Below are 144,179 nucleotides of genomic sequence, written 5' to 3' on the forward strand. Positions count from 1 at the left end.
ATGCGAAATATTTATTTTCAGTCAATGACTTTACTTTATATATTTGTGAGGTGCGAGTCTTTACATTACATGATTTAATATTGTATGAACGTTTTCGTCGGTTTCATACCAACATCATCAGATAGAACATTTTATACAGCAATATCATCTCTAATAAGTACATATGTCTCTACAACCAAAACACAATATATATTAATGTGCATACAACATGATAAAAACAACATAATTTAGGACATCAATAATTTCTAGTGTGACTACACGCTACTGTCAATTGATTAAAATGCACACGTGTGATTACAATACATGTACATATATAAAATTGCAGGTCTTCACTGATAAAATAATAAAACTAAAATCTATATACGAGTACTATACAGGGTGTTTAAAAAATACGGGGCATAATTTCAGATATGTATTTCCCGCACGTAGACAATCAAAATAGTTCATTACAACATGTGTCCGGAAATGATTTATTTCTGGGTTATGGCCTTCACAACATTGAAATTCACCGGAACCATACCTCATGTTTTAGAAGACACTCGACTGATCAATCGTCAACACATTCATTTCTTGCATGATGGCGCTCCTGCACACTTCAGTCGTACGGCTCGCCGGTACTTGGATCGAAGGTTTCCTGATCGATGGATAGGTAGAGGTGGCCCAATTGCTTGGCCTCCACGCTCACCTGATCTGAACCATCTCGATTTCTACTTGTGGGGCCACTTAAAATCATTGGTTTATTCGTCTCCGGTGCCTGATTTGGAATCCCTTCGGAATCGAATTGTGGCATGTTCTGAGGACATACGCAATATTCCTGGAGTTTGGGATCGTGTTCGCAGATCAATGAGACATCGATGTGAGGTTTGTATTCAAGCAGGAGGTGGACATTTTGAACATCTTCTGTAATGACAACAACCTGCGGAAAGAAAAACGTTCCGGTGAATTTCAATGTTGTGAAGGCCATAACTCGGAAATGAAGCATTTCCGGACACATGTTGTAGTGAGCTATTTTGATTGTGTACATGTGGGAAATACACACCTGAAATTATGCCCCGTATTTTTGAAACACCCTGTATTATGTGAAGAGATGCATTACAGTCTTTGATCTATACTAGCTGATTTGTTTGTGCCCATGTTCTTGTTTTATCGTTACTACACGCCTTTTCGCCGTCCAAAGATGTACAGGGACATCATTTTATTTTTACTTCAATTTTTATTGTACCTGAATTTTTGAATGTGCTTCACTCCCACCTCTTCTACTAATGAAGTTCCAACTGTCCTCCATACAGAACCAAGGCCGCATGTAAACAGTACTGAGTTAGTGAGTATAGTACGTTCTAGAAATATGTTCGCGTTTTCCAGTGACGAAAGAACTTTTAATATTGAATCATATTTTCGCACAGGTACTGTCCGTTTGCCTACGTCGCACCCCGATTTCCCCCACCTGCTTCTGCTCGCCCCTCTGTAAGAGCCGGGCTGTCTTAGCTCTTTTCTGAAAACATTAATTTCTGTTAGGAATTGGACGTTTACGTAATATTATAAAACTGTTTAAAATAACTTAAATAAAAAGGCCTCGTTAAGTAATTAACTGTCACGTGATTTCCCCCCTTTCTACGATCCTGCGGCATAACCACTTGGACGGACAGTAGATAGCATGTCTGAGTAATTTTATCTGTGCGGGTCGGGCAGAAGTGAAGATTGAATTTATAGTACGTAAGGTACTCTTTTATAGGGTAGGTACAGAATTATTTCAACATGAGTTACTAGTACGAAGAACGAAACTGGTAATTGGAATTAGATGGAATAGTCTATAGTGCGATAATATGCACAAAAGAACTGAAACCTGTATCGAAATGAACGGCCACCATTTTAAAAAATGCTTTTAAATATGATTGTTTTTCAATTTAACTTCATTCTTTATAATGTACGCTAATGTGCTGTAGACAGTATAATATGCATAATGAATACATTTGCATGGATAACTCAGTTCATGAGTAAAAACACTTATTCTTAATACAGTACTGCATTTTGATTAAACAAAAACCTAATGAAAATTATCGAACTCAAAATGACGATATTTCCTAGTTTATGTAAATGGATGAACTCCTTTTCTTCCCTCCTATACAGTGGCGTGTGGTGATAAATAATCCTGGTGGTGCACAAATATTTATTATTATTATTATTATTATTATTATTATTATTATTATTATTATTATTATTATTATTATTATAGGTACTAACTACTAAATAACTATTAACGTATGTTACGTAGGTATAGATTTACATAAATTTGCTAGCCAAGAAATTGCAGTTAATCAGTTTCTTATGTAGACTAGGTCCAGTAATAGCAAAGTAAAGTGTTCAATTTCTATTGCAGCACACCGTAAATAATATTGTTTTCGCTATATTGCGTTTTATAACACAGTTCACAAGCATTCGATACGTGTGTCGTCTCATCAGCCTTAACTGCTAAAAAGTCAGCAGCGTGATTATCAGATTATCAATGAAAAGATATACTGACAAGCCATGGACATTATTTGTAATTTTTTGAAAATAGTCCTACACGGTTCCCTACATTTGGCACCTACTATTATTCTAATTACTCTTCTTTGTAATACAAATATACTGTTACTATCTGTGGAATTTCCCCAGAATATTATTCCAAAACTCATTATGCAAAGTACATTGTTTTTAAGGTATTGATATTTACTATCTTTTGCATAGATCTAATAGCAAAACAAGCTGAATTTAGTTTGAGGGTAATTTCTTCAATATGATTTTTCCAATTTAACGCATTATCGATTTTTAAGCCAAGAAATTTGGTTATTGTTGTTTCTAATAGGGAACTAATGTTAATTATTGCGCTAGAAATTTTCGAGGTTGAATTTGCACAGGATTTAAATTGAATTATGTTAGTTTTATTACAATTTAATACCATTTTATTGACTGAAAACCAGTCACATATTTTGAAGAGAATTTCCTCTGTTGAAGATTGGAATGTGTTGGAGTTATTGGCTGTAATTACTATACTTGTGTCAACTGTAGCAGTATGCTAGTTTCCCTCAGAATGACTCCCGATTGTGTTGTTGCATCCGAAGCCAGGAGAGAACAAACAATAGACACACTCACACACTGAAACACATTAGTTTTATTTATATTTAAATTTGCGTTGGCGTATTTAAACAGAATTAGTGTAAATGTCCCGCAGTTGAACTACATCACTTGTCAAACATTAATCTTTATTCAACCTGTCTGACCAGAATATTACGACCAGACTTTCACTTGTTTATTTACGTAATTGAGATCGCTGAGCTTAAAATATTTAATTTGACATTTCTGTTTGTCATTTAATTTATATTTAATCACACGTATCATAATGTGGACAGAAACCCTTTATGCTGCATTGTTACGTTATGCAGATGAATTATTTGATAGATTATTGAACTATTCGTCTGGCAAATAAATTAGAGAGATAATTAAATTTGTTACTGATTTGCATGATCAAATGTCTACCATGCTTGCTTTCAGATCCGATTTTCGCTGGTTCGAACACTTGCGAGGGCGGTGGATTTTTAAAGGCGGTCATAATTCCTAGCATAACTTTCTTCAGGGAAGTAAAACCTGGCATCCAATAAGTTATCTTACAAGGAGAGGACACGCTCTGTATACCACCGAATTAAATAAGATTGTGTGAGATGAAAGTACAAGAAGTACTGTTTAAAGTCATACCTGGTATGGGTGGCCAATGACCCCTCGTTTTGGAAATATTGGCTATTGTTTGTGACATACTTCCGTTAGGTGCCTAATAGGGAAGCATTAGATTGTGTAAAAGCGTAGCTCATATGGTTGGGTGCTAAGTTGTTATCCAGGCAACCTGAGTTCGAATCTTAACTGGTGTAATATTTTTTTCTTTTAATAATGATTAATATTGTGATCACAATAATATATTTACATATATCACATTTCTCAATGTATCGAACGCTTCATCATGTTTTAAACAAATTACTAATTAACTAACATTGTATTGTACAGGATAAACAAGGAACGATTGCTCACGTAGGCAGGGCACTGGTGTGTGTCCTGTTTATATTTCACTTCATTTTGTGCATGATTCATTATGATAAATGTCATAAAAACACACAAAACATACAAAGTTCCTGCACCATGCACAGCAAATGAAAGAAGGTTGTCCACAGTCACACACATTTTTCCGCACTTCTGCTGCGAAACAGATATCCTTCACATTCACAAACACTTCTCGTTCGTTTATTAATTTTGATGCATACCACGCATATTTCAACATGGCTTTGAATATAGGAGCTGACAACTGAAAGTGAGTTAAGGAGTGAATTTTGAGGGAATCCTCCCTTGAAGCAATTTGTCGTCCAGTTTGTAAAACGAAAGAGCTATTTTGCAAATATTGATAAAAATCTTCACCTGTCTAAAAAAATAAACATCGCAGGACTGGCATAATCCAGTACTTTTGGGTGAAATCACTTTAAGGTTGCACGTTACCTCATTTTTTTCATTTGTAAATACAGTAATTCATCATACAAAGAAGGATTTACCTTCCCTTTCCACTAGTCCAGAATTAGAAGAAATGGCTGTTCTTTCACATATGTCTTTATTAATTTCTCCAGGTATTGCTTGGAGTTGAGATGCCAGCTTTCCTGATGAAGAACGTGTTACACATATATTTCCGTATTTAGAAGTGAGTTCATCTACTTGACGTTGCACTCTTGGGCCAAATTGTCCTTTTGGTCCTAATAATAATAATAATAATAATAATAATAATAATAATAATAATAATAATAATAATAATAATAATAATAATAATAATACGTTTAAAACATGAGAAGGCATTAGGATTCGAACTGGGGTTGCCTGGATGACAACACAGCATACAACCCTATGAGTTACGCCGTTACGCAATATAATGCTTCACTATTAGGCACCTAACGGAAGTATGTCAAACAATAGCCAATATTTCCAAAACGAGGAGTCATTGGCCACCCATACCAGGTATGACTTTAAACAGTACGTCTTGTACAGGGACATCATTTTATTTTTACTTACATTTTTATTGTACCTGCATTTCTGAATGTACTTCACTCCGACCCCTTCACTAATGTCCTTGCTCCCGTCAGACACACAAACTTACGGCCGCTGTTGCATTCAAAGTCTTCAAGCAGTGAAGTAAACACTGCAGTGTATAGTGTGTTTCAGAAATATGGTTGCGTTTTCTATAGAAGAAAGAACCTATATTAATAATATCGTACTAAAAAATTATATTCAAGAAACGATAAATTCAATTTCAGAGAATATGCTTCAAAATGTTTTTAATAATATGCGTAAAGAATTGAAGCCTGCATTGTAATGAACGGCAACAATTTTCAGCAACTTGTTTAAAAATTCAGATTAGCTTATTTTGAATTGAGGTGGCTAGAAGCAAAGGAATGCTAGTGAAATTTGTAATAACATGAGTTAAGTGCATCCAGTGTAAGCTAAAGTATCTAAAATTTTAGTGGCAAAGGGATATTTTAATCTCATCACACATTAAAATTTAAATAAAAATTTCACCGATTTTATGAAAGCTTAAATATTTAAACCCCATTTTCTCAAAAGTAACTTACAGTCCTTTACTTATGAGCCCCTCAATTTAAATGCACTCTCTATATTGTATGTTAACATGAATAATTAATATACTAAATAAAGTAGTCATTACATAACGAACATAGCCGCCTGAAAAGTTGAGTTTTTGAAAAAAAAAAATGTTACTACTCTACTGTATTTTGATAAATTCCATAAAAGTGATGATCAAACTGAAAATCGTAATATCGTATTTCCCTACAACATAAATGGATACACTACTTTTCTCTCCTCCTATAGCTAGTAAAATGATTTGTTTACATATTACACTAGTAACATCAAACTCCTGTAATGGAAGGGGGTAACATTGTTTCCGAGTATAGCCAGGTTAATGTTAAAAATGTTGGTAAAAATAAAGTGATGTCCCTGTACTTTCATCTCACGCAATCTTATTCCATTCGGTGATATACAGAGCGTGTCCTCTCCTTGTAACTTATAAGTAGGCTTCGTATTCCAGCTACCTATAAGCTGGAATGAGGTTGCCTGATCCGAAGTATATGTGACGTCATAGCGCAGGTACAGGTACAGGTACGTTTGTACATAAATTAGTTCCGCATCCTCTGCCCTCTTCTGGACGCGCTATAGTGAGTAATAGATCACTGCTCCTACTAGTCGTATTATTTAAGTAACTACATCTTTGTGGCTGATTGAAGGTTCATTGCAGAGGTAAAATGCCTTGGGTAAGACGCTCAAGCGTGTAATATTGCAGGGCATACTTGAGAATATTTGAACTAATATTTTCACTCGAGCTCTTGATTTGGGATCAAATCTGCATTCAAAAGGTGATTTTTTTTTCTCGGTCTTTAATTTGTTTTTTTGATAGCAGTGTTACTATTACTATAATAATTGTTGATAATATTATAATTATAATAGAATATCTTGTTAATATAATTTGTCAGTATAGACAACATTGTCCACACCTGTGGAGTAACGGTTAGAGCGTCTAGCCGCGAAACCAGGTGGCCCGGGTTCGATTCCCGGTCGGGGCAAGTTACCTGGTTGAAGTTTTTTCCGGGGTTTTCCCTCAACCCAATATGAGCAAATGCTGGGTAACTTTTGGTGCTGGACCCCGGACTCATTTCACCGGCATTATCACCTCATCTCATTCAGACGCTAAATAACCTAAGATGTTGATAAAGCGTCGTAAAATAACCTACTAAAAATAGACATTACATATAAATTGTGTTAAATAAACGTATAAATGACAAAAACAGTACACTGAAAGACACTACAACACCAAAAGGCGCAGAAAGTGTGTTGAATGTAATCTAAGAGAACCAGTACCATCACAATCTGAAAAGTATGAAGATATTAACTCGACGTTTAGCATGGATTTGTGTAGCCTACCATGATGTTCAGTGCCAACATCCCAGTTAATAAATTGAATAATTTACATTTTAGGGAATTTCTAGAAAAGTAGGCCTACATCGAAAATTAGTGGTTTTCAATGATGGGCAACATAGGCAATATCCTAATGAAACACGAAAAATGTTAGTCAATAGGAATATCTTGTACTACATCATGCACCTATAACGTCATGTATTATTGAAAGAATTTCTTGCAATATAAAATCTTTCACTGCAAAAATCCGTTGTCTGTTGGTCAGCATGCTGGCTTCCAGATCAGGAGGTCCCGGGTTCGATTCCCGGGCTAGACTCTCGGTGAATTTTTCTTGAAGAAGAGGAATTCCCTGCGTGTCTAGAGTCTGAAAATTTGTATGAATGTGAGTGTGATTGTGAGTGTGCCGGGTTAATATTAATTAACCAATCATCACAAATATAAAAGTACATCAGGACTGTCGCTGGGCAGTAACCTGAACATACGTTTCAGCGTCACATTGTTGACAAGTAACTTCATCTGTTTGCACAACCATAAAGCTACCAACAACGAAAAAAAAATCACGACGACAATGAACATTACTGCTCAAGCATGTGTTCACTAGCATAGCTTCAGAATGTCGGGAGTTTACTGTACTCCACGGACACGAAGCGATGACCTGTTTGTTTACATCTTTATCCGTTGCATTACCTGTGTTCGACGTACTACTGTATGTACCCAATATGTCTTTAACTTCACTCTTTAGGTAGCTGGAATACGAAGCCTAGTTATAAGTTTGTTTAGTGGGTTATTTTACGACGCTTTATCAACATCTTAGGTTATTTAGCGTCTGAATGAGAGATGGTGATAATGCCGGTGAAATGAGTCCGGGGTCCAGCACCGAAAGTTACCCAGCATACCCCGGAAAAAACCTCAACCAAGTAACTTGTCCCGACCGGGAATCGAACCCTGGCCACCTGGTTTTGCGGCCAGACGCGCTAGCCGCTACTCCACAGATGTGGACAAGTTTATATGGTCACGCTGACACATATTAAGGAACTCCCACCATGAGTGTGTCTACTATGATCTCGTTAACTTCAGTTCTATTTCTAATTGTCTCGTTTCCATATACTAGTGCAGTCCTTAGCGTTAATAACTCGATTGAGTCACTACCGACTACCCTGTAACTCCACATTCCACCTTCTCGGTAGAGACAGTAATGTTTCGGACCGATACGAGCAGACAAGTAGTTAAGCATTGTTGAGTGACGGATTGTAAAAGGCAGGCATCATAGTTTTCGGCTATCGTGCGTCGCATAAAATCCACCACTGATGCACAGTGCCAGACTGTCATTTCTAAAGCGATGAAGCGAGATCATGGGCGGAGGTATCTCCTTTCCTTTTCCCTTCCCCTTCCCCTTTATGTACTAGCGTTTCGTTGCAGATGGTCAATCTCAACTGCATTCAGTTTTCTAGTATACTTGCAATTTTCTATTGCCTTGTCAACACACTTGAAGTCTTTGGATATAAAAGGAATAACTGACCCGGGGTCTGATACAGTTTTTGAGTAGCTCAGTCGGTAGAGCGTTGGCGTGCTCAGCCAAAGATCCCGGATTCGATACCCGGCGCGGGAATAATCTTTCCCTTGAAATTGTTCAAGTCAGATTTACAGGGAGCTATACTTAGAAGCCAGATTTATAAAACGAATGTTCGGTCATCCCATGGGAAATTCTTGGTGCCACCTCACCAAATACCATCTATCACCAATTCCATTAATGGTAAATATATAAGGTTTGCTGATGATATGGCGTTGTTAGCAGAAGAGGAGATGATACTAAGGGATATGCTACAGGAGGTAAGTGACAGCTGTAAGCAGTATGGAATGAAGATAAATGGAAACAAGACGAAGACAATGGTCATAGGAAGAAAAGTAAAGACGGTAAATTTGCGAATTCTAAATGAGGCAGTAGAGCAAGTGAACAGCTTCAAATACGTACTTCAGTGTGCTATAAGCAGTAACATGAACTGCTGCCAGGAAGTCAAAAGGAGAATAGCAATGGCAAAGGAAGCTTTTAATAGAAAAAGGAGCATCTTCTGCGGACCTCTTGAGAAAGATCTAAGAAAGATACTAGTGAAGTGCTTTGTGTGGAGTGTAGCATTGTATGGGGAAGAAACGTGGACATTACGACGAAGTGGAGAGACGAGAATAGAAGCATTTTAAATGTGGCTATGGAGAACGATGGAGCGTGTGAAATGGACCGAGTAAGAAACGAAGCTGTGTTGGAAAGAGTGTGTGAAGAAAGAATGATGCTGAAACTGATCAGGAAGAGAAAAAGGGCTTGGTTGCGTCACTGGCTGAGAAGAAACTGCCTACTGAAGAATCACTGGAAGGAATGGTGAACGGGAGAAGAGTTCAGGGCAGAAGAAGATATCAGATGATAGACGACATTAAGATATACGAATCATATGAGGAGACAAAGAGAAAGGCAGAAAATAAAAAATACTGGCGAATGCTGGGTTTGCAGTGAAAGACCTGCCCTTGGGGCTGAACGCTATGAATTAATGAATGTAGTAGTTGATAATGTCTTAGTAAAAAGGAACTTCTGTTGCTTTATTCAATTTGCAAGTAATGTGATTCGGCAATACTTTCGCTTTGTACAAATGCTTGTCTTATTACGACGTAAAGGATGTGTGCTAAAAGCAGTTACCGACGATCGAAGCAGATGACCATGGTATGTATTGCAATTGTAATGTAGGGTCTACAACAGGGAGCGTCAAGTGACTACACTCTCGTGCATACGTACAAGCCCTCAAGCCCTGGCGTACGGCTGCGGGCAAGGGTAGCTGCTTCCACAGTGGCGGAGCTGAGAACTTGTATGTGAACCGAATTTGTGATAAGAATATACATTAATTTCAACTTTTAATTGAAATATTATTATTAGTATTAATTATTAATTATTAGTATTATCATTAATTGTATTTTTAATTTATAAGTTTATTATTGTCATTATTGAGTGTAATTAGTTACCACTGCCACCGGGTATATACCCATTGCAGTGTGAATAAATACATACATACATACATACATAGAAGTACACTTTCAGTGTTAATTGCACTGTACTGAAAACAGTACTCTACACAATTTTGTACAGTTAACTATATTTGCTTGTTTGCACAATAATGAAACAAAACAAAAAATATACACTTTTATATAGATTAACATACTACGAAATAAAACTGTTCACTGTTTGTCTTCTTCTCATTGTTATACAGTTCAATTAACAAAATAAAACAACAGTACAGACGTTATTATTTAAATACAATTCTCTAATAACAATACTTTTTCTTATACATCAGAGAACCGCGGCGATTTTTGCAGTTTTCTGTTAGCAGTTTTTCAATTCCCAGAGCTATTGTTTTAGTACCAGCCAATCGCAAACATGCTTTTAAGTGTTCATCACTTAATTGGCTTCTGTGACGTGACATTGTAAATTTCGTTAAAGAAAACAGTGTTTCGCATACGTAGGTTGTCCCGAACATGCTCAACGTTCTTGCAGCGAGAAGTATAGAAATGATTAATACATTTTTTGTTTTGATACTTATCCTTTAGCTCAATATTGCTTTGTAAATCAAGTATTTCTAATTGTAGTTCAGCAGAAATATCCAGGACACTCACTGAAAAAGGTGTTGCAAATATCTTAAATTGTTGTTCAAGTTTTCTAATATCCTGAAATCTACGTTCGAAGTCTTCGCATAATTGTTGCATTATTCTTCTAGCCTATATCCTTTCACGTCCAAGGCTTCTAACAGGTTTCCCATGTACATCCATAAATAAGCAATTTCATTTCTAAGTCCAAAAAGAAAACGTTTCAGAACTTTTCCTCGACCTAACCACCTTACGTCGGTATGGCAGAGTGAATCCCCATACTCACTGTTAATATCATCCAGCAGTGCCCTGAACTCCATGTGATGAAGTCCTTTAGACCTTATGAAATTATTTGTTCGCACAACAACATCCATTACATTGCTAAGGTTCATGTTTTTAGCACATCAATTTTCCTGGTGCAAAATGCAGTGCACCGGTGCCCCCAAGCGACCTCGATAGGTTCCACCACTGATAGACTGCAGTGTACAAGTGTACTGCCCGCAGTGGAAGCCCTAAGCAGGCCTGTATGCCCTCTCGCGATCTTGACTCGACCTGGCGGAGCCTGGTCTACAATATGCTATATACCAGCGCTTCTCAAACGTTTTTGAAGTGGGGACCACTTTTTTAAGTCAGAACATTTTCGCGGACCGTTCGAAAGCAAAATTATCATTTTTGTAGCATATTATGGTACCAGCATACTTATATTTTAAAATACTGTAGAATCAAATAATTAAAATTAATTAAATTAAATTAATGTTATATCAGTATTAACTAATTAAATTAATGTTAATAGAAGAAAATTCATTTTCTTTTTTTCTTTAATAATTCAAGGTATTAGAGCAGTGGTTGCCAAACACCACGAAATTATGACGTAATAGAAATGCAACCCGCACACCACTATCGCAAGGAGAGGGGTGGAGTGGGTATCTCCTCAGTGAATAACAGTGCAGAGACGGACTGTGACCAAAAAACAAAAGCAATATAATATTCTTCTACTTATTAACTATACATACTTTTTTCCATGTTAATTTTTATCCGCCTATTAATTATTTTTGTATTATTAATAAAATAAATTTATTTTCTTATTTACCATAGAAAGAGCGTGTACTTTACATCAGCGGATATTTGAAATTAGAAAAACGTACCAGGCTGATCACAAAGTTGTAAATTACACTACATACTTAAAAATAACGTTGAAGTATTTTACTCCGATTAAGACATAGAAGCCGATATTTTTTTATTATTTATTTATTAATGAAATATTCAAATTACACTACATACGTCGAAAAAAACGTCGATGTATTTTACCGCGTTTAAGACATAGAAGCCGTTATTTTTTATTGTTCGTTTATTATTCAAGTTACAGGTAAGGGCGTGGTAGTCTTCAAAACAAGAAAAATAATGACAACGTACATTGTTCTTTTATACTTCATTTAACATTTTACAACAAATTAAGTATCTCATATTTTTGCCATCTGCACAAAATAAATACTTTTCCTTCCATGCTCCTTAAAATTAAGTTTTTACTTACTATCTGTTTTGGAAAAGACATCGAAACATATTATCCTACACACTTGTAACATTACATGCGTACGTCCGCTGCTGATAAATGTATTTACTTATTTCCAAGAGATGGCTGTAAACAGAGGGTGGGGACATGATGTCATGGTTACGCTTGAGTGAAGACAGGGGCATGTGTCGCTACACAGCTTTTGGCGATCACTGTATTAGAGTTTAGATAATCTTTAACGAATTAACTAAAAAAAATAAATGTTGGTACTCACATTAATGAGATTCTTGCACAGTTTTTCTATACTTGGTTGTATGCTGGTAAGCTTAAGTCGGAGATCGTCGCAAACATCAACATCTCTCCTGCCTAAGGTTTTTCCGTGGTTTTCCTAAGGCGCTAAGACAAATGTCGGGATGAGCCCTAAACGAAATGGGCCACGGACCTGCACTCATATCCCATGAATCTCCCTAATTAACTCTAAATTAATTAACAATTACATCTCTCCCCCCTCTTCGCAATTGAGCCATCATATAGCCAAATGGCTGGTCTCGAAATTGAGACAAATCAACAAGGCTCATGACAACAATCACCTCCTACATAATAGCCAAATTGGCTAGTCTCTTATATGAGACAACTCATCCTGCCTAAGGTATTCCGTGGTTTTCCTCAGGCGTAAGACAAATGTCGGGATGAGCCCTATAAGAAATGGGCCACGGACCTATATGCCCTTCCCCATATATATTCCCCTTTATTATAAACGACGTATGCCCTAGTTCAGAACCTATAAATTGTCTATTAAATATACGAGGTCACTCAATTAGTCGCAATTTGAAAGGACAAGGACCTCTCAAATTGCAGATTTAGATTTCACGGCGCTTCTTCCGACGGCCTTCACATGCTTTGTCATCGAACAACAGATGACAGCATCTTGCCATCCTAACGGCAAACACCAGCCAGCTTTTCCTCTTCCCGTCCCGTGATCACTTGATCAAATCTCAGTCCCACTCGCGTATGTGGTACCTAAGAGGTTACGTCCAATTTCGGCTTCCCCTTCAAAATTTTCTAGAGTTCCTTCAGTGGAGCAGCGTAACCCGGAGTGAGACTAGTGGCCAACAGGCTTGGAGCTCACATATTTAGTTTTGTACAGCCCCCAACCCCTTGCAAGGACGCGTTTTGCGTACCTTTTAAAATTTTTCCTCCCAATTCTCTTTCGATTTTTCAATTTTTCAATTTTCAACATCAAATCGATTTTGGTACTTTGTTTTTATTAGAGTAGGTGATAGAAAATCCTTTCTCACACAGATACGTAGAAACAAACTGAATTATAATCTCTAAAGCACCATTGTACAGTTCACTGTATTCTCTTTTCACTTGTGATGAGATCCAGAAATTAACCAAATCTTCCGCTTCAAATTTCATTTTAAGTCCGGTGTCTTTCGAGAGTTCAATTAACTGTTCTCTTTCACTCAATGAAAGTTTGTTAGTTTCAATATCGTAATGAAAGTGATCACGAACGCATGAAAATTCGTCATATTTACTTGGAAAATAAGTTTCAAATTGTGACCTCAGAGTTGTATTATTGGTGTACCGACGTACAGTACGTGACCATTTCAATGTGCAGACTGGGTGTCGGGAAAACTATTAAGAAAGTCATAAATACATGAAAAGGTTCGGTACTTTGGTCCTCTGTTATGAATTCTTGTGGTCCCTGGCTGGGTTACAGGCGCCAGATGTGCAGGGAAAAGATGGCGAGAAACACGACGTTCATAGTGCTTCAAATTCCTCTTTTGTTGTTGAGAGTTGATTAAGACGTCGGTAGACAGGTAGGATAATAAATTTCATTAAATGTCAGTATTGAGAGAAAAAGTGAAAGGCGATTGCCAAGTGTCATTTGCAAACTCTGAGATTTTCAGCTATTAGTGTCATACCCAATTCGTTTGAATTTTATTTTTTCTTCTGTCTTTTTTGAAGGATCACAAGGGCAGACCTCGAGGACCACAGGTGGTCCGCGGACCATAGTTTGAGAAACGCTGCTATATACTATCATCACAAACATATTTCCTGCAGGTCTACACTGGTATAGGAATAAATATCTCGCTCTGTGAAAATAGTTCATCACGAATGCCTGAACAGTTCATTGGATTCATATTTATTTTGCAGTAATGACTAATGATAGAGTTTCCCAAACCCTTGCAAAGTTTAATGACATGTGATTTCACCCGTGATGATTGGTGTGCCACAACAGGGTAAACCACTTTATATTGAAAAGTTTCACAAGTATTAAAGAATGTATCATTAGCGGCATAGTGCAGCAATGCAACCTTATGTTAACAGCAAACCGCTCGGTAGGGCATAATTATGTAGATCCAGTTCAAGCTGCATTTATTGTAATTTTTTCAATTGTTCATCAAACAATTGAATAAATATGCGAAATTAGTTACAGGAACTTTCTTTCGTCCTTACGCAAGTCACTGTGTAGCTTTATAAATGCTCCCTTCAGAATTCTTAGAACTAATAGCGGGTGAACGCAATATTGTGTGTTATAATAATAATAATAATAATAATAATAATAATAATAATAATAATAATAATAATAATGATAATAATAATAATTTATTTAACCTGGCAGAGTTAAGGCCATACGGCCTTCTTTAAAACTCAGCCAGGAGTAAAACTGCGTTACAAAAAACACTACAAATTTACAAAGTACACACAAAACTGAATAAGATAATAATAATAAAATGTAAACAACAAGTAAGTAGAAATCAGACATAACATATAACATATTGGAAGAAAGAAAAAAGCATAATAAAATATGAACAGCAGGTCAAAATAAATGTAACATACAAAGTATAAAAAAATGAGAAAATTATTGATAATAATAATGATGATAATAATAATAATAATAATAACAATAATAATTATACAGAATAAGAATAGTAATAATAATAATAATAATAATAATAATAATAATAATGATTTATTTAACCTGGCAGAGTTAAGACCATACAGCTTTCTGTAAAACTCAGCCAGGAGTGAAACTGCGTTACAAAAAACACTACAAATTTACAAAGTACACACAAAACTGAATAAGATAATAATAATAAAATGTAAACAACAAGTAAGTAGAAATCACACATAAGATATAGCAAACAGAAAGAAAAAAAAAAAGCATAATAAAATGTGAACAGCAGGTCAAAATAAATGAGACATACAAAGTATAAAAAAATGAGATAATTATTATAAAGATTAAGAATAATAATAATAATAATAATAATAATAATAATAATAATGATTTATTTAACCTGGCAGAGTTAAGACCGTACAGCCTTCTCTAAAACTCAGCCAGGAGTAAAACTGCGTTACAAAAACACTACAAATTTACAAAGTACACACAAAACTGAATAAGATAATAATAATAATAAAATGTAAACAACAAGTAAGTAGAAATCAGACATAAGATATAGCAAACAGAAAGAAAAAAAAAAGCATAATAAAATGTGAACAGCAGGTCAAAATAAATGAGACATACAAAGTATAAAAAAATGAGATAATTATTATAAAGATTAAGAATAATAATAATAATAATAATAATAATAATGATTTATTTAACCTGGCAGAGTTAAGACCGTACAGCCTTCTCTAAAACTCAGCCAGGAGTAAAACTGCGTTACAAAAACACTACAAATTTACAAAGTACACACAAAACTGAATAAGATAATAATAATAAAATGTAAACAACAAGTAAGTAGAAATCAGACATAACATATAACATACAGAAAGAAAGAAAAAAGCATAATAAAATGTGAACAGCAGGTCAAAATAAATGAGACATACAAAGTATAAAAAAATTAGATAATTATTGATAATAATAATGATAATAATAATAATAATAATAATAATAATAATAGTAATAACAGTAATAATAGTAGTAATAAAATAGTGCAGTACAAAGCATACAATGAATACAATATTTTTATGTACATACAGTAAGGAAAATTATGATTATATATAGCTCAACTTATCACATTATAGGTATACCATTATCGAAAAATATGAAAACAAAAATATAAAATAAGTTAAATATCACTAGAACATAAAAAAATGTGAATACGTGGAAACATGCAATACAACACTTGTCATAATAGTAAGTTAGTTTGGCAACTCGTCATAAGATAATTTTCTAACTTGGATTTGAAAGATTTCAATGTTCGGCAGCCCTTGACTTCAGGCGGCAGAGAGTTCCAGTGACGAGAGGTAGCAACAGTGAAAGATGAGGAATACAGAGATGATGTGTGAAGTGGAATTTCTAGCGTGTTATCGCGTTGTGATCGAGTATTAATATTACGATAGCGAGAGAGAGTATGAAAACGAGCGAATAAATAATAGGGGGATTAAGTGTGCATAATTCGATATAAGAGAGAAAGTGAGTGCAGATTTCTCCTCTCGTGTAACCTAAGCCATGATAACTTCTCGAAAGAAGGTGAGATATGATCATAGTTATACCACAGTCTACTATATACAGTCGCGAAGCTTGAGGTGATTTTTTGCAAATCTCATGATAAAGCGCTCCAAGCGGTTAGCAACTAGAAACAATAGACTGTCCACGGTCGACTCTGGACTGTGTCGTATTTCCATCGAGTGCTAGGTCGTTGCATATTTCACATTGATGCTTCTGAAATGTTCGTTATTAGTTGTAATGAAAATGTTAATGGCTAAAATACATTAATTGGAATAATAATATTTTACTAGAGGCGTAGATAAATTAAGTTTGTTTTAATGAAATTTATTGATCACGTTTTATTTTCAATTCTGGTGGGATTATTATTGCTTAGGCCTACTTCTTTTTTTCAAAGGATATGTTTTTAATTATAGCTGTTAATTTTATTGTTATTTTTATTTGTTACTTTACTAGAGACGTAGAAAAAGTCTGTTACAATAAAATTTATTGATCACATTTTATTTCCAATTCTGGAGTGATTATTATTGCTTAACCTCATCCCACTTTGTTAACTACGTAAGCCTACACTACAAGTACCGGTACACGTTACTCCATTAATTCATATTTCCATTATTATTGTTGTAAAGGGAAATGCAAATTAATATTTATTGATTTCATAGTTAATTATCGCTATAATCTTGAATGAGTGAAGCGATTATAGTAAATTTTAGTCCGTTTTGCACAAACAAAAATAATATTAACCTATTTCTTGCAGGTATCTTGGAGTTTATGGTGGAACTTAATATACTTCATTAAAATAATAAATTAACTTTATGCATTTAATATTTCAATAATGGAAGGAAGGTGTTAATTTTTCCAAAAGAACACAACGAAAGTGTAACATATTTTGTGCGAGATCGTGCGTATTTGCTTGTTTTCCGCACAGAACCAATACGCGGTAAGTGTGAAATACCACATTCAGTATTCCCAACGTAACACACATAACAATTTCCCTCTTCTTACCGCTTAAGTGCGACATTCATTTTACTGCTTTAGGCTTTTAACATATTATTTTTAGAGACGTTTAACATAGTAATAATTATAAATTGGAAACTTACCACTGCAATTTCACCTAAATTGCAATGTTAATTATTGTTTTTAAATATTTGCAAAAATTAAGTAAAGTCTACTACTCCCACGAAACTTATTGCATTCCTGATACAAGTAACGTTAAGGAAGCCGTGAAAAAATCAACAAGATTCCAGATGCCGATGTTATTACTGCAATATGTTATATAAATAATATTGTTAAAATATTAAAATGAAAAATAAATCATTACATAACCTTACGTTTGTTTTAAGTTCGCATTTATAGACTGGAGGAAAAAAAAAGACAGACGTATATCACGGCCTGCTGGAGTATAGTAAACACAGAAAACATTTTATAGCAACAATGTTGAAGAAAGATATTTTGGTTTTCCGAAGTTGCCGTCATTAAACAGAAATCAAGATGGAGATTTCATTGCAACTAATTATTAGAAATTCGTCTTTCAGGTATGTAATAAACGATCTTCGCACAACTACGTTTCGCTTTTTCAATCTTTTCCTCGAACATGAAAACGTCAACATACCGCTCTTGTGACGTATATTACTATTGTCTTCTACTAGGAGAGATATCTGCGATGATGAGGCGATAGTAGCGATCCTAGTGGTGGGCAACTACCCATGTTTGCATTTTTGCTACATATTGAGCTTCGCGACTGTATATAGTAGACTGTGGTTATACACTCTTTTAATACAAAAAATGTGCAGCCAAAAGGTTTTCTTGAAGCACGCTCATTTTGAAACAAACATGCTGACTGATATAATTAATCTGCTACGGATTTGCTACGCGTGACTGTGAAAGCAAACTGCTTACGGATCCGTAGTGCGTACTGCGTAGCGTATATACGACTGTATAACGGGAGGTAAAGGCGGCACGTAATACGGATATCCTTATTTCCACTAATGATTGTTTGCAAAGGTGTGAACTTTAACCTTCGTTACTCTAAGGACCTCCGTGTCCTGTAACAGGGATGACTTTATAATGATCATATCTATCTTTACCCGTTTTCCATGGCCATACGCTAGATTCTCATTTCTGCTTCCAGAACAGTGACGTCAATTATATTATGGACAAATATTTGCTCTTCCGTTTCAAATCAAATAACATAATATAGCAGCCATTTGGGAAATCAGTTACGTGCATCCTGTTGTATCCAAATGCAGTATATGTCACTCATTTTCCTGAAATGATATCATTGTCGCACAACGCATTTGGCAATATAGCCATTAGTGCAGACCTGCAGAACTGTAGCTCCTCAGAACGACTCTTTACTCCCCTTTCTTACCCCACCCACCTTTTCTACCAGTGCAGTCATGACGTTCTAGTTACGGTCGGCTGCATCAACATTCGTTCTCGCGGCGGCAGGTATACAATACGCTATCAAGAATTACTAATGAACGGATAATAAAACCTTTAGAAACATACCTTTAGAAAGTAAGAGGAAAATGAATGGGGGAAATAAATTAAATTAAAAGACATGTAAAATATATATCCATCGTCCTTTTACTAGTGAAGTCGATTAAATCCACCCCTTGTGTAAAATAAGTTAAGTACAGTCGCCGACTTGTCTTTCCGTGCTCTGTATTCTACTAAAATGAAATAAGTCCGAAATGTTGCATGCAGGCAACAAACCAATTACTTTATTTGAAGAATTTATTATGATTTTTCATGCATTAATAAAGTTTTAATTCCTACTTTTACAAAATTTGTATTACTGGTCTTAACTGATTTTACTAGTAATAGGACGATAAATAATTTGCACGTTGATAAGTGAGCGATAACTATATGACCGGATGTCAATGCTGTCATTCAACATTGTAACGCACTCCAGCTAAATAAATGAATAAATAAATAAATAAATAAATAGGTGAATAGGTGAATAGGTGAATAGGTAAATAGGTAAATAGGTAAATAGGTAAATAGGTAAATAGGTAAATAGGTAAATAGGTAAATAGGTAAGTAGGTAAGTAGGTAAGTAGGTAAGTAGGTAAGTAGGTAAGTAGGTAAATAGGTGCAGTTTAAAGAGAACTGGAACATGACAAAATCTAAACCCGTGAAGGAACACTACTACCAAAGGAAATGGGAATATGATTATTTTGTTGTTGAAGACGAAATATTGCTTGTTTACTGTGTCCCATCCAATTTATTTCTACTCGTCATTTCAATATTAAACCACATTTCAACAAAGTCCATATTAAGAACTATGGAATGCACAAACTTTCGGGTAAGTTCATTATTACGAACTGTATAGTGATTATTTATTTATATACTGTAAAATTAAGGATGTCACTCGTTGTGTTAATTTTGAATTGAAATTAATATTGACTTTCAAGGTTCATTACCAGTGGCGTAGCATGAAATTTTGAGCAGGGGAAGCTAACTCAAGTTGTCTTTCATGCAATATGAGAAAACGTATTACAAAAATACAGTCTTAAAATAAATAGTAGTCAATTTCAAGTCAGCAGTCGAAGATTGGTTGGAACCTCGTAAGTAACACCAATAAGCATGACCTCAAATGAGACGTAGTAAAATATGATTTCACGGTTTACACATATCTCTAACAAATGGACACGTATACGTATAACATTAGCTCACTCCCTGTCATACTTAGATAAATCACAATATTAGTATCATTACGTAAGTATGCGTCTGTCTTTTGGTTGTGTCCTTCATTGACAGCAAGGGAGTCGGTCATTTGTTTTTTAAATAACACTTTTGTTCGTAAGTCAATCTTGATAATACAATTGTCCTAAAAAATTCAAGTAAATTAGTGTCAGGAACTGTTATTTCACTCATTATTTATTATATCAGCCACAGTGCACACTACTAACACTTCAACTGAACACAACTGACGAATAGGGATAACTCGGAAACTACTTATTTTAAATGTTAAAGCTAGCTTCTTTTCGAGCCTTGCGACTAGGGTAGCTTAAAAGGGATGGAAAATCTGCGGGGTGGATTACACAGAAGAAACCGGTCTGCTTGGAAGCTGGTGTGTGCAGGCTTCTTGTTTACTGCTGCATCACAAATAATCCTGAGCTGCCGCATCACAATATTTAAAGCGTAAATATAAATTCTATTAAAATTAATAAATAATTTTCTCCATAAACTGCAGGTTTATTATGAAATTATTATTAACTGGGGAAGCTAAGCTTTTTAGCTTACATTGACGCTACGCCACTGTTCATTACTTAAATGCTATAAATTTATGTTTCCGTAGGTGATGATAGGAGGAAAGTTTTCGAAAATCTAAAACAGGTTAGGTGCAAAGAAATCTCAAAGAAACTACCGACAGGAAATCTAGCTTAATTGTAAACCTTGAAACGAGATAACGCATAAAAACAATAAATTTATTACAATCCTTTTTGAAAATTACATGCCGCCACTGACGGCCGGAGAATGTAAATAACTCTACGCGGAAGTCGATCATCCCCAATAGAAGTGGAGTGAGGCTGACGTCATATTTCCCCTACTTACGAGTTCTGCAGGCCTGCATTAGTGCATAATTACATGTGAACAAAACTTCGCTATAGACATGGATTTCTATGGACGTAATGCTTGTGAAAAGTAGAATACACAAGGTGGAAAGTGTTCAGTGACAGTCCTTTTAACCCTTAACATAATATGAATGGAAAAATCTTCTACAATTTTCCTGCTTTACGCTTAGATTTCCCGCAAATTATTTTATGCAATCCTAGCATTAAAACATGCTTGTTATGACTATAAATCGTACACTATTGGTCTAACTCTAGCACTGGTGCCAGAAAAGGTTACCTAGCAACTAGTATTCTACGACGTCATCACCGTCTCAACAACAAAACGTACCTGTAAGAAAAGACTAAAATCGTCGCTCTGAATTTTTCTAAACAGCAACAAAATAACATTGTCTTAGAAACGGTTACTTAGCAACCATGCAATTTATTACATCCTACGGATGGAGTGATAGTTGGAGGAAAAAGAATAAAGCGTATGATTTGCTGATGATATGACTTTGTTAGCAGAAGGGGAGATGATTCTAAGAGATATGCTACTAGAGATAAATGACAGCTGTGAGCAGTATGGAATGAAGATAAATGCAAACAAGACGAAGACCATGGTCATAGGAAGAAAAGTAAAAAAGGAAAACTTGCGAATTCTAAATGAGGCAGTAGAGCAAGTGGACAGCTTCATATATTTGGAGTGTACTATGAGCAGTAACATGAGCTGCTGCCAGGAATCCTACGTAAAGATTAATTTTTAGTCCTATAGAATATATTATGGTAACAATTATAAATGGAGGAGAAAAATTCGCTCCGACGCCGGAGATCAAACGTAGGTCCTTGGTTCTATTTATCAAGTGCTCTAACCACCGAGCTACGCCGAAGTTCAATCCACAGCACCGGATCGAATCCTTCTCCTTTAATGTTTTTCCCTTTGTGGCCTGATTCCAACAGTGCATGTTACTGTGGAATCCCGGCCACCAAGTCACTCAATTGAGTGCGCTCCTTGTTTGATGGCAGTTGACTTAATATAAATATGTCAACATTTATGTCGAACTTGGATGCACAAAAATGGCTATTTACAGGGTGATTCACGAGGATTCGCCGTCACTTACGTAGCTTATTTCCGAAGACATTCTAAGCAAAAAAAGTCATATAGAGATTTTTCAAAGTTACACTAATTTAAAGTTGTTTGCAAAGTGCCTTTTTTCTTTAGTTTTAAGGGTAAAAGACTAATACAAATAGGGAATGAACTATTCAGAAGTATTATTTCTTTAATTGGCTAGTGTTCTGAAGCTAAAAATGTGTTTCCGGTTGCTTTGTACAGATTTTGTATTCCAATTTTTAACTAAAAATGACATCATTCTTACGCACTTATGACAAAAATTGTTACAAATCATACGACTTTACGAACTTGATTCTTTACAGTTTAATTATGCATCTTAATGTACAGTATTGAATAATTTACAAGAGTGGCGTGATTTGTAACAATATTGTTGTGATAAATGCGTAAGAAAATATAATTTTGTAGTTAAAAATCGAAAAAAAAGTTCTCTACGAAGCAACTATGGAACTCTCAACACATTTTTAGCTTCAGAATATTAGCGAATTAAAGAAATGATACTCCTGAATAGTTCATTATTTATCTGTAATATTATTTTACCCTTAAAACTAAAGAATAATAGTATTTTACAAACAATTTAAAATTAGTGTAACATTGAAAATATTGAAATTAGGACACGTGTTTATATGACATTACTTGCTCAGAATGTCTTCGGAAATAAGCTCCGTATGGAACGGTGAATCACCCTGTATAGCCTACATCTAGTCCTTAGTCCTAGAGTCCCAAGCTGTTTTTGTATATAGCTGTTACGGGTAAAGCATGGAGGGCACTTCACTTTCTTAAGAGAAAAATACTAGCCCCAAATCGAGGGAAATAGCATATCTAACGTTAGTACGACCGTTAATGGAATACGGAACTACATGTTGGGATCCCTATAGAATATATCAGATAAATTCCTCAGAAAAAAAAACCAGTATAGGGCAGCTAAATTTGTTAAAGCTAAAAGAGAAGATGGAAACGATACGATAAAAGAACTTAAGTGGGAAACTTTGGAAAACAGACGTAGGAAAACTAGAATAACATCATTGTATGAACATTTAGGTCAGAAAGCATGGGTAGACATAACGGCTCGGTTAGAAAAGCCATGAACGATCATGATTTTAAAATCAAATGTAGGAAACAAAAAACGGATGTAGGTAAATTCTCATTTTAAATAGAACTATAAATGATTGGAATGACCTACCTGCAGCGGTCCTTCCTTAAGGAGATTCAAGAATAACTTAAAAAGTTGTGTATAAAGTGTAACTTAAAATTAAGGTGACATTTAACATTTAATTTTATAAGGTGACATGTATTTATTTAGCCTGAAGAGTTACTCCCTTGGTTTGAATAGTAAATTATTTAAAAATAGCGTGTTAGAGGGTCTTAGACTAGAAATATTTAGCTTAAATGTAGTTCTGTTTATAAGTATGCATAAGGGTGTAAGTATTTGCCTTATTTGAACTGCTGTATCAGTGAAGCGTGGTGAGTCAGTCAAGTTATGGTTTTACAGTGCAGTGAATAGTTCCGATCAGTGATAATTTATAGTGTAAACTAGCCGTACCCGTGCGCTCCGCTGCACCTGTTAGAAATAAATATAACGTAATTACATAATTAAAATAGGACGTTTGATCCAGGAAACATTCGTGTTTGATAGAAGGATAAATCGTTTAATATGTTACTTAATTTAAATTGTATTTAAATAATTAAAATTCGATCATTTTGGTCCCGAGAGCACTCATTTGGTGCAATGACAATTTCTTTAACATGTTTCTTATTTGTTAGTACATGCAACCATAGTTTAATGAATGTACAAAATAGCCTATTAAGTTTTCTGTGCATAAGAATTTATTTTAATCTTACTTGTCCTCGATTCACTCAGAAGTTACTGTAATAACATAATAGCATTATGTCCATCTAGAGGAACTACACTTTCCAATGGTGAAATAATAATTAATTATACAAATCGGTTAATTTAGCATCTGATATTACTTCATACAAACACAGAAAAATTCTCTGTAGGCTATGTTTAATATATTTCGATTGTTGTTGTCCAAGCCCTCTTATAGACCAAGTCATTTTTTCTTATTTCATTGCACCGTCTTAGATGGCGTTATTTTAATTTTAAAACTCATTTATCTCATTAAATATCAGTCCTATCAAACTTTTTCAAAGAGTAAAACTTATCGGAAATCATTTTTAAAGAAAGTTTTGTTATGTAAGATTTTTAACAAAAATCAATAATAAGCGAGATATTTCGATTTATTTAATTCAGGCCCCCTTATAACCCCCCTTTCAAATAAAGTATTTTGAATGCCATATAGCCTAAAATCCAAGTTACAACGAACTTAATTCATATTCCAATTTTCATATAAATCGGTTCAGCCATTATCGCGTGAAAAGGTAAAAAACATCCAGACAGACAGACAGACAGACAGACAGACATACAAACAAAAATTTCAAAAAAGCGGTTTTCGGTTTCAGGGTGGTTAATTATATATACTGTATTAGGACCAATTATTTTTGGAAAATCGAAAATTACCAGAAAAATTTCGGCTACACATTTATTATTAGTATAGATGAAATGTGTTCTATAGTGTCAGTGAAATGCTTCATAGTGCCAGTACAGTGAGTGAGAAGAGAGTAAAGTGAAAGATTATTATCAGTATCAATGTGAAACTTATGTAGGGCCTATACATATGTAGGTTGTATTGTAAAATTAGGTTCACTTATTAATTAGGTTATTTTATGTATTATTATTATTAATTGTAATTATTGTGTTAAATTGTATTGTGTATTCTTATTGTATTGTGTAGGCCTATATAATTGTATTGTGTATTGTATAATTGTATAGTGTTAATTGTAATTTTGTCCCGCGCCGTGGCGTCGCGGTCTAAGGCATCCCGCCTAGGACTCGCGTTACGGAATGCGCGCTGGTTCGAGTCCTCATGGGGAAAGAAATTTTCTCATGAAATTTCGGCCAGTGTATGTGACCGGTGCCCACCCAGCATCTTGATGCTACGATAGGTAGCGAAATCCGGTTGCGAATACCAGCTATAACAGCTGAGGGATCATCGTGCTAACCAGACGATACCGCCATTCTGGTTGGATAATCGTCCACCTCTGCTTCGGCATGTGGGCGTGAAGCCAGAAGCCGGCTGGTCGGTCTAGGCCCTTCACGGGCTGTAGCGCCACGGATTATTTATTATTGTAATTTTATTGTGTATTATTTATATTATTAGGAAAGTTCAGGATAACAGAGAGGGTTTGGAATTGAACGGGTTACATCAGCTGCTTGTCTATGCGGATGACGTGAATATGTTAGGAGAAAATCCACAAACGATTAGGGAAAACACGGGAATTTTACTGGAAGCAAGTAAAGACATAGGTTTGGAAGTAAATCCCCAAAAGACAAAGTATATGATTATGTCTCGTGAGTGAGAATATTGTACAAAATGGAAATATACAAATTGGAAATTTATCTTTTGAAGAGGTGGAGAAGTTCAAATATCTGGGAGCAACAGTAACAAATATAAGTGATACTCGGGAGGAAATTAAACGCAGAATAAATATGGGAAATGCCTGTTATTATTCGGTTGAGAAACTTTTATCATCCAGTCTGCTGTCGAAAAATCTGAAAGTTAGAATTTATAAAACAGTTGTATTACCGGTTGTTCTGTATGGTTGTGAAACTTGGACTCTCACTTTGAGAGAAGAACATAGGTTAAGGGTGTTTGAGAATAAGGTTCTTAGGAAAATATTTGGGCTAAGAGGGATGAAGTTAGAGGAGAATGGAGAAAGTTACAGAACACAGAACTGCACGCATTGTATTCTTCACCTGACATAATTAGGAACATTAAATCCAGACGTTTGAGATGGGCAGGGCATGTAGCACGTATGGGCGAATCCAGAAATGCGTATAGAGTGTTAGCTGGGAGGCCGGAGGGAAAAAGACCTTTAGGGAGGCCGAGACGTAGATGGGAAGATAATATTAAAATGGATTTGAGGGAGGTGGGATATCATGATAGAGACTGGATTAATCTTGCTCAGGATAGGGACCAATGGCGGGATTATGTAAGGGCGGCAATGAATCTCCGGGTTCCTTAAAAGCCAGTAAGTAAGTAAGTATTATTTATATTGTGTATACCACTGCCACCGGGTGCTTGCCCACTTGCAGTGTAAATAAATAAATAAATAAATAAACAAATAAATAATGTAGTAAGCCTGTTACAATCTTTCAGTGGATCATCTATCAGTTCAAAACCTGCTTAAGTATGTGTGACTGAAAAATATAACTGTTACTATTTTTCTTTCCAGGATTCTTCACCACAACGACAATGATCTGATCGTGCATGTAAGTAATATTTTTGTCTCTCCCAGTCGTGTGCTTTTCTCCTATAATCAGAGTTCATTGATGAGTATAGCATGCCGTTCTAAGTCCTGCGTGCAACTGAAGAAGGCGTTGCAGTGATTCAGTACTTTCGTAGTTATTTGTTGCAATCTTGAAGCTGATTTACAACTGCAAAAATTATTTTTGTGAGATTATATTTTGTTCCCAGTTCTCATTTGTTTTCGAAATAATTCTTTCGCGTGATCTGTAGTCATAGCAACGAAAGTTGTTGGCCCCTATATTCAGTACCGGTATCACAATTTTTATAACGCATCGGTTTATAACAACACAGGAGTAATTAGACATGGTTTTATAGTTGTATATAGCAGAACTTTGTTTTTATGAGTGGTTATATCATAATCTGTGTCCATTTGTGTAGTTTAAACGCTCGAAATGTTGGTTTTTATCTCTAAGAGACTTTCATGTTTGCATATGTTCAAGACAAGAATTATTTGGAAATTTTAATTGATTTTGTATAATGTCCTCTTTAAAAATAAAATATTTTGATTTAGTGCCTTAAAGGTGTAATAATTAAGGCTAGGATTTTGATGAAATTGCATCTTTTTTCTAGTAAGTCAGAAACATAGCTCTTTTAGTATTTATATAATAATAATAATAATAATAATAATAATAATAATAATAATAATAATAATAATGATTTATTTTAGCTGGCAGAGTTAAGGCCGTAAGGCCTTCTCTTCCACTCAACCAGCAAAAAGTATACATACATATGTATCAACTTACAAAGAATTCAACAATTTGATTTAGATAAGAGCTACATGTATACAAGAGTTATTTACGAATTAAACAACAAAATACTATGAACTATTAATTAAACATTTAAATACAAACTATGTAGCAGAATTAAGCTAAAATAAGTAGAATGTTAATACATTTCAAATAATGTTAGATAATAGAAAGAGATTATTATGAGACAATTTTGAAAATACAGCACTATCAGGATGATGTCTAAAGGAAGGAGTAACAATGTAGACAGTGATAGTTTAAGTCAGTATGATTGGAGTGAAATGCTAAGAAGGTTATCTTTTAAGCTGTTTTTAAAAGTGTTTATTGTCTTGCAGCCCCTAATACTTTGTGACAAGGAATTCCATTGTCGCGAGGTGGATACTGTAAAAGATGATGAATAACGAGATGTTCTATGAAGAGGTATACTTAATGCGCCACAGATAAGTGATCTGGTATTTACGTCGTGGTTAGAGTATAGATAAGAGAAACGAGAAGAAAAGTAATTTGGTGTTGAAGTGTGCAGAATTCGAAAGAGCAATGAGGAGTGTAAATTTCTACGTTCTTTAAGTCGGAGCCACGAAAGACTTGCGAAGGACGGTGATATGTGATCATATCGTCGGATGTTGCACACGTATCTGACGCACATATTCTGAACTCGCTATAACTTGACTGAGAGTTCAGAACTTAGGTCACTTAACAAAACGTCACAATAATCGAAGTGCGACATTACTAGGGTTTGTACTAGGGTAAGTTTTAGTTGCTGGGGTAAGAAGTTTCTCAAGCGACTCAAACAGTGAATGGAGGAACAATTTTTTTTTTATCGTTTCTTTAACTTGAAAATTCCAACTTAGATTATTATCAAAAAAGAAGCCAAGATTTTTTACGACAGATGAATAAGGGATTAGCGTGTTGTTAAGGGTAACAACTGAAAGATTACTGTTATTAAGGGAGTTAACTAAACGCTTATGTCCAATAATTATGGCTTGAGTCTTACTTGGATTAAGTGCGAATCCGAAATTGGCTGCCCAAGTGGAGACAGTGGCTAGGTCACAATTCAACTTGTCACATTTGTCAACATAACATAACATACATTTGTCTAGTTTAAACGCTCGAAATGTTGGTTTTTATGTCTAAGAGATTAGATACAAATACAGGGACATCATTTTATTTTTACTTCAATTTTTATTGTACCTGAGTTTTTGAATGTACTTCACTCCCACCCCTTCTACTAAGGAAGTTCCAACTCCACACAGAACCAAGACCGCAGATAGTAAGCAGTACTGAGTTACTGAGTATAGTACGTTCCAGAAATATGTTCGCGTTTTCCAGTGACGAAAGAGCTTTCAATATTGAATCATATTTTCGCACAGGTACTGTCCGTTCGCCTACGTCGCATCCCGATTTCCCCCACCTGCTTCTGCTCGCCCCTCTGTAATAGCTGGGCTGTCATAGCTCTTTTCTGAAAACATTAATTTCTCTTAGGAATTGGGCGTTTACGTAATATTATACAGCTGTTTAATTTAACTTAAATAAAAGGGCCTCGTTAAGTAATTAACTGTCACGTGATTTCCTCCCTTTCTACAATCCTGCGCCATAACCACTTGGACGGACAGTAGATAGCATGTCTGAGTAATTTTATATTTTCGGGTCGGGCAGAAGTGAAGATTGAATTCACAGTACGTAGAGTAGGTACAGAATTATTTCAACATTAGTTACTAGTACGAAGGACGAAACTGGCAATTGGAATTAGATGCAATAGTCTATAGTGCGATAATATGCACAAAAGAACTGAAGCCTGTATCGAAATGAACGGCCACCATTTTCAAAATTGTGTTTAAATATTCATATTATGATTATTTTTCAATTTAACTTCTTTCTCTATATTGTACGCTAATGTGCTGTAGACAGTATAATATACACTGCATAATGAATACGTTCGCATGGATAACTCACTTCGTGAGTAAAAACACTTATTCTTAATACAGTACTGTACTTTGATTAAAGAAAAACCTAATGAAAATTATCAAACTCAAAATCGCAATATTTCCTAGTTTACGTAAATGGATGAACTACTTTTCTTCCATTCTATACCTAGTAGAGTGATTTGTGTTTTACGCCAGTATCATCAAACTCCAGTCTTGGAGGGGGGAGCAAGCGGTGTTTCCGGTTCTCTAAAGGTATAGACAGGTTAATATTAAAAATGTTAGTAAAAATAAAATGATGTCCCTGTATATGTTATTCGATAAACTGAGTGTTTTAAGACACATTTGTTAGGACATTTTTTTGCATTGTTTGCCTGTTTCAACTCATAAGAGCATCTTTTGTTTTATTCGGGCATTTTTGAGGCACTTTCACTTAATTTAGGCCATAAATCACCATTATTAATATAAAATAATTTTTCTTTGATATTTTGTCTACATATTTTGTCCATTAATACCCATTATTGTCCACACCTGTGGAGTAACGGTTAGCGCGTCTAGCAGCGAAACTAGGTGGCCCGGGTTCGATTCCCGGTCGGGGAAAGTTATCTGGTTGAGGTTTTTTTCCGGGATTGTCCCTGAACCCAATATGAGCAAATGTTGGGTAACTTTCGGTGTTGGACCCCGGACTCATTTCACCGGCATTATCACCTTCATCTAATTCAGACGCTAAATCACCTAAGATGTTGATAAAGCGTCGTAAAATAACCTACTAAAAATACCCATTAATTTTTTACTTTGTTATTTAACGACGCTGTATCAACTACGAGGTTATTTAGCATCGATGGAATTGGTGAATTGGCGAAATGAGGCCGAGGATTCGCCATAGATTACCTGACATTTTCTTACGGTTAGGAAAAACCGAACCAGATAATCAGTCCAAGCGGGGATCGAACCCGCGACCGAGCGCAACTCCAGATCCGTAGGCAAGCGCCTTAACCGACCAAGCTACCATGGCTAATACCCATTATTTTGTATAATATTTTAATCGTTTTTCTACACAAATATTGTCATTTTAACGTAGTACACTCCAACCACCCCTTCAATATAGATCCTCTATGCCTGCTAATTCCTGATAAGAATGGCCTTGTGGTGGACTATATGGAACTACATCAGGTAAAATAATTAATTAAAGTGTACTACTTAGAAAAATTATGTAAAATTAAATAAAGTTAAATGTTGGTACTAGAATTTAATTTAATTACTAGTCTAATATTGTATGTATTTATTTACACTACAAGTGGACAAGTACCCGGTGACAGTGGTATACACAATATAAACAATACACAGTAAAATGATAAACAATACACAATAAAAGCATAAACAATACACAATAAAATTTACAATACACAATACAATAAGAATACACGGTACAATTTAACACAATAATTACAATTAATAATAAAACATAAATAAAATACCTAATTTTACAATGCAACCTACATATGTATAGGCCCTACATAAGTTTCAATAGTCTTTCTCTTTACTCTCATCTCACTCACTGTAGTGGCACTATGACGCATTTCACTGACATTTTAGGACACATTTCACTGACACTATAGAACACATTTCATTGACGCTATAAATTATCACTGATCGGAACTATTCACTGCACTGTAAAACCATAACTTCACTGACTCACCTCGCTTCACTGATACAACAGTTCAAATAAGTCAAATAATTACATCCTTATGCATACTTATAAACAGAACTACATTTAAACTAAACATTTATAGTCTAAGGCCCTCTTACACACTATTCTTAAATAATTTACAATTCAAACCAAGGAAGTAACTCTTCAGGCTAAATAAATACATGTCACCTTAAAAAATTAAATGTTAAATGTCACCTTAATTTTAATTTGCACTTTATACACAACTTTTTAAGTTATTCTTGAATCTCCTTAAGGAAGGACAGCCCTCAAAGACCGCTGCAGGTAGATCATTCCAATATTAAGTAGTACAAAAACTCTTTTCCTACTAAGTCAATGATGTAAGATCAATTTAGGGCATTTTTAAAGAGCATTTTTTTTAAAGATTTTTACGTCATAAATGGATTGTTTTTAGGACATTTCTCCATGATTTATAGGTCATCAAAATCCTAGCCCTAGTTATAATGTAAAAAATAGACAGAAGAATCAGGTCCAGTTGATTAACGTTAAATATAGGCCTAATGTATTTGTATATGTATGTATTGCAATCGTCCATGGCCAAGTGATTAGCCTCCGCGCCTTCCACCGTGACGACCCGGGTTAGATCCCCGTCTTGATCACGAAGAAATTTGTCGTGGAGAAAGTGAGCGCAAAGGTTTCTTCTTGGGATTATTCAGTTTCCCCTCACTTTTATCATTTTTAACAATAATAATCGAGCCAGGCTACCAGAGTGAATAAAAAATGACTAAAAGTTCTACAGTACCTATTCGTGTTCGACGTGTATTAACGTCTTCCCTTACTGTATGTTTTACCAGTTTTGTGAAAAAAAAGTGTCATATTTTTTATTTTCGTAAAGAGGTCATTTAATATTGCAGAATCACGGTACATCACTAATTTTCTTACATACATAAAAATCACTATGAAATAGGCATACATTCATACCTGAATTATTATCCCGAGTTATCTCGTGCACCTTGATTCCAGCTCTGATAGTTATCCGACTTTGATTTTCTCCTGAACTATTTACCAACTTATGTTTTTTTATGGATTAATTTATGAGGTACAATACCAGTGCTGTTATCAAGGCGTTAAATGTTGCTTGTCGTGTGATAGACTCGAAAGCAGGGTATTACGCACAGTGGCACATTGCATTCCGGACAGTAGTATCTGCTCTCCTATATGAGAGCATTTTGGGAAGAATGGTGTAGCAGTCATTGAATATTTGTACCAGTACATCTGTTCTTCAGGTTTGTGAATAATGTTCTGCAGTATCACTATGCCCAAAAGTACACGTATTTCAGAGTCTGTAGTAGGCCGCCACGAATTATTTTCAGCATTCTGTGAACACTTATTAGCATGCCGAATCGTATCCTCAAATATAATGTTGATGAGGTCATTATTAAAGAATAATTTAAAAAATTGACAATTATCGTTATCAGAAACAATGTTAAAATTTCAGGGAATGGAGACCTCGGAGGTGCGGAAGAAATGGTGCCAGATGTCTTCTATTCAAACCACTGTCGAAAAGACGCGACATCAACTGATCTGAATTTGTTTGTTGGTCTATAACTTCGTCTGCTGATACCGATGTTTTATTTCCTAATCTTCTACAGGAATATATTCCTGATCAAAAGTTTCGGAATCACTAACTTGATCCATCTTTATGCAAAACAGCACAGAAAACACTAAACACAAACACAAACCGCCAAAACTAACTAGCATCTACTCACTACTGTGCGTGAATTGTTATGAGTATAGAATTCCACTTGCAAGAAAGAACTACAAAAACACCACCAGATATAGCAATATCACTAACTTCTGTAGCCATCTAGTGAGGAATGAAAGAATGAAAACGTATATATTCGGGACATAATCCTTAGCAGCGAAAATGGGACTCAAACGAGTTAACTCGGGTTAATCAATTTTGACACAAGTTAGCAACCCGAGTTAACTCGGGTTAATCAGGGAAGTGGTTAAATGTAGCCTATATCTTCATTTTATTAAATATGATACAATAAAATATTGATTCGCTCATGTACTCGATACGCTTGCTTCGTTCCGATATAATTTCTTATCTGTAGCTGACGTCACATCAGTCCATCTAAGAGAGATTTACTATATAACAAAGCTTTATTAACAAATTGTACCGAAACTCGTTTACGTTTTAATTTACAGATAGATTTGTGTTGTCTATGTTTCACAACTACTGAGTTATTGACATTTAACGATAATACGCACTACCAGTTGACTTACATTTTGTGTATAGCGCAGGCTCAACAAAACTTCATTTTGTTTCATACTTACATATGCCTTCATTTTATATAGAAAATATGACAACCTACCGTAGAACTGAGTTAGTGCAAAAGTAATATTAAAATACTAGTCGTACCCGTGCGCTCCGCTGCACTTGTTAGAAATAAATATTGTAAATTTATTTCAACTCAACAATAGGATTTTATTCTTCCAACAATAACTCCTTTCTACAATTCACCTTAAACGCTCTCGTCAACAATAGGATTTTCACTCAACACAGTATTCGTTATAGCACTCCACTGACGGCAATGACAATTTACTTAGACTACTACGAACAACAAGGAACTGTTAATCTTAACTAATATTTACAAAGCACTATTTACAAATCAGAACTATTAGTTCTCAGTTCACAGTTCTTCTAGCTCAGTCACTCGAGTTCACAGTATCTCGAACCACAGACCTTCAGAGACAGTTCACTGTACTCGAACTCAGGTCCCTCCAACTGCGGTCCACTGCACTCGAACTCAGGTCCCTCCAACTGCGGTCCACTGCACTCGAACTCAGGCCTTCGGATGCTGACACAGTTGCGGACGCACACTCGAGTCGAACTCCGGTACACAAGACTGGCTTGCTTGCTCTGGCTTTCTCACTGACTGGCTGACCAACTGAAAACTGCTCGAGTTCGTTGGCGTTTCTTCTTTTATAATCACAGCGACGTAGCCTCGAAAGTTCGACGCGTCTCCAGAGATTGCACTCCAGAGAAATCCAGAGCCCTCTCCTCTCTACCAGCACCAGATGCGCGCGCACTCTCGTCGCGTTGACGTAATACACCCCCTCTCTTCTCTCCGCCACGCGCCGTCCCAAAGTGCTCCGCGCGATCTTCTCTCTTGCGGGACGCTGGTCGTGAGTTCGAATCTCACATCGCTGTCACAATATAAAGTATTTCCATATTGAAAATAGGACATCTGGTCCAGGGAACATTCGTGTTTGATAGAAGGGTAAATCGTTTAATATGTTACTTAATTTAAATTGTATTTAAATAATTAAAATACGATCATTTTGGTCCAGAGATCACTCATTTGATAGAATGATAATTCCTTTAACATGTTTCTTAATTATTATTACATGCAAATAATTTAAATATGATCATTTGGTTCAGAGAACATCCGTTTTTTATGCAAGGATAATTCGTATAACATTTTTCTAAATTAGTCTTGAATGCATACTTTAATACGAGTAAATCACTCCAAACTAATAGAGTTGATTGTGTACGAAGATAATTTTTATGTTAACCTTACTGTGCATTTTTTTTATTTTTTTGTTAAGTTTATTTTATTCAGGCTTTAACATCTGTGGTCATGTTGCGTGTTTAGAATGTGTGGGTATATGAGTAGGCTGTCTTTACTCTTGTTGAGTTCCTGTTTCTATTGTATGTTGTAGATGGCTTGTGTTCATGTAACTGATTATAGACTTTGATTAATGTTTTTCATCATCATCATCAATAGCTATCAGGGTTTAGGCCATTTGGCCTGTTCCGTCTCAGGTGAAAAGCTGGTCTCTCCATCGCCTCTTCGGGCGTCCACGATCTCGGTACCCAAGGGGTCTGTAATTTAATAATCTCCTGGGTAGTCTATCGTTTGGCATCCGTAGAACACGCTCATGCCAGTTGCTCCGATACTTGTGGATTGTCTCTGTAATGGCTGCGATATTTAGTTCTTGTCGGATGTCTTCATTATATTTATGGTCATAGAGAGTGTAGCCTGCTAGCGGTCTTAGTAATCTCATCTCAGCTGCTTCTATTCTTTTCAGTTGACTAGTTGTTAGAGTCCAAGTTTCTGATCCATATAGCAAAGTTGGAATGGCCATCGTTTTGTAGAAATTCAAAATTGTGTCTTGCCGGACCTTCTTAAACAGTGTATTTCTAATTGTTCTCAGCAGCTGTTGAAATTTGGCTAATTTATTATCTATATCTCGAGAATGAATATAGGAGAGATTACAGCCAAGGTAAGTAAAAGCATTTACTTGCTCTACTCCAGAGTTATTGGTAATTATTTTTAGTTCTTATAGAATTTTAACCAATAAAGGCCATGGTTTTTGTTTTGTGTATAGAAATTTCTAAATTGTACTCTTTTGCTTTTTGATATAACCTATGAATTGACATTTGGTAATTAATGTTTTTGGTATTGGTAATTGAGGCGGTGATGAATAATAGCATGTATCTTTCCAATCCGGCATTTGCCTTTATGACTAAGGGAAATCATGAAAAACCTCAGTCAGATTGGTCGGCCACTAGGTTTGTACCCGGGACCTCCCGAATGCGTGTCTCAAACGCTACCGTGTGAGCCAACTCGCTCGGTTGTATATCATAATATTATTTTAAGAAATGGAGGAAACGAATATGGGTAAATTATGAGCGCAGGAACGCCATTTCGTGACACCTTTTAAAATAACTCGGCTCCAGTGAGCTCTATGGTAAAATGCTTATTTATTATGGACTGTATGATCCAGTAAAAATACTCATCTTTACGAAAAAACTCTTAACTATTATGTTATGTGAACAAAAATAAATTTAAGTGTATAAAATTAGAGTAGTTTATGTGGACCAAATAAAGTTGCAATAATCCATGTTACACAATATTTCGACAGAATATCAAGTTTTCTGAGCGTAAAGATCTATTTTCATCCTACATCACTCCTCAAATGTTGTATTACATTCATTTAGAGAAACTACAAATTTCAAATAGTGAAGGAATTATCCAAATTAGCTTCATACAAACACACAAATATTCTCTGTATATTAATATTGATAAACGTCTAGGTCGTCTTAAATAGACGGAGTCATTTGTTTTTATTTCATTATAGTCATCGACGTAGTTCCTGCAATAACTCCTATGTGACATATCGATTTTCAGATTTTTTCTTTATTAAATAACTTAAATATTTATACAGCAAATAATACACTCTCCTATATGTAATTATATTTCTTTCTTTCGAAAATGTAAGAATTCACGATCTCCTATGTACCACTGCCATAGAATGAATAAATCTGTTTTTTCTTCCTACTGAAAAATTTTATATTTTGCACATAGGAATTACGGAATAACGACGCTATAATCTAAGGTGGCTGTGAAAATGTATTGTATTGTTATTTTAAAACTCTTGTATATCCTTAAATATCAGTCCTATCAAAATTTTGCTTGGAATAAAACGTATCGGAAATCATTTCTAAAGAAACTTTTGTTATGTAACATTTTTCACAAAAATCAATAATAAGCGAGATATTTCGATTTATTTAATTCAGGACTTCTTATAACTCCCTTTTAAATAAAGTATTTTGAATGTCATATAGCCTAAAATCTAAGTTACAACGAACTTAATTTATATTCCAATTTTCATCGAAATCCGTTCAGCCATTATCGCGTGAAAAGGTAACTAACATCCAGACAGACAGACAAACAGACAAAGAAAAATTTCAAAAAAGCGATTGTCGGTTTCAGGGTGATTAATTATGCATGTTAACACCAATTATTTTTGGAAAAGCGAAGATTACCAGAAAAAATTCGGTTACAGATTTATTATTAGTATAGATTATAAAGAATAAGAATAAGGTAATTAGCCTAAATAAAGTATGAATCTGGTCTGTGGAGAAACTTCCTGGCTTCTACCGCGTTGTCTTGGTGCTTGTGGCTGATGTTTCGACCGCTGTGTTGTGGTCATCTTCAGAGCAGTTGATACGTCAGCTACTAGCACCAAGACAACGCGATATAAGCCAGGAAGTTCCTCCACAGACCATGTTCACCGACAGCATAAGCCTACGACAACAAAGTATGAATCTGCTTATCCTACTCATTTTCATATTTACTAGTGTTGCAAAAAAATAACTACGTATATCACATATTTAATTTGCACGTGTTACATTTTGTTCAAAATTAATTATTTAATAAAAACACGTTTTGTTTCTTTTATAATTACCAGCTACTTGACATCCATAGCAAAAGTATGAACATAGTAGGCTACATATTATTAGTTCGTTATACCACGGCCGACTTGATGCTCGCTTCGCTTCTGCTTTACAGAGAAACGAAGGGAACATCAAGTCAGCCGTGATTATACAAAGCAGAATTAATGTACTTCGAGATTCTGTGCAAAATATGATAGTCGTTGTTTTGTCATTTCTCTCTTCTTTTGTTCGTATGTCTCAATTATTTTTCTGTCATTAGATTCTAATTACAGTGAACAACAAACTCTAACCTTTCTGCCTTGCCTCGAAATAGGAGGAGGTAATTGTTCATACGTAATTCGTGTGCCCTGAGTCCGAATTTTAAATCCAAAATTCCTCATTATTTAATATATTCCAGGGGAAATTGAATTACATTTTTAATAATACATTTTTACTTCATATTTTAACTTCTGCATAGAAAATTTCGCCATAATAAGCATTCTAATTGGATAATTTTAACTGAAAAGGATGTGCAGAACATAAATATGATGTAACAACTTCAGTCACTGAAATTAATTGTTGTTACATGCTTATACTTACAAAACGAAATTTACAAAATTTCAAAATGACGTCATGGAAAACTTCCGTTTGTGTTTGGACCTAAGAAATCTTTCTAACAAGAAACGAACAATAGTAAGCAATCATCTCAAGTGACTATCCGTAATCAAGATATATCCTGATGGAAATTCCCTGTGCTCGTTTTTCACTGCTTCAAGGTTTGGTGGAAAGAAATCCAGATGAAAGTGTAGAAGATGTATCTTCAGGGACATTTATTGCAGCCAATAATAAACTTTCTACCACATTTACATAATTATCTAGTCTGAAATTAACATTGAAGTTTATTTAATCGTACGCCACGCAACTTTTTTCTATTTCTGTAACTTTTTCCTCAAGCAAAATATACGATTGACAAACCAAACTTTAGTGCGACTAAAGGCTCATTCACAATGAAAATTAAACATAACGTAAGCGTTAACTTAAGAATATAAACGTTACGGTAAAATCAAGAAGTCATACCATCATTCACGATGGAAACATAAACATAACAGCAAACATACTTGGTAACCATGGAAACATAACGACGCCATTCCCTCATATTCTGTCGTATAGGCCTACTTCAGCGCTCCACGATTGTGTTCTGTTTGCAAATGACGTAAGAATAAAGGCCCATTCACAATGAAAATTAAACATAACCGTAACATAAACACAGAAGTTTGCTCCCAGGCTACCAAATGGGATCATTCACAATGATTAACATAAGCATTGACATAAACATTACCGGAAGACGTTAACATGAATGTTTGCAAACTCCAAACTTTCATGCTTATGCTTACGTGATTAGCAAACAGAACACAAACGTGGAGCGCTGAAGTATACGACAGAATGTGAGGAAATGGCGTCGTTGTTATGTTTCCATGGTTACCAAGTATGTTTGCTGTTATGTTTATGTTCCCCTCGTGAATGATGATATGACTTATTGATTTTACTGTAACGCTAAGTTAACGCTTACGTTATGTTTAATTTTCATTGTGAATGAGCCTTAAGCATGAAAGTTTGGAGTTTGCAAACTTTCATGTTAACATCTCACGGTAATTTTTATGTCAATGCTTATGTGAATCATTGTGAATGATCCCTTTTGGTAGCCTAGGCTCAAACTTCTGTGTTTATGTTACGATTATGTTTAATTTTCATTGTGAATGGGCCTTAAGCGTTCAACCGTATCGGCAAAATGCTGAACTAAAAGTTTTACGTCATTCTTGACAATCGCAGAGTTCATGTAACATCAGACCTGTAAACCTATGAGAGATAAAATGCGGGCGTTGGGAAAGTAGTACATATGGGATATCCCCTAACAATGGGACGAAAAAATAACATTAAACACGATAGGTGTGCGATCGCCTCTAAAATTCTAGAGATTATCGTGACATTTCTGGAGAGCGGAAGTCGTGAGCTAATTGCGGGTGAGTCGCTCATTATGCATCAAAGTTGGTAGGACTGTAATTTAACCACAATCTGATAACAAATCTACAGCAGCGACCTGCATCCGATACGGCTCTTCCCCTGGCCGCATTCGCTCTATTTATGCAAGTCTGAAGACGAAAATTAAATATTGAAACAATCATAGTAATACTTCAGACCTAGTTCTTCCAATTAGGTAATAGTACATTATGCAACGAGCCTATAATGGTAGTAATTAAGACGCGAGTATGTTTATGAAACGAGCGCAAGCGATTTTCATAATTTTCATACTAGCGTCTTAATTACCATTATAGGCAAGTTTCATACGACTTTTTATGCTCGACCATATTTTTAACTTGAAATTATTCATAAGTATTCATATTATTATCTGACTGGGGAGCAGAAGTGACCTTGTGCAATATCTCATAAATTGTGAGATGTGAGCAGACGCGAAAGTATTTATTTTTTTCCGAGGAACAAATGTCATTGACCTTGATATAATCTAAAGAGTAAAATGAACATTAATCTTGATATAACTTGGAAATTGATTTAGACATTGAATTTATTTGAATATTATTTACAATTAACGCTAATTATTATAGTAACAGAACATAATCTTCTGCGACAGTATTGGATTTCCAGCCTCCGTGACGTTTCGCTAGTTGTCTTTCGATTGCATATCCGAGAATAATCGATACTTGCGCTTTCATATTGCTTTCTGATTGGTGGAAAACCTGAACTTTAACGAATAGGTGTACTTTAATGAGGTCCATTAAAGGGCTGCTACCAGGTGTATAATTACTACATTTCGGCATGGTCGAACATAAAATATAAAATTATACAACACGATAGATTACATTCTGTTGCTATGGGCTTTAGAGACTGGAGAACTATTCACGGAAAAAGCTGATCACACAGTAGATCACACAGATTTTTTTATAATATCTTTTAAATGTTTCGTAACAATTCAATTTTTATCATATTACAAATGACATTATTCTCAAAATGACGTAAAAATGATTACACAATACATATTGCGTCCTGGTGGATTTGCTCGGGTTCAAAAAAACTTGTTCAATAGAAGAAACTAAAGAATTCGTTGATATGTAGATGACGTATACATTTTCATTATGCGTGTTACACGTTTCATAACATTTCACTTTATTATATAAAAAATGTTACACAATGCATTGTGTTCTAGTGGACAAATTTTAGGATTCGTAAAAGTATACACGAAAGGGAACTAAATGGATAATTGCCGTGTACATAACACACATACTTTTCATTATAAGATCAACACTGTTTCAGTTCGTTATCATATTACAAATTGTTTTTCCTGTTTGTAGTTTATATTCTTGATCCATCATTCAAAGGACAAATACAAAAATATAATAATCTACTATTTACTCATATAACAAAGTAAACCTTTTTTTTCCTACATCGCACACAATGGTATATTACGGTACAAGGTTGGGAAGTGCTTTTTACAAAAATCAAAGAAGAGTTTGAAAAACGAGTAGACATTTTTTGCACGATCATATTTTCAAAATTGCAAATACAATATATTTTGCATTGAAAATTAAGAGCAATATTATTCCAAAGCCTTCGAAAAATTGCACTGTAATGGTAACTAAGTAACAATAAGTGCATTGTAATGGGGTCTATTTCAGTATAGTTTTATGTTATGAAGAATGGTTTCCCTAACAACAAGTTCCTGTGTGGGAATTTTAACTCTCAAGGCCTAACAACAATAGCTGTAATTACAACAAAAAATACGACCGCGCACATAATTGACAACATTCTAATCCTATAAATTATGTCACTTCATTTGTTAAATATGCTCTACTAGATGTAATGACTTCGAGTGTTTTTTTACGAAAGGTTTTGTTTAAAATTGAAATAAATATTAACAAATTTATTGTTCTTTATAATACTATGGTACTCAAAACACCTATTTCTGGTTTGTGAAGTACTGATCAATGTTAATGAAATCGAATGTGTTCCAGATAAAAATTTTATACAATATTAGGTATTCACATTCCCCTTTGGGTAAAAGAATAGCATTTGAACTAGAGATGAACAACGATCGAGAAAGCGAGACTAACAGCTCCCGCAAAGCTGAAAACCAGCACGACAACACGACAGTGTTATATTACGTCGCGTCCTTGACGTAAAGACTTCCGAGTCTTCCGAGACTCGATATTGATCACTCCCGAAGTCCCGAACGTCAAGCAACCTTCAGTCGCCACAGTTGTTTATACCTGATTGAACCTTTATCTACTTTGGCAACTGTTATATATGTATAAACAATCAAGTAGCCTATTTGTAACATCTCTACCTTTCAGTGTATAATAATCTGTTCCCCAGTTTTTATTTAATTACTAGGCCCTTATTAAAAGACTAGGAATTTTCTTTTCATATGTTTAAGATCAAATGTGCAATCTCAAGTAAAAAGATATTAATGTTTTATGTTTCTTAGTAATGCAAATTTATTTGACAATTGTTCATGTTTAATTATATAACTGTAGGTAATATCATATAATAGAACCAGAACATTTTTATATCTGAGATACTGTTTTGTCTTTTTGTCTGATTTAAGCATTTATGTTATATAATTCAATTATATATGTTATTCAAAGTTACGAAATCTTTTCACGCCGACCAAATACTATTTCGAGAATGATGAGCGAGACTCGAAGCGCAGCGAGAATGACGAGACGAGACTCGAAAAACAAATGCAACGAACACAGCGAGCGAGAGCGGCAGTTAGTTCTGTTCATCTCTAGTTTGAACCAGTTATTCGTAATTCAATAGTCCTTATAGAGTGTCTTTTGTGAAGTTCGATCTGGAATGATCCAATTTGGTCTTTAAATGATTCTGTTGAAAAAAAATTGAAATATACGAGTATTTACGAGTCTAAAACAAGTGAAATTAAAAGAAAGAAAAAAAAAGATAAATAGATGGGTTTGTTCAGAGATAAGTAGATGGCAGTGATACTGAGTTATAGACGCTTAGAAATTTTTAGAAATTTTACGGAGCCCCTCAATCGCCGAGGACCATCCGAACACAAAAATCACACTGTGACAAAATCACTACTACCTATCACAGCGATTTTTCCAGAGCTGTCACAGTTCGGAGCTGTGACGGCAAATCGCTGTCACACCTCACCTCTACTACAGCCACAGAAGGGTCTATGACCGAGTCAAGTAACTGCCATCTGGTGGTCAACTGCATAACTACCAAACGGAGTAGGAGCGCAATATGGCCAAAGCTCCAACTCCACAGAGGTGTTTATTAATCCATTTTTCTTTGATCTGCCGGTTTACCAAGATTATTTTTAATAAAATGCTTTGATAAAGAAATATGTGAATATTTTGATGTGTTAAGACTGGTTCACAATAAATGGGGTACGGAAACGAGAACGAAAACGGAAATATATTTATTTTTACATTATTTCCGTTTTCGTTCTCATTGTCATTTCTGTTCCCGGTTTATTGTGTACCAGCCTTTACATTTCTCTAAGAACGTTACCCATTCCGAATAAGAGTCGACCGGAAAACGTCACACTGTTCATGAAGTTCTTTAGTTAGTTAAGCTGTAAATAAGGAATTTAACGTTGATTCTATTTTAAAAGTTAATTATAAGGTATGTTATTCGGAAGAAGAAACGTTAATATATTTTCGCATTTAATTTCAGGAACCAGAGATGAATGTTTTCATATTTTGTTTGTATCAACCAATTCGTTTGTGGAAAACTCCATTGCATAATTTAATATATAGGGTGATTCAAAAGTCGCGCGACATAGGACATCTCCGTTATTATTGTAAGTACAAAAAATAGTTTCAAATAAATGTTTTAGATATTGGTACGTGTAGTTTATGTGCAAAATTTTAAGAAAATCGTAAGAGCCATTTTTGAGAAAATTGCAACAAACATGTTCGCGTTTCAAGTAAAGTACCAGTTTAGTTAGGGGAAACGCATCCAAAACTGAGGTGTCACAACTCTGGAGTGTAAGAAACTTAAATTAGAAATGTGGTTTGGGTCGCGCGCCGTAATTAATAAATTGTGTATTTTGTGTAGACAAGTGAGTAAGTTGAGAGTCACAATAGCAAACTGAAACATTTTAGCACTTGAACTTTCACAACCTGTGTAATTGTTCCACAGGCACACTAATGGAGTAAGTGTTCAAATCCGTGGCCACTTTGTTGACGGCACATCCATACACGGTTGAGGTAACTGCTCCGCACATTAAGTAACACTGCAGGTGTTATTTGTGCACATTCTCTCCTGATATTTTCCTGCAGTTCATCCAGTTTTTGGGGCCTGTTGCTGCAAACTACACACTTGAGATGTCTCCAGATAAAAAAGTCAAGTGGCGTTAAATCTGGGGACTTAGGCGGCCATTCCACTGGATCCCTGCAACCGATCCAACGCCCAGGGATAACTTCATTCAGCATTTCGCGAACTATCAATCTGAAATGCGCTGGTGTTCCATCCTGCTGAAAGAAAAACTCACGTCTTCTTTGTAGGGGCAGATCATCCAAGTAGGGCAGCCTCGAGATGCTATCTGTACAGTGGAGCAGTAAGCTTGTTGTTCAGAACCACGGGACCGATGACAACATCCCCGTGTAAGCCACACCACACATTTAATCTTGGGTCAAACTGATTATGAGCCTCTACAGCTATGTGGGGGTTCTCGGTTGCCCAGTACACAGCGTTATGTCGATTCACTGTTCCGTTCAAATGGAAACAGGCCTCATCGCTCCAACAAATATCAGCTTCAAGGTTTGACTGGTGCGTTCGTCGTTCAAGAAACCACTCACAGAACTGCACCCGCATATCTGTGTCATCCCCATGCAGTTCCTGCACAAAGTGCATACGATAGGGATGGAAATGATTGACGGATAGTATCCTGGACACGGACGCTCGACTGGTGCCACATTCTTGCGCTACTTCCCTGGTTGACCATGATGGACTGACTACCAGCTTAGCTAGTACACTAACTGCGTTTGCATCCCCTGTTGCTGTACGAGGCCGCCCTGAACGTTTTTTGTCGTGGATACTGCGTGCTGTCTTGAACCGTTCTATTAAACGACCAATGCTTCCGTGATGTGGGGCAGGTTGATCTGGATGCCGTCTGTGATATTCTTGTGCTGATTCCCGCAAACTCAGGCCTCCCGCATGGATCAGAACCATTTCCACCCTCTCAGGAATTTTGTACATTGTCTGTTTCTACCCGGTTCACTGGTGAAACGAGCACTTACTCACCTGTCTACACAAAAAACACAATTTATTAATTACGACGCGCGACCCAAACCACATTTCTAATTTAAGTTTCTTACACTCCAGAGTTGTGACACCTCAGTTTTGGATGCGTTTCCCCTAACCAAACTGGTACTTTACTTGAAACGCGAACATGTTTGTTGCAATTTTCTCAAAAATGGCTCTTACGATTTTCTTAAAATTTTGCACATGAACTACACGTACCAATATCTAAAACATTTATTTGAAACTATTTTTGTACTTACAATAATAACGGAGATGTCCTATGTAGCGCGAATTTTGAATCACCCTGTATTTACTATTTATTTAAATCGAAGTGTATTGATCAAGTAAAGAGAATAACTGATTGAAATAATGGGTAGTTATTTACAATATGAGTATGGTAACGTTTCATATTACAATACGAGTTTGAAAACAAGTCGAGTATTGTAATATGAAGTTACGATAAGTATATCGCACAACGGTGTATCCACTTTGATAAAAAATTAATTTTAGTGAAATTAATTGTATTACTTTTATTACTTTTGAACATGTCTTTTGTCTTCCTGCGAGAGGCGATTCGTTTATGTTTTATTAGTTTTTGAACACGATAGGTTTTTGTTTCTAACAAAAGAACAGCAGTACTAAGAGAAATAAACGAACTTTGTTAAAATGAGTTCAAATGAGGATTCAGATATTGAAAATGCTGCAAATTCTGCATCGTCAACTGCAGGAATTAACATAAATTGTGAACATATTATTGTTAATGTTTATAATAAATAAAATCAATTCCATTTTATTTTATGTTTGATTCACATTACGCAACCAGTTAAGTAATAGCAGTATCATTACGTAGCATTGCGTAATAGAAGTTTCATTACCTACCTAGTTGCGTAATGAATGTGTTTAAAACCTTTTTATCAGTGATGCACATTACACAATCAAAGCGGATAAACTGATGTTTAAGCTGTTTATCATTACCGGTATATGTGATTTCATTGTGGGATGAAGCGGAGCCTGGCTTAGTCTTCTACATGACAGCAGTTAGAAAGTAGTGTAGAGTTGGCTAGTGATGCAAGATACTACATTCTGTTTTGACGTTTTAGCAAGTCATTAGATGAATGAATTTATATTATACATTTCTTGTTTAACCACTTCAGGCCTGATGTACAGCTGTCAAAAAAAAAGTGGCCGCACTCGTGAACAGCGAATATTTTCAAAGTCCACTTCGGGTCGCGGCGAAGTTACACGATGCATGTGCTTGTACAAGCAGTTCCGGAACTATGAAAGCGTTCCATATCTGCTCCTCGCAGACCAGCGGTAGAGTGCTTGTTTAATGATTCAAAGGTTCTGGGTTCGCGCCTGCTTCAAGTTTTCATTTTATTTTTTAATCGTTCTTTAGCGATGTAAATGATATTCAAATTATCATTTATATCCAGTTATCGTTCTTGATGGATATCACGTTATTTATATTTTGTTATCGTTCTTTAGAGATATGAATAAAATTCAAGTCATCATTTGTATTCTGTTATCGTTTTATAACGTTATGAATAATAATTATTACTATTGTAGCTACAGTATCTCCAATGGGGGTTAGCCCTATTTTACGTATGTATGTTAAGGCTATAGTTTTATACACAAAAAAAGATCAGCATAAAGAGAAATGGAAAAGAAAATTAAATTAGCTTACGCGATGTAAACAAAACATAAACAAACCGTAAATTAGGCATTGCGATTGCAAAACAAATATCAGTTATCAATTTGAAACATACAAAAACATTAACAACACACATACGTAACACTTCTATAACACAAATATGCAGCTTTCCGTACCATACATCATAAATTAATACACAATAGTCACACAAACACAATCAAACTATAATTACGACATTGCGACGACATCAAGCATCCCATAACTGACTCACATACATAACAAATCAAGCATCCGTTGCAACACATACACTTCAACATAGTAACCACACTTTTAAAAGTTACAAATTTGGCTCCAAGAGGAATAAATAGGACACTGTTACTAATTACTATTCTTCTACAATTTCTTAAATACATCTGTAATAAATCTGTGAAATTCCGATATGAATAATATTCACGTTTTTTATATTGTTATCGTTCTTTAGCGATATAAATAACATTCAAATTATCATTTATATTGTTTTCCTTCATTAGCATTATAAAATAATATTCAAGTTATTTATATTGTTATTGTTCTTTCGCAATATAAATAATCTGTATTGTATGTAAGTAATTATTATAACACAAATAACCATCTTTCTTTGTAAAATAGGTTATTTTATTTAGATAATTAAATACGTATTTTATAATATCTTATATTAATTAAACAAACCGATATTTATCATTTATATTGTGTTATCGTTCTTTAGTGACACTGTATAAATAATGTTCAAGTTATTTATATTGTAATCGTTCTTTAGCGATATAAATAACATAAATTTAATATTAGGTTTGGAAAAATCCAGTTGCATAATACTGGTATTAGTTTTTCTTTTTGTATTATTACATTATACTATCTTGAACCACAATAAAATGAAAAGGAGTAACGAGGAATTGAACCTGAGACGTTGACATCTAAATTCCGACGTTCGTCCGCTGAGCTACGAGAGCAAAAGTGTGGAAACATTTTCGGAAAAATTGGCCCAATCACACTCCAAGATTTTCTGATGATTCGTAAAAGCTAGTCCAGGATGCGGGGGGCAAAGGCTAATTGAGATTTCCCGATCTCTGATAGGGTCAAACATCCTGATAGAATTAATATTTAACCCTTGCCGTGACTTTCGATGAAGTCCGGAGGGCCCAATTAGTCAAATCCACTCTCCTCATCTCCACGCTTGGGTCCCCTGGAATTTAATAAGATGCGAAAGAGATAGTGGTATGCGGAAAGCAATGGGATGTTACCGCATTTAGGCCTATCCTTCCCAAGAAAAACTGCAAACATGAACAAAGGAAGCTTTTAATAGAAGAAGAAGGATCTTCTGCGGACCTCTGGAAAAAGAACTAAGGAAGAGACTAGTGAAGTGCTTTGTGTGGAGTGTGGCATTGTATGGGGAAGGAACATGGACATTACGACGAAATGAAGAGAAACGAATTGAAGCATTTGAAATGTGGATGTGGAGAAGAACGGTGCGTGTGAAGTGGACAGATAGAATAAGAAATAAAATTGTGTTTGAAAAAGTGAGTGAAGAAAGAATGATGCTGAAACTGATTAGAAAGAGAAAAAGGAATTTGTTGGGTCTCTGGTTGAAAAGAATAATAGACGACATTAGGATACGTGGATCATATGCGGAGACTAAGAGGAAGGCAGAAAATAGGAAAGATTGGAGATTGCTGGGTTTGCAATGAAAGACCTGCCCATTGACAGAACACTTATGTATGTTCAGAATGCCTGGAATATCGTGTCTAAAAACAGTCGTTATTTGCAAAGACTAGTCAATTCCATGCCCACTCGACTGCAAGATGATCGAGATAAGAGGAAGATAGACTAAATATTGAATTGTGGCTTTTTGTTTTGTTTTTTGAACGCTTAATTGTTTGAATGTTTTAAGGCCGACGCCAGTAAATTTATTTTGTTTATGCCACGAAAGATATTTTTATTGAGAATAAAATCTTTTTTCTTTCCATTTGCAGCCACAGTATCATAATGATAAAGTCATGGCATAATATATTAATGAACCTGATGTTATTACTAAAATAATCATAAAAGAGAAAGGAGCCATTATGTATAGTTTTTCTCTCTCAAAAACAGAACAAAAAAGAACATAAAAAGCACGAGGTTGCAGTCGAACGCAGGACCTCATGAATAAGAGGCCTGAACGCTACCATTAAGCTATCGATAACACGCAGAATACTTCAATTATAACTGTAGATATCAGGCAACGTGGTCCAACAACATGTAACATCGCCTGTCTCCGAATTGTAGCGAAGATATCCGAAGGAAACTTTGTTTCAGGAGAGCGGCCACTTTTTCTTTTGACAGCTGTACATTATAGTGTACATTGGTTCTTTCTTTCTTTTTTTGGAATGTCTTCGATACTTTTAAATATTTTGAAAAATTCAGTGTGATAGCAATGGAGAATATTATTTTTGAAGCATTTCTATACCTGAATTTAAAAAAAAAGTTATCATTTTGAGGCCAAAGGGGTCAAAATTGTCCTCATATTTTGATTTTTTGTGAAGACTTGATTTGGGAATTTTGGATCCCCAGAATGATTATGTGATCAGTTTTTTTTTTCAGTTTTTCAAATATAAATTTAGGTCTGAATGGGTTAAAATTGAATGTTCTTTCACACATTAGCATTATGATACTCATTGCTTTCACCCTCTGGATAGATGCAGTTTATTCTCATTACCGAAGTAGTCTTGGATTTCGTGGTTTGTTTTATGACCCACTGTATTAAATAACGTGTAATAAGAATTATTTATAACTTTATTTCCTCGTTAAAAAATAGTATTTCATGAACGTATAACAACTAAAATTCATACATTGTAATGCACTCAAAAATAAACTCGTTTCCTCCTGGATGGTATATTATAGATGTAAAAAGCAAATCCCATTCCAACACATCATTCATTTTATTTTAATTAAGAGAGGATGAAATTATAACAACATGAAAATAAGCTCGTTTCCTTCCTGATGATAATTTATGGATTTAAAAAACAAATCCCATTTCATCATATCATTAAATTTAATCTAACAGAGAAAGAATTGAAACGGGTATTTTTATAAGTAAATACAAATTCCAGTAATGTTACACCAAAAATAAATAACATTCAACAATTTTCTTATGTGATTATTATTATTAAGAATCGCATATGAGATTCAAAACAGAAAAAAATTTCAAAATGCAGACTAATGTATTGTATTGTATTTATTAATATTCTATGGTATTCATACATTGCTTCACAGTTAGAATATGGAACAAGTCAAACAACTTAATACTATTGTAAAGTCTTAATTTATAGTCACAGTCTAGATGCAATATATACAGACGAGATTTACAATTATAGCCTACCAGTACAACACACAGTTTTAGTATCAATTTCATGAAGCGTTGTCGAGATTTTCCCCAACCATAAGGGAAAATTCCAGATAATCTTTTGGCGAATCCTCGGACTTCACATCATCCCACTACATCTTGCCAAAATATTGCAAAAAATTAGTAGAAAATTGTAGAAAATTACAAAATTGCGAAACTGTAAAAATGGTAAAAATTTGTAAAACTTGTAATTGTATAAGCTTAATTGTAAAATTTTGACTTGTTCCACATCTTAAAGCTTCATTGCTAATATAAGATCTGTGGAATATAATAAATGAAATGAAATGAAATGAATGTCATGAATTCACTTAGACTGCCTCCGTGGTCTGTTGGTCAGCATGCTGGCTTCCAGATAAGGAGTTCCCGGGTTCGATTCCCGGGCTCGGCTCTCGAATTTTTCTTGAAGAAGAGGAATTCCCTGGGTGTCTAGAGTCTGGAAATTTGTATGAATGTGAGTGTGCCGGGTTAATATTAATTAACCAATCATCACAAATATAAAAATACATCAGGACTGGGCAGTAACCTGAACACACGTTTCAGCGTCACATTGTTGACAAGTAACTCCATCTGTTAGCACAACCATAAAGCATCTAATAGATGCTATAGAGTTACCAACAGCGAAAAAAAAAAATGAATTCACTTACAGAATAGAAGGCGTGAGAAATTAATAATAATAATAATGTTTTATTTTCGCTGGCAGAGTTAAGGCCATAAGGCCTTCTCTTCCACTCAACCAGCCTTAATCAATACAATACATAAATTTAAATTACAAATATTTACACTACACTTAAAAGGTTCTCCAGCAATATTCTTCACTACACATTTATTTAAATTTAGATAAATCTATAAGGTAAAGTAGTAACTTAATTTATGAGCTAATTTAATTCAATGAATTATAATTAATTTAATATTTGAGATAGCTAGTAAAATGATGAAAATTAATTTAATATAAGCTTACTAGGACTATGTTACAGGGAGAATATATATATTTCTATTTCTATAATGAGAATATTAATGTAATTGTCATTAGAGGTTTTTGTAAATCTATTTAGAGAAATTAATGATAATAATAATAAGAATGGACAGATGTTAGTTTCATTATAAGTAACAAATATTAATCAGCAATTAATCTGTTAAGTAAGAATTTATGTAATTTTGACCTAAATGAAGTTATTGTCCAACAACCCCTTATATCACTCGGAAGCGAGTTCCAATTTCTAGCAACTGAAACTGTATAGGATGAAGAATATAAAGATGTCTTGTGGTAGGGTATAATGAGTAAATTGTTATGATGAGATCTTGTACTTAGCTGATGATATGCGGATAAATTTTGAAAACGAGAAGCCAAATAGATTGGGGTGGCGGTGCGCAGAATTTGAAATAAGAGAACAAGAGAATGCAGGGCTCGTCTATCGCTTAGCCTTAGCCAAGACAGAGTTTGGAAAGACGTGGAAACATGATCATACTTACGAATATTACAAATATAACGGACGCACGCATTATGCACACGTTGTAGCCTGCTACTTCTTTAATTTTGCCCTAAATAATTTTATGTTTTGAGTTTCATTTTTATATCCATAAGGAGGCTATTAACATTTTTACTGCCATATAACGCACTCCTTTTTGATGGAACAATAGACTTGCCGATGGGGTATGAAAGCCATTTTTTCACGTGTATTTATGCTATGAACTGTTGAATTAGTTACAAAGTTTTCACGATTACATACGAGGAAGATTATTAATGAAGAAATATACTGACAAGCCATGGGCATTATTAAAAACATGTACTATATTCTTCGCCTCTCATAGTACAATAGTGGCAAAACAACTGGACCGACGGAATAATCAAAGTCCCCGAAATGAGCCACTGCGCATGCCACGCCCGCATTCACAAGATAGCGAGTCATCTACTGAAATTGTTGTAGTTTCGACTGCTGACGTAGCCCATTTCGAAATCCATTAGAAAATAAGCTGGTAAAATTCATGTTCTGGGAATAATAAGTTAATTAAGTAGTAAAATATCGCTGCAATCGAAAAGTATTGGGAATAAATTTGAATAAGAAACAAAAAAAAGTTAAGACAGAGTTCTGCTGAGTAATTTGTAACAAGCTATCATGGCGGAGACGCGATTTGACGAGTGTCCCTTGAACCTAGCTGTGATGGCAGCCCACACGCTTCGTGGAAAATTAACGGAGTATTCTTCAGTGTGGTTTTCGCTCTATATCTGTGTTGGCGTGAAATACTCGTAATGAAATGCGTCTGTGCTTTGTAGGCTAGTAGTGTAAACACGTCTATTCAAGCACAAAAATACACAGTTGAAACAGTATCAGATCTTAGTAAAGATTGGTAATTCTTGCTACATAAGTACTAACACTAATTAGTTTTAATAAGAAAGATATATCCTCTAAAAGTAGGGTGCCCGTAGTATTTTTATGGCAAAGGGACATATTACTAGGGTTGGATAAAAAGTAATGGCAACAGTTCGATATTTCTGACATGGCTTTATTCACAGGAATACAACATTTACGTACCTTCTATATAGTCGCCCCCCTTATTTATTACCTTTTGTCAAATGTTTGGAAGGCGTCGTACACCATCAGCGCGTCCATCTTTGTTGATGTTCCGTACTGACCGCCTAAAGCACGGATAAGTTCATCTCTGGTATTGTATACCTTATTTTATTTCAAGGAGTGCAGTTCGGTGGCTCCTTTGAACACCCACTTACAGATTTATGACTTCTTACACAAACAACTCTAACAATTCCATCCTGTCCCCTCGTCCCAGCATTGCACAGTTGCCATAATCCTGGTGACCCATTGAAATGAGACTGACGGGATTCTTGGAATTCGGAAAAGATGCGACAACTCTGCCTCCATGTGAATTTGACGGGAACCTGTCAATTCTTCTGAACAGGATTGTGATTGGTTACTGACAGGAGAAGACAAGATTTCCGTCACAGTAAGGAAGACATTTATTTATGACAATCAATTAGTAGTGGGCAGTAGAAGGTCTGTCGGCAAAGTCCTTTCTGTGAAACTGCACTCCATGAAAAAAAATAGAGTATACAGGGTCCCTCGCAGTGGTTCTTTCACTTTGGTGAAAAGATCGTAATCACATGGATCATATCGGGTGAGTACGGTGGATGTTCCAGTAGTCCGCGTTTTCCGTCTGCCTTGGAGGTACAGCGTGGTGCAGTATTACCCCATCAATGCCATACGCCACAATGAACATCTCCTTCACAGCACTTTGTGTAGGGCGCACTTTCTTTGGACGAGAAGAACCGGGATGCTTCCATTAATTTGATTGGCGTTTCAAGTTTGGTTCATACGAGCGAGTCGAGGTTTCGTCCATAGCGACGATTCGTCCAAGAAAGTCGTCACCTTCCCTTTGGTACCGGTGCAACAAGGCCTTCCGGAACGCTTTAACCCATCGTTCAACTGTGCGATATGGCAACGCTGCATCGCCACATGCTTCACGCAGTCCCTGAAAACATTCTTGTTCACTACGACCTCGTGCCATTTCAATTTTGATCCAGAAACGTTGCTCTAGTTTTGTAAGGATGGTCTTAGGGCGCTCGCACTATCCCTATAAAAGTGAACGTTCTGCACACTGCAGTAGATTGACAGAGTACTGTCGCCGCTGGCTGTACTAACTCATCTAACAGTCCTTGTTCATGTCCACATAGCTGGCAGCTCAAGAACGCACCATCGTCACTTGACAGCAGTATTGCCATTACTTTTTATCCAACCTATGTATATTCGTAGAAAAAGTTTCTAAAGAAACTAATTAACAAAACCCAAAACTTGACAAAAATTTGGCAAATTGTAGTGCATATTATTCTTCTTTGTGATGTGTACTCTAATTGAAGGACTCAGAGCCAAAGGCGACCAACCCACAATTTTGTATTATTCATTATTAAGCCTTTTTTCAAAATTATACATTGTTGTTGTATATTCATGATATTTTTTTGTATTTATTCAATGTAGACGAATTAAAATAAATTGTGAAACTAATTATTTTTGTCAGGATCCTCTTAATATCAATACATTTCTAAAATAGTATGTTATCTCACTTCATTTGAATACATAAAAGGTTCCTTTTATGTATAATGTATAGAATACAATTCGAAATTGTATGTCCTTGTTTGTGTGGGTACAACATTTCTCAATTTATGTGTGTATTTATACAATAATTGAAAGAAACCGTGCAACAGCTGCTTGTGTACTGTACACAGATCCTAGCTAATGCACACTAACTGTCATCACAGCCAAGTTAATTCTTGTTGCGAGGTGCTAGTCGGGATTTGGAGCAATGCTCAACTATTAGCCCAGTTTCTGTACAGCAGCCAGCTGTATCCAAATGGCGAAATTCAGGCCACAGATTTCGTTCTGTAACTTCGTCTTACTCGGACAGGCAAGATTATATTCGCAAACGATTGCAAAACTGTGTTGTGTGGGTGAAAATCGTCCTTGCAAACATTAAACAAATATTTGAAAGAATTTAATTTCAGCAGTGTGTCGTCTGTACATGATTAAAAAGGCGGTTCATTTATTGCTGAGATCAGAGATAAGTTTATATATTCAGTGATTGATTTGGGACACTTCAGTTAATAATTTTGAGATCATATATAAGTTGTTATGTTCAATGATTGACTTAGGACACTTCAGTTAATAATTTTGAGATCAGATATAAGTTGTTATGTTCAATGATTGATTTAGGACACTTCAGTTAATAATTTTGAGATCAGATATAAGTTGTTATGTTAAATGATTGATTTAGGACACTTCAGTTAATAATTTTGAGATCAGATATAAGTTGTTATGTTCAATGATTGATTTAGGACACTTCAGTTAATAATTTTGAGATCAGATATAAGTTGTTATGTTAAATGATTGACTTAGGACACTTCAGTTAATAATTTTGAAATAAGAGATAAGCTGATTGTTCAATGATTGACTTAGGACACTTCAGTTACTAATTTTGAGGATCAGATATAAGTTGTTATGTTAAATGACTGATTTAGGCCACTTCAGTTAATATTTTGAAATCAGAGATAAGCTGATTGTTCAATGATTGACTTAGGACACTTCAGTTACTAATTTTGAGATCAGATATAAGTTGTTATGTTAAATGATTGATTTAGGACACTTCAGTTAATAATTTTGAAATCAGAGATAAGCTGATTGTTCAGTGATTGACTTAGGACACTTCAGTTAATAATTTTGAAATCGGAGATAAGCTGATTGTTCAATGATTGACTTAGGACACTTCAGTTAATAATTTTGAGATCAGATATAAGTTGTTATGTTAAATGATTGATTTGGGACACTTCAGTTAATAATTTTGAGATCAGAGATAAGATGTTATGTTCTATGATTGATTTAGGACAATTCAGTTAATAATGTTGAGATCAGAGATAAGATGTTATGTTCAATGGTTGATTTAGGACACTTCAGTTAATAATTTTGAGATCAGAGATAAGCTGATATGTTCAATGATTGACTTAGGACACTTCAGTTAATAATTTTGAGATCAGATATAAGTTGTTATGTTAAATGATTGGTTTAGGACACTTCAGTTAATAATTTTTATTTGTTTCATTGAAATCAATAGGAGTTATCCGTACCTCTAGAAAATTAAATCTTCAAAGTATTCAGATCGAAAAAAAAAAATAATACAAACGAAGCCCATGGTTCAGGTAATTTTAAGGGATTATTTTTTTAGATATTTCAAACGAAAAAGTTTAATACAATTCTGCTTGTTTTTGCTTCCTTTTCGAGATAAAAATTGTTTTATATTAAACATTTCATAGCGTGTTCTGGGAAAGCCATTGGCGTTATTCCCAATATGCTCGTCAATTTAAGGACACCTGGTAGAGTTCGCAGGACAATTTTATGATTAATCAGTGTTGAAAAGAAAGTTAGTTTTCTCTAGAACTACAATACCTAGGATAATATTTTCACTGCCTATTATGGAAATCGGGTTCGAATTCCGGTCGGGGCAAGTTACCTGGTTGAGGTTTTTTCCGGGGTTTTCCCTCAACCCAGTACGAGCAAATGCTGGGTAACTTTCGGTGCTGGACCCCGGACTCATTTCACCGGCATTATCACCTTCATATCATTCAGACGCTAAATAACCTAGATGTTGATACAGCGTCGTAAAATAACCCAATAAAAAATTATGGAATGTTTTCTGGTCCCACTGCTATCAAGGATCTCTAAGTAATATTATTTCCTTTATTTGTACATTTGTGTTAATCTGTGTAGTAACTTTTCAAAAAAATATACAGCTTCCAATATAGGTACATTTTTCTCTGAAACCAATATATTAGAACTTCACAAATTTTTATATTAATGCTTTTGGTAAGTGCTTTGACATAGCTAGTTAAACTTTAGGGTATTTCAGCGCATAATTTGTGTTTTTTAATTCATATTCCAGAAAAATTGTTTGTTGTAATTTTTTATATTTACAATTTTCTCCCCTTTGGAAATAGTGTATTTTGTATCAAAACCTTTAATCTATTGTATGTAGTTAAAAGTTCTGTATACCCAAAAAAAATTCAGGCTTCTAAATTGAATAGTCTTTGAGAAAGTGTACCTGAAATGTAAAAAGCGAACTGTTGGGAAAGGAAAAAAAAACAACAAAACAATACAAAAAAGTGGAATTTTGAATACTAGCTAGAAATCTTTGATAGCAGTGGACTCAGAAAATATTCCATAATGGAGAAAATTAACTTTCTCTTCAACAGTGGTTAATCGTAACATTGGCCTGCGAACTCTAGCAAGTGTCCTTAAGAGAGCAGTGTATTATGATAATAAATTATTGAAAGAATTCTAGTTTTGTTAAGTGTGCAGCAATTTGATCTGAAAAAATGTTCTGCAAAGGATTGTGATAATATTCAAGTTCAAATTCAGATTTATTCATAATTTACATTTGAAATGGTACATTTTAATAGATACTCCGAAATGAGCATATGCTCGTGCTCGGGTATAGTCCAGTAGAGTCTACATAAATTTTAGAGACATCAATAATAATAATGTTGATGATAGAAATAAATAATAACAACAATAGACCTAATAATAATAATAATAATAATAATAATACATACATACATACCATTACCTAGGATAATTTTTTTCACTGTCCATTATGGAATTTTTTCTGAGTCCACTGCTATCAAAGATTTCTAACTAGTATTATTTCCTTTATTTGTACAATTGTGTTAATCTGTGTAGCAACTTTTCAAAAAAATATACAGCTTCCAATATAGGTACATTTTTCTCTGAAACCAATATATTAGAACTTCACAAATTTTTATATTAATGCTTTTGGTGAGTGTATTGATATAGCTAGTTAACCATTAGGGTATTTCAGGGCACAATTTGTGTTTTTTAAATCATATTCCAGAAAAATTGTTTGTTGTAGTTTTTTATATTTACAATTTTCCCCCCTTGGAAATAGTGAAATGATTAGCCTAAAAAAAAAATGTCCCGTTAAGGGCAAAGGCCTCCTCCTATAGAGGGAGAGCTCTATTTGTCTCACGCGGTGAGCTACTCCGCGTAAGAGTGGAATTGTTCACTTGGTTCACATTCTGCACACTTTGGTATTGTTCGCTTGTTTCTGTCGCACTGGTTTTAGTCGCTGTTCACTTGTCTTCTTATGTTTCTCCAGTCTTCCCTATGTCTTGCTCTGCTTGACCAATGGCTTCCTACTCGTTCACTGAAGAGGTCGGCCCATCTTCGTCTTGGTCTTCCGGGTGATCTCTTGCCAATGCGGGGATCCCATAGTGTGACTTTCTGCGTCCATCTTTCGTCTCTAAGTCGTGCAACATGGCCTCCCCACTTCCATTTGGTGTTGGTGGCTTGCAGTGCTGGATCTTTAATTGCTGCCATCTTTTGTAGCACTTCGTTTGGAACTCTGTCCCTCAGTGATAAGCCTAGTATCCTTCTCAGCATCTTTCTTTGGCATATTTGGAGACTGTTACGAAGTTTGGCAGTAAGAGACCACTTCTGGCACCCATATAACAATACAGGAGTTACGCAGGTCTCCAATATTTCTACTCTGAGTTTCTTGCTGAGTGTTCCCTCCAGTACGATGAACTTGAGACTCCAGAATGCCTTCCACGCGAGAGAAATCCTTCGTTTTATTTCCTTCTCTGTCTTCTGATGAAAGGAGACTAGCTGTCCTAGGTATACGTATTCAACAAATATAAATGACACTCGGGAGAAAATTAAACGCAGAATAAATATGGGAAATGCCTGTTATTATTCGGTTGAGGAGCTTTTGTCATCTAGTCTGCTGTCAAAAAATCTGAAAGTTAGAATTTATAAAACAATTATATTACCGGTTGTTCTGTATGGCTATGAAACTTGAGAGAGGAACAGAGATTGAGGGTTTTTGAGTAAAAGGTTCTTAGGAAAATATTTGGGGCTAAAAGGGATGAAGTTACAGGATAATGGAGAAAGTTACACAACGCAGAGCTGCACACATTGTATCCTTCACCTGACATAATTAGGAACATTAAATCCAGACGTTTGAGATGGGCAGGGCATGTAGCACGTATGGGCGAATCCAGAAATGCATATAGAGTGTTAGTTGGGAGGCCAGAGGGGAAAAGACCTTTGGGGAGGCCGAGACGTAGATGGGAAGATAATATTAAAATGGATTTGAGGGAGGTGGGATAAGATGGTAGAGACTGGATTAATCTTGTTCAGGATGGGGACCAATGGCGGCAATGAACCTCCGGGTTCCTTAAAAGCCAGTAAGTAGTAGTAGTAGTAGTAGTAATAATAATAATAATAATAATAATAATAATATAATAACAGTGACGGAGGTAATACAAAAATAGTAATACAAATTAATTAATTAATAATAATAATAATAATAATAATAATAATAATAATAATAAAACATAAATATTAACAATAATGAAATAATAACTAAGACTGATAGAAGAAAATATAAAACCATTTAGCGAGAGGTAACACAATCTTCTTCACTCGCACCCCTTCTACTAAGGAAGTTCCAACTCCACACAGAACCAAGACCGCAGATAGTAAGCAGTACTGAGTTACTGAGTATAGTACGTTCCAGAAATATGTTCGCGTTTTCCAGTGACGAAAGACCTTTCAATATTGAATCATATTTTCGCACAGGTACTGTCCGTTTGCCTACGTCGCATCCCGATTTCCCTCACCTGCTTCTGCTCGCCCCTCTGTAAGATCTGGGCTGTCTTAGCTCTTTTCTGAAAACATTAATTTCTCTTAGGAATTGGAAGTTTACGTAATATTATACAGCTGTTTAATTTAACTTAAATAAAAGGGCCTCGTTAAGTAATTAACTGTCACGTGATTTCCTCCCTTTCTACAATCCTGCGGCATAACCACTTGGACGGACAGTAGATAGCATGTCTGAGTAATTTTATATTTTCGGGTCGGGCAGAAGTGAAGATTGAATTCACAGTACGTAGAGTAGGTACACAATTATTTCAACATGAGTTACTAGTACGAAGGACGAAACTGGCAATTGGAATTAGATGCAATTGTCTATAGTGTGATAATATGCACAAAAGAACTGAAGCCTGTATCGAAATGAACGGCCACCATTTTCAAAATTGTGTTTGAATATTCATATTATGATTATTTTTCAATTTAACTTCTTTCTCTATATTGTACGCTAATGTGCTGTAGACAGTATAATATACACTGCATAATGAATACGTTCGCATGGATAACTCACTTCGTGAGTAAAAACACTTATTCTTAATACAGTACTGTACTTTGATTAAAGAAAAACCTAATGAAAATTATCAAACTCAAAATCGCGATATTTCCTAGTTTACGTATATGGATGAACTACTTTTCTTCCTTCCTATACCTAGTAGAGTGATTTGTGTTTTACGCCAGTATCATCGAACTCCAGTCTTGGAGGGGGGAGCAAGCGGTGTTTCCGGTTCTCTAAAGGTATTGACAGGTTAATATTAGAAATGTTAGTAAAAATAAGATGATGTCCCTGTATAAGCATATAATAATCAGGAAAAAAAATAACGAACTCGAAAAAAAAAATCGTTGTATCGCAGACGACAGCAACCGCCGTATTGATATTGTTTTATGCATTATTAATAACAGTAGTGAAAGTGAGGATGAAGATGAGGTGAAAGATTAGAATGTGGAGGGAGAGTAAGAAGAACATGGAGGTGAGACATACATGGATATTAACGGAGTCTCCCTTCCAGATTAATTTTCGTGCTAGTTAACCAGTGGACTCCATACAGGGTTATGCAGAAACCACAACATCGCGGCCCAAAAAGTAAGATTTATATTGCAACGTGAATGTATTGCACTCGTTCTCCGATGCGCGGCTTAGTTGTGCGTCTCCCCTTCAACAGCCACCTTTCCCCTCTTTCGGGCTGGCCGACTGTCATGACGTAATAAAACAAATGTACAGCTTTTAGAGATATTGTGGTTCCGATAAATATGCTATCATATTGAAAACACTGAATAACGAATTCCGTTCTGTTTTATAGCTCCTCCTGCTTTTTCTCGCAACAGTTAATGATTGTAAATTATATCAATTTAGATAATACATAAGTATAATGAGATTTGTTCCTTTAATTAGTCTCGCATTATATTTAATGAACACGATCATTAATATTAATAAATGGATTAGGCCTACACGTACTGGATTATTAGTTTACACATTTTATGATAACTTAATTCTGTATTATATTTCCAATTACGAACACATTGAAACACAATAGCATAAGCGATACAGGTTACCCTCGAATGTGTGTTCGGTTACTAAGAGATTAGGAATGCTCTCATGGAAATTTGCGTGCCTCAGTTTTTGAAGCGTGCTATTTTCAATAATTAATATTGTTTCTATAATTTTCTTTCCTTTATAGAAATTTTGCTTTCCGGTTGGAGCTTATTATTTATGGACTGGTTATGTACAGCATCTTAAGTTATACTGGGTGTTCATTTCAAAGTGTGTCATGACGTCACTGTTGTGAGTCAGCGATTTGAAGCGAGTTTCAGCTTTTATGTCAGAGAAGTTGCCTATTAATCAAGGCGTTCAATCTGAACTTGAGAACGTGTACGGTATAACTTGAATGTCGTAGCAACAGATGGCGGTCTGTAAAGTCTGTGTGCTACCATAACCTCTTTCGAACTGTGTTTTGCGCGGGCAAGTCGTACGCAGGGTATTTGTTATCATCGATTGCGTACGGCAACATTCCACAACACAAATCAAAATGCTCCGTGTCCATGTTGACCGTCCAAGTTAATGTCAACAAATACGTAAGTAATCATCTTAACCCTCTCCCCATATCCCGACAGTAAGGAAAAAAAAACTCACTTCAGTACGTGTTTCCAAACAGTTCACATTCTTGCCACTACTGGCGTTACCGTACGTATCGGTAAGTAATCTTCAGAATGAACGCCGTACTTGCTAGGCAACTTCTCTCGCATTTAGGTAATACGCCTCTGCGGAAGTGTAGGAAGATTGAATTCTCTAGGCTCATCGGCTAGCCACATGACGACATACAGCGAGCCATGATACACTTTGAACTGAACACCCAGTAGTCCTGATCACATATATAGCAGATTGGCCGTCCACGTTAAAAACGATAACACGTGGAAGAGATTTGTTCGCACCAGGACCGCCACTATCAATTGGTAACGACCGCTAGATGGAAGTACAGTTGCTCCATGCAATTGAAATAAGACTTATAACCATACATAGGAAGTTTAGTATTTAGTATTTATTTATTTAACCTGGTAGAGATAAGGCCGTCAGGCCTTCTCTGCCACTCTACCAGGGGATTACAACTATAACATGAACAATAAGATTACAATTAATATTAAATTTACAATTACAATTACAATAAAAATTAAAGTACGACAAGAATACCTGATTAATGAAAGCTAGACATTTTATCATAGAAGTTAAGAACAAAGAATATTTTTGTATTTACTAAATTACAAATTAAACCTACAATAACAAAATTCTATAGTGATGAAATTACCGGATATTGAGATATTTTGTGGTAGATTAAAAGAACTATTTACAAGAAACCATGTCTGAACGAGTCTCAATTACTGACCAAGTGCCTAGTAAGTTTTCGTTTGAATTCAATTTTATTTCGACAGTCCCTGATGCTAGCAGGTAACGAATTCCAGAGTCTTGGTAGGGCTATTGTGAAAGAGGATGAGTATGAGGAGGTGCGATGGGATGGTATTGTTAGTATTGTTTCATGGCGAGAGCGTGTGTTCAGATTGTGGTGGGAAGAAAGGTAAGTGAAGCGAGACGACAGGTACGAAGGAATAGAAGAGTTCAAGATTTCGAAGAGAAAGAGAAGTGAATGTAAATTTCTTTTCTTATCTAGTTTAAGCCAACCTATTGCTTCCAGGGATGGGGTACCAAAACAGTAGATTTCATTCGAGAATAGCAAGGAGTATAGATGTCACCCGCACTTCGTCGTGCTGCCGCTCGCTACAGACGATACACAGTATGTTCACATAAACAACGCATAGGGGCATTCTGTGGAGCTGTGTAGAGTCGTGAATAGTTTGAAGAATATTGTTCATTTATATTAATATGAAGATATATTACAAAAAAGTATATATGTATTAAACGAAATAGGAAAGGAATATAACATAATCATCGCGCCTAATAAAATTAAAATCATGGCTGTTAGAGGCAACACTCCAGTGAGATCGAAAATAATTATTGATGGACAAAGTATTTAACAAGTTAGATGCTTTAACTCGGTCACAATATGATAACACTGCACACATCATTTCTTAATTCTTCACCTTTCACTGTTGCTACTTCTCGTCACTGGAATTCTCTGCCGCCTGAAGTCAAGGGCTGCCGAACTTTAATTTTCTTTAAATGTAAATTAGAAAAATATCTTATGATGAGTTGCCAGACCTAACGTGTTGCAAATATTTAATGGCATGTGTTCCACTGTATTTATTTTTATTTATTTTTTGTTTCTTACTTTTATTATCTAAATCGTGTTTATTTATCACTTAACGCCAATATGTATCCCACTGTATTGTTTTTTATATTATTAATCTATTTTTTGTGTACATTTTATTCATTTGTCGGTTTCTGGTTTAATTATGTAAATTCTACTTAATTGTAATCTAATACTAATATGTATTAATATATTTTAAGAGATCTAACAATTGCAGCACTCAAAGGCTCAATAGCTATTTTCAGGCATCATACATATGGACCATGACTAATTCGCATCTCCTTGACGTTACTTCGTTTAATATCATGTGTTTCAATATGATTCAAATTGTTTATTTTTCACTCTAACAACAATTTATCACTAAGCCTCAAGGCATTTACTCTATTGTATCATGGTACTCTTTGTCGATGGCAACCTGTAGTGGTTACAGGAAGAAAATTAAATAAAAATTCAAACGTGTTTATTTTTATTTTTACTGTGTACATTTTTTTTATTTAATTATCGGCTTCTGTTTTTATGTGATTCGTATTTGATTCTAACAACATTAATATGTATTCCACTATCTTTATTTTTATTTTATGAGGTAAATTTTATGTAACTACCTCTTTTGATGTCATTATGTACCTAAATTGTATCAGTATTTAATTACTTAATTCCGATCCAGTTTTATGTTCAACTGTGTAAGCAAGTTTTAATCCTGGTTGAGTGTAAGAGAAGGCGTTACGGCCTTAACTCTGCCAGGTAAAGCCATTATTATTATTATTATTATTATTATTATTATTATTATTATTATTATTATTAACTATCTAGGGTGTAAGATATCAAGTCAAGATGAAGTGGATGTCCAGCATAAAATAGAATGATTTAATCAGCTATGTGGCACGATAAAGAGAAAATTTAAAACTAAAGCAAGAAAGGACACAATGATTAAATTTTCTAAGACAATGGCTACACCCATATGTCTATATGGCAGCGAAGGCTGGACATTAAAGAAGACAGATACAAGCAGAATTCAAGCAACGGAGATGAGATTTTTGAGATCAGTATTATGAGTAACAAGAGAAGATAGAATGAAAAACGAAACGATAAGAAAGGAGCTAAATATGTACAATATAAATGAAAGAGTTGTGAATTTTAGAAATAAATGGCTAGAACACGTACAACGTATGCCAGAAGAAAGATACCCAAGAAAAGCTTTGAGGTATAAACCAAGAGGGAGAAGAAATATAGGAAGACCTCATAAGAAATGGATAGACCAATTTGGAGACGCAACAGGCTAATTAGTCTAAAGCATGCAGTAGAAGAAGAATTTTAGGTTCTGAACAAAGTGAGCTATTCTGGTATTTTTTTTCAGAATAATAATAATAATAATAATAATAATAATAATAATAATAATAATAATAATAATAACATTATTATGTTAGGAACATAGAGGAACATAGGTTCAGGGTGTTTGAGAATAAGGTGCTTAGGAAAATATTTGGGGCTAAGCGGGATGAAGTTACAGGAGAATGGAGAAAGTTACACAATACAGAACTGCACGCATTGTATTCTTCACCTGACATAATTAGGAACATTAAATCCAGACGTTTGAGATGGGCAGTGCATGTAGCACGTATGGACGAATCCAGAAATGCATATAGAGTGTTAGTTGGGAGACCGGAGGGAAAAAGACCTTTAGGGAAGCCGAGACGTAGATGGGAGGATAATATTAAAATGAATTTGAGGGAGGTGGGGTATGATAACATAAACTGGATTAATCTTGCACAGGATAGGGACCGCTGGCGGGCTTATGTGGGGGCGCCAGACGCGCTGACCGTTACTCCATAGGTGTGAGCCCTAAGATGTTGTTAAACTGTCGTAAAATAACCTACTAAAATAAATATATACTGGGTGTTCATTTAAAAATGTGTCATGACGTCACTGTTGTGAGTCAACGATTTGAAGCGAGTTTCAGCTTTTATGTCAGAGAAGTTGCCTATATTTAAGGCGTTCAATCTGAACATGAGAACGTGTACGGTATAACTTGAACGTCGTAGCAACAGATGGCGGTCTGTACGGTCTGTGTGCTATCATAACCTCTTTCGAACTGTGTTTTGCTCGAGCAAGTCGTAAGCAGGGTATTTGTTATCATCAGTTGCGTACGGCAACATTCCACAATACGAATTAAATGCTCCGAAATGCTCCGTGTCCATGTTGACCGTCGAAGTTAATGTCAACAAATAGGCAAGTAATCGTTTTGTCTCTCTTCCCATATCCCGACAGTAAGAAAAAAACTCACCTCAGTAGACTACGTGTTTCTAAACAGTTCACATTCCTGCCACTACCGGCGTTACCGTACGTATCGGTACGTACTATTCAGAATGAACGCCTTACTTTCTAGGCAACTTTTGTGCCACACAGGTAATTCGCCTTTGCGGAAGTGTAGGAAGATTGAATTCTCTAGGCTCATCGACTAGCCATATGACGGCATACAGCGAGCCATGACACGCTTTGAACTGAACACCCAGTATATATATAATATATATACTGTGTGTCTCAAAAGTTCATGCATAAAATTCAATGGATGGCAGAAGAGACCTAAATAAATATTTTTGCCCCAAATTTAAAGTGAAATTTCACGGGGTGAAGAGCACCAGTTGAAATTGCAAAATGGGTGTGGCTAGATGTGAGATGGTAGAACGTAATACGTAACCAATATTTGTTTTAAACTTCTCCCTCCATATCTAAATCGACGTCTTTTTTTAAATCAAATTTACTAGTTGGGACTCGCTAGTATTGAAATAAAAGCCCTGTATATGGTATGTATTGTATATTCCATTCAAAGTAAACAATGCTGAACAGATGGATGAAATATGCAGAAGAGCTATATGAGACAGGAACTCGTCCAGATGACTTAGCTATAGAAGACGAAGCAACCGTATCAGAAGATGAAGAAAGGATCTTCTATTCTAAGGGAAGAAGTTGAACTAGCGCTTAAAGAAATGAAGAATGTGAAAACAAGAGAAGTTGATGGAATCCCCAACAAGAACGCCAGATTTAATAGTATGATTAAATACAACAAAAACAAATAACAGTACAGTTAATACTGGATGTTCATTTCAAAGTGTGTCATGACGTCACTGTTGTTGAGACCGATTTGAAGCTAGTTTCAGCTTATATGTCAGAGAAGTTGCCTATTATTCAAGGCGTTCTTCAATCTGAACTTGAGAACGTGTACGGTATAACTTGAACGTCGTAGCAATAGATGGCGGTCTGTACGATCTATGTGCTACCATAATTTCTTTCGAACTGTGTTTTGCGCCGGCAAGTTGTACGCAGGGTATTTGTTATCATGGGTTGCGTACGGTAACATTCCACAACACGAATCAAATACTCCGTGTCCATGTTGACCGTCGAAGTTAATGTCAACAAATACGTAAGTAATCGTCTTAACCCTCTCCCCATATCCCGGCAGTACGTATTTCCAAACAGTTCACATTCCTGCCACTACCGGCGTTATCGTACGCATCGGTACGTACTCTTCAGAATGAACGCCGTACTTGATAGGCAACTTCTCTGCCTCCTAGGTAATACATCTTTGCGGAAGTGTAGGAAGATTGAATTCTCTAGGATCATCGGCTAGCCACATGACGGCACACAGCGAGCCATGACACACTTTGAACTGAACACCCAGTAGTGTCGTCAACGCAATAACACGAAATATTGTTGGGACATTTCGTAATTGTCTTGTTTTTGGGTTGGCGGAACTGCTATCTGTTATACTATCTATTTTGTCGAATTTATTAACATTATTAAATGCAGCGTTTTTGTTGGGATATCAGTACCCTATAGTTTGAAGTATTAAGCTACGATTTGTTACGGCGATCATCACCGGACGCACATCACCGGCGATTATAAACGCTGGCGATGATCAACAGGAAGTGGTTTCTTTATCAGCGTACATCTCTGTCAATTCTCATTTGTTTTGCTGCCATAACTCGATTCAATATATTTACATGGCCTTCTTTAAATATCGATTATTGAAATGTATGCGGCGATGTGCCTCAAGAATTTGCTTCAGAAACAACCTCCAGCGATCTGTGTCGCGTCCAACGATCTGCGTTGACGATCATCGTTGTAAAGAAACCGTGCGCATTCATTTTAACTGCTAGCAACTCCAGGCGACAATCGCCAGCGATGTGCGTCCGGCGATGATCGCCGTAAACAAACCTCAGCTTTTCAAATGATACAGGAACATCATTTTATTTTTACTTCAATTTTTATTGTACCTGCGTTTCTAAATGTACTTGACTCCCATCCCTTTCACTAATGTCCTTGCTAACGTCAGTCACACAAACTTACGGCCGCTGTTGCTAGCAGTGAAATAAACAGTACAGAGTACAGTGTGTTTCAGAAATATGTTGCATTTTCTATAGAAGAAAGAGCTTATATTATTGAAGTTTATTTTCACACAGGTATAGTGTTAGCATAACTGAATTTATCTGTATGGACTGTGCACAAGTGAAGATTAGAGTTACCGAAAGTACGGTACCCTATAATATGGTACGGTACTTAACAGCATTATTTAAACAAGAGTTTTGTTTTACTGTTTGTAGTATGAAGGACGATGATGGAAACTGGAATTACAATATAACTGAATGTGAACAACAGTTTTTCTTCTTTTTTTTTTTCTTCACGATTTCCTGATTATATCATTACGGAATATTTTCGTAGAAATGTCATTAATCTGGTAGATAAATTTAGAGCAACAGAGTGTACAGAAAGGAAGAAAAGTGTAAGATGGTCAACAAAGGTGACAGAAGATGCTGCAGAAGATGCTAAAGAAAGGATGTAGCGAGGTCCTAACAAGTCTGTCAAGAAGTTGACTGTAGAAATTGGGGTTTCTTACGGAAGTGCTCACAAAATTCTCAGGAATAAATTAGATTAGTAATATGCTGAATAAAGTAGACATTACATAATGTATATAACCGCCTGAAGACTTGAGTTTGTGAAAACAAATTGTTACTATTCTACTGTTTTTTGATAAAATACAGTAAAGTAATGACCAAACTGAAAATCGTAATACTATAATTCCCTGTATGGATACAGTACTTTTCTCTCCTCCTACAGATAGTAAAATGATTTGTTTACATATTGCATTAGCAACTCCAAACTCCTGCAATGGAAGGGGGGTAACAGTGTTTCCGAATATAGACAGGTTAATGTTAAAAATGTTAGTAAAAATAAAGTGATGTCCCTGTATTTACTTAATATTTTGTGTCATTGTTAGCCCATACACTTATATTTTTGTCGGTCTTTGGGTGGTATCCAATGGTTTTCAGTAAAATTATCGTTATTACAAGGATTTGTATTTTTCAAATGGGGTTAAGTACCGATACGGTAGTGGGGAGGGGTGGCCACAAAAGAAAGTCTCACCCAAAAGTGGGTTGCACCTTCAAAAAGTTTGGGAACCACTGCTGTGGACTCATGGTTCTCGCAGGTTCACTTTCGGTCTTGACCAAAAAATTGTTAGACCTAAGCATCTCTGTAGTAAAAGAAAGAAGGTGGATGGAGATTAACGTTGAATTTATTTCTGCTAACTTCAATTTACCCCTTGTTCCACTACATGGACAGATTACGCTGCTGTAACTTGACTCATGTGTCCTGTCACTTGATGTACACACGTTTTAAGCACGACCTGGCTACACAGCTTCCTTGAAAAGTGCCCTATTACAATGAAAGCACTATTGTGCAAATTATGAAGCTATGTCACCACCTGGAAAGGGTAGGTGGCAGCGTTATCTTTGCGCCTGAGTTACAGAATAGCGCCAGGACGAAGCCATTAGTTGGGCTCTGTCACTTGCTTGACAGCGTGGCTGTTCCGCCCGCTCTGCATCATTTATGTCAGCTTGTTCCTGCCGGAGGTTCCAACCCCGCCCGAGATGTTGCTGTGTTAATGATCTGCAATGGGACGCTCTTTCTATTCAGGAAATTCTGCACATTACGTAAACATGTGCCCCTATTTACTAATATGTGATTATATTCATAGGTTGATGTCCTTAATAACTACAGGGTGGACCGCTTTCATATAAACGTTACAGTAAGGTTCTATCTTCAACCGTTCACCAGTCACATATAGGCCTAATTGAAATTAGGTACATTCGAGCGGTCCACCCTGTATAATACTGCAGCGAAGATCAACTGCTTGACATAAATTGTAGTTTGCAAGTTGAATTTGGTTAGTTTTCTGTGTTTATAATAGTTTTTGTTGAGTGTTTCATTTACACCGAAACATTTTACGTAGGCCTAAATATAGTGAAATAAGTACAGGGATATCATTTTATTTTTACTAACATTTCTAATATTAACCTGGCTATACCTTTGGATTAACGGTTGAGAACCGGAAACACCGTTTGCTAACCCCTTCCACGACAGGAGTTCTGTGATACTGGCGTAAAATACAAACAAATCACTTTACTAGGTATAGGAGGGAAGAAAAGTAGTTATTTACGTAAACTAGGAAATATCGCCGTTTTGAGTCTGATAATCTTCATTAGGTTTTTATTTAATCAAAATACAGTATTGTGTTAACAATAAGTGTTTTTACTCACGAACTGAGCTATCCATTCGGACGTATTCATTATGCAGTGTATATTATACTGTCTACAACACATTAGCGTACAATATAGAGAATGAAGCTAAATTGAAAAATAATCATATTTGGATATTTAAACATATTTTTGAAAATGGTGGCCGTTAATTTCGATACAAGCTTCAGTTCTTTTGTGCATATTATCGCACTATAGACTTTTGTACCCAATTCCAATTACTGTACCAGTTTCGTCCTTCGTACTAGTAACTCATGTTGAAATAACTCTGTACCTACTCTATAAAAGAGTACCTTACGTACTGTAAATTCAATCTTCAATTCTGTCCGATCCGAAAACATAAAATTACTCAGACATGCGATCTACTTCCTATCCAAGTGGTTTTGTCGCAGGATCGTGGAAAGGGGGGGAAATCACGTGACAGTTAATTACTTAACGAGGCCCTTTTATTTAAGTTATATTAAACAGTTGTATAATATTACGTATACGTCCAATTCCTAACAGAAATTAATGTTCTCAGAAAAGAGCTAAGACAGCCCAGCTACTAGCCTTTACACAGGGGCGAGCAGAAGCATTAGGGGGAAACCGGGACGCGGGAACAAAATATATTCCTTCATTTTACATTATTTAATATATCAGATCTGTTGTCGAGTTTTGAGCTTTCTTTTATTTGTTGCTATGCGACTGTTGAATGAATCTTCTCACTTACCCCCTAGGGAAGCAATATGATTTACGTTCTGTTGTCAATATGAACTATTATTATTATTATTATGGTAAACTTTCCTAAAAACAAGCTAATAACGGCATACTCACGGCAGAAAGACAGGGGAGGGGGTTGAAACAATACACTTTGTCTGTAAAATTGTGCAACAATTAAACATTTATTGCTCTTGTAATATTGCAACGTAGCCGCCACTATGGTCTAGTGCAGGCGTGTCAATTGATGCCCACAGGAGCAAGCGCGCGCTTTAAAGCCCAGGAGAGCCTGAGCGCTTTACAGCGGAAAGGAAAGAGACAGACGAAAGAGGTGGTATATGCCGCTTGGTCGAGCTATATTCAGGGATGGCCAGCACTGATTCAATAGATAAAGGGAAGAGAACTTATTAAAACTGTATCCATGTTAATTTTTAGATTTGCCTGAGAAGTATAAGTGCATTATAATAATGTAAGTTTTAATTTGAATGCTCATTTTTCACAAGTTTGATTTTTTTATTAAAAAGAAATATTTTCTCAACTTTTCGTATAGCAAAGTGAAATTTTCAGTTATAGGCCTATTTATTTAGTAGCCTTACAGAATGTTTTCGTAAATCTAATATACCGTATATAACAAGTTTATTATTGTCATTATTGAGTGTAATTAGTTACCACTGCCACCGGGTATATACCCATTGCAGTGTGAATAAATACATACATACATACATACATACATACATACATACATACATACATACATACATACATACATACATACATACATACATACATACATACATACATACATACATACATACATACATACATACATACATACATACATACATACATACATACATACATACATACATACATACATACATACATACGTATTACTGAAGATAGTGTAGTCTATTGAAAATTTTGAAAATATTCGCATGGAAATTGTTTGTAAGGAAGTGAATTAACAAAGCAACTACTGTTACATCATAAGCGAAAGATACATGGCCATGTGTTGTAAAAATGTCAGCTCTATAGCTTCAGCAGATTTCGAGAAAATAATTTAATATTCTGATGATAGGAAGTTGCTCACAAATATCACCTTAAGAGCATAATGCGGTAAGAGTTTTGTTATGTAATATTAGTTACACTTAAAACAGATACAGTACCTAGGTAACTTTGCTTTGTACTGTAATATTGTTTTGATTAGTTTATTGATTACTTTTGTAAGGCTAAAGGTACCATCAATATCAATTCCAACTTATCATGTCATACTCAATCTCTTTCTTTGGAATATCATTTTCTTTATGAATGATGTGTTTCATCTACTTAATACAGTATAATATTATACTACTATGGAATTTAAGTGAATATTCCTTCTTAACTCTCTATTATGTTATTAAGATTTAAAACACAAGTGCAATATTAAGAAATCAGTGTTAGTACTTTTGTTTTACAGACAATATAGATAATATTAAACAGAAAGAAGCCATATAAAAATAACGACATAAAATTTCACGTTCTGTTTGAAGTTTGTGCACCACTGTTTTCTTAATCCAACAGGTTGCTTATTCATATACACAACCCTTCCTCTTTCCATACTTAGCGCTTGCTGACCGCGCACGACGTCAAGGTCAGAAAAATGCGCTTGCTTTGACATCACTAATCTAGTGGCTAGAAAGCTGGGCTTATAATCCTGTGGATTCAGGTTCAATCTCCGGCGTACCCCCGATTCTGCCCGAGGTCTACATAACACAGAGGTTTCCTACGAAAGCTCTGGCTCCCCTGTGGCACCCCAACAAATCTCGATCTCATCATCGTCATCATCATCATCATCATCATCTCATCATCATCTCATCATCATCATATCATCATCATCTCATCATATCATCATCATCTCATCATATCATCATCATCATCTCATCATCTCATCATCATCATATCATCATCTCATCATCATCATCATATCATCATCATCAGGGAACGGATTTATATGGACTAAAAATATATGAAATATGTAAATATATATGTAGTTATTTTTACCAAAATATGGAATTAAATATGGATTTTTACCAAAATATGGAATTAAATATGGACTTAAAATTATAAAAAAATGACTATGTACGTTAAATATTGGTACATTTTAATCAAACTAAACAAAAAATATAATGGACGTACCTTATCTTCCAATGTAGTTTCAACAAAACACAATTTTTATTGTCTGTTACCATAACAATAGGTTACAAACATTTCTTTCAAGTGCTGAAAAGTGAATCTTCTTCTATTGTCTCTGAGGATAGATTTATACTGACTAAAAGAGCGTTCGACGTCACAAGAAGTAACTGGTACATAATTCAATTTCACAATGTCTGCTGGGGATAAGTCCAAGTTAATCTTCACTGTTGATTCACCACTCATCACAGCAACAACCTTTTGTAGTTCTTCATATCCAGGGTTTTTTGAAAGTACAGTGTCCACCTTAGCTCTTACTGCATCTGCAACTTTACCTCTACCACGATTCAGTTGTTCCACAGTACTATTTATAATTTCAAAACTTTCAGATAGTGAAAGGTGCCTATTTTGGAGACTTTTGAGCGTTTTTATGATGCATGAAAATGTATGCTGAATGTGAGCTAAGTCATTCTTCACACTTATGTCACAGGTAACTGTTTTCGCAGTATCAATTGAGACTGCATCTTCAGAGTCCAATGCAAGGAGAACATTGTTAATAGAGTCTATATGTTCGGCATAATATTCAACTGCTTCTAGCCATGTACCCCATCTAGTTAAAATTGGCTTTGGTGGCAATGGAATTTCAGGGTACATTTCTTTCAACACGTTAACTCTACTGGGAGCTTTGAGAAATACTTTTTTCACTGATGAAATCAACAAATCTACTTTAGGGAAATTGTCTCTGACCACTTCTGCCACACGATGAAATGCATGCGCCACACAAGTAAAATGAGTCAATTTAGGATATACAACAGATAATGCTTGTCCAGCTTTGACCATATAAGGGGCAGCATCGCTAATAAAGAATAACACATTATCGTACATAATACCCTTTGGCCACAGGATACCCATAGCTTCGTTGAACAGTTTAACTATAGTTTTGTTATTGCACTTTTCTAGAACATCACAATGTAAAAGAATTCGTTCAGAATATTGTTCACTTAACAAACCGATAACTACATTACCAACAAGTCTACCTTCTTTGTCGGGAGTCTCATCAATGGAAACCCAAATTGAACTATCTTTAATTTCATCTCTTATCTTCTGTATTGTCTCATCGTAGATGGATGGAGCATACGTCTTCCTAAGTGTTGACTCATCCGGGATTGTATGTTGAGTATATTTTTCAAGGAATTCCCTGAAGACCTTATTCTTTAGTTTGTAGAGAGGAATATCAGCAGAGATGAGAGAACGGCACAGGTCGATGTTAAACTCAGATCTTACATTCGATGTTGTTGGTTGTGTTAAAAACAATTGTCTCTGCTTGGAATTTAGTTGTTTGTTGGCCTGATGTTTACTAGTTGTAATGTGTTGTTGCACCAGGAACTTTTGTGTAGATGATACTGCACACTGACACAAATTACAAAATAATATTTTATTGTCAGTTGATAAACCATCTTCTTTAAATTCTGAAATGTAACTTGTTAGTTTTGATTTTAAATTGACTGAATGACGTACTTTTGGCATATTTACCGTCTTTATAGTATGATTTACAAAACTGAACCTATGTGTACTCTGACTGGCATTTAACTGTTGAGCTGCACAACTGAAGTCTGTTAAAAATTTTAAATTAAATTAATACAGTTTTGTAACTTACTTTCCCATTGTTGATAGGACTGCTAATTTTCAAATAACTCTGATGTTAAAGGGATTACTGAACATGTGTTTAAATCTCTATTGTTGAAATGTATTTTTAAAAGTTAATGGAATTTTGTTTTGTTTTATTGTTAAACCTAATATAATATGGACTGTTTTATATGAAATATGGAAAATATATGGAAATTAACGAAAATATGTACTAAACTCTAAAATATGGAAAAATATGGAAAATAAAAGTAGGATTTTTCAACCCTACACATTGTGAAACATAAAGATAATGCAAAATATAAATTATATTAGCTTTATAAGTAAATATGTATTTACATATAAATCCTTTCCCTGATCATCATCATCATCATCATCTCATCATCATCATCTCATCGCGGTTGTAGCTTTGAGCCAACAACGTGGACCTCAATCACTATATTTTTTCTGTTTCAGCACCTCATTCATAATAGTAATATATGTTACAAGAGCGGTATGTTGACGTTTTCATGGTCGAGGGAAAGATTGAAAAAGCGAAACGTAGTTGAGCTTTTTTAATTTCCGAGAACATGAAAACAAACATACCTCTCATGTATCGTACATTATTTTGTGCGAAGATCGTTTATTACATACCTGAAAGACGAATTTCTAATTAGTTGCAATGAAATCTCCATGTTGGTTTCTGTTTAATGACGGCAACTTCGGAAAACCAAAATATCTTTCTTCAACATTGTTACTATAAAATATCTTCTGTGTTTACTATACATAACTGTGATATAACCGTGATATACGTCTGTCTTTTTTTTTTCTCCAGTCTATAAATGCGAACTTAAAACAAACGGTAAGGTTATGTAATGATTTATTTTTCATTTTAATATTTTAACAATATTATTTATATAACATATAGCAGTAATAACATCCGCATCTGGAATCTTGTTGATTTTTCACAGCTTCCTTAATATTACTTGTATCAGGATTGCAATAAGTTTCGTGGAGTAGTAGACTTTACTTAATTTTTGCAAATATTTAAAAACAATAATTAACATTGAAATTTAGGTGAAATTGCAGTCGTAAGTTTCCAATTTATAATTATTACTATGTTAAACGTCTCTAAAAATAATATGTTAAAAGCCTAAAGCAGTAAAATGAATGTCGCGCTTAAGCGGTAAGAAGAGGGAAATTGTTATGTGTGTTACGTTGGGAATACTGAATGTGGTACGGTATTTCACACTTACCGCGTATTGGTTCTGTGCGGAAAACAAGCAAATACGCACGATCTCGCACAATAGTAATATACGTTACAAGAGCGGTATGCTGACGTTTTCATGTTCGAGTAAAAGATTAAAAAAGCTCAACTACGTTTCGCTTTTTCAATCTTTTCCTCGAACATGAAAACAAACATACCGCTCGCGTATCGTACATTATTTTGTGCGAATATCGTTTATTACATACCTGAAAGACGAATTTCTAATTAGTTGCAATGAAATCTCCATCTTAGTTTCTGTTTAATGACGGCAACTTTAGAAAACAAAAATATCTATACTCCAGCAGGCCGTGATATACGTCTGTCTTTTTTTTTTCTCCACAGTCTATAAATGCGAACTTAAAACAAACGGTAAGGTTATGTAATGATTTATTTTTTTCATTTTAATATTTTAACAATATTATTTATATAACATATTGCAGTAATAACATCGGCATCTGGAGTCTCGTTGATTTTTTCACGGCTTCCTTAATGTTACTTGTATCAGGGATACAATAGCTTTCGTGGAGTAGTAGACTTTACTTAATTTTTGCAAATATTTAAAAACAATAATTAACAGTGCAATTTAGGTGAAATTGCAGTGGTAAGTTTCCAATTTATAATTATTACTATGTTAAACGTCTCTAAAAATAATATGTTAAAAGCCTAAAGCAGTAAAATGAATGTGGCGCTTAAGCGGTAAGAAGAGGGAAATTGTTATGTGTGTTACGTTGGGAATACTGAATGTGGTATTTCACACTTACCGCGTATTGGTTCTGTGCGGAAAACAAACAAATACGCACGATATCGCACAAAATCACATTTCTACACTCACGTCTTCCTTTCATACTGACTTCGGTTGTTTATTGTTGTTAAGCAAAGCAGACAGGAAGGAGAATGAAGCTGTGTTTGTACACAACGGAAAGGCCGAACTTGGCTGTTAGCATAATTGGAACCTGAGCGAGGAGCGTCGGGTTACAGCGGTGGGTTACCACCAGCAGATGAGCCAGGGGCGCTGTCCTGTCCAGCCTATCGACCACGATTACAAGGTCATCGCTTCAGCTTTCTTGATTGCGATGTGTAACAGACCGATGGTACGACAGCAGACTGCATCCTGACTGCATGATATTCAAATCTAGATTCATTCATTCATTCATAGCTTTCTAACTAGTAAATAAATAAGAACAAGCGAAGAGTGAAGAATTCCTCAATAATTATTGTTGTTATGGGTGATTTGAGAGTTTCACGGTGTTCAAATAATTGAAGAGGGATTCGCCGAACCAAAATGGGTGATAAGAACAAAAATGAGTATAATAGTATAGGGCAGGGTTGGGCAGAATTATGCACTCTGTGCTTGCACGGTGTACTACGAGAAAAGTGTGCCTATACAGCAGGGCTGGGCACATTACGTGTTTCTGAGAAATGAGCGCTGTGTGCTTTAAAGAGCGGGTCTTGCGAGCACTGTGACGTAAGCATACTGTACGTCATTCAGTGCCGGTGCAGTGGTGACTCTGCAGTATGATGGCGAACTTTGAATACGGGGCTTCCGCTCATACACTAAAGCGTCCCGCTACTCCCAATGCTTTTAATGTATCATGGGAGGAGGAGTTCCTTTTGGTAGAGAGCAGTGGATTAGCAAAGTGTTTAATTTGTCATAAAACACTCCAACTGATTAAGAGATTCAATATCCAACGGCATTATTCTTTACAACAAGCTACTGAATATGACAAATATGTTGGTAATGAGCACCATAAATTAATACAACTTAAAGAAAATGTTTCTCAGGTACATTATATTAGAGTATCTATTTCATATTTATAATACATTATAAGTTATTAAACATTTAGTAATATATAATTTTAAATTATACAAATATTATGATATATCATAGTATAGTATATTACAGTGTATGATATATAATATGGTATATATATATATATATATATATATATATATATATATATATATTACTAAATGTAATATAATAACTTATCTATACTAATAATAAATCTGTAGCCAAAATTTTTCTGGTAATTTTCGATTTTCTAAAAATAATTGGTGTTAACATGTATAATTAACCATCCTGAAACCGAAAATCGCTTTTTTTTAATTTTTGTTTGTATGTCTGTCTGTCTGTCTGTCTGTCTGTCTGTATGTTTGTTTGTTACCTTTTCACGCGATAATGGCTGAACGGATTTCGATGAAAATTGGAATATAAATTAAGTATGTTGTAACTTAGATATTAGGCTATATGGCATTCAAAATACGTTATTTAAAAGGGGGGGGGTGGTTATAAGGGGGCCTGAATTAAATAAATCGAAATATCTCGCTTATTATTGATTTTTGTAAAAAATGTTACATAACAAAAGTTTCTTTAAAAATGATTTCTGATAAGTTTTATTCTTTGTAAAACTTTGATAGGACTGATATTTAATGAGATAAATGAGTTTTAAAATTAAAATAACTGCCATCTAAGGCGGTGTATTGAAATAAAAAACAAATGACTTCGTCTATAAGGGGCCTTGGACACAACAATCGAAAGCTATGAAATATAGCCTATAGACAATGTTTCTGTGTTTGTATGAAGTAATATCAGAAGGTAAATTAACCGATTTGTATAATTAATTATTATTTCATCATTGGAAAGTGTAGTTTCTCTAGATGGACATAATGCTATAATGTTATTACAGTAACTTGTGAGTGAATTGAGGACAGGTAAGATTAAAATAGCTTCTTATGCACAGAAAACTTGATAGGTTATTCTGTATATTCATTTCCTATATTTCTTAAAATAATGTTTATGAACATATTCATTTTTATCTCAGAGAATTAACGAACAACGAGAGTGTATTGATTTAGTATGCAGTAAAAGTACGTTAGATTAGCAATCCATTATTTTATAATTCAAATTTTAAGTATGCTCAATTGAATCGTGTTAAAATACATAAAATATATATGCAATAAATGCAATGCAAAAAATTGGGTAATGAGCCAAGCAGATTATGTTGCGCTGTTGTAAAAGCTATTCCTCCTGAGATTCAAGAGCTCCCACAACAAATTAAAAACTTTCTAATTCGAGTACATCCATTATCAACATACTTTTTACATAATATAATATAATATAATATAATATAAACATAATAATAAATCAGTAGCAAAAATTTTTCTGTTAATTTTCGCTTTTCCAAAAATAATTGGTAATAACAATTAAGAAACATGTTAAAGGAATTGTCATTGCACCAAATGAGTGGTCTCTGGATCAAAATGATCGCATTTTAATATTTTAAATAGAATTTAAATTAAGTAACATATTAAACGATTTATCCTTCTATCAAACACGAATGTTCCCTGGATCAAACGTCCTATTTTAATTATGTAATTACTTTATATTTAGTCCTAACGGGTGCAGCGGAGCGCACGGGTACGGCTAGTAATGCAATATAAATATTGAATAGATACTCTAATATAATGTACCTGAGAAACATTTTCTTTAAGTCGTATTAATTTATGGTCATAGGTATATTATATAACATTATATTATATCATATATATCATACCATACCATGCCATACCATATTATATTATATTATATTATATTATATTATATTATATTATATTATATTATATTATATTATATTATATTATATTATATTATATTATATTATGTATTAACAGGATGACAATAATGCACTTAGTGAATCGTTTATGAGAATTAGCTACAAAATTTGCCACGAAATTGCAAAGGAATTGGAAACATTCAACGAAGGTGAATTCATCAAACGATGTTTAATTACACTGGCAGATGAACTCTGTCCACAGCAAGTAGGGGAAGTGGAAGCCATACGCCTGTCTCGTAGAACCGTGGTGAGGAGATTGCAGTATGTGCGTATGGGTTATGTAAATAAGCCTAATGATTTGTGTGTGTGCATAGAGCGAAGTTTTATTTCATTAAATTAATAAGAGTGTTATAAAGTCTGTACTGTACAATGGATTGATGTAATATCCTTATAAACTATTATGTACTGACAGCCTGAATGAATAGAACAACCGTGGCTCTTGTTATATTAATGCAGGGAAGGTAGCTGTAATGCCAGTCCGCCACTGAGTGAGCGTTCTGCTCTGGCTTGGAATTGAAGTGCCTTGCGGAGCGAGAGCAGCTCTGGCCGGCTAAATGGAGCCGCTCTCATGCCCTGCCCTGCTACAGAGTGCACGAAAACCGGTTTATTCAAGTTGCGGTACGTAGGCCTACTGTGTGTTTCAAAAGAAAATGGTATTCCACCAAACTAAATAAGAATACAAAGTAATGAAACACTTCTTTAAACAGAAAACAAAACATGTCTGTTGCACATTAGTTCATATTACTCAATTTCTCAAGATTTGGAGAAACTGTATTAGCACAAGCTATGCGAAGAACTGCCGTTGAAAGCCCATCATTTCTTGTTTGAGATTTGTTTATTTTCGTAATAGAAAATAACTGTTCTCATGTATAAGTGGAACCAAATAAACACAAAACTTTCTCACACAGCTTATGCAGATGGGAAAGCGTCCTATTGAGGTAAGCGTTCACTACATCGTATCGCACTCCTCGTACGAATCGCACGCAACGGATATTTTAAGTTCAGTGCGTTCACTGTAACGGCTTCACCTCATCGCCTCATCGGATTCCCCTATCAGCTGTTTAAAACATGACGTCGTGCGATATTGACATTGCTGAAAGCAGAGGAGTTGAGGTTAGGTCTATTAATTACCGTACGTCTGTTAGCGAATAAGAATTTGTAATTGCTTCATGCGTCTTAATTGAAGAGGAAGAAACGAAAGAAATATTGGTTACTTACTGACTTACAAATGGCTTTTAAGGAACCCGAAGATTCTTTGCCGCCCTCACATAAGCCCGCCATCGGTCTCTATCCTGTGCAAGATAAATCCATTCTCTATCATCATATCTTACCTCCCTCAAATCCATTTTAATATTATCCTACCATCTACGTCTCGGCCTCCCTAAAGATCTTTTTCCCTCCGGTCTCCCAACTAACACTCTATATGCATTTCTGGATTCGCCCATACGTGCTACATGCCCTGCCCATCTCAAACGTCTGGATTTAATGTTCCTAATTATGTCAGGTGAAGAATACAATGCGTGCAGTTCTGCGTTGTGTAACTTTCTCCATTCTCCTGTAATTTCATCCCGCTTAGCCCCAAATATTTTCCTAAGCACCTTATTCTCAAATATCCTTAACCTATGTTCCTCTCTCAGAGTGAGAGTCCAAGTTTCACAACGATACAGCAGAACCGGTAATATAACTGTTTCATAAATTCTAACTTTCAGATTTTTTGACAGCAGACTGGATGATAAGAGCTTCTCAACCGAATAATAACAGGCATTTCCCATATTTATTCTGCGTTTAATTTCCTGCCGAGTGTCATTTATATTTGTTACTGTTGCTCCAAGATATATCAATTCTTCCACCTCTTCGAAGGATGAATCTCCAATTTTTATATTTCCATTTCGTATTGGTTACATAATATATTTGCAAGAAATGACTTGATTACTGTAATGGGAATGCCTCAAATTATATAATTCTTCGCCATTTTCTACAAGCGACATATGTTTTCCGTCTGCCATTTTGGCGCGACACTGAACATGGCATAACACAATAGTAACAGTTGAGCAATTAAAATTTATTTATTAAAGAAGGCCATGATCGCACGCATCGGAAAAGTTGCCCATCCGAGAAACGTGGACGGATTTGCCGAGAGGCGATGCGTCCGATACGATGTAGTGAACGCGGTTACGTAACAATTACAGCAAAGATAGTCTTTTTCCGATCCTTGCGATTCGTCCGATGCGTGCGATACGATGTAGTGAACGCTTACCTTTGGGAATCCGTCATAAAACTGCATAAGACTCGACCTTGAATCATATTTCGCTCGTATCTCTCGATCACATCGCAGGTCAATCAATTCACACTATAATGAAGGGGGGACGTTATCAATAATCAGTTAGAATCGGGACATGTAGCAAAAATACGCAAATCCATTTCCAGGCAATCTAAATCGTGGAACCTTGATGTAAATTCCTCTAATAGACCGGATAGAATACATGCGTACATTTCGAAATTTTCATTGTTCAAAATTCTATGCGCTTAGATAAGGATGGGAAATGATATATTTCGCCCTTTTGCATTTGACGTATCCATAACAGCAATTTCTCCTTAAAGGCTGAAATTCTATCTGCAAATTGTGTATTAAGAATCTCTTTTCCCTGAAGTCCTAAATTTAGCTCATTTAAAAGCTGTAAGGTCTGTTATAGCTGCTGGCACACTACAGCGCTGCACTTGGAATTCTCCGTGCGCACGGAGGGCAAATGCACTCAAACGCCCATCGCTGGTATAGGGTAAGGTTGCCTAATTCCGTGACATAATGAATACAGTCTATATTTATGTCAAAATTGTAATAAAAATTTTCAAATAACACCTAAATGACGTTATTTGGACCTTTAACTACAGTTTCTACAACGTTCAGTGTCAACAGTTTCACTAGTTGGGTATATAATATATGATTCTTCATTGTTATACAGTGGCTCCTAAATCCGTGACAGGGATCCAAATTCCGTGATAGTGGTTTCCTAATTCCGTAAGTGATATCCTAATTCCGTGATACTAAAATGACCCTCATTAACTGGTCAGAAAACAATCATGTATTTGGAAAAACAAATTAAGGCTATGGTATATTGTTTTAATATGGATTAAGAAAGAAAGTACAACATAGAAAAAGGCCTAAGTGACAAATTTCGTAGAAAATACTTGTCTAACTATAGGAATACATATTACATATTAATATATTATAAACAAAATAAACTGGAATTTAAATTCAATATAAAATTAAATTTGAATAAATTGAATTATAACACAATTATTTCTCATTATTTATATTCCTAACAGCAGTAATTAAGTTAAATATATGTCCTATTATTTTATTATTATTTCCACGAACTATTTTCTTTCATAGACATTAATTTTTACTGGCCATTTTCCCTCATTGTAACACAAGACTTAATAGCCTACCACTTGCACGAACATACTTGTGAGAGTTTGTTTTCTAGTCTAGTTTTCTTGAGGAATAAATATAATAAATCCAAAGTTGAGCGAAACTTGCTACTTAGTGTAGCTATTTATAATTGAACTAGACTTCGTAAAATTCACAGCTTCAAGGTAATAATAGCCGTTCCATTAAGAAACATATGGTAAGTCTTGAAGACTGTTCCTTTTTTTTTCCAGGAAAGACCATAAAGTATAAAGTACGGCAACTTTGAATATGTGTTTTCAGATCAATACATTCAAGAGCTACAACTAAGATTTAATATCAGTATCGAATTATTCATCCGTTCATAATGTTATGCCCAAGAGCAGGTCTTTCACTGCAAACCCAGCATTCTCTAATTTATCCTATCTTCTGCCTTCCTCTTTGTCTACTCATATGATTCATGTAACTTAATGTCGTCTATCATCTGGCATCTTCTTCTGCCCCCAATTCTTCTCCCGTTCACCATTCCTTCCAGTGCATCCTTCAGAAGGCAGTTTGTTCTCAACCAGTGACCCAGCCAATTCCTTTTCCTCTTTCTTATCAGTTTCAGCATCATTCTTTCTTCATCCACTCTTTCCAACACAGCTTCGTTTCTTACTCTGTCCATTTCACACGCTCCATCCTTCTCCATATCCACATTTCAAATGCTTCTATTCGCTTCTTTTCACTTCGTCGTAATGTCCATGTTCCTGCCCCATACAACGCCACACTCCACACAAAGCACTTCATTAGTCTCTTTCTTAATTCTTTTTCCAGAGGTCCGCAGAAGATGCTCCTTTTTCTATCAAATGCTCCCTTTGCAATTGCCATTCTCTTTTTGACTTCTTGGCAGCATCTCATGTTACTGCTTATAGTACACTCCAAGTATTTGAAGCTGTCCACTTGCTCTACTACCTCATTTAGAATTCTCAAGTTTACCTTCTTTATTTTTCTTACGACAACCATCTTGTTTCCATTTATCTTCATTCCATACTGCTCACAGCTGTCATTTAGCTCCAGTAGCATATCCCTTAGTATCATCTCCTCTTCTGCTAACAAAGCCATATCATTAGCAAGTCCACACCTGTGGAGTAACGGTCAGCGCGTCTGGCCGCGAAACCAGGTGGCCCGGGTTCGATTCCCGGTCGGGGCAAGTTACCTGGTTGAGGTTTTCTCCGGGGTTTTCCCTCAACCCAATATGAGCAAATGCTGGGTAACTTTCGGTGCTGGACCCCGGACTCATTTCACCGGCATTATCACCTTCATCTCATTCAGACGCTAAATAACCTGAGATGTTCATAAAGCGTCGTAAAACAACCTACTAAAAAAATTATTAGCAAATCTTGTACACTTTATTCTTCTTCCTCCTACTCCTCCTACTATCACGCCCCTCATGCTCTGAAAACAGTTCTTTACTAAATCCTCCAAGTAGATGTTGAACAGGGTACTCCTCTCCTTATTTCACTTCCTTCTGACATTTCTTCTCCTATCCTGACTTTTAACTCGTTGTTTCATATAAAGGTTATTGAACAGCCTCTCTCTTTCCAATTCACGCCAATTTTCTTTAGGATCCCCATTAGTTTATTCCAATCCACTCTGTCAAACGCCTTTTCTAGGTCCACAGATACTACATGCACTTCATTATTCTTCTCTAAGTATCTTTCGCCGATTATTCGTAACAGTCCAACAGTACCTTTTCCCTTCCTGATGTCAAACTGCTCTTCTTCCAACTGTTCTTCTATCTTAGAATATAAACGTCGATTGAATATTCGCGGAAGAATCTTCGCCGAGTGTGATATCAGGCTGATAGTCCTCTCGAATTATTAAGGGTGTTGTATAGTAGTCTGTATAGCTTGCATAGTAGTCTGTATAGCTCAACTGATGAATTGTTTATGATTATAAATTGAATTAATCTACTTGATATTAATTGCACAAATTTGTATAGCTTAATGAAAGTATGCTTCTTTGTATTGTACGTGGTACAGTCATTAAGTTCTGACACTGATGCCTGAAGGGTCTGGATGTCTCAGAAGATGCCGCGTGATACGGCGAACACTTAAACAGATCGACATCCTCCCTCAATATAGTCGCCGTTGGCCGCTATGCACGTCTGCCAACGTTGGTGTAGCTGCTGGAAGCACTGCTGAAAGATGTTGGCAGGAAGACGCCGTATGGCTTCCCTTGTGGCAGTCATGACCTTTTCGGCCGCATAAAAATTACGCCCACGTAGGATTGATTTCTTGAGGGGAAAGAGAAAAAAAATCGCATGGTGCGAGATCAGGTGAGTACGGAGGGTGTGGCAAAACAGCGACCTGTCTCCTTGCAAGTTCCTCTTGGACAAGGATGGAGCGATGTGCAGGGGCGTTGTCGTGTAGCAACAGCCAATTCTTCCTATGCCAAAGCTCAGGACGCTTACGACGAATTGAATTGCGTAAACGGCCAAGAATCTCTTTGTAGAGGATCTTGTCTACAGTTGCACCTTGTGGGATGAATTCTATGTGAACAATTCCATTTGAATAAAAAAAAAACTGTTAAAGCATCACCTTGCCTTTTGACTGTCTTGTTGCGGATTTTTCTGTCGTGGAAATAATGGCGTTTTCCAGGTGGCGGATTGTCGCTTCAGTTGCGGATCGTAAAGGAAACACCATGTTTCGTCTCCAGTTATGATCGGTTATAGCAGTTTCGCCTAATTTCTGACAGAACGTGACGTTTGCCCGTTGCTCAAACTGCAACATACTCGAGTTCCGACGCGCGCATTCAAATCACCGTCACAACAATGACCGTAGTTCTGCTTACACTATATGCACGTAACTGTATGATGCTGGGACGAGAGACTAACTGACAAGGTACCATATCACGGCGCCACCTATCCGTTCTAGTGCACCAGACCGCCACTATGCCCTCAGTCTCAGAACTTAATGAATGTACCACGTATATATTTGTATAGTTTTGGCCGATGAATTGTATATGCTTTAAATTGAATTGTAATCTATATAGCTCTATTGATAAATTGTTTGTGTTTGTAATTTGAAGTACTTTGCATGATATGTATTATCAATTTCTGTATATCACACCTGGTTGAATTGTTTATGCCTTAAATTTAATTAACTTACTTGTTTTGTATTATACATATTGCTCAACTGATGAATGATCGTTTGCGTTTGTAAATTTAATAATCTGATTGGCTATGTATTGTTTATTTTTAATAGAGCCATCGATGTAGCTCAGTCGGCAGACTCGCTGGCCTGCTGATCCGGAGCTGCGTTCGGGGTTGGGTTGGATCCCCCTTTGGTCTTTGGTTTCTTCCGAGGTTTTCCACAGCCGTGGGACTGAAGCCGGATGGTCTATGGCGAGTCCTTGGCATCAACCCCTTTGATTTGATTACCTGATTGGGTTTTTCCGAGGTTTTCCCCAACCAAAAGGCAAATAATATTTTGGCGAATCCTCGGACCTCACCTCATCTCACTACATCTCGCCAAAATATTGTAAAAAAAATTGCACAAAATTGTAAAAATTGTAGAAAATTACTAAATTGTGAAACTGTAAAAATTTGTAAAAATTGTAATTGTAATATCGTAAAATTTTGACTTGTTCCACATCTTAAAGCTTTATTGCTCGTGTAAGATCTATGGAATAAAATGAATGAATGACATTATGCAAATATTTAATGAGGATAACATAGTTAAGCATGAGCTTCAAGTTGTACGTGGCACAAGATTGAGAATCTCTTCCCTGGACGATTTCCTTCCCCTCGAGTCACAGAGATCTATCTCCCCCGGATTTATTGTTTTTACGTGCAAAGTCTACGAGCGCATTGCACAGTCGTTTACCAGTAGCATTCGGGTTTTGCATCAGGTTTTTCCTTCCCATAAATCAGTAATTCTTCCTAACCCATAGATCGTCGTGTCTTTCAGTATGGGACGTCGTAGCTTCCCCCTCCCCCCAAAAAAAATATTTAAGAAAAGTATTCCTTAAAGTACTTATTTAAAATTATAAAATTTTTCAGAATTACACGAAATCCCTGCAGATTGAAAAGTGCTGGTAGCAATTGTTTTTAGTATACGGTAAGTTAGTACAAGGCGCGTCAAGAAAGTAAGTTTCTCTTGGGCCGTCTAGAGAAAGAAAACACAATTTCATGGAGAAATATCTATTGGAACAGATACAGCAACTGTTGAGCTATTTTTCAACATATTCCCCACCCGAGTTGAGACATTAGTCATTCCTTGTGATCAACTTTTGTATCTCTGTGTCGTAGAAGTCTTGCCACCTGGATCTGAACCAGCGTATGGCAACCGTCTGCACCTCTCTGTACTGTGAAAATGTTGACCGGACAGGAATTTAAAGGGTCGGGGTTTTTTTTTCATATTTTAAATCTCAGTAAACCTTCAAGTATCCTCATAGCGCGTATAATTACTTCAAAAACCAACAAATGTAACCTAAACTATCAGATCACATGACCGTAAGAAAATATAGTTTTTGTCTAAAATAGTTTTTTTTTTTTTTCAAATTCCGAACAATTTACTTTTCTTGGTTAACGCCCTTAAAAAAAGCCGATTCGATTGCCTAAATTTATTATTAAAATTAGACTTTTTAATATTTAATACAATTCAGCTGACTATTTCGTTTATATGACGTCATTCCATTTTCGACCAATGAAGTGTAATGAAATTTTGAATTCCTAGTGCCGAGGTCATGGAAAACATTGGGGCTCTACCTCCATGCCCCCCAAATGCCTTCATGGCATGTTACTGGGATACCTTTACCTTTTTACCAATCATAGTCAGACTTTGCGATAATTTTTGCAGCTAGATAAATCGCTATCAATTTATCGCATGGTCGTTCTTTTGTTTAGTCGTTGTCGCCAACTGTTTCTCCGTAAATTGATGATCATGGATACATTAAGATGCAACTACACGGTTAAACTTTTCTTTCAACTTTAAAACAATGAATGCAAGATTGATATTTAATATTAATTAATATATTTACGCAGTGAAGACGACGTTCGAAACGGCGCACCATGTAGACACAAAATCTTCATGCATCTTAATTGAACGTACCTTTTAAACTTGATTCTTTTAATATTCTTCCCAGATTGCACGTATACGCGATTGGAATATTGAACTGTGTAGATGCAGCTTTAGTTCCGTTACATAATACAGCGAGAATGCGTTTGTCGAGCTATAAAAATGCTTTCGTGTAGCACTGATTGTGAGTAAGTGTCGAAATAAGGCATAAGCTGACATTAGTCCTGCTCCCACAGGTAACTTAACCTATAATTGTAGCCTATAAAATTTGTATTTTGTGAATGAAATTAAACAATTAATAGAAAGTCAGATGTTCAAATTTTTTGGGTTATTTTACGACGCTGTATCAACATCTAGGCTATTTAGCGTCTGAATGAAATGAAGGTGATAATGCCGGTGAAATGAGTCCGGGGTCAAGCGCCGAAAGTTACCCGGCATTTGCTCGTATTGGGTTGAGGGAAAACCCCGGAAAAAACCTCAACCAGGTAACTTGCCCCGACCGGGATTCGAACCCGAGCCACCTGGTTTCGCGGTCAGACGCGCTGACCGTTACTCCACAGTTGTGGACTTCAAATTTATGTAACATCATCGCATATCAAACCCAAAGAGATTGCATAGTAATAATAATGTCTTTGATCAAACTGCCTTCCGTATGGCGTAATAAAATTCGTGTTTTAATTAGGCCTATCTATTCAGAATTGGCTTCACTGTGTAACAACATGTCTCGCTGTGAATACATAAGCATTGGTATATAGCTGTCCCCACTGTTACTGTTAAATTAAATTATGATTTCAGCAGATAATGAAGATGTATTTATGTTATAGTAATAAGAGAAAAGTGCAGTACATGTAATTAACATTGTTAAACCTGTATTTCGCTTTTCGCAATTGGCATTACTGAATAATAACGTCGAATTTCTTTATTGCAGTAATCGATATTCATCTACGAGTATTTCAACTTCACAATGTCTGAATAGGTTAAGTTTTCGTTAATATACAGGGGTATCATTTTATTTTTACTTCAATTTTTATTGTACCTGAGTTTTTTAATGTACTTCACTCCCACCCCTTCTACTAATGAAGTTCAACCGTCCTCCACACAGATCCAAGACCGCATATACAATCATAGTAGCCTTACGGTCATAGTAAACAGTACGTTCCAAAAGTATGTTCGCGTTTTCCAGTGACGAAAGAGCTTTCAATATTGCATCATTTTCCATTTGCCTACGTCGCATCCCGGTTTCCCCCACCTGCTTCTATTCGCCTCTCTGTAAATGCTAGTGGCTGGGCTGACTTAGCTCTTTTCGGAGAGCATTAATTTCTGTTAGGAATTGGACGTCTACGTAATATTATACCCATACAATTGTTTAAAATAACTTAAATGAAAGGGCCTCGTTAAGTAATTAACTGTCACGTGATTTCCTCCCTTTCTACGATGCTGCGACGTAACCACTTGGATGGACAGTAGATAGCATGTCTGAGTAATTTTATCTTTTCGGATCGGGCAGAAGTGAAGATTGAATTTACAGTACGCAAGGTCTCTTTTATAGAGTAGGTACAGAATTATTTCAACATGAGTTACTGATACGAAGTACGAACCTGGTAATTGGAATTACGTACAATAGTCTATAGTGCGATAATATGCACATTAGAACTGAAGCCTGTATCGAAATGAACGGCCACCATTTTCAAAAATTTGTTTAAATATACATATTATGATTATTTTTCAATTTAACTTCATTCTCTATATTGTACGCTAATGTGTTGTAGACAGTATAATATACACTGCATAATGAATACGTTCGCATGGAAAGCTCAGTTCGTGAGTAAAAACACTCATTGTTAATACTGTACTGTATTTTGATTAAACAAAAACCTTATGAAAATTATCAAACTCAAAATCACGATATTTCCTAGTTTACGTAAATGGATGAACTACTTTTCTTCCCTCCTATACCTTGTAAAGTGATTTTTTTGTATATTACGCCAGTATCATCGAACTCCAGTCGTGGAAGGGGGTAGCAAACGATGTTTCCGGTTCTTAATAGTTGATCCAAAGGTATAGCCAGGTTAATATTAGAAATGTTAGTAAAAATAAAATGATGTCCCTGTACAATTATTAATATTTTGTGATCGAATTTTAGGGATATATTATTTACATTTTTATTTTATTCACGAAATAGTCCTAATAAATGTCACTCGAGGTCTTCGTGGATTTATCGGCAAATCTCAGACCTCTCGTGATATTACTACAGATAATTTTGTAACTTCATTTATTCTTCTTTTTTGCACGCCTCTAGGTTTGGAGCTGTTTTGTAGAACTGTACATAGTCGTTACATTTTCTGAAATATGAAATATAACAATAAAGAAACAAATGTAGCCTGCCGTATTTTGTAATACAAACAAGAATTCACATTTTAAAATGCTTGAAGGTCGTTGAATCTTCATGTAGATCTAAATCCGTCATTATATATCTCTGTGCGTGCAAGGAGTTTAACCCGGATTTTTCATATTACATGGATATGAATATATAGCACAAAGCCAAGAGAGAGGGAGGATCATTGTCCGTGCGAGGGTCGGAATTACCACTCCAAAGGGCAGTAGCGTGTATCATGGATGCGTGAGCACAATTGAAACAAAAAGCAAATATAATCCCCTGTATACAAGCTGAAAATATTACATATCTAGCATTAAAAGTAGCGGAACACGAACAAATAAAAGTTACTTTCTCTGTTTTCCGTAAATATAAATTTCATCATGATGGTATAATCTTTCGAGATGTCAGTTCACCGTCACTACGACAGTCTAGCATTGCACACAACTTGCGAAATATTATGCAAGTCACGCACTAATGTAGTATTACCTTTTTAATTGACTATTACACTTTTACTACGTCACACTACTTTCAACCACTAAAACGGTACGAAAGGACGTCTTTCAACCAATCACGGCTGCTTATCGCACAATTTTATCGCGTCCCTAGCATTTGTTTAATTTTATCGCGTCCCTGGTATTTGTTTAATTTTATCGCGTCCCTAGCATTTGTTTAATTTTTATCGCGTCCCTAGCATTTGTTTAATTTTATCGCGTCCCTAGCATTTGTTTAATTTTATCGCGTCCCTAGCATTTGTTTATTTTTATCACTACCCTAGCATTTGTTTCTTTGTTTGCCAACATTTCAAACTGCACTGGTCTGGACGTCAAAAAACAGAAAATTACAAACCACTCCAGTCGATGCACAGCACTTTCAAATATGACTCGCATTGGCATTCAAGAACAAGAATTAATAACGATCAATGGTCATAGCTATGCATCTTCCCTGAAACTCTATTTACAAATAAATGAAGAGCACCATCCGGAAATCCTGAATAAGTTGAGGGATACACCATGTACATCAACGAGTTCACTTCTTTTACGCACACGTCCAATATAACATCAACTGAACCACCAACCACTAAAACATTCAAATTTGAAAATTGTACTTTCAATAATTGTTTCTTTTAAAATTATTCATGTCTATTTTTTATTTCATCATCGTTAATTAAAACGTTTCTTGTTTATTTCATCATCCCTAATTAAAACTTTTCTAACACTCGTTTATATTATTTAGGTTATGTTATAGCTTGTGCTATTATGATATTATGAATAGTCACGTATCAGAGATTGTTTAATACTAAGATTTATTGAAAATCATCTGTCAAGTGACGTTGATTACTGGGATCCGGATAATTGAAGTGGAATGCCAAATGTTTTAATAAAAATGAAACTGAATCAACAAAGCCTTCTTGACCAGTAACCGTCCACAGAGTTCAATGAATATTCCATAGTTGGCACAACTGAATAACTGATAACAAGAAAATAGCTAACCATAACACACTACTGCCATCTACTAGCGTAATATTTGTAATGTTGAGATGGTACAAATTTGAAGACAGTTTTGTATTTTCGTAAGTCAATTAATATTCTGTTGTATTGGAGTACTTCGTTACTTCTAATCTTTATATACTTTCTTCTAATCGTGTAACAGTCAATTAAATCCCACTCGAGTTTTGATTTTCTCTAGATAAATCAAAACCTCTAGTGCGATTACTGTTGACAAAACAATAGGCACTCTCTGTCAGCAATCTTGAATTTCCTGTTGACTGTGCCTCGAGCATGAATTCAATGTCCTCTTGGGCTGATTACTTGGTTGAGTTTTGCAGAGGTTTGGAGGTTTTGCAGAGTTTGGAAATGACATATGCAGGGTACACGGGAATAACGAACAAGGTCCATCAAAAATCGAAATTGAGTTAATAGTGCCATCTGATAGTAGAAGGGGAGTACTTTCATGTGGCTGCATTGGTTTTATGTAAGAACGAAAATTGTCCTGCGTTAAAGTTTCTGTATACTTTGGAAGAATGAACAATGTCATGTCCATCCCAAGAAAGAACGAACAATGTCCAGAAACTAATGCAGACAGCTGTTACAAACTTGATCTTAAGATATATATATATATATATATATATATATATATATATATATATATATTTTTTTTTTTTTTTTTGATGTACCGAAGTACATATGATATTTCCATGCAGATATTCTGCGTCATCATATGATGAAAGAGTGATGGAACGGAGAAAAATTCTCTCCGGCGCCGGGATTTGAACCCGGGTTTTCAGCTCTACGTGCTGATGCTTTATCCATTCCATCACTCTTTCATCATATGATGACGCAGAATATCTGCATGGAAATATCATATGTACTTCGGTACATCAAAAAAATATATATGATATGCGTAATAAATCACTTTGTGATTTAAGACGGCGCCCATACCGTCGGATCCCGGCCAACCAGTCACTCATTCGAGTGCACCTCAACACATGTATGGACTTCGGTCCTGCCTTCATAGACATCTATGACGTAGTGGAGAGGGCGGCCACTAGAGGGAACCCAAGAGATGGAGCTTAATCTGAGACGATTCTAACCGGCGTCGGGGTTGTATCCGGCGTGGCTTAGTGGATAAAGCATCAGCACGTAGAGCTGAAAACCCGGGTTCAAATCCCGGCGCCGGAGAGAATTTTTCTCCGTTCCATCACTCTTTCATCATTTGATCTTAAGAGTCATAGCACATTGCTGGTCTTGTTCCGGACAAAATAGGAACTTTTTGCGGTATTTAGATTTTGTCATTATGTAGTACATACTAAGAGGAGGTTTGATGCTCAGTGCATCACATTTCTCAGTCGAGGCCACTCATACCTGGAATGTGACAAAAACATGGGACTTGTCAATCAGAGAGCAAGGTGTGAAGTACCCGATGATTGGAGGCAAGAGATTGCGAATTCTAGGAGGAAACCAAACCATTCATAATTGTAAACTGTAAACAGCTACAAGGCAATGTACAAGGAATTACAAATTTTGAAAAATGTTTGTTCTCCAACTGCTAGAGAATATTTCAGTCTTCCTCCCACCAATGACGAGTTACAAGAAGTCATTGACAGAGAATGAGACGATTTTATAGTTCAATCTATTCATTTACAATGGAAAATTCAGTGCAGTTAGATTAGTTTGTAGATTTGTTTTTCAGTAATTGCTTGGAACAATGAACACTCAATGATAAAAATATTTATAATGGGTCAACAATATTTATAACCTTTAAAAAGAATACCTTACACGAAAGTAAACATGTGCTACATTGTTTGAAAATATTATGCCTGATTCAATTCCCAACAAATATTCAATTAAATTGTGACATTGTTCGTCCTTTCCGTTTATAAAACGTAGCAAAGTATTCTTTTTGCAGTTTTGTATTGTTGTAATTCATAAAATAAAAAAATAAAAATAAAAAAAATTGTCACATATTTGCTTTATAATGGTACATTCTTGTGTGATAAAAAATAACAAGTTAACAATAAACTATACGTTTCAAGTCCTCAAACTTTAAATTTCATTTATCTCAAAATTATTCTGAATGGACCTTGTTCGTTATTCCCGTGTACCCTTCATATGGCAATCGAATTTAACTTTTTCTCCAAGTACTGATATTTTTATGAAATTTATTACCCTACCCGTCTAATGTAACATTTCTTTCATTTGAAAAAAAAAACAACTCAGTAGGCCTACTTTGTGCACTGGAAACTTTATAATGGTTCTTTCCGGATGGGTCATCATTAAACTTGCAATTTCTGTCACATTATCGGGGACATTCTCTAATTAATAAGTCGTAATTTATTAGTAGATTTAGAACTTCGGAAAAAAAAAAAAAAACATGATTTATTCATGACATTTGAAGCCTAGGCAGGAGACAGAGTTTTGTTTCACATTCATTATGATAAGCGACAGTATCTTATTCAGTATATTTACTCACCTGACAACGTTCTCTTTCTTCCATTTCTCTATAAAATCCGCTAAGAAAACGGGTACAGTTCATTTTAAGGGGAGAGTCCACTGAAAATCATGAACATTTTCTTAAAAAAAAAAAAAAAAATGTATTGGCTGTTTTACTTCTTCAGAATGCATTTAGCTCAATTCTAATTACAAATATGTTTAATTTTTTTAATCAAGACTGAAAGAAAATAAACGTAGAAAAAATTGGGAAATGTCTTATTATTCGGTTGAGAAGCTTTTGTCATCCAGTCTGCTGTCAAAAAATCTGAAAGTTACAATTTATAAAACAGTTATATTACCGGTTGTTCTGTATGGTTGTGAAACTTTGACTCTCACTTTGAGAGAGGAACAGAGATTAAGGGTGTTTGAGAATAAGGTTCTTAGGAAAATATTTGAGGCTAAGAGGGATGACGTTACAGGAGAATAGAGAAAGTTACACAACGCAGAACTGCACACATTGTATTCTTCACCTGACATAATTAGGAACATTAAATCCAGACGTTTGAGATGAGCAGGGCATATAGCACGTATGGGCGAATCCATAAATGCATATAGAGTGTTAGTTGGGAGCCCAGAGGGAAAAAGACCTTTGGGGAGGCCAAGACGCAGATGGGAAGATAATATTAAAATGGATTTGAGGTAGGTGGGATATTATGATAGAGACTGGATTAATCTTGCACAGGATAGGGACCGATGGCGGCTTATGTGAGAGCGGCAATGAACCTCCGAGTTTCTTAAAAAGCCATTTGTGAGTAAGTAAGTAAGGTATCGGATTTAGGAATAATAAAAGTTAACTAATCAATACATTCTACTCTCCTTAGGCCATTCTGTGAATTGTTGCAATTTAGTAATTGAGGTCTATTGGTATCGCATTTGCGAATAATTTAAATTAATTGATAAATTAATACGTAAAATTATTCACGAACGTCACAACAGACTCTGCCTTCAGCAGCAAGGGAAGTACGTCCAGAGTTCGAACAGTATACACTTGTTTGCAAACATTTTAACGTTTCTTGATTAATTGATTTCATCTAATGAACTCTCGGAACAGTACACATCTGAACCGACGAAATTGATAGAGAAGATCGGCCCTCTGAATCGTGCTCTTGATATAGGATGCCTAGCAACCCCCGCTTCTATTTTCTCTCGATTCAATATTGTTTCTCGTATTGTATGGAGACTGATAAAGAAATACGTGAATTTTGAGAAATGATATAGCCAGACAGGTGAAACCGTGCTTCATCAGTTAAAGACATTCTGTTTTAAAACGTCATGCCCGTATCGATAGATGAACCTTTGGAACCAATGGTAGTATAGAACCTCTTTTCTTGATCACACGGTTTTAATGCGTAAACCACTGTATTGTATAGTAGGTTATTTTACGACGCTGTATCAACATCTCAATTTATTTAGCGTCTGAATGAAACGAAGGTGATAATGCCAGTGAAATGAGTCCGGGGTCCAGCACTGATAGTTACCCAGTATTTGCTCATATTGGATTGAGGAAAAACTCTGGAAAAAAACCTCAATCAGGTAACTTGCTCCGACCGGGATTCGAACCCGGGCCACCTGGGTTCACTGCCAGACGCGCTAACCGTTACTTCACAGGTGTGGACGTGAACCACTGTAAACTTAGGCTATATGTATGTAAATTAGGTATTCTTGTACAGCTTTACTCGCTGTACGCAAATACATATTCGTATGAATTTTATAGAGCTACGCAGCACCGCATTCGAAATTTCTTCAAGTTTTTCCTCGTAGAACTACCAGTTCTTGAAGAATTTCTGACTGGATCTGTGTCCTAATATCCCGCACAGTATCACATTTTAGACACACAGAATATTAGAAGAACATTCCTCAAATTTCAATTTTACGCTTTTCGTAAATTTATCGCCTTCGCGGAAAACTAGTTCCTTTAAAAACACTCTCTCTTCGAAAAACAGCGTTGTCCCATCAAGTAGCATCCACTTGTCACGAAGCTAAATTTCACACTGAACTGGAACCTTTTCATAATGTGGTCTTTCATTCACTGTGCGAAAGCCTTGCTATTGATCCTCACGGAATGTCATACCAACTTGCCATAGAGCAGCCGTGGCGAAAATATGACTCACGAGCACATTGTGGCTCGCAATGATAGCTGTGCATTTCTCTTGCTTCCTACCTCCCACAACCCCCACCCTCTCACTCACTGGAGTCAAACTCCGTTCCATTTGGATTTGTCTCTGACCTGCGAGTGGCATATCGTCCAACGTCTCTCTCGTACCTCTACAAAAACGAAAGTTCCAAGTAGGATGGGAGGACGCATTTTTTTGCTGTCAATATGATGAGAATATTAAATGTATGATTTGTTCACAAGTATTACGAGGAAAACGGTTGTATAACATAAAACGGCAATATACTACATGTCACTCATGAAACATTAAAAGGTTGTGTTATTATTATTATTATTATTATTATTATTATTATTATTATTATCATTATTATCATCATCATCATCATCATCATCATCATCTTTGTACTCGACCCTTTTTCAGCAGATGTACGAATAATGCGGTTAGAACTTCAATTTAATCTCGCAGATTTACAATGTGATGTTAAATGAAAGCTAGATGTAAGGACTTGACAAATGTTGAACTTTTCAAATCTTTGCCAAAAAATAAATATCCGAAGCTTCGTTCTTTCGCTTGCTCTGTTGAAGCCATGTTCGCTACAACTTACGTTTGTGAAAAATTATTTTGAACAATGAAAATAGTAAAAACCAAATTTAGATCACGACTGGCAGACAAATACCTTCGTGATCAACTACGATTGGCAGTAAGTGACATAATTCCTGATTGTGAAACTCTGTCGCAGAGACATTCTGAAGACAGTTAATTTTAGGTTGTGATAATGTGTCCTATGTTTCATTATTCATTTCTTTCTTCGTTACACGTACTAAACATTAGTTTGTAACCTTATATTGTATAACATTATATTTCAGTGCTTGACGTAAGGAAAATGAAAATCCGTTAATAAGTCAGACAGTTGCTTTACTTCCCCTTCGGGTGTCCGCCTCCCTCCATAGGTGCTATGAACGTTGCAGGTTACACAGTGGCTCGGCTCACGAACACATTTTCGCCACGGTTGCTATAGAGCATCCAGAGTTTGTAAAGTGCCCCCTCTTTGTGTTATGAAGACTGTACTCTACTATGCTAGTATGAATTCAAGTTATTATTATTACAAAATTAATTATGATATAAAATATATCTTTTTAAAAATATGTACTACAAAAGTCTACTAAAACCAGCTTGCCATGTACACATATAATTCCATTTTGATTTTGTACCGTAATGTAGATATTTGTCTTATTTTTACTAACAGTTAAAAACATGTTCATTTTCCACTTCGTAAAATAATCACTTTAACTTCCTCGTTCACGGAAAAGAGATTTACGTTTTCCAATATCTGCAGGAGTGCTTTTCAGAGCGATGGCTAAATGTTGCTCTCTTCTATATCACTGAATTCAATATCATTATCGGTTATTTTTGTAATGATTTCATCCCAATTTTCACCTTCATTGAAACGTGCAACTTTTTCGCTGATCGCTGGTAATTTAAGCAGAGAACAGACAGCTTTGCCCAGCTGATCCAGCTGGTCCATAATCACTTGTTGCTTCGTCGATGTGATAAGATTTCTTTCAGATTTTGTTAAATTGTAACAGCGTATCTGTGCTCCGCAATCGGCTTCAGTAATAATGATCTATATTTCCCTGCTGACAAATGAGCGTTACCTTTACACTGAACAGTAAGTTACCTTAATAGGTAATAGGAGAATATCCTAACATATTTAAGAGAAGAATTTTTGCATTAATGAGGTGCTCCTGTTGTCTTAATGCCGGTTTCACCAAGATTCACTAAGATTTTAATTATTCAAATTCAAATTCAAATTTATTTACAATTTACATTTGAAATGAATACATATGAATAGATACACGAAAAGAGCATATGCTCGTGCTCGGGTACAGTCCAGTAGTCTACATAAATTTTACAGAGATCAATAATAATAATGCTGATGATAGAAATAATAGTAATAATAATCATCATCATCAATAGCTATCAGGGTTTAGGCCATTTGGCCTGTTCCGTCTCAGGTGAAAAGCTGGTCTCTCCATCGCTTCTTCGGGCGTCCACGATCTCGGTATCCAAGGGGTCTTTTAATTTAATAATCTCCTGGGTAGTCTATCATTTGGCATCCGTAGAACATGCTCATGCCAGTTGCTCCGATACTTGTGGATTGTCTCTGTAATGGCTGCGATATTTAGTTCTTGTCGGATGTCTTCATTATATTTATGGTCATAGAGAGTGTAGCCTGCTAGCGGTCTTAGTAATCTCATCTCAGCTGCTTCTATTCTTTTCAGTTGACTAGTTGTTAGAGTCCAAGTTTCTGATCCATATAGCAAAGTTGAAATGGCCATTGTTTTGTAGAATTTCAAAATTGTGTCTTGCCGGACCTTCTTAAACAGTGTATTTCTAATTGTTCTTAGCAGCTGTTGAAATTTGGCTAATTTATTGTCTATATCTCGAGAATGAATATAGGAGAGATTACAGCCAAGGTAAGTAAAAGCATTTACTTGCTCTACTCCAGGGTAATAATAATAATAATAATAATAATAATAATAATAATAATAATAATAATAGAACAATCGTGACGGAGATGATACAAAGATAGTAATACACAATAATTCATTAATAATAATAATAATAATAATAATAATAATAGTGATAGTGATAAAACAAAAAATATTTATAATAATAAAATAAATACTAAGACGGATAAAATAAAATATAAAACCACTAGCGAGAGTTAATACAACTTAAATAAACATATAATAACCGGAAAAAAATGACGAACTCGAAAATCAACAGAATAGTAATATGCGTTACAAGAGCGGTATGTTGAAGGTTTCATGTTCGAGGAAAAGTTTGAAAAAGCGAAACGTAGTTGAGCTTTTTTAATTTCCGAGAATTGAAACAAAACATACCGCTCATGTATCGTGCATTATTTTGTGCGACGATCGTTTATTACATACCTGAAAGAGGAATTTCTAATTAGTTGCAATGAAATCTCCATCTTGGTTTCTGTTCAATGACTGCAAATTTGTAAAACAAAAATATCTATCTTCAACATTGTTGCTTTAAAATGTTTCTGTGTTTATTATACTCCAGCAAGCCGTGATATATGTCTGTCTTTTTTTCCCCCCAGTCTATAAATGCGAACTTAAAACAAACGGTAAGGTTATGTAATGATTTATTTTTCATTTTAATATTTTAACAATATTATTTATATAACATATTGCAGTAATAACATCGGCATCTGGAATCTTGTTGATTTTTTTCACGACTTCCTTAATGTTACTTGCATCACGAATGCAGTAACTTTAGTGGAGTTGTAGAGTTTACTTAATTTTTGCAAATATTTAAAAACAATAATTAACAGTGCAATTTAGGTGAAATTGCAGTGGTAAGTTTCCAATTTATAATTATTACTATGTTGAACGTCTCTAAAAATAATATGTTAAAAGCCTAAAGCAGTAAAATCAATATGTCACTTAACGGTAAGAAGAGGGAAATTGTTATGTGTGTTCGGTTGGGAATACTGAATGTGGAATTTTAGACTTACCGCGGATTGGTTTTGTGCGGAAACCAAGCAAATACGCACGATCTCGCACAAAAGTTCTTTGTATCGCAGACGACAGCAACCGCCGTATTGACATTGTGTTATGCATTATTGGTAGTAGGGGGGAGCCGAAAGTCTACGTAACTGCCGTTCTCTTCTAATCTTTTCGTACAATCATGGGAATTTAATGCTGCAAAAACAAAACATCTACGAGTCAAACTGTTCATTATTACCAGGATAAATACAAATAATACTGAAATATATTAATCTACAGTAGTTTCAATTATAGATCTCCCCTTTTGTGCAAGAGGTATCATATCAAAATATTTTATGAATGGCGGGGAGAATATGATTCATTAATTTATTTACTGGCTCATTAAATCATTTTTATATCTCACCAAGCAACTTAGCCTAACGAACCAGTAAAACTATCATTAAATTTAGTGATAGAAATTTCCGTCTTTAAATTTTTAATGGTTCATTAGTAGCAATATAGAATTGCGGAATGTTACTTACTTACAAATGGCTTTTAAGGAACCCGGAGGTTCATTGCCGCCCTCACATAAGCCCGCCATTGGTCCCTATCCCGAGCAAGATTAATCCAGTCCCTACGATCATATCTCACCTCCCTCAAATCCATTTTAATATTGTCTTCCCATCTACGTCTCGGCCTCCCCATAGGTCTTTTTCCCTCCGGCCTTCCAACTAACACTCTATATGCATTTCTGGATTCGCCCATACGTGCTACATGCCCTGACCATCTCAAACGTCTGGATTTAATGTTCCTAATTATGTCAGATGGAGAATACAATGCGTGCAGTTCTGCGTTGTGTAACTTTCTCCATTCTCCTGTAACTTCATCCCTCTTAGCCCTAAATATTTTCCTACGCACCTTATTCTCAAACACCCTTAATCTCTGTTCCTCTCTCAAAGTGAGAGTCCAAGTTTCACAAGCATACAGAACAATTCACTTTGTTAGGAACCTAAAATATTAATATAAATTAACAATATTCTTGAAACTATTCACGTCCACACCTGTGGAGTAACGGCTAGCGCGTCTGGCCGCGAAACCAGGTGGTCCGGGTTCGATTCCCTGTCGGGGCAAGTTACCTGGTTGAGGTTTTTTCCGGGGTTTTCCCTCAACCCAATATGAGCAAATGCTGGGTAACTTTCGGTGCTGGACCCTGGACTCAGTTCACCGGCATTATCACCTTCATCTCATTCAGACGCTAAATAACCTAAGCTGTTGATAAAGCGTCGTAAAATAACGTACTAAAAAAAACAATTCACGACTCTACACAGCTCCACAGAATGCCACTATGTGTTTTTTGTGAAATGATATCTATACTTTTCGCTTTACTTAACTGAAATCTACTGCTTTGGTATGAACTTCCTACCTATGGTTATTGTTGTTGCACCTTCAAAGCGACTCTGTGTAGTGGTATTTGACGTCATCTAGCTGTTGAGTTTGATGTTTTTGAGTGTACATCTATCGTCAAAAATTATTTATCTTGAACCTGGGTCTACCTGGAGTAATTCAAATTTTCCTTCTACAGGGACATCACTTTATTTTTACAAACATTTTTAACATTAACCTGGCTCTACTCCGAAACACTGTTACCCCCTTCCCTTACAGGAGTTTGGTGTTACTAGTACAATATGTAAACAAATCATTTTACTAGCTATACGAGGAGAGAAAAGTAGTGTATCCATTTATGTTACAGGGAAATACAGTATTACTATTTCAGTTTGATCATTACTTTTACAGTATTTTATCAAAAAACAGTAGAATAATAATTTTTTTCACAAACTCAACTCTTCAGGCGGTTATATTCATTATGTAATGTCTACTTTATTCAGCATATTACTAACCTAATTTATTCCTGAGAATTTTGTGAGCACTTCCGTAAGAAACCCCAATTTCTACAGCTAACTTCTTGACCTACTTATTAGGACCTCGCTGCATCCTTTCTCTAGCATCTTGTACAGCACCTTCTGTCACAGTTGATAAAACCATTTTTTGAAATACTTTCGATTACGATTGGTATAAATCTATGATTTGCCCCATAAATTTCAGAACATTGACCTTTGCTGGCCATCATACACTTTTCTTCCTTTCTGTACACTCTGTTGCTCTAAATGCATCTACCAGATTAATGACATTTCTACGAAAATATTCCGTAATGATATACTCAGGAAATTGTTGTTCACATTCGGTTATATTGTAATTCCAGTTTCCATCATCGTCCTTCATACCTACAAACAGTAAAACAAAACTCTTGTTTAAATAATGATGTTAAGTACGATACCATATTATAGGGTAACGTACTTTCGGTAACTCTAATCTTCACTTGTGCTCAGTCCACACAGATAAATTCAGTTATGCTACACACGATACCTATGTGAAAATAAACTTCAATAATATAAGCACGTTCTTCTATAGAAAACGCAACATATTTCTGAAACACACTGTACTCTGTACGGTTTACTTCACTGCTAGCAACAGCGGCCGTAAGTTTGTGTGGCTGACGTTAGCAAGGACATTAGGGAAAGGGGTGGGGGTCAAGTACATTCAGAAACGCAGGTACAATAAAAATTGAAGTAAAAATAAAATGATGTCCCTGTATCTAAATATACACTAAATATATTCTCATTGATGTCTGGTCTGGTAATGTGCATGTTTTATGGTTGTAAAGGCGACCCTGTTTAAATTTTTTACCACTGTTTCTATCACGTGGTTCATTATATCTCTTCCACAATAATATCACTTAAGGCGATATTATATACAGTATGAATACAATGTATAACAAAACCATAACAGACCTCGTATTATGAGATTATGTCGAAACAAACGTGACCTTTTCATGGCATAGCAGAGGCTTTTACAATCTGGGATGGAAGTTGAAATCAACGTGAAATACAAATTCATATGTCACATTCAGTATCTTTCTTTTTTTTTAGCATATCTCCTTTCTTTGTAACAGAATGCGTAAAACAATCCACAAATTTTCCATTCTACGCTCTTATTTACCTGTTTATGTTCTGCGTACTGTGTACTTAGCTCTGTTTCAATCAATAATTCAGTATGGTATTTTAGCGTTTCGGTGAGGGGTTTGGACTTTTTCCATTGCTGGTTGTCACAATCAAAAATTAAGACACAACGTTTCGAAGGGTGGTTCTCCCTTCGTCTTCAGGTGGAAAGAAGGAGAGAAAGAAAAAAACCTACTGTTGGGATCGTTACGTACAGCTATTCTGTATGACTGATCGATTGATAACTGACTTCTGTGGCGGTTCTAATTAAGAAAAACCCGAAGTCATTAGCAGAATGTTGGCACTAAACCAAACGGAATAAAAAAGATGGGCGTGAAGTGGCTAAAAATTGATGAAAGACACACAAAAGGAGGGGGCGGGGAACTAAAAAAATGAACAAGTGTTATGATACCTCGATAGAAAATAAAAGAATGTAAAAAAGTATAAAACTAGTAACACAGAACATTATGGGGCTTTAAATGAAATATAAATCACAGAATGAAAATGAAGTTGAATTCAACTTATAGTAGTTTATTATTTTTTATGCTCGACCATGCCGAAATGTAGTAATTATACACCTGGTAGCAGACCTTTAATGCATGTCATTAAAGTACACCTACTCATTAAAGGTCAGGTCTTTCAGCCAATGACGACTCAGGTTACAACTGTTCAGCCAACGACAGGTCAGCTTTCTACCGTTATAAAACCGCAAGTATCGATTATTCTCGGATATGCAATCGAAAGACAACTAGCGAAACGTCACGGAGGCTGGAAATCCAATACTGTCGCAGAAGGTTATGTTCTGTTACTATAATAATTAGCGTTAATTGTAAATAATATTCAAATAAATTAAATTTTTCATCTCGTTTTTCAATTTCTAATTTAATTTCAATGTTATCTCTGTAGGTTCTTATGGCCTAGCAAGGTCAATGTGAACATGTTCCTCGGAAAAAATCAATACTTTCGCGTCTGCCAACATCTCACAACGTACGGGAAAATTAATAATATCAAGTTTTAAATATGGTGGAGCACAAAAAGTCGTATGAAACTCGCCTATAATGGTAATTAAGAAGCTCGTATGAAAATTATGAAACTCGCTTGCGCTCGTTTCATAAATATCCATACTCGCTTCTTAATTACCTTCATTATAGGCTCGTTGCATAATGTACTATTTTCTTTGAAGAGCTGGAAAGATTTTCAAATTAAGTGGAAAAATATCAGTTACCCAAATTCATGTTTCTGGGGAAATTTAGTTTTTGGTATGCCGAATTGCTTTTACTTTTTTGTTGCGAATATTGTTAAAATCCCAGAATCAACCAGCAGCCACCAGGCTAATTCAAGTATTCACTGCATACAATAAAGAGAGTTGCATCGTTGTAGGATTAGCACTTCTTGTCATAAGGAGGTATGTTAGACGTGAATTAACAATGGAAACAATATACAGAATGATTCACGAGGATTTCCCATCACTTACGCAGCTTATTTCCGAAGACAATCTGAGCAGAAAAAAGTCATATAAATATTTGCCCTAATCTCAATATTTTCACAATTACACTAATTTGAAGTTGTTAGTAAAATACCTTTTTTCTTTAGTTTTAAGGGTAAAAACAATATTACAAATAGAGAATGAACTATTCAGAAGTGTCATTTCTTTAATTGGCTAGTGTTCTGAAGCTAAAAAGTGTTGTTAATTACTTTGTATAGATTTTGTTTTTAATTTTTAAGTAAAAAATGACATCATTCCTACGCAGTTATCATAAAAATTATTACAGATAATACGATTTTACGACCTTGACTTTTTACAGAGTTTAAAAATTATGCATCCTAATGTAGATTCTTGAATTTAGAAGAGTGGTGTGATTTGTTACAATTGTTGTGATAAATGCGTAAAAAAATGTAATTTTGTAGTTAAAAATAGAAAAAAAAAATTCTGTACGAAGCAACTATGGAATTCACAACACATTTTTAGCTTCAGAATACTAGCTAATTCAAGAACTGATACTCCTGAATAGTTCATTCTTTATCTGTAATATTCTTTTATCCTTAAAACTAAAGAATGATGATATTTTACAAACAACTTCAAATTTATTTATTTATTTATTTAGTTATTTCTTTAGTTTTTTTAGTTATTTATCTATCTATCTGTCTGTCTGTCTGTCTGTCTGTCCGTCCGTCCGTCTGTCCGTCCGTCCGTCTATCTATCTATCTATCTATCTATCTATCTATCTATCTATCTATCTATCTATCTATCTATCTATCTATCTATCTATCTATCTATCTATCTATCTATCTATCTATCTATCTATCTATCTATCTATCTATCTATCTATCTATCTATCTATCTATCTATCTATCTATCTATCTATCTATCTATCTATCTATCTATCTATCTATCTATCTATCTATCTATCTATCTATCTATCTATCTATCTATCTATCTATCTATCTATCTATCTATCTATCTATCTATCTATCTATCTATCTATCTATCTATCTATCTATCTATCTATCTATCTATCTATCTATCTATCTATCTATCTATCTATCTATCTATCTATCTATCTATCTATCTATCTATCTATCTATCTATCTATCTATCTATCTATCTATCTATCTATCTATCTATCTATCTATCTATCTATCTATCTATCTATCTATCTATCTATCTATCTATCTATCTATCTATCTATCTATCTATCTATCTATCTATCTATCTCTATCTATATCTATCTATATCTATCTATATCTATCTATATCTATCTATATCTATCTATATCTATCTATCTATCTATCTATCTATCTATCTATCTATCTATCTATCTATCTATCTATCTATCTATCTATCTATCTATCTATCTATCTATCTATCTATCTATCTATCTATCTATCTATCTATCTATCTATCTATCTATCTATCTATCTATCTATCTATCTACGTATCTACCTATCTATCTGTCTATCTGTCTGTCTGTCCGTCTATTTATCCTGGTAGTGTAATTCTGAAAATATTGAGATTAGGACAAATGTTTATTTGACATTTTTTGCTCAATGTTTTCGGAAATAAGCTCCGTAAGGGACGGTAAATCCTCGTGAATCACCCTGTATAACACTGCATACTTATTTGTGGTATTATCGTAATTATGGATCTTTCCATACTGCGCCTGCATGGCTGCAACCTTGGTGAACCAAAAGAGGTGGGCTCTTTCTGTAAATGATTTTATACGTTTGGAGTTGCACTGTATTTTCATTTTGATGCATATTAAATTATTTAATTACAGTAGTTCACGAGAATAAATACACACAGCAATGTTCTTCACTGAATGACAAAATAACTGAATTGTTACGAAACGCTTAAAATTTACAATGAGAAAGTATGTGTCATCTTCGCGACACTCATATTTTTTATTTAAGAAGAATCATAAAAAAGAAGCAAATCTCGGAATTCTTTTATTTCTGTTGTCCAGCTCACATTACAAAAGAATGCGGGAAATTGTTCGTGAGTCGTGGTAATATTTGTCTCTTTCCTCCCCAACGTCTGAAGCCACAATAAGTGGATGTTTGACGGAATCATTTCTGTCCGTTCAGTGTACAAACTGGGGGTTGTACGCAAGTTATATATGGATGAGCGCGAGCTATATGTTGCAATACTTCCCATTCTTGTAGATTTCTGCTCCGTGGGGAGTTTCTTCTTTGTAAACAGGATTCTGAAACCGACACCAGAAGAAGCGCGTTGTATAGATTGGTTGTTAGTACGTTCTGTCGATTTCTTAAGAAATAACAAGCTGATGTGTCAGCAAATTCAATGCTGATCTTAACTTTTTCTGGTTTATATTCAAAATCAGGATACGCTGTTCACTAGTCCAATATTTGCATAGTGATAGTTACGTTAGTTGAACCAGAACGTAAATGTGGGTTGATATATATATTTTTTTACTTTTTTTTTTTTTTTTTAGAACTTCTGTGTAACTGAAATATCTTGCCTTCATAGAAATTCATAGAGATTCATATACTGTCGTTAATGTTGGTCTTGCTACTGTTACTATTCCTTATGCTATGCTTCCTTCCACTGCGTATGCTACCATGTTTATGCTAATTATGCTATTTATGCTGTTTATATTTTTGCTGCTGATTCTACTATCTTACCGCTATTAGGTTGGTGCATACGTTCGTAGCATATTTATTCATCACTACACTGCGTTGTTAGGAGCTTGTTTGTCATTCGTCATTTGTCATTTATTATTTGAAATGTGTTTGTAAATAAGCCTTGAAAACGTTCTACGTAGAAGACATCAGACTCCAAATACTACTGCAATCGACACAACATAGTCCCCGAATTCTACGCCACAGGTGCTATGGTAGACAGGAACTGGACTAAAGAAAATCAGACTCAAAGACATGCAATGGCTGCCTTCGTGATCTGTTGGTCAGCATGTTGGCTTCCAGATCAGGAGATCCCGGGTTCGATTCCCGGGCTCGGAGCTCGGTGAATTTTTCTTGAAGAAGAAGAATTCCCTGGGTGTCTACAGTCTGGAAATTTGTATGATTGTGAGTGTGCCGGGTTAATATTAATTAACCAATCATCACAAATATAAAAAAAAAAAATACATCAGGACTGTCGCTGGGCAGTAACCTGAACACATGTTTCAGCATCACATTGTTGACAAGTAACTCCATCTGTTAGCACAACCATAATATTAATTAACCAATCATCACAAATATAAAAAAAAAAAATACATCAGGACTGTCGCTGGGCAGTAACCTGAACACATGTTTCAGCATCACATTGTTGACAAGTAACTCCATCTGTTAGCACAACCATAAAGCATCTAGTAGATGCTATAAAGTTACCAACAACGAAAAAAAAAAGAAAAAAAAAGACATGCAATAACCCGCTTCGCGATACATGGTTTTCACCATAAGTTGTGCAAGACAAAAATTTACCATGAACCGTGTGAAAGTTGTGTGTGTGAGCTGTGCGACTTAAAATGTGAACGATACCATCTAACAAAGTGCAAGAGTAACGATAAGACCCTAAACGAATATGCTAAGAACTGATGTAACAAGATTTCAAATGCCTTACTTTATTATTATTATTATTATTATTATTATTATTATTATTATTATTATTATTATTATTAAATAAGCCTCGAATTTTGCGGATTTCAATGAAGTTTATCCTATTTGTGGGCTGAAGAGGATGGAGTATCAGCTCAGTGCTTTGGAGTAACACTCAGCATGACTGACCGTAAAACGAGTGGGCCCGGGTTCAAGTCCTGTTGAGACAAGTTACCTGGTTGAGGTTTTTCCGGTGTTTTCCCTCAACCTGTTATGCTGGGTAACTTTCGGGGCTTGACCCTGGAATTTGCTTCACTATCATTCTCATTCAGACGCTAGATAACTATAGCAGTTGATAAAGCGTCATAAAATAACCGAAAAAAAAGGTGTGTCAAGTGGGAGAAAAAACGAACACTTCCGACATGTTCTTCTGTTTGAGTTTAATAGAGGAGCAAAGGCAGCGGAGGCGGCTCGAAACATTTGTGCCGTGTACGGGTAGAATGTCATGGAGAAAGCACTGCAAGAAGATGATTCTGTCGTTTCAACATACAGAACCCAGTTAGTATCCATCCACAGATGATTATGTTTTGCGTTTTTTGGGATAAAGAAGGCGTCGTGTATTACGAATTGATTCTCAGGAATGTAGCCGAAACTGCTGGCATTTATTGCCAACAACCCAGTATTAGCAGGCATCGTGGTTCAACAACATGTAACATCGCCTGTCTCCGAATTGTAGCGAAGATACCCGAAGGGAACTTAGTATCTATAGAGCGGCCACTTTTTCTTTTGACAGCTGTACATTAGTGGAAAACAAGAGGTGTCAGCGATCACTAAATAGAGAAATGTTTAAGGCCCGATTGTATAAACCATTTAATCTTAGATCAGAGGTTAAATTGATCCTTGTTTCAGCTGAACTTGGAATTTTGTGTTGTATAAAGTATAATCTGAGATTAATTTGTCTCAAACTAAAGTCAACTTTGACTGAAGAAATTTCTCCGATTAAGTTAGATGATACAAGTTCAGTTATTTCTTTTCTGTTTGAAATATACGAGTGACAGATTGTGCAAATAAAATATCCATTATTATTAATATTAATAGATATGATAGGTACATTTATATATATTTCTTTCAATTCCTTGCCTTAATACACAAACAATCTTATATTTTATAAGGCTCTATCGTGTTCAGCAGTATCAAATAACATAACCTATAATTATATTATGTTTATAACAACCATTAATTATTAATGGATATGATAGGTACATTCATAAATGTTCAATTAACTGTATTAATAAACGAAAATTGTCGTTTTGTAAAGCTTTATTATGTTTAGCAGTATCAAACACCATAACATGATAACAACTCGGAGAACAGTGAACCTTCTTCTTATTGTCCGCCATTATTTACAATTTTACATTGCACAAAAAACCGGTGTCTCCAACAGAGTGTACGGAAAGTCGCCAAAAAGTAGTTGTAACGTCTCTAGATTTCTCATTATCAACAAAGAAAGATTAAATTTTGTCACTATGGAGTGCTAAAAAGGTCACTAAATCCCTATTTAAGCAATATAAAAGTTAAAAGAAATTGTTGTTGAAAAAGAGTTAAAGTCGGTAGATTGGCAACACTGAACGAACCTGTATAACATGGTCCGAGCATCACGTATTTCACCTGTTTATGCGATGTTGCCAAATCCTTTTCACGTGAACTTAGATTGCATTTGAACCAAGGTAATTTGATCGCAGATAAGTTTTATACAATAGAAGAAGTGTCTGAATTCGGTTTACTTTTCTATCTTCGATCAAAGTTGATCTTTAGTCAGGGAGTTTTATACAATTGGGCCTAAGAGTTTGTATGTGGGCTTACCTATCTTATCCTAATATTTTTTTTATAGTGATGATTGTTTTTACATCATCAGTTTATGTACCAACGGCCACTGAAGCAAGTTTTATATTGAGAGCGATGTGTGAACGTCAATCGTGTGTAAAAGATTTGGAGTGAGGTTGATATCATACTTTCCCTTTCAATTGAGTTTAGCATGGGTGGCCTTAAATCTAGAGTTCAACTCGCTACCGTTTGTACTATGCCAGTAGCGTGGATCTAATTGCTCACAAAGTAGACACTTTCTCACTGACTGTAACTGTCGAAAACAAAGCTGTGATTTTGTTAAAATTATCCAGTAATACAAGACGGAACATACTCGAGAAGATAGGAAAACTAGACGGGATCTTTTAAAGCCCTGAAGAAAAATACCAGTTCCTCCCACATGCGGTCGCTGGCGCCTACGGGGTTCATAACTCTAATATAAGCAATATTGCAGAATGTGTAATACCGTCTGTGTAACATTTCGCTACTAATATTAGAGTAAATCACTGAATGTTAAGCTATGTCTGTGTTAGTAAATAAAATATTTTAATATCGCTGCCTAATGTTTCAAATAAAGATCAAAGGATGGGTTGGGGAAATTTGGGTATAAAACAGTCTTTTTTTAAGTTTAGAGACCCATAGGCTATTACCATGATACAATTTTCCAGTCAGTTTTTTTATATGTTAGCACTATGACCTTCTAGAATGATTCTGTCGCATTTTCAAGTACGTTGACCTCTTCTTATCATAATAATAATAATAATAATAATAATAATAATAATAATAATATAATAATAATAATAATAATAATAATAATAATAATAATAATAATAATAATAATAATAATAATCCTAAGTTTAACAACAACCAAATTTCTTGGCTTACAAATCGATATTATATTATCAAAAGTCCGGTAACACTTTCAATATTTTATTACACAAAAACTATAAATGATATCACTTTCAAACACACGTCAGTTTAAAGTCAAACTCTCAAAGTTCTGTTTACATCTTACATAGATTAAATGTGTGAACCACGAGTGACTCGGCAGATGTCCAAACGATAATCAAACTCTTCCCATACCCTTTTCAACATATCCTCTGTGACCGTGGCGGCAGCTTCTCGAATTCTGGTTTTTAGTTCCTCTAAATACGTGGCAAAGGCGGTACAAACACATGGTCCTTTAGTACCCCCATAGAAAAAAGTCGCATGCAGTCATATCGAGTGACCTTGGTGGCCATGTCATGAAACATCTGTCCCTTACTCCAGCACGTCCTATCCGACGATCAGACTTCTCCGTATTCAGGTAAGCACGAACTGCATTGTGGAAATGTGGCGGAGCCCCATCTTGCTGAAAGATGAAATCGTCATCGAGATCTTGTCTAAGTTGAGGCACCAACCATTGCTCCAACATGTCCAGATATGAATGTCCAGTCTCAGTAGCCTCAATGAAGAAGAAAGGTCCGTACAGTTTTCGTTGTGACAACGCGCAGAAAACATTCACCTTTGGTGAATCACGCTCATGTTCAATGATTCTGTGAGGTTTCTGTGTACCCCAAACACGACAGTTGTGCTTGTTAATTTTCCGAGTCACTCGTGGTTCACACATTGAATCTCTGTAAGGTGTAAACAGAACTTTGAGAGTTTGACTTTAAACTGACGTGTGTTTGAAAGTGCTATCGTTTGTAGTTTTTGTGTAATAAAATATTGAAAGTGTTACCGGACTTTTGATATGCCCTAAATTGGAAAAATCATATTAAAGAAATTACCCCCAAACTAAATTTAGCATGTCCTGATATTAGATCTGTACAAGAGATAGTAAATATCAATATCTTAAAAACAATATACTTTGCATACGTCCACTCGGTAATGAGATTTAGAATAATATTCTGAGGAAATTCTGCAAAAAAGAGTAATTATAATAATAGTAGGTGCCAAATCTAGGAAATAGTGTAGGACCATTTAAAAAAAACTACAAATAATGCCCATGGCTTGTCAGTATATTTCTGCAGTGCCTGGTAAAAGTGACTTAAGTCAGTTTCCACAAACGTTTTTTGATAATTTATTGACAACTTACGGAACATCTGCTCGCTTGGAAAAAGAGACATAAGTATTTCTCCCATTACAATAATTCATACAGAAAAAAATCAAATCGATATAAACCAGTGTAAGTTGTCAATAAATTATCAAAAAAGGTTTGTGGAAACTGACTTAAGTCACTTTTCCCAGGCACTGCAGATTTGTTCCATTAATTAGGTTCCGAGGCCATAATTCCATACTTAATGCGTATATTTCATGTTTCCATAAACAATGCAGCTATTCCATGTGACTGGAAATCAGCTATAGTGGAAATAAATTAGATGTCGGAAACTACAGACCGATTAGCCTTACATCTGTCGTATGTAAAGTCATGGAGCATTTGATATCGGATTATATTCGTCGTGTTCTAAATGCGAAAGACTGGTTTTACAACCGCCAGCATGGGTTTTAGTAAAAGGCTTCTCATGTAATAGTCAAATTACGTCGCTGGTTCACGATCTAGCTGAAGAGGTAGATAGAGGCGGAAGAATCGATGCAGTTGTGATTGATTTTTCGAAAGCATTTGATTTGGTGCCACATGACATATTAATAGATAAGTTAAGTAGGCTAGGAATAGATAAAAGAGTGGTGCTATGGATCCAAGAATTCTTAAAATGTAGAACCCAGAGAGTTAGAGTAGGTCATGAAATATCGGAAATTGGAAATATAAGTTCAGGGGTGTCACAGGGCAGCGTTCTGGGGCCATTACTCTTTATAATATACGTAAATGACTTATGCCGGAATATTACATCAAATGTGAGGCTATTTGCAGACGACTGCATTATCTGTAGAAAGATTAGAAATAATTCAGATGTGGATGCTATTCAACTCGTGACCAGGATATTGTACGAAATGGAAATATAAAAATTGGAGATTTATTCTTCGAAGAGGTGGAAAAATTCAAATATCTTGGAGCAGCAGTAACAAATATAAATTATACTCGAGAGGAAATTAAACGCAGAATAAATATGGGAAATGCGTGTTATTATTCGGTTGAGAAGCTTTTATCATCCAGTCTGCTGTCAAAAAATCTGAAAGTTAGAATTTATAAAACAGTTATATTAGCGGTTGTTCTGTATGGTTGTGAAACTTGAACTCTCAATTTGAGAGAGGAACAGAGATTAAGGGTGTTTGAGAATAAGGTTCTTAGGAAAATATTTGGGGCTAACAGGGATTTAGTTACAGGAGAATGGAGAAAGTTACACAACGCAGATCTGCACGCATTGTATTCTTCACCTGACATAATTAATAACATAAAATCCAGACGTTTGAGGTGGGCAGGACATGTAGCACGTATGGGCGAATCCAGAAATGCATATAGAGTGTTAGTTGGGAGGCCGGAGGGAAAAATACCTTTAGGGAGGCCGAGACGTAGGTGGGAAGATAATATTAAAATGGATTTGAAGGAGGTGGCATATGATGGTAGAGACTGTATTAATCTTGCTCAGGATAGGGACCAATGGCGGGCTTATGTGAGGGCGGCAATGAACCTCCGGGTCCCTTAAAAGCCAGTAAGTAAGTAAGTAAGTAAGTAAGTAAGTAAGTAAGTAAGTAAGTAAGTAAGTAAGTAAGTAAGTAAGTAAGTAAGTAAGTAAGTAAGTGAGTAAGTAAGTAAGTAAGCGGATGCTATTCAAATAGACTTGAATAAAATTTATAACTGGGCGTCAATGCATAGGATGAAAATAAATGGTTCTAAAAGTAAGTCTATAACATTTTGTAAAACCCGAGAGGAAACTAGTTTTAATTACGAATTCAGTGGTGTTGTAATTCGTGCCGAAGCAGCCCATGGGCTGGGCCGTTGTGCAGGTCTCTGGTCCGAGGTTCAAAGCCGAAAGTTACCAAGCAATTCTGTTTAATTGTTTCATGGAAAACCTCGGATAATAGTGTCTCAACTAGGATTTGAACCCGGGCCCACTCGTTTCACAATCAGACACGCTAACCGTTACTCCACAGCGGTGTACTAACTCCACTTTTACAAAGTATGTATAAGGACATCATTTTATTTTTACTAACATTTTTAATATTAACCTGGCTATACCTTTAGAGAACCGGAAAAAAAGTTTGCTACCCGCTTCCACGACTGTAGTTTGATGATACTGGCGTAAAACACAAATCACTTTACTAGATATAGGAGGGAATAAAAGTAGTTCATCCATTTATGTAAACTAGGAAATATCGCGATTTTGAGTTCGATAATTTTCATTAGGTTTTTATTTAGGCTAATCAAAATGCAGTACAGTATTAAGAATAAGTGTTTTTACTCACGAACTGAGTTATCCATGCGAACGTATTCATTATGCAGTGTATATTATACTGTCTACAGCACATTACCGTACAATATAGAGAATGAAGTTAAATTGAAAAATAATCATAATATGGATTTTAAACATATTTTTGATACATTTCGATAAGGCTTCAGTTCTTTTATGCATATTATCGCACTATAGACTATTGCATCTAATTCCAATTGCCAGTTTCGTCCTTCATACTAGTAACTCATGTTGAAATAATTCTGTACCTACTCTATAAAAGAGTACCTTACGTACTGTAAATCCATTCTTCACTTCTGCCCGACCCGCACAGATAAAATTACTCAGACATGCTATCTACTGTCCGTCCAAGTGGTTATGCCGCAGGATCGTAGAAAGGGGGGTTATCACGTAACAGTTCATTACTTAACGAGGCCCTTTTATTTAAGTTATTTTAAACAGTTTTATGATATTACGTAAACGTCCAATTCCTAACAGAAATTAATGTTTTCAGAAAAGAACTAAGTCAGCTCAGCTTTTACACAGGGGTAAGCAGAAGAGGTGGGGGAAATCGGGATGCGACGTAGGCAAACAGACGACAGTACCTGTGCGAAAATATGATTCAATATTGAAAGCTCGTCACTGGAAAACGCGAACATATTTCTGGTTCGTACTATACTCATTAACTCAGTGCTGTTTACTATATCCGGCCTTGATTCTGCGTGGAGGACGGTTGAACTTCATTAGTAGAAGGCAGACGTCTCCAAAAGCGTACTCGCGAGTAAGCCCCTGAACGGAACCGAAGCCAGTACGTAATGAGCGCGCTCCGCCTCACCCATCCCCACCTGTACTGTACTCAATGTTTATGCGCAAACGAAGAGCAGTGGCGGACTGCCATTATCATTGTGTTGGTCGGAGTGTTCCACCGTTTCACAATGTCTTCTAATCATGGACGTAGTACATTCAAGGAAGAATAGGAAGAGAATTTTTTTGTGTTAGTGGGGAGAATGTGAATTGCTTAATTTGTTCGAAAATTCTTAAGGGTGTGTTAAAATTCAACATGCAATGACAGTACTCGACTCTTCACAAAGAATATCATACAATAAAATTACAGGTATGTTGGACACGTGAAAATGATTCATTTTGGGGCTATCTGTATGACTGTTGGTTATACATAACAATCAGTACATTATAATAAGTTTACACTCAGTTCCGCATGACAAACATATAGTTTTTCATTTAATTTTAGATGAAATGCGTAGGCCTACAAATTTTTGTTAACTATAAAACAAGAAAATATAAACACAAATCACACACGTGTCCTCAGTCTTAAACAAAAAAAAAGAGCTTCTTTCTAGCTATGTTCTAGCTTGGAATATTGGAAAATCAATGAAGCCCTTTACAGAAGCATCATTTGTGAAATAGTGCATATAGGACGTTACTAAAATACTGTGTCCAGAACAAAGTCAAAGTTTAAGAAAATTGAATTGTTTCCAGTTACAGTTCAAATAAGGAATTTCAAGATTGTAAATGCAATTGAATCTGAAGTCGAAACCACAATTAACCAGTCTGTAGCTTACTCACTTGCATTGGACGAAAGCACAGATAGAAATGACAAAGCTCACCTAGCCATTTTCATCCGAGGAGTTAATGAACATTTTACTGTGTCAGAATGTCTTCTAGATGTAATTACAAAATACAAATGGAGAAGATCTTTTCCAGGCACTGAAAGGCACCATAGAATAGAAGAGGTTGAATTTGCAATGGCTTGTGTCAATAGCAACAGACGGGGCTCCAGCTTCATAGTATGTCAAAATAATATACAAACGTATGATATTTTTTATTCTCTTGATATTATTTGTAAACATAAGCAGACTGTTGCCGCGATCCCCCACTGGTCGCTCCCATCTGTTGAGGTACGAGTCTCTCCCCCTTTTCTAGCCTTACAGCACACTGTGTTCGGCGGGCAGCATCGAGAGCACGAATGACGATACGCTTTTTGGAGACCGCTGGTAGAAGGGGTGGGAGTGAAGTACATTAAAAAAACTCAGTACAATAAAAATTGAAGTAGAAATAAAATGATGTCCCTGTAGTTACGGCTACAGTATAATAAATAACGTAATCGTAGTACGTATGTCTATAATTTTGGACTTGTCTAGTTTGAGGAATAGAAACATGGTTTAAAATTGAATTGAAAGAGTCTCGTGAGGGCACAGACGTTCAAAATACGATTTGTGTCTTGGAGAAGACAGCAGAATAATGCATTAGGTGTTCTGTTACTCGCTCGGGCAGAGACTCAGCTTGAAAATCCTGAATAAATGATACGTAGAATCTGCCTTGGAGAGCACAGTTCACAAGAATCGTTGGCAATTGCGATCTGGGTCAAGCTGGGAGTACGTGCAATTCCCTCAGCCATTACCTTACGAAGACAGATACACCGCTGTGCTCAAAGACGTACGGAGTACAGCTTATTACTCCAATAAATGATTCCATTCCAAACACACTTAAAATAGGACAAGTAATTTGTGTTCGATAACAATGAAACGAGAGAGTTGTTATCTTGGAGCAAGTCTTAAACCGAAGCATTGGCAGTGGCGGTGCGTCATTAAGAGCACGTGAACACCTTGTTTCCATTAATGCACGAATAGTTTTATTATTTAATACCGTATTGACGTAGTGGGGATGTATAATATCAGGATCGAGTATTTTAAACTTCCCGCCTCTTGAATAAACTTCTTATGTAAACTTGGCAACATCCTTTCACGTACAAGCCGTGCTCTTTTCATGAAGGTTACAGAAATTTCACGCATGCGCGGGAGAAAATTGTCTTTCGCTGGCCGCTTATGACTCGTCAAGAGCACAAAGCATAAAGTGAACAGTGAATCTATCCTACAGATGTCAGGTGCATCGATGCCTATCGTTTACGTGCTATATCTCGAGGAGGAAATTTAATTAGTCTGTATTTTAGCCTGCAGGTGTCAGCATCTCACTGTCGGAACGTTTACTTTATGTGGATTGTTGTACAATGCTGCTACGAGACTGTAGTTTGTGAATTACTATACTTCAGTGTCAGCATATAGCATAGTTTGGCTTTCAGAGACGTGCTGGCTGAGTGTGTCGTGAATCAAAATAATCTGAACACACGCTTTTGTAAATTGTGTTATGTATATATTTTTATCCATGACCATAACGAAAAACATGCCTTTACTAAATACTTTTGCGTTTGTAAAGTAGGCTTTTATTCAACATTACTTTATTTCACTACTGAGATAAAGACTTTACCTCACAGTTTGAACTTTATCTCACAGTTCATCAGTATTTTCCTAGTACCCGGGTACACACGTATACTTTTCCATTCAACTATTACTCAAGAAGTTAATATATAAGTTACTAGATGTCACTACCTCTACTTCTTTATTACCATTTCTTAAATATACATACACTCAATCTCCTTCTCTTTTCCCCTATCTGCTACGTCGTCATTTGTACATTACATCCATATCTAATATGCATCTTTTTAAAATTTTGTAATAATTTACCTTTTGGGATGCGAGGAGATTTGAACCTGCGAAGTTGGGTTTATAGGATTTTAAAACAACATGCGTTAGCCAACTGAGCTAAACAGACACGATGATTAATTGAGTTTTAATATTCCTCTGAAGTTTACAGAAGTAAAATGTGAAATTATTTTAATCACAATAGTCCCGTGAAAACATCTAAATAATCTCTGAAACTTCAAACAGACGAAAATACACGTTTAAAATGAAAATATATATTAAAATTATATAATTAATTATAATTTGTTATTTATCCAACGTCTTAGATACCATTCTTTACTAATCATGGCCTCCTACATCATGACCTATACACATATTGATTCTAAAATCCATGCCATAGTATGTGATTACATGAGGACTTATTTTCAACATATTTTCTTTTATAAAACATAATTTTTCGTTATGGTCATGGATAAAATTACGTATGGTACTTGTGAGCGTGATCTTTATTGCACTCGTGTAATTTAAGCACTCGGCTGACGCCTCGTGCTTAAATCTTTCCGCTCGTGCAATAAAGATGCACTTACCTCACAAGTACCATAAATAACTATTAACAAACGTAAACAATGAACTCTGTTCAAGTAATTTTGAAGAGTAAAGAACTGGGTAAACAACTGGCTTTCCAGGAAAAATTGGAAATAAATAGACTAGGTTTCATTATTATTATTATTATTATTATTATTATTATTATTATTATTATTATTATTATTATTATTATATGTTGTTTTGAAATTATATACGGTTTTTTCGACAGTGAAACATTGGAATCATGACATTTCATATTAGGCTAAAAACGTACGATTTCAAATTCTCTTTGATTTTGGAACACAAACTTGTGAACACACATACTATTTTATCACGAGCCGCCACTGAGCATTGGCCTGAATAACGGTCTATGTTACTATCAGCTAACTGTGCAGGAGGAATAAAAATGTTACATCGTAATTCCGCTCATAAATTTACTATCGGACGGGCAACACAGACCGTTATTCCACCAATATTTTGTACACCAATTGAAGTAAACGGTTGTATATTATTGAAAGTCATATTACACATCATAGAAGTTTGTAACATTTTTAATTCCACAGAAATTCTACTGGGGAATAGAGACAATAAACAATTTTATACAGTCAGAATATTATGAAATATACAATATCAATAAAAAAGGTTAAATTATGAACAAAATGATTATGACATTTATTTTTAAATGCTGTATATTAATATGAATTAACACCATGTAATTTATTGAACTTACACTCAATGTCATATTATGAATAAACATAAAATATTGATCAAATAATAATAATAATAATAATAATAATAATAATAATAATAATAATAATAATAAATTTTAATTGGTTATTTAACGACGCTGTATTAAATACTCAAGATTTAAAACAATTAGACGACTTTCAAATCTTTCTTTCCTTTTGAACAATTTTATTCTGTATTTTATGCTCGACCATGCCGAAATGTAGTAATTATACACCTGGTAGCAGTCCTTTAATGCATGTCATTAAAGTACACCTATTCATTAAAGTTCAGGTTTTCGATTATTCTCGGATATGCAATCGAAAGACAACGAGGGAAACGTCACGGAAATCCAATACTGTCGCAGAAGGTTATGTTCTGTTACTATAATAATTAACGTTAATTGCAAATAATATTCAAATAAATTCAATTTGTCATCTCGTTTTCCAATTCTAAATCAATTTCCAGGTTATATCAAAATAGTTCATGTTATTCTCTAGATTATATCAACGTCATTGACATTATTGTTCCTCGGAAAAAATCAATACTTTCGCGTCTGCGCACATCTCACAATTTACGACCTATGCACAAGTTCACTTCCGATCTTCAGTCAGATATGAATAAAATGAATACTTCTGAATAATTTCAAGTTAGAAATATGGTCGAGTATTAAAAGTCGTATGAAACTTGCCTGTAATGGTAATTAAGGCGCTCGTATGAAAATTATGAAACGAGCGCAAGCGTCTTAATTACTATCATTATAGGCTCGTTGCATAATGTACTATTATTCGGTTAGCGATTTGGGTTTTCTTTGCATTTTGGATTTGGTTTGTGCTTTAGATTTAATTCGGGTCTTAGGATTGGTTTGAATAGTATATATTTTAGTTTCAGGTTGGATATTAGTTTCTTTGACTAGATTAAAAGTGAAATTAAGTTGGCTGGAAAAGGGATAACATTCGTTCAGTAGATTTGCCCTGTCAGTCTGCACTATAAGGACTGCAGCTGCTTCGGTCTGTAATAAATATGCCTTCTGCATTCGTCTTACCAGTCATCATCTTTCATGACATACCTCATGTTTCTCGAGCTGACAGAGAAAAATGTTGTCTGAAAGCAATGAGTAGTGTCTAGTCAGTCGGTGTCTGTAGAGGGGCGAAATCAATTTTTCATTGTTTTTATCATTTTATTGGATTTCAGAGTGATTTAATATAGGAAATGCATTTACTCTTATGTGTCTCTATTTTCATATGGTATTTGTTCACAAGTCGCTGTATCTCGTGCTAAGAAAATAGTAATTTATGGAATAAGAGAGTAAACTTAGATTTTATCCGCGAGTGGAACGTTTAACGCACGAGGCGAAAACGAAGGTGACAATTTCCACGAGCGCATAAAATTTGTTCACTGTCGTGTGCTGTACAATATTTTATCCATTACTGGTATACAAATTGAATTTTAAATTGCAGGACTTTTCTTTCTTATGTGCTGGTTGTCAAGAAGATATAAATAAATGAATGTATGGATTTTATTGTTGCTAATGTGCTGGTTGTCAAGAAGATATAAAGAAATGAATGTATGGATTTTATTGTTGCTAATGTGCTGGTTGTCAAGAAGATATAAATAAATGAATATATGGATTTTATTGTTGCTAATGTGCTGTTTGTCAAGAAGATATAAAGAAATGAATGTATGGATGTTATTTTTGCTAATGTGCTGGTTGTCAAGAAGATATAAATAAATGAATGTATGGATTTTATTGTTGCTAATGTGCTGGTTGTCAAGAAGATATAAATAAATGAATATATGGATGTTATTGTTGCTAATGTGCTGTTTGTCAAGAAGATATAAAGAAATGAATGTATGGATGTTATTGTTGCTAATGTGCTGTTTGTCAAGAAGATATAAAGAAATGAATGTATGGATGTTATTTTTGCTAATGTGCTGGTTGTCAAGAAGATATAAATTAATGAATGTATGGATTTTATTGTTGCTAATGTGCTGTTTGTCAAGAAGATATAAAGAAATGAATGTATGGATGTTATTTTTGCTAATGTGCTGGTTGTCAAGAAGATATAAATAAATGAATGTATGGATTTTATTGTTGCTAATGTGCTGTTTGTCAAGAAGATATAAAGAAATGAATATATGGATTTTATTGTTGCTAATGTGCTGGTTGTCGAGAAGATATAAATAAATGAATGTATGGATGTTATTGTTGCTAATGTGCTGGTTGTCAAGAAGATATAAATAAATGAATGTATGGATTTTATTGTTGCTAATGTGCTGGTTGTCAAGAAGATATAAAGAAATGAATGTATGGATGTTATTGTTGCTAATGTGCTGGTTGTCAAGAAGATATAAATAAATGAATATATGGATTTTATTGTTGCTAATGTGCTGGTTGTCAAGAAGATATAAATAAATGAATGTATGGATTTTATTGTTGCTAATGTGCTGGTTGTCAAGAAGATATAAATAAATGAATATATGGATTTTATTGTTGCTAATGTGCTGGTTGTCAAGAAGATATAAATAAATGAATATATGGATTTTATTGTTGCCAATGTGCTGGTTGTCAAGAAGATATAAATAAATGAATATATGGATTTTATTGTTGCTAATGTGCTGGTTGTCAAGAAGATATAAAGAAATGAATGTATGGATTTTATTGTTGCTAATGTGCTGGTTGTCAAGAAGATATAAATAAATGAATATATGGATTTTATTGTTGCCAATGTGCTGGTTGTCAAGAAGATATAAATAAATGAATGTATGAATTTTATTGTTGCTAATGTGCTGGTTGTCAAGAAGATATAAAGAAATGAATGTATGGATTTTATTGCTGCTAATGTGCTGGTTGTCAAGAAGATATAAAGAAATGAATGTATGGATTTTATTGCTGCTAATGTGCTGGTTGTCAAGAAGATATAAAGATATGAATGTATGGATTTTATTTTTGCTTATGTGCTGGTTGATGGTTGTGAAACTTGGACTCTCACTCTGAGAGAGGAACATAGGTTCAGGGTGTTTGAGAATAAGGTGCTAAGGAAAATATTTGGGGCTAAGCGGGATGAAGTTACAGGAGAATGGAGAAAGTTACACAACACAGAACTGCACGCATTGTATTCTTCACCTGACATAATTAGGAACATTAAATCCAGACGTTTGAGATGGGCAGGGCATGTAGCACGTATGGGCGAATCCAGAAATGCATATAGAGTGTTAGTTGGAAGACCGGAGGGAAAAAGACCTTTAGGGAGGCCGAGACGTAGATGGGAGGATAATATTAAAATGGATTTGAGGGAGGTGGGGTATGATGATAGAGACTGGATTAATCTTGCACAGGATAGGGACCGCTGGCGGGCTTATGTGAGGGCGGCAATGAACCTTCGGGTTCCTTAAAAGCCATTTGTAAGTAAGTAATGTGTTGATTGCCACGGAGACAGTAATTCACTTCTGTGAGTTAATAGTTATTTGGACAACTAGTTAAAAAAGCGGAGCTTCAGCAACGAGAGGGTCAAGTTAGAACATGTTTGGAGGCAGTATTCTAAGACCCACGAGTTACTAAAGCTATTCTGTATATTTATTGTCATCAAAATTATTGTTCCTTTAGAGATTCAGTTGTTTGCAATTTATTTACCAGTCCTAGTATTGTGTTTCTTTGGGGGGGGGGATTACGAACACCAAATTCTCTCTGGTATGCCCTTTGAGTAGCTGTAATTGAATTCGTAATCCAGTATTGCTTCACAAGGTAGAGCCGTTGATTTAATGTGTACGGCATTTTCAGTGACTAAAACAAAATGTCGAAAACAGCTGCCAACAATAAGGAATAAAGAATAAACATCTGCGCATCTCGTGACAGGGAATCAAAACTCCTGCTCATTTCGATGTAAAAAACTGGTCATAAAGTGAATTTCCAGCCGAATAAATAAAGAATTTTCAACATTTGGTATAGGTTTCCTTTTCCTTCTCCTTTATTCCCAGGGCTGTATTAAATCGAAATTAGAAAACACAGTTTCTAAGAAATGCCCTTGATGATAAATACCTGTAAAAAGTTGCTCTTATATATGGGATATATACAAGTAAAGTTGCGGTGGATTGTGATACTATCGATTATACAAAAAGGTAAATATTTTGTGTGAAAGAAATACTAATATCAGAAAAATATACAGTACTTCTGTCAAATACTGTATCTGCTGTAAACATTAAGAATAATTGTATTGTAGTAATTGTAACATTACAACAAATTTCAGTTGATATTTTGCTTCACATTAAGGTATATTTTACGTTAACAGATGTGATTTACGTTTTAAAAAAGGTGTGTTTTACGTTTTTACATTTTAAAAAAAGATGTGTTTTACGTTTTAAAAATGTGTTTTACGTTATAAAAAGGTGTGTTTTACGTTTTAAAAATGTGTTTAACGATTTAAAAAGGTTTGTTTTACTTAAAAAAGGTGTGTTTTACGTTTTAAAAATGTGTTTTACGTTTAAAAAATGTGTGTTTTACGTTTTAAAAAAGGTGTGTTTTACGTTTTTACATTTAAAAAAAAGATGTGTTTTACGTTTTAAAAATGTGTTTTACGTTATAAAAAGGCGTGTTTTACGTTTTAAAAATGTGTTTAACGATTTAAAAAGGTTTGTTTTACTCAAAAAAAAAGTTTTTTTACGTTTTAAAAATGTGTTTACCGATTTAAAAAAGGTGTGTTTTGCGTTTTAAAAAGGCTTTATACGTGTTTTATGTTTTAAATGATTATACAAATTCTCTTTTGTTACTGGAAATAATGGATTAAGTCTTTATTTTTGTAATAATAGTAGATAAAAATGGTTATGCTCGACCATGCCGAAATGTAGTAATTATACACCTCGTAGCAGTCCTTTAATGCATGTCATTAAAGTACACCTATTCATTAAAGTTCAGGTTTTCGATTATTCTCGGATAACCAATCGAAAGACGAGGGAAACGTCACGGAGGCTGGAAATCCAATACTGTCGCAGAAGGTTATGTTCCGTTACTATAATAATTAGCGTTAATTGTAAATAAAATTCAAATAAATTCAATTTGTCATCTCGTTTTTCAATTCTAAATCAATTTCCAGGTTATATCAAAATTAGTTCATGTTATTCTGTAGATTATAACAAGGTCAAGGCGACCTGGTTGGCGAGTTGGTATAGCGCTGACCTTCTATGCCCAAGGTTGCGGGTTCGATCCTGGGCTAGGTCGATGGCATTTAAGTGTGCTTAAATGCGACAGGCTCATGTCAGTGGATTTACTGGCATGTAAAAGAATTCCTGCGGGACAAAATTCCGGCACACCCGGCGACGCTGATATAACCTCTGCAGTTGCGAGCGTCGTTAAATAAAGCATAAAATTTAAACATTTAAACAAGGTCAATGACATTATTATTCCTCGGAAAAAAATCAATATTTTCGCGTCTGCGCACATCTCACAATTTACGAGCGATGCACAAGGTCACTTCCACTCTTAAGTTAGATACGAATAAAATGAATACTTCTGAATAATTTCAAGTTAGAAATATGGTCGAGTATAAAAAGTCGTATGAAACTTGCCTATATTGGTAATTAAGACGCTCGTATGAAAATTATGAAACTCGCTTGCGCTCGTCTCGTAAACAAACATACTCGCGTCTTAATTACTATCATTATAGGCTCGTTGCATAATGTACTATAAATTCACTGCTGTAAATAAAGCCATTGTTTAGGTTGCGAAATGAAGACCACTTTCAGTACGAGTCATGGTTGAAATATATTTGATGGCTCTATTGTCAAATTAATTAAATGTCAAAATTCTTTAACATTATTACCTAAACACAACTCTACAAATTAATTTATTCTGTGAATCTTGCAGCATTTATCTAAAACCATGGTTACGAGAACAAAATAAATAGCAGCCGTAAATAGATTTGCCCTTTCTCATGCAAGCAAATGCTACTGTTTAGAATTTGTTTTATGGGAGACAGCCTGGATTTTCCAGGTAATACATTTTGTAATATTTAACAATGAAATCATAAATATTGATATTAATTTAACCCGTGTTATTAACACACAATATCCATGTTGAACACAACGATCTACTGAAAACCTACACATCTAATGCTTAAAATTCAGCCTAACTTAACCTGTCAATCATCGCTTATTATGACCAAATTATTTTTCTTCGTGTGTGATTTTATATACCGGCAGAAAATTAATTATATTAATGATTAATAATTAGGTTTTAATATGTAACAACTTAAGTAATATAGGATGTCCAAAAAAGGGTTGTAGACTTCAACGGTAAAAAGTATTCACGAAAATAAATAAAAGAATCCTATAAATGTAGTTCACCGGGTCTTTCCCGGGGGTAAAAGGCGGCCAAAGCGTGGTGCCGACCACACCACCTCATTCTAGTGCCGAGGTCATGGAAAGCATGGGGCTCTACCTCCATGCCCCCCAAGTGCCTTCATGGCATGTTACGGGGATACCTTTACCTTTTATAAATGCAGTTACTGACGATTTTGTTATATTTATCATATTGCCTACCCGATTAACAGGTGCCGTACACCACTCAATCCCACCATAAACGTATAAAGAGCATGGTACCAGACTCGGGGCAGATGACGTAATGGAAACGACAATTCGACCTTACCTGCATGCAGTGTTCTGTGTCCGATCATATTGCAGTGTGCGATTGTAAGACCAGGGAAACTTCTAAATTACCGTTATTGATCATCTTCAATAATAGACAGAGAGTAGAAGTTGATATGTGGAGAATATTATTCTATGCTACAGTACAAGTGTATTAATTATAATAATAATAATAATAATAATAATAATAATAATAATGATAATGATTATTATTATGATAATAATAAATAATAACAAATAACAGACGATATGCAGTTCACATAAACAACGCATAGTATCATTCTGTGGAGTTGTGTAGAGTCGTGAATAGTTTGAAGAATATTTATTATTTTAATGTACCGAAGTACATATGATATTTCCATGCAGATATTCTGCGTCATTATACGATGGAAGAGTAATGGAACAGAGAAAAATTCTCTCCTGCATCGGGATGGGCATCCGGTGTGGCTTAGTGGATAAAGCATCAGTACGTAGAGCTGAAAACCCGGGTTCAAATTCCGGTGCCGGAGAGAATTTTTCTCTGTTCCATTACTCTTTCATCGTATGATGACGCAGAGTATATGCATGGAAATGTCATATGTACTTCAGTACATTAAAATAATATATACGATATGCGTAAATCACTTCGTGATTTAAGACGGCGCTTATTCCGTCGGATCCCGGCCAACTAGTCACTCATAATGAGTGCACCTCAGCACATGTGTGGACTTCAGTCCTGCGTTCATAGACATCTATGACGTAGTGCAGAGGGCGGCCACTAGAGGGAACCCAAGTGTTGGAACTTAAAACTGAGACGATTCTGTCCGACGCCGGGGTGGTATCCGGTGTGGCTTAGTGGATAAAGCATCAGTACGTAGAGCTGAAAACCCGGGTTCAAATTCCGGTGCTGGAGAGAATTTTTCTCTGTTCCATTACACTTTCATCGTTGAAGAATATTGTTAATTTATGTTAATAGTTTAGGTTCTGAACAAAGTGAGCTATTCTGTTATTATTGTATTATTTACGTAATGTTAATATTATGCCTGATTCCCAAAAAGTAAAAACTCATCTATTATCAAATAATTATGTAAACAGGAATGTGTAACACGTTTATTTCTTCCCGATTATTCTTCGTTAAATGTTGACGTCTCGTGCTGCTATGCATTTAGTTGCGTTACAGTCCAAGTTCAACATCGGAATTACGATACGAACTTCCTAGCTGTCACTACAATAGAAATGAAACATTTTCTTGAAAACGATTATGGGTTTAATATTATGTGCCACATACGAGATACAATATTAGATTTACAAAGTAGTTGTTCACCTGATGATAGTAAGAAATACTGTATCACATTTCAGATTTGCTCCAGTAACGTCTTGTGACGTAGTACGAATATTTTCAGAGCACAAATATTATTTTTTTTCTCTAAATGTAAAAGGAGTATTTCTATTAATAAAATGAAAATGTTCATTGTTATTTGTATTAATAAGGCTAGAACAATAATTTGTATGTTATTTTTATATGTATGGTAAATTATTTTAATTTGGGAGTTACGAAGTTTATAATTACAAATTATTGTTTTTTTATACGTGGTACAGTCATTAAGTTCTAATACTGAGCGCATAGTGGCGTTGTGGTGCACTATAGCGCATAGGTGGCGCCATGGTATGATACCTTGTCAGTTAGTCTCTCGACCCAACAAGAGACAGTTGAGTGCATGCACTATAAGCAGAACTACGGTCTTTGTTGTGACGGTGATTTGAATGCGCACGTCGGAACCCGAGATGTCACAGTTTGAGCAACGGGCAAACATCAAGTTCTGCCAGAAATTAGGCAAAACTGCTGCCGAAACGTTTCAAATGATGCAGCAAGTTTACGGTGAGGACGCAGTGAGTCGCAGTGTTGTGTTTAGGTGGCACCGACGTTTTTTGCAAGGAAGAGACAGTTTGGAAGATGATGTGAGTACTGGTCGGCCACAAACAATTCGAACTGAACGCAAGATCCAAGAAGTTGCAACTTTGGTGCGTGCTAACCGCTCCCAATCGGTAGACGATATCGCAGCAACAGTAGGGGTCAGCCATGGTACTTGCTACAAAATTCTGTCTGATGACCTGAACATGTCTCGTGTTACCCAGCACAGTATGCCACGAATCCTATCGCAAGACCAACGTGATGATCGCATGACGATTTGTGGTGACCTCATCAGTAATGCTGACGATGATCCGACGTTTCTCAACCGGATAATAACTGGAGACGAAACTTGGTGTTTCCTTTACGATCCGCAACTGAAACGATAATCCGCCATCTGGAAAACGCCGTTATCACCACGACAGAAAAAACCGCGACAAGACAGGTCAAAAGGCAAGGTGATGCTTGAACTGTTTTTTGATTCAAATGGAATTGTTCACATGGAATTCATCTCAGAAGGTGCAACTGTGAACAAAACCCGCTACAAAGAGATCCTTGGCTTTTTACGAGATTCAATTCGCCGTAAGCGACCTGAGCTATGACGTACAAAGAATTGGCTGTTGTTACATGACAACGCCCCTGCACATCGCTCTGTCCTTGTCCAAGAGGAACTTGCAAGACAACAGATGACAGTTCTTCCACACCCTCCGTGCTCACCTGATCTCGCACCATGCGATTTTTTCTCTTTCCTCGCATGAAAGCAACCCTACGTGGGCGTAGATTTCATTCTTCCGAAGAGGTCATGACTGCCACAAGAGAAGCCAAACGGGACCTTCCTGCCAACATCTTTCAACGGTGCTTCCAGCAGCTATACCAACGTTGGCAAACGTGCATAACGGCCAACGGAGACTATTTTGAGGGAGGATGTGGTTCTGTTTATATGTACGCCGTGTTACGCGGCATCTTGTGATACATCCAGATTCTTGTGGGAGCCTACCTTCCAGGCGTCAAGTCTTAGAACTTAATGACTGTACCACGTATTATTCGTTTATTGTTTTCTTGTTCTAAGACTGTGTACGATTGGAGCACAAGTTTGGTTATCACCCGACTGTACATGTTTGTCTTTCTGGTTCATTGACATTGAGAGCTGCGCTACTACTTTTCATTCGTTAGAGATATAGCACTGTTGCCAACATGTCGCCCTACAATCTCGCTAACTTTTCAACAAAAAGTAGCTAAATCTCTCCAAAGTGTGTTAAAAAATCCCCAGAAATGTCGCAAAAAATTAATAATAAATATCAGTAAATAAGAATAAGAAAAACATACATATGCGAAGAAAAATATAATTTCGTCGACGTCACCCTCTTCTGCGGAGTCTGGTTCTATTGTTGACGGCTGTGATGTTGAGGTGGAAGGTGTGGGAACAGCTGATTGTGAATACACTGCACTTGATCCAATCACTGACACTACACTTTCTGGCAAATTGTAAGTGTGGAAATTTTCACCCAAGCGTTTGACAACAATTGTTTTTTTGTAAAATCTAACACTTTTTAAAACATATATTAAAATATATTAAAACCAGCAAAAACTACAGTCGCATTTGCTTCACACGAACTGTCGGCACAAAATTCCAAAACTGAATTGCCTCGGGCTGGTTCAAAGTGGAAAATCTCTGCGTTGCGGGGAAGAACCAAGAATTAGTTGGAGCTCACGACTCGTCACGTGACAATCAAAGTTGCCGCCGTTTATCGGTGTTGGAGCAGTAGCATTGAGAGAGAGATCTAACCCCTGAGAATCATTGAACCAGCATCTTTCACCCCTGATCACTGATCACAAATATATGAGATAGGGATTTCGCATATTAAACATTAAGGGCCGTATTCATAGACATTTTTAGCGCGAGCTTCCGGTGGATGATCAGCGTTTTTCGTATTCATAAACCAGTGTTAGCGATAGGATATGATTTGAATTCTGTACAAGTAACCAGTGGGTAGCCGGGGCTAGCTTAGTACCCTCGTAGCGCGTGCTGCGAAATGTCTGTGAATAGCACCCTAGACGACTCAGTCATGCACCCATGCCTCTTCTAAAACTAAGAAGTGCGTGACTTCAGTTGAATGTTTTAACTTAAAGGAGAGGAAAAAGTGGAAGAATATAAAAATCATCAGAAAAGTCGCTAATCGCATTTTACAAAATTTGTCGTCGAGACTGATTCAAAATTCCCTAGGTTTAGCGACTTATCTCTAAATGTGGCAACACTGAGATATAGTCCAATTTCACACAACATAATAGTTTTGGTACCAGCTTCATAGCTCTGGTCATAATGCCAGTGAAATGAGTCCAGAGCCCAGCTTCGAAAGTTACCCAGAGTTTGCTCTTCACGGGTTGACGGAAAACCCCGGAAAAAAAAAACTCAACAGGTACTTTCCCCAGCCAGGATTTGAACCCGGGTCCTCTCGTTTTACGGTCAGACATGCTAACCGTTGCTCCACAGCAGTGGTCACGTGATAATCTTATTAGGAGTGACATGTTCACAAGATATTGAAATAAATGAGTAAATTTTGTTAAAGCTACGCTCCGTCTATTCTCTACAGAGATATTCTTATTGTGCTCATTGTTTATTCCGAGTGAAATGAAAGAAAATAATTTGAGTTGGAGACAACCTACTATTAAGATAATATAATATCGCATAGAGAAGGAAGGCCGGAGTTAAAAAGACCTTTGGGTAGGCCGAGACGTAGATGGGAAGATAATATTAAAATGGATTTGAGGGAGGTGGGATATGATGATAGAGACTGGATTAATCTTGCACAGGATAGGGACCGATGGCGGGCTTATGTGAGAGTGGCAATGATCCTCCGGGTTCCTTAAAAGCCAGTAAGTATAGAGAAGAATGGAGCTTGTGAAATGGATAACCAGAATAAGAAATGAAGCTGTATTGGAAAGAGTGGGTGAAGAAAGAATGATGCTGAAACTGATCAGGAAGAAGAAAAGGAATTGATTGGGTCACTGGCTGAGAAGAAACTTCCTACTGAAGGATGCACTGGAAGGAATGGTGAACGGGAGAAGAGTTCGGAGCAGAAGAAGATATCAGATGATAGACGACATTAAGATATATGAATCATATGAGGCGACTAAGAGGAAGGCAAAAAGTAGGAAAGATTGGAGAATGCTGGGTTTGCAGGGCAGAAAACTCTGAATGAATTAATATTATCGCAACTATAAGAGATGACTCTATAAAACACTATCCGATGATAAACGCAAATATAAATGAAAACAAATAATTAATATAACGCATTTACTGTACTTGTTCAACATTAAATTATCACACGAAGACTAAAATTCGTAACATTCACGTGACGATATCAGTGGGTGTTATACACAGCCATGATTTCCGCCTGCAAAACTATTAAACACTTCCCATATTTCTCGACTGCTATTTGGGTTACCTAAACAAAAATGAAAGGCTTAAGTCAGACGTCATGTACAAGTGATACGGGATAAGATAATCAAGAAAAGTTCAACTTAGATAGGAGAATGAAGATAAAGGAGTAGGAAATGCTTCGTAGATGAAACTGACAAAGTTTGTTGAAACTCTGGGATTGTTCACACGGGACTAAATTTAGATTGCAAAGTCGACCTAGTGGAACACATTACAAGTGATAGCACAATTACACTAACGAATTGAGACAAGTTGTGGATTGAAAGGGGAATAGTAGTGTAGATAAGAAATTACTGTGGGCCACACAGAGAAAATCAGGAGCAGCTTCTATAAAGAGATTTTTTGAGACCTCTGTGGAGATTTACTTTACATGCGGACTTACATTGTTTCTATCTACTCTTAAAATACAGTGATGCTCCCGTAATACGAGTCTACATGGCGGTTTTTTTGGTTATTTTACGATGCTGTATCAACATCTAGGTTATTTAGCGTCTGAATGAAATGAAGGTGATAATGCCGGTGAAATGAGTCCAGGGTCCAACATCTAAAATTATCCAGCATTTGCACGTATTGGGTTGAGGGAAAACTTCGGAAGAAACCTCAATCAGGTAACTTGCCCCGACAGGGAATAGAACCCGAACCACCTGGTTTCGTGCCCAGACGCGCTAACCGTTACTCCACAGGTGTGGACTCTCCGCATTTATACAGAGACATCATTTTATTTTTACTAACATTTCTAATATTAGCCTGGCTATACCTTTGGATCAACGCCGTTTGCTACTCCCTTCCACGACTGGAGTTCGATGATATTGGCGTAATGTACAAACAAATCACTTTGCTAGGTATAGGAGGGAAGAAACGTAATTCATCCATTTAAGTAAACTAGGAAATATCGCGATTTTGAGTTTGATAATTTTATTAGGTTTTTGTTTAATCAAAATACAGTATAGTATTAACAATGAGTGTTTTTACTCACGAACTGAGCTGTCCATGTGGATGTATTCATTATGCAGCGTATATTATACTGTCTACAGCACATTAGCGTACACTATAGAGAATGAAGTTAAATTGAAAAATAATCATAATATGGATATTGAAACACATTTTTTAAAATGGTGGCCGTTCATTTTGATAGAGGCTTCAGTTCTAATGTGCATATTATCGCACTATAGACTATTGTACCTAATTCCAATTACCAGTTTCGTCCTTCGTAACTAGTAACTCATGTTGAAATAATTCTGTACCTACTCTATAAAAGAGTACCTTACGTACTGTAAATTCAATCTTCACTTCTGCCCGATCCGAAAAGACAAAATTACTCAGACATACTATCTACTGTCCGTCCAAGTGGTTATGTCGTGGGGTCGTAGAAAGGGAGGAAATCACGTGACAGTTAATTACTTAACGAGGCCCTTTTATTTAGGTTATTTTAAACAATTGTATGGGCATAATATTACGTAGACGTCCAATTCCTAACAGAAATTAATGTTCTCAGAAAAGAGCTAAGACAGCCCAGCCACTAGCTTTTACAGAAAGGCGAATAGAAGCGGGTGGGGGAAACCGGGATGCGACGTAGGCAAATGGACGACAGTACATGAGCGAAAATGATTCAATATTGAAAGCTCTTTCGTCACTGGAAAACGGGAACATATTTTTGGAACGTACTGTTTACGCTGAACATAAAGCTACTATGACTGTATATGCGATCTTGGAGGACGGTTGAACTTCGTTAGTAGAAGGGGTGGGAGTGAAGTACATTCAAAAACTCAGGTACAATAAAAATTGAAGTAAAAATAAAATGATGTCCCTGTATATAGCAGGTAAACATTGACTTTTTCTTATATCCTCTTTCTCTCTCATTCCATTAACACTCTTCACCTCCCCCTTATCTTATCTATCATCTACAGTTGTTAAAAATAGACTAGTATGAAGGCTTGGGTATAGATTATGTCTCAGATGTTGATATAAGATTAAATGCTACATGTTTCGAGCTCAGAGATTTATTGGATACTCGTCTGGGGATGGGGCCTAGCTCTGTCAGGGCTGAAGCATAATGGCCCAACTGTCAGCATCAGATTCACGAATAAACGTGAGAAACCTCTCTTATTGGATCAAATATCGTATACAATGTGAACAGTAAGTAATTTCATTAATTTTAGGGGGTTTTTTTTTTTTTTTAGATATTTCAAACAAAAAAGTTTAACACAATTTTGCTCGTTTTGGCTTCCTTTTCGAGGTAAAAATAGTTCTATATTAAATATTTCATAGCAGGTTTTGGGAGAAGCCATTGATTGAATTTCCAATATGCTCGGTCAATTTAATCTGAACAAATGTAACTTTCCGTTCTGAAAAGTAATTTTAAACTATTACATTTGTTCGGATCAAATTTCTGCACATTTGAAGGACCAAACCAAAAATTGGATCAATAATTTATTATCATAATACACTGCTCTCTTAAATTGACTGAGAGTATTGGGAATTAAATCAATGTCTTTCGTAAAACACGCTAATGAAATATTTAATAGAAAACCATTTTTACCTCAAAAAGGAACGAGAAAAATTATATTCAACTTTTTTGTTTGAAATATCTCAAAGAATAACCCCCTTATTCACGGTTTACCCTTCTTGATTAGATCATTCCATCATTACAAGAATGTTTTCACACTTCACAATACAATAATACAAAATAAATAATTTTGTGCGAGATCGTGCGTATTTGCTTGGTTTCCGCACAAAACCAATCCGCGGTAAGTCTAAATTTCCACATTCAGTATTCCCAACCTAACACACATAATAATTTCCCTCTTCTTACCGCTTAAGTGACATATTGATTTTACTGATTTAGGCTTTTAACATATTATTTTTAGAGACATTCAATATAGTAATAATTATAAATTGGAAACTTACCACTGCAATTTCACCTAAATTGCACTGTTAATTATGGTTTTTAAATATTTGCAAAAATTAAGTAAACTCTAAATCATTACATAACCTTACCGTTTGTTTTAAGTTCGCACTTATAAACTGGGGGGGGGGGGAGAGACAGACGTATATCAATGCCTGCTGGAGTATAGTAAACACAGAAAACATTTTAAAGCAACAATGTTGAAGATAGATTTTGTTTTGCAAAGTTGCCGTCATTGAACAGAAACCAAGATGGAGATTTCATTGCAACTAATTAGAAATTCCTCTTTCAGGTATGTAATAAACGATCTTCGCACAAAATAATGTACGATACAGGAGCGGTATGTTTTCTTTCAATTCTCGGAAATTAAAAAAAGCTCAACTATGTTTCGCTTTTTCAAACTTTTCCTCGAACATGAAAACTTCAACATACCGCTCTTGTAACGCATATTACAATTAATTATAAAAGTGCATGTAGAGTTATAAAATTGTATACTTATCTTCAAATTAATTATTAAATAGACTTTACACAAATATTATATGAGAAAAGATATTCATTTTTTTTAATTTGTGTAACTAAAAGTGTCTAAGATTAATTTACAACGTGATGTAGGTACCCGACTAGTTTGCTTCCCCACTACTCGTTTGCCTTCCGATTGTCTCTGCATGTGCTTCTCTGCACTAGCCATTCATGTAGGCTGCGTTTGGATGAATTTGCTGTAGTATCCATGTTTATGTGAAAGAACGACATACAATAACTACAGGGACATCAGTTTATTTTTACTTGCATTTTTATTGTACCTGCATTTCTGAATGTACTTCACTCTCACCCCTTCACTAATGTCATTGCTCCCGTCAGACAGACAAACTTACGGCCGCTGTTGTATTCGAAGTCTTCAAGCAGTGAAGTAAACACTGCAGTGTATAGTGTGTTTCAGAAATATGGTTGCGTTTTCTATAGAAGAAAGAACCTATATTAATAATATCGTACTAAAAATTATATTCAAGAAACGATAAATTAAATTTCAGAGAATATGCTTCAAAACGTTTTTAATAATATGCGTACTGAATTGAAGCCTGCATTGTAATGAACGGCAACCATTTTCAGCAACTTGTTTAAAAATTCAGATTAGCTTATTTTGAATTGAGGTGGCTAGAAGCAAAGGAATGCTAGTGACATTTGTAATAACATGAGTTAAGTGCATCCAGTGTAAGCTAAAGTATCTAAAATTTTAGTGGCAAAGGGATATTTTAATCGCATCACACATTAAAATTTGAAATAAAAATTTCACCGGTTTTACGAAAGCTTAAATATGTAAACCCCATTTTCTCAAAAAGTAACAAGTGCACTTACACCCCTTTACTTATGAGCCCCTCAATTTAAATGTACTCTCTATATTGTATGTTAACATTAATAATTAATATGCTAAATAAAGTAGACATTACATAACGAACATAGCCGCCTAAAAAGTTGAGTTAAAAAAAAATGTTACTACTCTACTGTATTTTGATAAATTCCGTAAAAGTGATGATCAAACTGAAAATCGTAATATCGTATTTCCCTACAACATAAATGGATACATTACTTTTCTCTCCTCCTATACCTAGTAAAATGATTTGTTTACATATTGCACTAGTAACATCAAACTCCTGTAATGGAAGGGGGCAACAGTGTTTCCGAGTATAGCCAGGTTAATGTTAAAAATGTTGGTAAAAATAAAGTGATGCCCCTGTATAACCATAGCATGAAAAAGGTTTCAGCTATGGACCACGTAAGTCGGTTTTCCACTGAATATATAGACCACGCTTTACTAGGGAAAAAAACGTCAAGTCCTCAGTCTGTGTGGAAGTGACAGTGTGTTCGTACGGTTTTCTTCAAGGTGAACACAATTCGGAATCTGCCAGGGTCTGTACTGTATCGTACGTTTCTTCGGGTTTCTGAAGATAAGGTGAGATGCAAAATAAAATTTATTTCTATTGCAGTGATGTATTTTTATTTGTAATTTTAGTTAATTATACAGGGACATCATTTTATTTTTACTTCAATTTTTATTGTACCTGCGTTTTTGAATGTACTTCACTCCCACCCCTTCTACTAATGAAGTTTCAACTGTTTTCCAGACAGAATCAAGGCCGCTTATAGTAAACAGCACTGAGTTACTGAGTATAGTACGTTCCAGAAATATGTTCGCGTTTTCCAGTGACGAAAGAACTTTTAATATTGAATCATATCTTCGCACAGGTACTGTACGTTTGCCTACGTCACATCCCGATTTCCCCCACCTGCTTCTGCACGGCCCTCTGTAAAAGCAGGGCTGTCTTAACTCTTTTCTGAAAACATTAATTTCTGTTAGGAATTGGACGTTTACGTAATATTATACAACTGTTTAAAATAACTTAAATAAAAGGGCCTCGTTAAGTAATTAACTGTCACGTGATTTCCCTCCTTTCTACGACCCTGCGGCATAACCACTTGGACGGAGAGTAGATAGCATGTCCGAGTAATTTTATCTATGCGGGTCGGGCAGAAGTGAAGATTGAATTTACATTGCATAAGGTACTCTTTTATAGAGTAGGTACGGAATTATTTCAACATGAGTTACTAGTACGAAGGACGAAACTGGTAATTGGAATTAGATGCAATAGTCTATAGTGCCATAATATGCACAAAAGAACTGAAGCCTGTACGCTATCGAAATGAATGGCTACCATCTTCAAAATTGTGTTTAAATATCCATTTTATGATTATTTTTCAATTTAACTTCATTCTCTATAGTGTACGCTAATGTGCTGTAGACAGTATAATATACACTGCATAATGAATATATCCACATGGACAGCTCAGTTCGTGAGTAAAAACACTCATTCTTAATACAGTACTGCATTTTGATTAAATAAAAATCCTAATGAAAATTATCGAACTCAAAATCGCGATATTTCCTAGTTTACGTAAATGGATGAAATACTTTTCTTCCCTCCTATACCTAGTAAAGTGATGTGTTTGTGTTTTACGAGAGTAACATCGAACTCCAGTTGTGGAAGGGGGTAGCGAACGGGTTTTCCGGTTCTCTAAAGGTATAGCCAGGTTAATATTAAAAATGTTAGTAAAAATAAAATGATGTCCCTGTGTAATTGCGAATGATTAATGTTAAAAATTAATCACTGCGTGAATTACAGCCAACAAAGAAAAACATACGTATGAGCAACTATTATAGTAAGAGATCAGAACTACCCTGAAAGAAGTTGGCCGAAAAGCGTGAAGTAAGAAGTTAACGCACTTACAGGGTGTAAGGGGTATAAGTGTCGTCCTTTTCACAGTCGTCGGGGACGGTCTACAGGGTCAAAAAATGTCCATACAACATAGGGCCAAAACTTGATAGTTTTCCCATAAAACAATATTTCTTCTCTTATTTTATTCGCGTTAGACTGCTTATATCGTTAGTAAAATTACGAAAACAATTACATCAGTAGACATATCTAGCAAAGAGTTAATAATACAGGGACATCATTTTATTTTTACTAAATTTCTAATATTAACCTGTCTATATCTTTGGATTAACGGTTGAGAACCGGAAACACCGTTTGCTACCCCCTTCCATGACTGGAATTCGATGATACTGGCGTAAAATGCAAACAAATCACTTTACTAGGTATAGGAGGGAAGAAAAGTATTTCATCCATTTACGTAAACTAGGAAATATCGCGATTTTGAGTTTGATAATTTTCATTAGGCTTTTGTTTAATCAAAATACAGTACAGTATTAACAATGAGTCTTTTTACTCACGAATTGAGCTATCCATTCGGACGTATTCATTATGCAGTGTATATTATACTGTCTACAGTACATTAGCATACAATATAGAAAATGAAGTTAAATTGAAAAATAATCATAATATAGATATTTAAACGCATTTTTTTTTAAATGGTGGCCGTTCATTTCCATACAGGCTTCAGTTCTCTTGTGCATATTATCGCACTATAGACCTTTGTACCTAATCGCAATTACCAGTTTCGTCCTTCGTACTAGCAACTCATGTTGAAATAATTCTGTAGCTACGATGGCCTTAACTCCACCAGAGTAAATAAATAATTCATAATTCATAGAAGAGTACGTACAATACGTACTGTAAATTTAATCTTCACTTCTGCCCGATCCGAAAAGATAAAATTACTCAGACATGCTATCTACTGTCCGTCCAAGTGGTTTTGTCGCAGGCTCGTAGAAGGGGAGGGGAAATCACGTGACAATTATTTAACGTGGCCCTTAAACAGTTTTATAATATTATGTAGACGTCCAATTCTTATCAGAAATTAATGTTTTCAGAAAAGAGCTAAGACAGCCCAGCCACTAGCTGGCGAATAAAAGCTGGTGAGGGAAACCGACATACGACGTAGGCAAATGGACGACAGTACCTGTGCGAAAATAATTCAATATTGAAAGCTCTTTCGTCACTGGAAAACGCGAACATATTTTTGGAACGTACTGTTTACTATGACCGTAAGGCTACTATGACTGTATATGCGGCCTTGGATCTGTGTGGAGGACGGCTGAACTTCATTAGTAGAAGGGGTGGGAGTGAAGTACATTCAAAAACTCAGGTATAATAAAAATTGAAGTAAAAATAAAATGATGTCCCTATATATCAATAAAAGTTTTACGTTCTTCACATTACATTGTACCGCATGTTTTATGTCCCTATGTTCATTTCCTCCACTAGAAACCACAACGTAATTTTCTAAATTTCCCAACAATTTCCTTTCTTCAAATATTTTCCTATAATTTTATTTATTTATTTATTTATTTATTTATTTATTTATTTATTTATTTATTTATTTCTTTATTTAAATTTTAATTTAAATATACAGAATAAATAAATAAATAAATAAATAAATAAATAAATAAATATTTATTTATTTATTTATTTATTTATTTATTTATTTATTTAAATTTTAATTTAAATACACAGAATAAAGAATATAATTACAAACAAACAAGAGAAATGGAAATAAAATAATACAAACAATATAAAACAGGAGATACAGTAGTATTAACAAAATTTGAGACCGAATGAGCAGCGCTCGTGTTTGGTCGCAGTTCAGATATAATATTAATAGGCCTATAAGAGAATATAAAATAAAATAAAATAGGAACTAGAATTAAAATTATTGTTACAGAAATTATGTAATACAATATTAATATAAGAAAAATATAGAAAATAAAAAAATAATAATAAAAATAAATAAGTAAAATAAAATAGGAACTGAAATTTAAATTACAGCGGCAATGGAATTATATAATATAATATTAACACTAGAGAAGAATAATATGGCACGTGAAAAGTAGGAATATATATATATATATATATATATATATGTTTCAAAATTATAGAATACAAATATAATATAGGTTGATTAATTCATGCACATAGGCTATAAATATTTATTTAATCAAATTGAAGATATTAACACGTTTCTAATTTTCTTGTTATATGTTAGTGGGTTACATGTTAGAAGTTCTGGGTGTAATTTAGTTAAACCATTGTACAACCGAGGGCCAAAATTAATGCTATGCAGATGTGAGACATTTAGGTTCTACTAATGTTAAATTAATATTTCGTCTTGTGTCATAATTATGTGTCTGTAATACAAACTTATTACGATTTTTATGATAAAATTTTAACAGCGTATACTTATAAATTTGTTCAATATTAAATACATTAAATTCAGAATAAATTAATTTAGATAGATAATCGAAACGTTTCTTCAAACAAATTTTAATTATTCGTTTTTGTAGTAAATTTAACGGACTAAGATTAATTTTTGTACTTCCACCCCAAACAATTATACCATATTGAATGATAGACTGAATAATGGCCAAATAAACATTTCGTAGAACTCTAATGGGTAAGTAGCATCGAAGATTAACGAATAAAAAAATAAAATGCTGAACTTCTCAAATCCATCTCCACAAAAAAAAAAAAAAATCCCTTACGAATTCAACCATCTCCAATTCCAAAATTATCGGAACTACCTCAGCGCTAGTTTGTCGGCTCAGCTATCCCCTCATCTAACTTACATTAACTTTGTCACATTTCTCGGTCTTATATCACTTAACTTATTCCCTAACCAATTAACCTTCTCTTATTCCTTGGTGTTATGTCACTTCGATATCACCTCAAATAACCTAACCTTTAACTCGCCGGCGAATAATAATTGTAAAACACAGTGCAACACGATTCCCACGGTCAGAGCTACAACACTGTGCTAAATATGGTAAACCCACGCGGAGCCGTCCAAGTAATTACAGCGGAGGGAGTAAACGATGAACGACGAAGACTCTTGCGATGTGTATCTAGTCTTTGTACAGTAATCTGAGTTTACCGAATGTCATAGGCCTACGTAGTTAGTTTCTATACAACACTACTGAAAGCGAAAGGGAGATGTGTTATTTAAGGAGTCCATAGCATGCAGGAATTAATCAACGTCAATAAACAAAGAAACAAATGTAATAGATAGGGCATATAGACATTTACAGGTAGAGTTAGCAGCGAATTTTAATTTGCTAAATTTAAATTGTCTATATACAAGACCTCGAGGGATTGTAGAGAAGTCAACAACAGACACACTTTAATTACGTACATACAGCGACATCATTTTATTTTTACTAACATTTCTGATATTAATCTGGCTATACCTTTGGATCAACGGTTGCTGCCCACTTCCATGACTGGAGTTCGATGGCGTAATATACAAAGAAATCACTTTACTAGGTATAGGAGGGAAGAAAAGTAGTTCATCCATTTACGTAAACTAAGAAATATCACGCTTTTGAGTTTGATAATTTTCATTAGGTTGTTGTTTAATCAGAATACAGTACAGTATTAACAATGAGTATTTTTACTCACGAACTGAGCTGTCCATACGGACGTATTCATTATGCAGTGTATATTATACTGTCTACAGCACATTAGCGTACAATATAGAGAAAGAAGTTAAATTGAAAAATAATCATAATATGGATATTTAAACACATTCTTCAAAATGGTGGCGGTTCATTTCGATACAGGCTTCAGTTCTAATGTGTGTAATTCCAATTACCAGTTTTGTCCTTCGTACTAGTAACTCATGTTGAAATAATTCTGTACCTACTCTGTGAAAGAGTAGGCCTACCTTACGAACTGTAAATTCAATCTTCACTTCTGCTCGATCCGAAAAGATAAAATTACTCAGACATGCTATCTACTGTCCCGTCCAAGTGGTTATGTCGCAGGATCGTAGAAAGGAGGGAAATCACGTGACAGTTAATTACTTAACGAGACCCTTTTATTTAAGTTATTTTAAACAGTTGTATGGGTTTAATATTACGCAGATGTCCAATTCCTAACAGAAATTAATGTTCTCAGAAAAGAGCTAAGGCAGCCCAGCCACTAGCCTTTACAGAGAGGCGAATAAAGCTGGTGTGGAAAACCAGAATGCGACGTAGGCAAATGGACGACAGTACCTTTGCGAAAATGATGCAATATTGAAAGCTCTTTCGTCATTGTAAAACGCGAACATATTTTTGGAACGTACTGTGACGGTAAGGCTACTATGACTGTATATGCGGTCTTGGATCTGTATGGAGAACGGTTGAACTTCATTAGTAGAAGGGGTGGGAGTGAAGTACATTAAAAAACTCAGGTACAATAAAAATTGAAGTAAAAATAAAATGATGTCCCTGTACTATAGTGCGAACGTCATATTTAGATATCAACACGCTGATACAATATAAAATGTTGCATTGTAGCTTAAATAGAATTCTCGTTAAGTTCAGTGCATTATTTTTACATTTCATAACACAGTTCCTGCAGTTCGCCGAGCTAGCTCGGTAGTATTGCGTCTGCCTCCAGACTAGCCGGCCTAGGTTCGATTCCCGACGAGAGGTCAGAAATTTTCATGTAAAATTTGTACCTCGGGACCAGAAGAGATGGCGGTGCACAACTTCTAATCACTAAATTGTGCGCCAATATCCCTGGGTTAAATACCAAATCTCTCCTGAGTGCATGTGAAGAGAAGGCATATGTCACTGTTGATAGTGATTCGTCCGTCGGATGGGGACGTTAAGCCTGGCGGCCCCTTGCTGCTATTCGACAGGAATAAACTACGTATCGTAGGCTCCGTGTGAAGTGGACGGAACGATTGGTTAGATATTTTATTTTAGTAGGTTATTTTACGACGCTTTATCAATATCTAAGGTTATTCCTGTATGCTTTGTACTGCACTATTTTATTATTATTATTATTATTATTATTATTATTATTATTACTATTCTTATTTTTTATTATTATTATTATTGTTATTATTATTGTTATTATTATTATTGTTATTATTATTATTACTATTATTATTTTATGAATAATTGTCTTATTTTTTATACTTTGAATGCCTCATTAATTTTGACCTGCTGTTCACATTTTATTATGTTTTTTTCTTTCTTTCTGTATGTTATATATTATGTCTGATTTCTTCTTACTTGTTGTTTACATTTTATTAATGATAAATAATCCGTGGCGCTACAGCCCGTGAAGGGCCTAGACCGACCAGCCGGCTGCTGGCCTCACGCCCACATGACGAAGCAGAGGTGGACGATCATCCAACCAGAATGGAGGTATCGTGTGGTTAGCACGATGATCCCCCCAGCCGTTATAGCTGGTATTCGCAACCGGATTTCGCTACCTATCGTAGCTCCCCAAGTGCATCACGATGCTGGGTGGGCACCGGTCCCATACACTGGCCGAAATTTCGTGAGAAAATTTCTTCCCCCATGAGGACTCGAACCAGCGCGCATTCCGTAACGCGAATCCTAGGCAGGATTCCTTAGACCGCCACGCCACGGCGCGAGACTTACATTTTATTATTATTATTATCTTATTCAGTTTTGTGTGTAAAATTGTAGTGTACTTTGTAAATTTGTAGTGTTTTTGTAACGCAGTCTTTACTCCTGGTTGAGTGTTAGAGAAGGCCGTATGGCCTTAACTCTGCCAGGCTAAATAAATCATTATTATTATTATTATTATTATTATTATTATTATTATTATTATTATTTAGCGTTTGAATGTGATGAAGATGATAATGCCGTTGAAATGAGTCCGGGATCCAACACCGAAAGTTACCCAGCATTTGCTCATATTGGGTTGAGGGAAAACCCCGGAGAAAACCTCAACCAGTTAACTTGCCCCGACCGGGAGTCGAACTCGGGCCACCTGGTGTCACGGCCAGACGCGCCGACCGTTACTACACAGGTGTGGACTTGGTTAGATATATACATAGGTTAGGAAATAGACAAAAATTAAATTAAACAATCAACACTTCTTTACACAATTTTTTCATAATTTTACTTTTCGATTATAACTGCACATTATATTTTACCATAAGGGAATACGATTATAGGCCTATTATTGGCTATTACACTTTTACTACGTCATACTACTTTTGACCAAAAGACGGTACGAAAGGATGTGTTTCAACCAATCATGGCTGTTTATCGCACAATTTTATCACTTTTCTAGCATTTGTTTGTTTTTATCACTTCACCAGCATTTGTTTCTTTTTTTGCCAACATTTCAAACTGAAAATTCTTTACGATACCATAAAACACGCTTTGCGATCGTATTTTTTTACCGCATAGATAGCCAACTAAAAGTGGCGGCTCCGTTCAAATGTTTTAGTGAAGCTAACATTAGTGAAATATAATTTTAATAAGTCAATTAATATTTTATTGTATTAGAGTACTTCATTTCTTCTAATCTTTATATACTTTCTTCCAATCGTGTAATAGTCAATTAAATTTCACTCGAGTTTTGATTTTCTCTATATAATCAAAATCTCTAGTGAGATTACTGTTGACTAGTACACTTTTACTACGTCACACTACTTTTGACCAATAAAACGGTACGAAAGGACGTCTTTCAACCAATCACGGCTGCTTATCGCACAATTTTATCGCGTCCCTAGCATTTGTTTAATTGTATCGCTTCCCTAGCATTTGTTTATTTTTATCACTACCCTGGCATTTGTTTCTTTGTTTGCCAATATTTCAAACTGCATTGGTCTGGACGTCAAAAAACAGAAAATTACAAACCACTCCAGTCGATGCACAGCACTTCAAATATGACTCGCATTGGCATTCAAGAACAAGAATTAATAAAGATCACTGGTCATAGCTATGCATCTTCCCTGAAACCCTATTTACAAATAAATGAAGAGCATCATTCGGAAATCCTGAATAAGTTGAGGGATACACCATGTACATCAACGAGTTCACTTCTTTTACGCACACGCCCAATATAACATCAACTGAACCACCAACCACTAGAAAACATTCAAATTTGAAAATAATACTTTAAATAATTGTTTCTTTTAAAATTATTCATGTTTATTTTTTATTTTAATTGAAACGTCTCTTGTTTATTTCATCATCCCTAATTAAAACGTTTCTAACACTTGTTTATATTATTTAGGTTATTTTTTGTTATATCTTCTGCTAAATGATATTATGGATAGTCACGTATCAGAGATTATTTAATACTAATATTTATTGAAAATCATCTGTCAAGTGACGTTGATTACTGGGATCCGGATGATTGAAGTGAAATGTAAATATTTTAATAAAAATGAATCTGAATCAACAAAGCCTTCTTGACCAGTAACCGTCCACAGAGTTCAATGAAGATTCCATAGTTGGCACAACTGATAACAAGAAAACAGGTAATCATAACATACTACTGCCATCTAGCGTAATGTTGAGATGGTACAATAATACATTTGAAGACAGTTGTATTTTCGTAAGCCAATTAATATTTAATTGTATTGGAGTACTTCGTTATTTCTAATCTTTATACACTTTCATCTAATCGTGTAATAGTCAATTAAATCCCACTCGAGTTTTGATTTTCTCTAGATAAATCAAAATCTCTAGTGAGATTGCTGTTGATAAAAATATTTAACATTTAGTGCAGTTCTGCTATTAAATAGGCTACACATTTATACCACAACAAATTTTTTAGAACACATGATCAGAAATGTTCGTGTAGGATGACGCCACGCCAATGTCATTTGCAACCTATAAATGAATGAATAATGGAGTGTAGACGGCAATGGAAAAACCGTGTAGATTACATTGGGCAAGGCAGTGTAATGCGGATCAGAAGTCCAGTACATGTAGCCCGGGATAAATCACCTCTTGGAAAGAGAT

The sequence above is a fragment of the Periplaneta americana genome, chromosome 7, assembly GCF_040183065.1.
Source record: "Periplaneta americana isolate PAMFEO1 chromosome 7, P.americana_PAMFEO1_priV1, whole genome shotgun sequence".
NCBI classification, from domain to species: Eukaryota; Metazoa; Arthropoda; class Insecta; order Blattodea; family Blattidae; genus Periplaneta; species Periplaneta americana.